At 41.2% G+C, this 144179-nt stretch overlaps 1 protein-coding gene across 11 annotated transcripts; it reads right to left on the bottom strand.

The window, feature by feature from the left end:
• Positions 1-64104: 64104 nt before the first annotated feature.
• On the bottom strand, positions 64105-134150 carry KIF14 (kinesin family member 14). Of its 11 annotated transcripts, none has more exons than XM_063613699.1 (32): positions 134031-134118; positions 133743-133879; positions 131555-131841; positions 130615-131470; positions 128369-128623; positions 127354-127441; positions 121897-121995; positions 119517-119569; positions 118634-118664; positions 118120-118227; positions 116570-116686; positions 115948-116063; positions 114614-114786; positions 112749-112896; positions 112442-112505; positions 110647-110831; positions 106093-106195; positions 104513-104673; positions 102548-102695; positions 101627-101779; positions 98663-98789; positions 93763-93856; positions 92818-92947; positions 88448-88548; positions 82674-82768; positions 78463-78687; positions 78087-78271; positions 73438-73596; positions 71730-71852; positions 67178-67252; positions 66267-66405; positions 64105-65562 (listed from the first exon to the last, which is right to left on the bottom strand). In XM_063613699.1, the coding sequence occupies exons 3-32, from the start codon at positions 131724-131726 to the stop codon at positions 65183-65185; spliced, it is 4863 nt and encodes a 1620-aa protein (XP_063469769.1). In that variant the 5' UTR covers positions 131727-131841; positions 133743-133879; positions 134031-134118; the 3' UTR covers positions 64105-65182. The 11 variants fall into 11 exon arrangements, with proteins under 11 accessions (XP_063469769.1, XP_063469770.1, XP_063469766.1 ...); XM_063613700.1 differs by having other exon boundaries at positions 130615-131182; XM_063613696.1 differs by having other exon boundaries at positions 130615-131841; positions 134031-134130.
• Between the last annotated feature and the right edge of the window lie 10029 nt (positions 134151-144179).

Below are 144179 nucleotides of genomic sequence, written 5' to 3'. Positions count from 1 at the left end.
CAGATCACACTTACCTTATGCAGCTGGGGAGGAGAACGTACTGTCTCTGCTGCCATTGCAGAGATAACAGCTTCTAACTGTACAGAGATTTGTTAAACAATAACTCAAGAAGTAACAGTGGTAATAGCCACCATTAATTGTGTACTGTGTGCCAGACACTTAAAAAAATTAGCTCACTTGACCCATATAATCACCCTGTGAAATATTATTATTACTGTTTCTATGTATAGGTGACATTTTGTAGTGTATTTTTATTTTTGTCTCAAAAATTTTTTTTCAGACAGGGTCTTGCTCTGTCGCCCAAGCTGGAATGCAGTGGCATTATTATGGCTCACTGCAGCCTCAACATCCTGGGCTCAAACAATCCTCCCAACTCAGCCTCCCAAGTAGCTGAGACTACAGGCACATGCCATCATGCCCAACTAATTTTTTGATTTTTTGTAGAAACGGGGTCTGTCTATTTTGCTCAGGCTGGTATCAAACTCCTGGCCTCAAGTGATCCTCTTGCCTCAGCCTCCCAAAGTGCTGGGATTATAGGCGTGAGCCACCTTGCCCAGCTTGTAGTGTACTTTAAAAATAAGTCCAAGTTCCTGAAATTTCTCAATTTGACTAAAGGCTTGGGCTCAAGACTGCAAATGCAACAGCCATTGGAAGAGTAGGGGCATAAATAATTTTATAATTTTATCTGAAATTTATGCATGAATCATTTCATCAGACTCTTTACCTAATAGGAAAGTAGAAAAGGGAGGTAGGGCTGACTCTTAAAAAAAAAAAAAAAAAAAGAAAAGAAAAAAAAAGCAGGAAATAAGTGGGGTCCAGAAATGGATGCAGCTTGGAAACAATGAAGCAAGAGGAAGCTCCACGCATTTCATCCCACAGCCCCCAGCCCACCCAGCACTCCCTTCAACACTCACGTTCTGCGGCAAGAATGGTGGCAGCAGCTCATGCTTCATGAACTCACCTCCTAGTGGAAAGGACACCTAAAAGTTTAGCATATCGCAAACCATTTACTATTTTAGAGGAATTTTCAGAAACCTTGGAAGATAACTTTGACTATAAAGTAATTGCCATAAATAAGTGACAACAACATTGTCTAAAGAAAACTCTTTTACATATTTTGACAATATCTGTATCTTCTTAAAGGTCATAAAGAGTGTGACTTGATTTATTTACATTTTGTATATAATGTAGCCTCTGGCAGGTAGTAGGTGAAAAATCAAGTGATCACACAGACCTGCCTTGTTTTAAGCAGTTATGGGAGGAAAGGGAAAATTCTGGAAAGGATCTTAGTCTTTGCTGTCCATCAATTATATATTGATGGACAATGAGAACCACTTTCTTTTAAAGCATGGAATCAAAAATCCCCATGATAGATTCAAAAAGCCTCTGATCTCATCTTGACCCTTGGGGTAGCTTATACTGTCATATTAATGGTCCCAAAGAGAGATTATTAGCTAGAAATTTATAATTAAAACCTTACAAATATCATATTTCAACAAATTTAAGATGCCATGGTAAGATGTCTCATAATTTTGTGTGCCACCCAGAAAGAACAAAACCTGCAAATAAACTGGGTTGTATCATCAATTGTTTGTTGCATTCTGATTCCAGATATGTTAAAACGTTGACACATGGATCTGAGAACAAAATATGGTATCTCTAAACTTATAACACAAAAAAAGATTAGTCTTCTGTCTTACTTTGGAGTTTGGAATTATTGTATGTGTATATCTTACTTGCCCAACTGTTTTTCATCAAACCCTGGCATCCTTGCCTCTTGAATATATTTGTCTTCTGCCTTTTTAGTCTCTCAGTCACAAGCCCCCATGACTTCCCAGCTGTCTATGAAAACAGATTTCTAATTGTCTCTGTGCCCTCAAATTTTAGTCCCTGTGCACATAACCCAGTCATCTGAGTACATCATACTGACCTTTCTAGAGGGTCTCCCTCCGCTAGCCCAACTCTTCCCAGAATCCTTCTTATTGCTTACAACCATCCTTCTCAAACTAAGGTAAGAGGGCTTCCAGGAGTGTGTGGTGAAGCCCTCAAAACCACTGAACGAACAGAGCAAAATTTTCCTGAAGCATTAATTGTATGCAATGGTAAGCAATTTATACATTAATTTTTTTTAATGGAGTCTCACTCTGTCACCCAGGCTGGAGTGCAATGGCGCAATCTTAGCTCACTACAGCCTCTGCCTCCTGGGTTCAAGCCATTCTCCTGCCCCAGCCTCCCAAATAGTGGGATTACAGGTGCCCGCCACCATACCCAGCTAATTTTTTTGTATTTTTAGTAAACACTTTTAGTAACATATTTTTGTACTTTTAGTAAAATTTTTTTTGTATTTTTAGATTTCACCATGTTGGCCAGGCTGATTTCCAACTTCTGACCTTAAGTGATCTGCCCGCCTTGGCCTCCCAAAGTGCTAGGATTACAGGCATGAGCCACTGTGCGAGGCTGACGTTAATTGTTTATGCTAAAACAAACATTATGGAATAAAATGATAAATTGAGTTAACTTTTATGATAAAACAGTTTATAGAAATAGCATCATTTCAAGTTATCATTCCCCTCTGCTGTTGAAGTGGAGCATTTCCAGATGCTCTGACCTACAGGATTAGCCTATTCTCCAAAATGTCCCACCATCTTTTCAGTCTTATCACTGTCTGTCTATTCCTCCATGCAAATTATTTTCCTGCCAAATTATCTTCTCACCATTTCTTCCAATTACTCAGCTTTGCTTTGTTGCTTTTGATGGTCATCTGACTTCAACACCTGCTTTTCCTCCTCTCTGCTTTCCAACCTGATCATGCCTTCAAGACCAGGACAACTCCACCTCCTACCGCAGTGCTGCCTGCCTAACCACAGGAGCCCAGATATCTTCTTGTTGTTTTTTCTATATTTTAGAGATGGGGTCTCACTATGTTGTCCAGGCTGGTCTCAAACTCCTCAGCTCAAGCAATCCTCCCACTTTGGCCTCTCAAGGTCCTGGGATTACAGACATGAGCCACTGAGCCCAACCCAATTTATTATTCTTATCCAAAGACACTTATTGAAATACCATGGACAGGGGTTGGCAAACCATAGCCTGGAGCCAAATGCTGCCCGCTGCCTGCTGGTAACTGACAGAGTTACAACAGAGACCATAGGGCCTGCAAAGTCTGACAGATTTACTATCTGGCCTTTTACAGAAAAAGTTTGCCAATACTTAGTCTAGGTCCTTATTATCTTTTCTACCACTAAAATTCCATTATCTTTTAACATATTACCTTGTTGGCCGGGCGTGGTGACTCATACCTGTAATCTCAGCACTTTGGGAGGCCAAGGCGGGTGGATCATGAGGTCAGGAGTTCGAGACCAGCCTGATCAATATGGTGAAACCTGGTCTCTACTAAAACTACAAAAATTAGCTGGGCACAGTGGTGCATGCCTATGGTCCCAGCTACTCAGGAAGCTGAGGCAGGAGAATCGCTTGAACCCAGGAGGTGGAAGTTGCAGTGAGCCAAAATTGTGCCACTGCGCTCCAGCCTGGGCGACAGAGCAAGACTCCATCTCAAAACAAACAAACAAACAAAAAACAAAACTTTCTCTCTCTCTCTCTCTCTCTATATATATATATATATGTACATATGTAAATATATATATACACATATATAAATATATATATATATGAAAAACCTTAATTCACTTTTTATAGATGGCATTTCGCAAATGAGACCACAAGATCCTTACAATCTTATTCATCTAGCTTCTATCCTAGGACCTAGGAAAGTTCTATCCTTGATGATCATGCTCTGTGGCTTCATCTGGTACATTACTAAATAACATATTATCATGGTGCAACTTTAAATATGAAATAAATCTGCTGCTTTCCTTTTTTTTTTTTGAGACGGAATCTCACTCCATTTCCCAGGCTGGAGTGCAGTGGTGCAATCTCAGCTCACTGCAACCTTTGCCTTCTGGGTTCAAGTGATTCTAGTGCCTCAGCCTCCTAAGTAGCTGGGATTACAGGCGTGTGCCACCACTCCTGGCTAATTTTGTTGTTTGTTTGTTTGTTTGTTTGTTTTTATAGATAGGGTTTAGCCATATTGGCCCAGCTGGTCTCAAACTCCTGGCCTCAAGTGATCCACCTGCCTCGGCCTCCCAAAGTGTTTGGATTACAGGCATGAGCCACTGCGCCCGGCCTAAACCTGCTTTTCTAATGATGATGTAACTGACTGGTATATAGTATGTTTGTCAATCAATCAATCTTCAAATGCTTATTTAGCATTTTTGCTGTGCTAGGTTCCAAGCAGTGAGAGATGAGTCATATAAGAAAAACGTAAGCTCTTCTTGCCCTCTCAGATTTGACCATCTCATTGAGACCAGACTAACGCCTTTGAGTCGAACCAGTTGAGGTGAACCAGTTGTATGATGCCTCACGTTCCAGAGGAAGGAGAAATTGGTGCAGGCTGAAGGCTAAGAGGGGGCACTTAACCCCTATTCAATGAACATATCTTGTGGACACTAAGCAATAAAGTTTGGTAGGTGGCATGTAAGAATTATAGGGCTAGGTGCAGTGGCTCACACCTATAATCCCAGTACTTGGGGAGTCTAAGGTATGAGGATCACTTGAGGCCAGGGGCTCAAAATCAGAGATTCCATCTCTACTAAATAATTTTAAAGTTAGCAGGGCATGGTGGGGCATGCCTGTAGTCCCAGCTACTTGGGAGGCTGAAGTGGGAGGATAGTTTGAACACAGGAGTTGGAGTCTGTAGTGAGCTATAATCACACCATTACACTCCAGCCTGGGCAACAGAAGAAGACACTGTCTCAAAAATAATTATATAAAGCAGTTTCTACATTGCCAGAGACCTCTTAATTGCAGTTCTTTGTGCAATAAGCTAAATTCTTCTATGTGTACTCTACAGGTGATAGGAGGAAAATACTCCCTAGCTCACAACTACGTTCAATATTTGTACTGATTTGAATATTTGTAACTCATAACTATGTTTGATATTTGTACTGATTTGAATATTTGTAACTTACCTTTCTTGTTGAACTAAAATAATTTGAAACAGCCTAAAACAAATTTATTCATTAACCATCCAACAAATATTTATCAAGTACCCATGGTCTCAATGTTTGTGTTTCCCCCAAATTTATATGTTGGAATCTTCAACTCCAAGGTGATGATATTAGGAGGTGGGGCCTTTGGGAGGTGATTAGGTCCTGAGGGCCAAGCTCCCATGAATGGGATTAGTACCCTTATAAAACAGGTACCCTGCGGTGGCTCATGCCTCTAATCCCAGCACTTTGGGAGGCCAAGGTGGGCAGATCACAAGGTCAGGAGTTCGAGACCAGCCTGGCCAACATGGCAAAACCCTGTCTCTACTAAAAATACAAAAATTAACCAGGTGTGGTGGCAGGTGCCTTTAATCCCAGCTACTCAGGAGGCTGAGGCAGAAGAATTGCTTGAATCCAGGAAGTGGGAGGCTGAGGCAGGAGAATCACTTGAACCTGGGAGGCGGAGGTTGCAGTGAGCCAAGATTGCGCCACTGCACTCCAGCCTGGGCAACAGAGTGAGGCTCCATCTCCAAAAAAAAAAAAAAAAAAAAACACAGGTCCCAGAGAGCTAGCTGTCTCCTTCCACCATGTGATGACACACTGAGAAGGCATCATCTATAAACCAGGAAACAGGCCCTCCCCAAACACCAAATCTGCCAGTGCTTTGATCTTGGATTTCCCAGCCTCTAGAGCTGTGAGAAATAAATGTTTGTTGTTTAAGCCAACTGATCTATGGTATTCTGTTGTAGCAGCCTGAATGGACTAAGACAGCCTACTACCTGCCTCTTCTAAGCTCTAGGAATATAGAGATGAATAAGAATGACCAGGTCCTGAACTCCTTCAATGATGAGACAATCAGTAAGTAAACATAATCAATACAGACAGCAATAAGTGCTCTGAAGGCAATGAACATGGTGACCCAGGGCAAAGTAACTGGTGCTCAGTGGGAAGAGGTCAAGGAAGGTCTCTCTAAGGTCTTCCCCTGAGACCTGGTGAGAGAGAACCAGCCAAGAAACGGGCTGAAACAGAAGTCCAGAAGCAGGCAGAATGACCACAAAAGCTGGAAGCAGTTCTAAGCTTGGTGTGTGTAGAAAGCCAGTCATGGATGGAGTGAATGACGGGACAAGAGGCTGGGAAGCTGGTCAGGAGCTAAGCCATGGAGAGCCCTGTTAGGACTTCAGCTTTGATTCTATGGGCAAAAGACATGGTAGAATAATAGAAACAAAATTAGAAAATCCAGGAAGAAAACATTCAGAGTCAAAAGATCTGCTACATCTAAGGACTCACAGCTGTCATAATTGAGCTTCAGATTTGCTCTTGGGTTTTCTACAACCAGAGCCAAAAAGGGCAATATAGATTACTGGCTCTAGTTATCTGAATGAGAAAGTGTAGCAGTTTCCTGGGTGACCAATTTTGTCCTGGCACTCGGTTCTACAAGAAATGCTTCCTTTGAATCTTTCTTAGACACAAGACTTTGAGGAATATAATGGTCAATTTCCTAGAAAACAGTTTTCCAGCAAATCAGAACTGGTTTTCTCATGGCTGTCTCCAGCTCCTGTGGCTCAGTGGCTGAAATGCAACTCAGTGAGGTTTGAACTTATTCATGGGCACCTGTCTCTGGCCTTAATGGTGTTCAAATATGATTCAAAAATTTCTAGAGCAGTATCTTAATTTTAATTGCACAAAGATTGGTCTTGGGCAAAATGCAAGAAAGGTAAAGTTTATCCCTTGCGTCTCTGCCTTCAATATTGCTCCTGCGTGACTGAGAGGGCCTTGATATGACCTCAGGTCCTTATTTCTGCCTGGTGGTCGGTGTTTTCAGGACTCTGAACTCCTCCATGGCTACTGGTCAGCAACAAGAGGGCTTGTGTTCTTTGACACCAGACAAGTCTTACAGCATGCAGTTGGTGACTTGTGGCAAGTTGCTTAACTTCTGAAAGCTTCCATTTCCCCATCTAGCAAGATGACATGAAATAACACATGTAAAGTACCTGGCATTGAGTGGATGCCTCCCACCTTCAGTTAGTTATAGTGGATAACAAATGAGTGCCAGTGAGGAATGTGGTAGCTTTTGCCCAGCTAAAATGTCTATATTTCTAAGAGACATTTTTAAAAATACGAATCTTATTAATTTTTAAAACGTACCTAAGTCGTATATGATAATTGAAAACATTTCCACTGATACCAAAATGTAGAAAATGAAAATGTGAAAATGTTTCCTCAATACCTCCTTGATCTCCCATTTCTGCAGCATATAAAGAAACTATAATTAAATACTCTTTGCTGTTGTTAACACACTGGATTTCTGTGGCCTGACTGGTAGCTTTCCAGACCTTTTTACAGCATGGTATGTCTGCATGTATTTTATGCCTTATATATTAATATTGTTCCCCATGGGCTTCTGCATTTGCTAATACAGTCATCCTCTTCTGTTTGTGCACACACATTACCTAATTTATAATTGCCTTATAATATTCCATTTATCTGGCCGGGTGTGGTGGCTCATGCCTGTAATCCCAGCACTTTGGGAGGTTGAGGCAGGTGGATCATCTGAGGTCAGGAGTTCAAGACCAGCCTGACCAACATGGTGAAACCCCATCTCCACTAAAAATACAAAAAATTAGCAAGGAGTGATGGTGGGCGCCTGTAATCCCAGCTACTCGGGAGGCTGAGGCAGGAGAATCGCTTGAACCCAGGAGGTGGAGTGAGCCAAGATTGCGCCATTGCACTCCAGCTTAGGCAACAAGAGCAAAACTCCACCTCAAAACAAAAAATCATTTATCTATGCATTCATTTATTCATTTAACAAACATTTATCAAGTGCCTGAGATACACAGATTATCTATACTTTGTTACCTTTTTTTTTTTTTGAGACAGGGTTTTACTCTGTCACCCAGACTGGAGTGCAGGCTGGAGTTCTAGCTCACTGCAGCCTTGAACTCCTGGGCTCAAGTGATCCTCCCATCTCAGACTCCCAAGTAGCTAGGACCTCAGGTGCTTGCCACCATGCCTGACTAATTTTTTGTATATTTTGTAGAGATAGGGTTTCGCCACGTTGCCTAGGCTGGTCTTGAACCCCTGGACTCAAGCGATTCACCCACCTCAGCCTGCCAAAGTGCTGGGATTATAGGCATGAGCCACCTTTTTTACTATAATAATAATAATAAATAAATATCTTTATGAACATATTCTTGTATACTTGTGTGTGTGAATATTTCTAGAAAATTAGTTCCTAAAAACGGAATTTCTGGGTCTAAATGTGCATGCACTTTAAATTTTGATAGGTACTGACAAATTGCCCTCCAAAAAGGAGGTATCAGTTCAGACTCCCATTAGCAGCTGATGCCAATGCCAGTTTCCCAATCCAATAAGTTAAAAATGTTATCTTGTTCTAATTTGCCTTTCTTTGGTCACCAGGAGAGGTGAGCTTTTCTATATGCTTTTTAGCCACTTCCATTAATCCCACCAGTTTTCATGTTCTTGACCTATTTTCTACAAGGAATTTTAAGGGGCCCCTAATATTATCAGTTACAAGTTGTTTCAGAGGCATGTCAGATAGTTTATCGTTTCTCATTAATATCATAATGATAACTCACAGTCACTGGGTCTCCTTAGTGAGTTTTCTCTGACCATACCATTTGAAAAATCACCCTCAGCACCCCGCCCCCAACACTCCTGCTTCCTCCCCTGCTTTATTTTTCTCTACAGCACTTACCACCATGGGCATCTGTTCATATTTTACCAGTTTCCTTGCTTATTTCTGTCCCTCCCACTACAGTGTAACTCCCAGGGAAAATGTATCCAATCAGTGAATAGAACTCTTAGTAATAGAACAGCTGCTTCTGCTTCCTCTTCCTCCTCTTCCTCTTCGTCTTCCTCTTCTTTTGTTTGTTTGTTTTTTTGAGACAGGGTCTCGCTCTGTTGCCCAGTCTGGAGTGCAGTGGTGCAATCTCAGCTCACTGCAACCCCTGCACGCCCTACCTCCAAGGCTCAAGCAATCCCTTCACCTCAGCCTCCCAAGTAGCTAGGACCACAGATGTGCACCACCACACCCAGCTAATTTTTGTATTTTTTGTAGAGATGAGGTTTTGCAATGCTGCCCAGGCTGCTCTTGAACTCCTGAGCTCAAGCAATACTCCCACCTCAGCCTCCCAAAGTGCTGGGATTACAGGCGTGAGCCACCATGCCTGGCCATAAAAGAGCTTCTATGGGTATTACTCCATCTAATCTTTCCAACAACCTTGTGATGTAGGTACTGTATTATAATTACCTCATTTTACAGAAGTAGAAAACGAATCTAAAAGAAATGAAGGGATATGCTCAGGGTTGGTTAGCTGGTAAGTGGGAGGGTCTAAAAGCTTTATGCTGCGATGATGCCGCTTCTAATGATAAAATTGAAGGTTCCCGCAACCCCTTTTAGCATTCATATATCTACATACCTAATTCTGCATATTTAATGAGCATCCAGAAATGATGACTTAGATAGTGGTCTAGATCGGGAAAAGGAGGCCACTCAATCCATTGCCAATGATATGCCTTGCTAAATTACTGAGAGTGAAGAGATGTTTCAGTCCTTTTTGAGAGAGAAGTTCCAGAACAATTAGCTTTTTGTGGGCATTCGGTAAATATTTGAATTTCCAATGGAATTGGCTACAGCAATTACAACATTAATTTCTAAACAGAAGGTTTTCCCTTTGTACAGCTGAACTTTCACAGTAGTCAACCTTGATTGCACATTGGAATCACCTAGGGTACTTTAAGAACTACTGATGTCGGCCGGGCACGATAGCTCACATCTGTAATCCCAGCACTTTGGAAGGCTGAGGCAGGTAGATCACCTGAGGTCAGGAGTTCGAGACCAGCCTGGCCAACAAGGCAAACCCCCATTTCTACTAAAAATACAAAAAAAAAAAAAAAAAAATAGCCAGGCATGGTGGTGTGTGCCTGTAATCCCAGCTACTCGGGAGGCTGAGGCAAGGGAATCACTTGTACTCAGGAGGCAGAGGTTTCAGTGAGCTGAACTCACACCACTGCACTCTAGCCTGGGACACAGAGGGGGACTCCGTCTCAAAAAAAAAAAAAAAAAAAAAAAAGGAAAGAAAAAGAAAAGAAAGAAATACAAATGTCTGGGCCCCACACTCAGAGATTCAAACTGCCTGGGTCTTGGGTACAACCTGCCTATTGGGATTTTTAAAAGCTCCTTTAGTGATTCTAAAGAACCACTGGGGATGAGAAACACCGATTTATAGTTTCTTCAAATAAAGAGTTGTGTCCCTATTGAAAAGTACCACTTATTACTATTGTGAAAAGTAACACTTATTACTATAGTGAAACTAACACTTACTTCCTATTGAAAAGTAACACTAGGAAATAATACTTGCCAAGCAGCATTCTTCAAGGAGGCAACCATCTACTCTGAAGAACCCCTTGGAGTAAAATTAGGTAAGACCTAGCTCAGAAGGGATCACTGTGCAATGGCACTCCCTGAAGATTAAAAGAAATTGCCTTTTGGAGCCTCACATTTTGAGAATTTATTTGCGAACAAAGAAGCATCATTTTGTTTTTCTAGAATAGCAGTCTACGGACTTTTTCTGTAAAGGGCCAGATGGTAAATATTTTAGGCTTTGCAAGCCATACGCTCTCTGTGGCAACTACTCAACTCTGCTGTGGAAGCACAGAAGTCATAGACAAGACAAAAGCAAACAACTATGCCTGTGTTCCCATCAAACTTTATTTTGGGACATTAAAATTTAAATTTCACATAATTTTCACATTAGGAAATATTATTATTTTGCTTGTTTTCAACCATTTTAAAATGTAAAAGCCATTCATAGCCTTTGGGCAATGCAAAAACAGGTAGTGGGTCAGATTTGGCTCATAGGCCATTGTTTGCTGATCCTTGCTCTAGAAGGACTTTTTAAGAAACAAATAGGTCCTGACGGGTGCCTGTAGTCCCAGCTACTCGGGAGGCTGTGATGGAAAGATCACTGGGAGGTTGTGATGGAAAGATCACTTGAGCCTGGGAGGTCAAGGCTGCAGTGAGCCATGATTGCACCACTGCATTCCAACTTAGGTGACAGAGTGAGACCTTGTAAGAGAGAAAGAAAAAAGAAAGAAAGGAAGGAAAGAAAGAAAGGAAGGAAGGAAGGAGGGAAGGAAGGAGGGAAGGAAGGAGAAAGAAAGCAAGAAGAAAAAGAAAGAAAGAAAGAGAGAAAGAAGAAAGAAAGAGAGAGAAAGAGAAAGAAAGGAAGAAAGAGAAAGAGAAAGAAGAGAGAGAAAGGAAGGGAAGTGAGGGAGGGAGGAAGGGAGGGAGGGAGGAAGGAAGGAAGGGAGGAAGGGAGGGAGGGAGGAAGGGAGGGAGGGAGGAAGGAAGGGAGGAAGGGAGGAAGGGAGGAAGGGAGGAAGGGAGGGAGGGAGGAAGGGAGGGAGGGAGGGAGGAAAAAAGGAAGGAAGGAAAGAGAGAGAAGAGAGAAAGGAAGGAAAGGAAGGGAGGGAGGGAGGGAGGAAGAAGGGAAGGAAGGAAGGAAAAAAGGAAGGAAGGAAGAGAGTGAGAAAGAAAAGAAAGAAAGAAAAAGAAAGAAAGAAAGAAAAAAGAAAGAAAGGAAAGAAAGAAAGAAGAAATTAGAACTCTTAATAAATATATTGATATAGCAAAAGACATATTAGGGTATAATTTATTTCCTTCATCTCACACTTAATACATCTCATTCTTGCCATCATAAGAAACTCAGACTGGAATTATTTCTTGAACTGCAAGTGTACTTGAGATTCCAGGGTGTTTCAGATGGAGCTTGCTTGTCTTTTAGTTCTTTTCCTACTAGAGAAATTACAGGCTACAGGAGATGTGCAGTATGTCAGGACTGGGATGGATCTAACAAGAACTTAATAACTCAATCACAAAACGTGTGGTTGCCCTATGTGGAGGCTGCTTTTACTGCCCTTTGAGTCATAAAAAATACCAGCTCCCCATTCTCAAGTGAACGGTTTATAGGCATTGATTTACACAAACACTGGTCTATTAAATATGAGCCCAGAAGATTTGGGGAATTCAGAGACATGCAAACTGGAGATAAGAGGGGAAGTGAGTCTTACACCAAGAGGCAGGCGGGCGATCTCTCTACAAGCAATGCAAGTCGAGTCTCTGGCAAGTGAAGGGCACTTTGCTAAAAATCAGGAACGTGGAAGACAGGAGAGATGCCCTTGTAAATGGAAAGGTTTCCTTGCTTCATAAGCAAATCTTTTCTAGTTATCTATCACTGCAAGCGACCATGCTTAGACATCACACACACTACTCAATCATGGAGACATTGAAATACAAAATAAATTCTCGTGGTGAATTTTCCAGAATAAATTATTGAAGATCATGGAGAAGAGAATTTCGCTTTGGTGGACAAAAGAGAGAGAGAGAGAAGACATTTGGCGATGGTTTCTTTTTGTCTTTGGTGAAAAAAAGATAAACAAGGCAAAAGGAGGTGAGGAGATGTGGAAGGAGAAAGACCTGCAGATTGGTATTTGGACACAAGGAGCTCGTTTTAGCGACACCAATACCCTTTTGGGAGCTTGCAATGGCGGCTCTCAAGCACAGCACAAAACTGCTCCTGTTGCCGGGATGCCGCCAGCCGCCACCCAGCTCCGCCACGGGAGGTGTCGTAAATGTGTTTTATGTGTTGTGTTGCTAGCTGCAGCCTCATCGTCCCCAGGCTGTTGTCATCTCCTAATTGTACAGAACAAAGACCAGTGTCCGACAAGAGCGACGAGTGAAATTACCCACCTGACCCTCACCTCTCTGATGGGCTTCACTTTCAGAAGCTTGCCCAATCCCATAGGTTGGATCCGGAGACCATTTTTGTAGCGACATTGATGCCTTTTTCCAGTCTCACAGGGGAATTTTCCAATTACACACACAAAAATAAAACCCACAAACCTGACAGCGGTAGGAGGAGGCTCCAGAACGATTGCTGAGACACCAAAAGCTGCTTCTCATTAAAGGTGAGATTTAGTGCACAAGTTTAAACTGGGAACTTGCAAGAGAAGGTAGGTGCTGCAAGCTCTGTCATACTTATTTCTACTTGAGACAAAGCAGCGGATGGGGATTGGGGCTGGAAGGAGCATGAGTGACCCAACACCCTTCTTGCTGACTTAGTAAACTGTACCCATTCTAGGCCACCCATAGCAACCTGCCCTCCTGCACCACTCTGAGGCTTTCCTTCACACACTCCCTCCTCAAAACCCACTCTCTCTCTCTTTTATTTTTTTTTAGAGACAGGGTCTTACTCTGTCAGGCTGGAGTGGAAGGAAGAAAGGAAGGAAGGAAGTCATACTGCATATCACTATGCAGTAGCATACTCATAGCTCACTGCAGTCTTGAACTCCTGGGCTCAAGTGACCCTCCCACCTGCATCTCCAGAGTAGCTGGGACTGCAAGGATGCATCACCATGCCCAAAGGTCCACTCTCGTCTCTGAACTCTTAGACTCTTAGAGCAGGTTTTTGGTTTCACCTACCAGATCCTCACTCCAGGCTGCCCTTTTTTTTTTTTTTTGAGATGGAGTTTCACTCTTGTTGGAGTGCAATGGCATAATCTCAGCTCACCACAACCTCCGCCTCCCAGGTTCAAGTGATTCTCCTGCCTCAGCCACCCGAGTAGCTGGGATTACAGGCATGCACCACCACACCTGGCTAATTTTGTATTTTTAGTAGAGACGGGGTTTCTGCATGTTGGTCAGGCTGGTCTCGAACTCCCAAACTCAGGTGATCTGCCCGCCTTGGCCTCCCAAAGTGCTGGGATTACAGGCATGAGCCACAGTGCCCGGACCAGGCTGTCCATCTTCATGCTGCTGTGTGCTGACTTCTCAGTCTACCGCAGCTCATTTGGGGCAGCAATCCTGTCTTCCCGACATTACTGATTTCAGCAATTTAAATTGTCTTGATTATGTTGATTTCTTAAGGGTTATTTTTAAATGTGATGAAATATTTTATCTTTACATGACTTTTTAATTTTATTTTATTTTATTTTCATAGAGACAGGGTCTTGCTATGTTGCCCAGGCTGGTCTCGAACTCCTGGGCTCAAGTGATCTGCCTGCCTTGGCCTCCCAAAGTGCTGGGATTACAGGCGTGAACCACCACACTCAACCTTTTACAGGACTTTATATAAGTAAATGAACGAATCAGTAAAAACCATTTTCTAGAAACACATGACTATTTTTATTCTGAAAACATGATCACTATACATTTCTTCCTTTGACAAATCATTCTTGATACCTGCTGGGTATCTGACATATCTGGAAATGGTGAACAAAATAGATACATCATCACTGCCCTGATGAAGTTCACAGTCTAGGCAGGGAGACAATCCGATAAGAAAACAAATATGACAGCCGGGCGCGGTGGCTTACGCTTGTAATCCCAGCACTTTGGGAGGCCAAGGCGGGCAGATCACAAGGTCAGGAGATCGAGACCATCTTGGCCAACACGGTGAAACCCCGTCTCTAATATAATACAAAAAATTAGCCGGGTGTGGCGGCGGGCGCCCGTAGTCACAGCTACTTGGGAGACTGAGGCAGGGGAATCACTTGAACCCAGGAGGCGGAGGTTGCAATGAGCCGATATCGCGCCACTGCACTCCAGCCTGGTAACAGAGAGAGACTCTGTTTCAAAAAAAAAAAAAAAAAAAAAAGAAAGAAAGAAAAAAGAAAACAAATATGACATATTAAAAAAACAAGGGCTTGGGTTTTAAAATTGGCTTTGGAGCCAGATAAACCTATGTTCAAATTTTGAATCTACTATTTACTAGCCCTGTGACCTTGAATACTGCTTAATCTCTCTCTCGGTTTCCTTGCTTGTAAATTCACAATAACAATAGTATTTTTCATACCTGGCTGGAGCGAGGATTAGATGAAATAACATGTAAAGCCTTTCGAACAGTGCCTGATATATAGTGATATCTCAGTAAACATTATTATTATTAATAAAGCTCTCTTTTAAGGCATCATCTCCAACCACGTATAATGAATTGCCACTCAGTATTTGGTTCTCTGAAAAAAAAAAAACACATAGATATGAATTAAAACTAAGCAACAAACAAAACATTACCTAACTTCCATTCTAGGCTGGACAGTCTTATGAGCACTTCAAGGATAAACATTGCTAGAAATTCTCCCATAAGCTTTCAGTATCTCTGGATGTCTCTGAGTGAATGTCTCATTCTTTTTGTTTTGTTTTGTTTTTTGGTTTTTGTTTTGAGACAGAGTCTCGCTCTGTCGCTCAGGCTGGAGTGCAGTGGCACGATCTCAGCTCACTGTAACCTCTGCCCTCTGGGTTCAAGCAATTCTCCTGCCTCAGGCTCCCAAGTAGCTGGGACTACAAGTGCCCGCCACGACATCCGGCTAATTTTTGCATTTTTAGTAGAGACAGGGTTTCACCATGTTGGCCTGGCTGGTCTTGATGTCCTGGCCTCAAGACATCTGCCCACTGTGGCCTCCTAAATTGCTGGGATTACAGGCGTGAGCCACCATGCCTGGCGTTTTTGTGTTTTGTTTTGTTTTGTTTTGTTTGTTTTAGACAGTCTCACACTGTTGCCCAGGCTGGTGTGGAGTGGCGCGATCTCAGCTCTTTGCAACCTCTGCCTCCCAGGTTCAAGTGATTCTCCTGCCTCAGCCTTCCAAGTAGCTAGGATTACAGGCACCTGCCAGCACGCCCAGCTAATTTTTTTTTTTTTTTTTTAGTAGAGACGGGGTTTCACTATGTTGGCCAGGCTGGTCTCAAAGTCCTGACCTCGTGAGCCGCCTGCCTCAGCCTCCCAAAGTGTTGGGATTACAGGCATGAGCCACCACGCCCAAACTTTTTTTTTTTTAACCAGGAGAAAAATGAGAATTTTATCAGTCTCAATCAAGACCAGCTCCCAAATGTGCATGGAAAACCAAGAATAGAAATCAAGCTCAAAGGGCACTCAGAAACTGACTCAGAAAACTCTAAGAGCCTCGTGCATACACAGTCAGTGTTCATAAACTATAATAACTGCATTATTTCTATTGGCCTCCAGGTATAAAAATGGATATAAAATGTCACAAGAGAACATTTTGAGAGTGTTGAGATATTTCTTTTCACAAGTTTAAAAACAAAAAATTAATATTTTTATGCTGCTTCTTTCATCTCTCTTTAGTTGAAGTTAGGACTTAAGTCCAAGAGCAAATACCCATTAGTGCCCCAGAGTGGGTCATATTCCTGTGAGACACTGCCATCTAGTGGCCAATGTGAACACAACAGTGGATGGCTAGACCTCTTTGTCCCTCAAACTCGAGGTTTTATTGTGCAAACCTATGCGATTCCTTTCGCTGGTACTCCCGCTGATTATACTGCCAATAGCTTCTAGGCTCTCAAATAAATGTTTTTCTTTTCTCAACATGAAGGGTACAAATGGGCTATAATAAAAACCATAAACTACTTGGGTTGAAGAATTAAGTATTTTTTATATTTGGAAAAATGGTATTTGGATAGAAGGAAAATCCAGCTAATTTGTAAACAGTGAAAGTGGCAGCACAAATCTACTATTTTGAGATTTGAGGGGAAAGCAAGCATTGTCTGAATTCTATGTCTTAACAGTAATAGCAAATAATATTGAAGACATATGATCAATGCAGAATAGGTCATTTACATGTATGTAAAGCATGATAGGGGCTTCATATATGTTATTTCATGCAGCCCTCACAATGGCACTGCAAGCTCCATTCATCCCTACCTAGCAACTCAAACAGATGAAACTTACACAGCTAGTAGGTGAGGATTCAAGACCAAGACTATATTTTCCTGAAGGCAGATACCCTGCAGTCCTATCTTCTTAGCTAGTATCTGGCACATAATGACTGTTCAGTAAGTATTTATGAATGAATGAGTGCATGAAGAAATGAATGAGTCCTGCCCGGGCACAGTGGCTCACTCCTGTAATCCCAGCACTTTGGGAGGCTGAGGCGGGAGAATGACTTGAGGTCAGGATTTCAAGACTAGCCTGGCCAACATGGCAAAACACTGTCTCTACTGAAAATACAAAAATTAGCCAGGTGTGGTGGCAGGTGCCTGTAATCCCAGCTACTCAGTAGGCTAAGGCAGGAGAATCGCTTGAACTTGAGAGGTAGAGGTTGCAGTGAGCCAAGACCGTGCCATTGCACTCCAGCCTGGGCGACAAGAGTGAAACTCCATCTCAAAAAAAAAAAAAAAAAAGAAAAAGAAAGAAAGAAAGAAATGAGTCCTATGGCAGAAGCCACTAGTAATCACCAATATCTGTGCTCCTCACTTCTTCCTGGGCACACTGCTAGACTGCATTTTCTAGTCTCCTTTGAGTTTAGGTGTGGACATGGGACTAAATTCTACCCATTGGAAACATTATGTTCAGACCTGGCCTATTAAAACATTCTACATGGGATGCTCCTTTTCTTTTCCCATCTGCTGGCTGGAAGGAGAAGATCTGAGAACCTAAAGGAGGGTGGAGCCACAAGGTAGAGTTGGATCCCTGCATGTCTGCATGGAGTAGAGTGCCCCATTGACCCACATTAAAATGTGACATGAGTGAGAAATAAAGTTTTATTGTGTTAAGCTGCTCAGTGTAAAGGTTGTTTGTTAGAGCAATCAGCTTGCCCAGACTATTAAAACTCCAAGATAGTCCTTTTGAAATTGTGAATATTGGCCGGGTGCAGTGGCTCACGCCTATAATCCCAGCACTTTGGGAGGCTGAGGCAGGCAGATCAAAAGATCAGGAGATCGAGACCATTCTGGCTAACACGGTGAAACCCCATCTCTACTAAAAATACAAAAAATTAGCAGGGCATGGTGGTGGGTGCCTGTAGTCCCAGCTACTCAGGAGGCTGAGGCAGAATGGCGTGAACCCAGGAGGCGGAGCTTGCAGTGAGCCGAGATCAGCCACTGCACTCCAGCCTGGGCGAGAGTGCGAGACTCCGTCTCAAAAAAAAAAAAAAATTGTGAATATTGCCTTCTCTATACCAGAAAGATATCCAACATTGTTACCACTTTAACTTAAACCCTTTAAGTTTTAACTTAAACTTTTTATTCACTAAAGTGAATAAAGATCTTTAGATTTACTTTTATAAGTAGCTCACACAATCATTGGACAAGTCTTTATAAAATCAGGGAACTTTTCTCCCTCTTTCTTTTTCTTAGATTTCTACTGAAGCTGAGTTAGACCAAAGGAGAAAGAGTTTTTGCTCAGTCGGCTTAAAATGCTAAAGTTTCCATCAGGGTTTAGTATGCAGCCTGTAAGACTCCATGTTTCATGAAATAAAGCTAAGTCTGCTCTCCAACACATCTATTTTTAAGATCCCCAGCATCTGATCCTGACTCAGCTAAGCGAATCACGCTTAACTCTGTTGGTGACACATCAACCCACAGAATGGAGGGGTGTAGGGCACAAAACACAGTGCAGCTGGGTTTATACTGACACAAGCTCTTTACTACCTGCACAGAGAGCATTCCAAATTAGGAAGGAAACACAGCTTGTGGCCATTCTCTTGAATGTGTACAATCTATTTACAATTAAAGCCACTTTGACTCTTTTTACATACATGTGCATGTAATTCTACTTCTGCAACTGCCCACTTAACTTTCTAGTAGGTTTTAAGGCATCTACTAATTTTTTTTCCTTTCTAATTGTTCTGACAAGGAAATACATAATGTTCAATACTAGTCACCCAAGAGAGCTATTATCTGCCTCTAATTTTCCTCTCTGTCATCTGCCAGGGACTTTTAAGAGGCTTTGTCCTGTTGGATTAGAATTAGCAAGACACCTGAGAAAAGAGGCAGGCACATTCATGGGAGAACGCTTTATTTCAATTGGTGCATAGGCTTATAAAATTCAAAATTTTAAAAATTTGACAAAATCATTTTAGCATATATCTGAAATAATAGACAGTTGAGAATAGTTAGAAAATTCTGACAGAGAAGAATGGTAAGGAAGGATCTGCCTTACCAGATATTAAAGCCAATTGAAAGACACGTTCACTGAAACAATGTGGTGGTGACATGAGAATAAGTCAATAGATCAATGAAGTACAAAAGATGGTTCTAAAACGGACCCTAAAATATTCAATCTACTAGGATATGGTATGGTATTTTTAAAATCACAAATCAATGAGGAAAGCATAGAGTGTGAAATAAATACGGTTTTTACAAATGGTTAACTACTTGGGGAAGAATCCTTTTTACAACTCATCACACAGCAAAACAAGCCCCAAATACATTAAAGAATTTAATGTGGGATGGGCCCGGTGGCTCATGCCTGTGATCTCAGCATTTTGGGAGGCTGAGGTGGGAGGATCACCTGAGCCCAGGAGTTCGGGACTAGCCTGGGCAACATGGTGAGACTCCATCCCTACAAAATATACAACAAATTAGCCAGGTGTAGTTGTGTGGGCCTGTAGTCCCAGCTACTGGGGAGGCTGGGGTGAGAGAATCACCTGAACCCAGGCAAGTTGAGGCTGAAGTGAGCCCTGACTGTGCCATTACACTCCAGCCTGAGGACTGGAGTGAGACCCTGTCTCAAAAAAAAAAAAAAAAAAAAATTAAAGTGAAAGCATTAAAAAGAGTAGAAAAATAAAATGATGACTATTTATACAATCCGAAGATGATGAAAGATTTTCTAAGCATAAAATTTATGGAAAGAGGCCAGGCTCAGTGGCTCACACCTCTAATCCCAGCACTTTGGGAGGCCGAGGCAGGCAAATCACGAGGTCAAGAGATAGAGACCATCCTGGCCAACATGGTGAAGCCCTGTATCTACTAAAAATACAAAAATTAGCTGGGTGTGGCAGTACGCGCCTGTAGTCCCAGCTACTCAGGAGGCTGAGGCAGGAAAATCACTTGAACCTGGGAGGTGGAGGTTGCAGTGAGCCGAGATCGCGCCACTGCACTCCAGCCTGGCAACAGAGCAAGACTCCATCTCACTAAATAAATAAATAAATAAATAAAAGAAAGAAACAATGAAACAATGGAACAAGATACCAATCAGTTTTGACCCTGTAAAATTTTAAATTACTGAATTTCAAAAATATAATAAAAGGCAAACTAAAAACTGAAAATACACTTGCAATACATATGACAAAAATGTAATATTCTTAATGTAAATAAGGCCATAAAAACAAACCAAAATAAAAGCCAAACTAAAATAACAACCAAATGAAAACCCATAAATGGCTTAATGGAAAAATGATCAAAAGGCATAAACAATTTCTTCATAAAAGAAAAAATATAAGTGATTGCTGGACGCGGTGGCTCATGCCTGTAATCCCAGCACTTTGGGAGGCTGAGGCGGGCAGATCACCTAAGGTCATGAGTTCGAGACCAGCCTGACCAACGTGAAGAAACCCCGTCTCTACCAAAAATATAAAATTAGCCAGGCATGGTTGCGCATGCCTGTAATCCCAGCTACTCGGGAGGCTGAGGCAGAAGAATTGTTTGAACCTGGGAGGCAGAGGTGGCAGTGAGCCAAGATCGCGTCATTGCACTCCATCATAGGCGACAGAGAGAGACTCCATCTCAAAAAAATTAAAAAAAAAAAAAAAGAAAGAAAAAGAAAAAATATAAGTGGTCAATTAACACATGGAAAAAATGTGTAACTTCATTGATAATTGAAGCATGAACATGAACCAAAGTCACCTATCAAACAGCTTAAAATTTTTAAAAATGATAATACTTATTGTTGATAAGGCTATGTTGAGACTGATGTTTTCATATAATGGTGATGGAAGTATCAATTTATTAATGTATATTAAACTCCTTTGCAAATTTCATATCTAGCCAGGCACAGTGGCTCACACCTGTAATCCCAGCACTTTAGGAGGCTCAAGCAGGAAGATTGCTTGAGGCCAGCAGTTCGAGACCAGCCTGGGCAACATGGCAACACCCCATCTCTACAAAAAACATTTAAAATTTAGCTGGCATAGTGGTGCTTGCCTGTAATTGGGAAAGCTACCCAAGAGGCTGAAGTGGGAGGATTGCTTGAGCCCGGGAGATTGAGGCTGCAGTGAGCCATGATCGTGCCACTGCACTCCAGCCTGAATGACATAGCAAGACCCTGTCTCAAGACAAAACAACAACAACAACAACAACAACAACAAATTCCACACCCTTGGATATTATAATTCCACTTCTATGAATATCCTCAGGAAATAATCAGAGATGTAAGTATTTATGTACCAAAATGCTTGCTGAAGCATTATCTGTAGTAGTGAGGAATTGGAAGCAACACAAATCTCCCAAGCTAGAAGAATGGTTAAATAAATCATGGTGCATTCATAGAAATGGATTTATGCCATCAGTAAAAATAATGCTTTAAAGGAATATTGAATGCTATGAGGAAATGCTGATAGTAAGTAAAGAAAAGCAGGGTACATATTACAAATATATGTACATGTATTTGCACATATATATAACATTTGAGACCTAAACAGATATAAAAAGATTCCTAAATGTTAACATAATTTCCCTGGGAAGTAAAATTGTGGATGATTATTCTGTTCTTTTTGCTTTTCTACCTTTCTAAATTTTCCTACAGCAGGACTTAATTATTTTAAAAAATTTACATTTTTATAAAACAATTGGTATAGCTATTGTTCCTTCAACATTAGTTTGAAATGATCTTTAATATATTTGGGAGGTGGAGGACACGTTTCTTGAGATTCTTTTTCAGATAATTCTCACTCAAAAAATATCCAAATGATGTTTTCAGAAAAATTATTCCCATTGTTTATGATGTGGTATCTGGAGTCCACATGGAAATTTTTTTTTTTAAGAGACAGGGTCTTGCTCTGTTGCCCGGGCACTGGAGTACAGTGGTGGGGTCACAGCTTGCTGTAACCTCAAACTCCTGAGCTCAAGTGATCCTCTTGCCTCAGCCTCTGGAGTATCTAGGACCACAGGCGTGTGCCACCTCACCTGGCTAATTTTTTTATTTTTTGTAGAGATGGGGTCTCTCTATGTTGCCCAGGCTTATCTTGAACTCCTGGCCTCAAATGTTCCTCCAGCCTTGGCCCCTCAGAGTGCTGGGATTATAAGTTTGAGTCACTGAGCACTGCCCCACATGGGAATTTTTTTTTCTTTTTTTAGACCAAGTCTCATTCCGTCGCCCAGGCTGGAATAGCAGTCAATCTACAGAGTATAGCCAGGACATCATTCCAGCTCTGACCTCTTCCCCTGCAACTGTTCACACAACCTCTGGTCGCCAGTATCTCGAAGACCTGCAATCTGACCCCAAACCACCCTTCCCAATCTTGCCTACTCCTCTCTCCAGCATTGCTGTGATGTTCTCTGTGTCTGGGGAGCACACCTCCCCCTCGCCCTCATTTGTTCTGTTCCATCCACCTGCAGGGAACAATGCCTGGGATCCCCCAACCGCAATTCTGCCCATGAGGTCTTCTCCAAGCCCACCTCCCTCCAGGAAGTGTCCTCCAAACTACACAACCATAATGGCGGCCCTCTCTTCTCAGATTAGTAGCAAGATCCTTTAGAGCAGGGATTTTGGCACAGAGCTTGCATAAGACAGGCACTCAGTAAAGGCTGGTTACTTGGTGGTATGGAAGGAAAAAAGGAAGAGAGGGAAGGAAGCAGGGAAGGGGAAAGAAGGGAGGAAGGAAAAGGGAGGGAACAGAGCTCACCAACAGTTGGAGGCTCAGGTTCCTTTTGAAGCTAAAGGCAGAGGACTAGTAGCACTCCAGTGTTTAGAGTGTTTGATACCTATTCTTGATTCTTTAAAAATACAATAAAATGGGATAGAGTAAAGAGAAAGGATAAAATAAAAAGTCTTGGAGAATGCAAGTACCTCAGACTGACTGCTTTGTACCTCTCTAAGTTGATCAGATAGCGAAGAGCTAAGCACTGAAATTGAGTAATTTCAGTATGCTATGTAATTTCACTATGCTATGCTATTTATCCTATTAGACACTCACCTGGGCAGGCTAATTTTGTTTTGTTTTGTTAGAAAAGAGCTGCCTTCCTCTTCATTACAACATGAAATGATATATGCCTCAATTCATCCCGTGCCTTTCAAACTTCCAGATCCATGTAGCGAGAGGCCAAAGCATATATTATTCCCTCATACATATAAAATAATGAATTACACTTCATTGAAGCATTGTAATGATAAAAGATTGAAAAATCTAAGTGTTAATTAATGAGGGGTGAGGCTAGGTTTGGTGGCTCATGCCTGTAATCCTAGCGCTTTGGGAGGCCAAGGCTGGAGGACCACTTGAAGCCAGGAGTTTGAGACAGGCCTGGACAACATGGCAAAACCCTGTCTCTACAAAAAATACAAAAATTAGCCAGGCATGGTGGTGTGTGCCTGTGGTCCCAGCTACTCCAGAGGTTGAGGCAGAAGGATTGCTTGAGCCCAGGAAGTCAAGGTTGCAGTGAGCTATGATCCTGCCACTGCACTCCAACCTGGGCAACAGAGTGAGAATCTGTCTCAAAATAATAATAATAATAGTAATATAATAATAATAAGGGATGGATTGACTATATTATGGCCTAGACAATTGAATACTAGGCAGCTGTAAAATAGAATGGGAAGCTCTTTATGAACTGCTTTTGAAATGATTTCTAAGATATTGCTATGGGAACCAAGCAAGGTAGAAAAGAGTATGCACAGAACACACTATTTGATTTAAAAGGTGAAAATTATATACATTTGTTATAAATGTATAAATATCTATGGAAGGACACATAAAAAACTGGTAAAACTAGATGGCTGGGGAGGGAAGAAGGCTTTTTTTGGCCACTCTTTTGTGCCTTTTGGATTTATTTTTATTTTTATTTTTTGAGATGGAGTCTTGCTTTGTCGCCCAGGCTGGGGTGCAATGGTGCAATCTCAGCTCACTGCAACCTCTGCTTCCCCAGTTCAAGCAATTCTCCTGCCTCGTCCTCCTGAGTAGCTGGGATTACAGGTGTGTGTCACCACCCCCGGCTAATTTTTGTATTTTTACTAGTGACAGGGTTTCACCATGTTGGCCAGGCTGGTCTCGAACTCCTGACCTCAGGTGATCTGCCCACCTTGGCCTCCCAAAGTGCTGGGATTACGGGCGTGAGCCACTGCACCTGGCTGCCTTTTGGATTTTTGAACTAGATGAATGCATTAACTCTTAAGGAAATGAATAAATAAAGCCTCTTATCAGGGACATTTGTGGATGGGTTTTGGCTGGGTACTGCACACAGTGGTTTACACAGATACGGCCTCTGCCTGCCAGGAGCTTGGGACAGAATCAAACCTTAGGGAGAGGAGAGGCCCAAACAAAAGCCCCACTAAGAGACGCCAGTGATGGGCAGCCAGGGGGCTGGAAGTGCCCTCCCATCCAGAACCGAGCTCTGCCCTGCAGTGCTTCCCCCTCCAGGCTCTCAGACGTTCGTGTGTCATGAATCATTTTAGGTTTGTTTTCTTTGCGTTACAACTTGACCTGTTCTGATTTGTTCTTCTAAAAGAAACGCAGTATACGGGTTTGTACTTATGGATCCGATGAGTCTCACAGGAATAAGAACAGAACTGTCAGTGGAGATGCCTCAGAGCAGACCTGTGGTCCAAGATTTCATGTCTCATGTACCTGGAGTGTAGCAGCACAAATCAGGGAACCCGAGCTGGAAGATTCTGTGAATTTATCATGGCCGCTAACAAAGCATTATCATGGTCTTTACATTATTTATTTATTTTATTTTATTTTATTTATTTTGTTTTTGAGATGAAGTCTCGCTCTGTCACCCAGGCTGGAGTGCAATGGTGCGATCTTGGCTCACTGGGACTTCCGCCTCCTGGCTTAAAGTGATTCTCCCGCCTCAGCTAGCTGAGTAGCTGGGACTACAGGTGCGCACCACCATGCCCAGCTAATTTTTTGTATTTTTGGTAGATACAGGGTTTCACCATGTTGGCCAGGCTGGTCAACTGGTCACTCCTGATCTCAGGTGATCCACCCACCTCAGCCTCCCAAAGTGCTGGGATTACAGACGTGAGCCCCTCACCTGGCCTATTTATTTATCTTAGAGAAAGAGTCTCACTCTATTGCCCAGGCTGGAATGTACTGGTGCGATCATAGCTCACTACAGCCTCCAACCCCTAGGCCCAAGCGATCCTCCTGTCTCAGCCTCCCGAGTAGCTGGGACTACAGGCATGTGCCACCACACCTGGCTGATTTTTAAATTTTTATTGAGACAAGGTCTCACTATGTTGACCAGGCCAGTCTCAAACTCCTGGGCTTAAGTGATCCTCCCACCTCAGCCTCCCGAAGTGCTAGGATTACAGGCATGAGCCACTGCACCTGGCTTATGGTGGGCTTTATTAATGTCATTGCTGGCTTCTTGCCCAGTGTGCTCTCAATTTTACTATCTTCAAGCCTCAGGAAAAATCTAAATTGACTAGGATTTTTATTGTCTTCTTGTAATGGGGAGAAACTCATTATTATGAGAAATATTTTATTAAGTGGTATATTAAAATACAATTAAGTTTTAGTGTGAGTTCTGCTGACACTTCATTTTCAGCCAGGTCACCTAGCCCTGTGACATCATCAATGGAAATTAATGTTCTGGAATAATGACAGTGCACACAGCCTAAGTTACCAAGGAAAGATCTGCTTGTGCATGTCCATATAAGGACATTTAAATCATATTCTGAGAAATATTTGATGACACAGGAAAGTATTCATGAAATATAAAATGTTAAATGAGAAAGGCAAGATGCAGCATGCCAAATATCTTTTGTGTGTGTGTGAGAAAGACTGGAAGGAAACTAAAATTTTAAAGCTGTTATTATTTCTGTGCAGTAAAAACTATTGGTGATATTTACTTTCTTCTTTTTCTTATCTACATTTTTACAAATGAGTTTTTTTTTTTTTTTTTTTTTTTTTTTTTTTTTTTTGGAGACAGTCTTGCTCTGTTGCCCAGGCTAGAGTGCAGTGTTGTAATGTTGGCTCGCTGCAACCTCCACCTCCAGGGTTCAAGCGATTCTCCTGCCTCAGCCTCCTGAGTAGCTAGGATCACAGGGGTGCACTATCACATCTGGCTAATTTTTGTATTTTTAGTAGAGATGGGATTTCACCATGTTGGCCAGGCTGGTCTCGAACTCCTGACCTCAGGTGATCTGCCTGCCTCTGCCTCCCAAAGTGCTAGGATTACAGGCATGAGCCACCATGCCCGACCTAATATTTTCATAATTAGACACAAAGTCTAATTTTTAGAAAGATTTCAGCCTTGGCAACATGACAAAACCCCATCTCAAACAAAATACAAAAATTTGCCAGGCATGGTGGCACACACCTATAGTCCCAGCTACTTGGGCAGCTGATGTGGAAGGATCACCTGAGCCCAGGAGATTGAGGCTGCAATGAGCCGTGATCATTTCACTGTACCCCAGCCTCGGTGACAGAGTGAGACCCTGCCTCAAAAAAAAAAAAAAAAAGAAAAAGAAAAGAAAAGAAAAAGAAAGATTTATCTGTATTTAGTGTGCTCTACTAGCTAGGAGCAATAAATTCGAGCAAGATATCCAGCAACTCTGAAGTGCTGAAACAAAAATACTCAATTTGCTAAACCATTGCTCTCCCCTACTCACCAATGAATTGAGGGTTCCTGTGCTTTGAACAACACTTCTGTGATGAACAGAGTTTGCTGCAGCGATCATAAGCACCTGGGGTCAGCTGCTCACCTGAACACATCCTATCCTGTGGAAATGTGTGGGTGGTGGCCAAGCCTCTCACCAACAAAGGAGGTTGTGTGGCATTTCTTGCAACCTGACGCCTCTCGATTGATTCAGACCTGTTGGGGGGGACCATTAGGAGGATAAAGTTAATGAATAATAAATAGCATATTTACACAGCCCTCACGATCCCCAAAGACCTTAAAGTGCTTTATAAAAGAATAGATAAATTATATATTGGGGACACATTCTCTGCTACTGAAACGTAGCCTCTTCTGGGGGGAAAAGTGGCAGTTGTTAAATGGTGCACAGTCCAGAAGCCCAGAGCTTCTTTTTTTTTTTTTTTTGAGAAGAGGTTTGCTCTGTAGTCCGGGCTGGAGTACAGTGGCATGATCTCGGCTCACTGCAACCTCCACCTCCAGGGTTCAAGAGATTCTCCTGCCTCAGCCTCTCAAGTACCTGGGATTACAGGCGTGTGCCACCATGCCCAACTAATTTTTTGCATTTTTAGTAGAGACAGAGTTTCACGATGTTGGTCAGGCTGGTCTCAATCTCCTGACCTCAAATGATCCACCCACCTCGGCCTCCCAAAGTGCTGGAATTACAGGCATGAGCCACCGTGCCCGGCCTCAGAGCTTCTTTTAAAGTTAATTTTACCATCAGCCGGGCGTGGTGGTGCTCACCTGTCCTCCCAGCTACTCGAGAGGCTGAGGCATGAGAATCGCTGTAACCCAGAAGGCAGAGGTTGTAGTGAGCTGATATGGGACCACTGCACTCCAGCCTGGCTGACAGAGTGAGACCCTGTTTCAAAAAAAAAAAAAAAGAGGTTAATTTTACCAGAGGAATGCAGATTTGAAAAAACAACCAGTCACTGGACAATCAAGGAAAAAGGTAGAGGCACCCAGCCCTTAGCAAATGGAAGCAGTAGAAAGAATGAACCCACATTTGTCCAGAAGGAACCAGAATCCCACCTCAGCCTGCTCTATCTTCTCTTCAGAGCCTGCGGCCAACGAATGCATCTTCCTGGTCAACTGGCAGGCATTAGCTGTTGCTGGGGAAATCACCTGAATTGCACAAGCCTTGGTTTCCTCATCTGTAAAATGAAGATGTTAATAATACAACTGAGGCTACAGCCATGCTGGAAGGATTAAATCAGATAAAACAGGAACAGTGCCTGTCTGAGAGAGGTGGTAAAGGGACAAAGTTTGTTTCCTTTTTTTCTTTTTTTTTTTTTGAGACAGAGTCTTGCTCTGTCACCAGGCTGGAGTGCAGTGGCACGATCTCAGCTCACCGCAACCTCCGACTCCCGGGTTCAAGCGATTCCCCTGCCTCAGCCTCCCGAGTAGCTGGGACCACAGGCACGTGCCACCATGCCCGGCTAATTTTTTGTATTTTAGGAGAGACAGGGTTTCACCATGTTGGCCAAGACAGTCTCGATCTCCTGACCTCGTGATCCACCCACCTCGGCCTCCCAAAGTGCTGGGATTACAGGCATAAGCCACAGCGCCCGGCCTTTTTTTTTTTTTTTTTTTTTTTTGAGACAGAGTTTCACTCTTGTTGCCCAGGCTGGAGTGCAATGGCACCATCTCGGCTCACAGCAACCTCCACCTCCTGGGTTCAAGCGATTCTCCTGCCACAGCCTCACAAGTAACTGGGATTACAAGCATGCGCCACCACGCCTGGCTAATTTTGTATTTTTTTTTTTTTTTTTTTTTTTTTTTTTGAGACGGAGTCTTGCTCTTTCGCCCAGGCTGGAGTGCAGTGGCGCAATCTCGGCTCACTGCAAGCTCCGCGTCCCGGGTTCACGCCATTCTCCTGCCTCAGCCTCTCCGAGTAGCTGGGACTACAGGCGCCCGCCACCACGCCCGGCTAATTTTTTGTATTTTTTAGTAGAGACGGGGTTTCACCGTGGTCTCGATCTCCTGACCTTGTGATCCGCCCGCCTCGGCCTCCCAAAGTGCTGGGATTACAAGCGTGAGCCACCGCGCCCGGCCTAATTTTGTATTTTTAAAAGAGATGGGGTTTCTCCAAGTTGGCCAGGCTGGTCTCAAACTCCTGACCTCAGGTGATCCACCCACCTCAGCCTCCCAAAGTGTTGGGATTACAGGCGTGAGCCACCATGTCCAGCCAACAAAGTTCCTTTCAGCTTTACCCATGACAACATTTTTGCATGCCTGTCAGGTTCAATGTAAATACGGAATTTTACTTTTAGAAATGATTATTGTGTGGGATCTGGATTTTAACTTTTAAAAAATGATTAAAGGTGAGTAAGGAATATATCTCATACCTCAGACTTTGTTGAGGCCCTTGAGGTTACTGTGTTCTGCACGTATTTATTATTCTGTGTCAGACTAGAAGAAGCCACATCTTCCCCAGCAATGTTGACTGGACTATGGAAGATTGAACACAAAATTAACACTGACTCCTGACTCAACAGATCTCAAAGTAGGTACCTGGTCTAACCTGGAAAACTCTCACATCTCCTCTGAAGGTGGCATAAGATTTATTCCAAGCTCAGGCCTCACAGAAATCTAGATTTGATACATCTTAACCCATTCAAAGACAGAGATAATGGCAAGGGATAAAGAAAAAACCCTTCCTGGCCAGGCGCGGTGGCTCACACCTGTAATCCCAGCACTTTGGGAGGCCAAGGCGGGTGGATCACAAGGTCAGGAGTTCAAGACCAGCCTGGCCGAGATGGTGAAACCCTGTCTCTACTAAAAATACAAAAAAATTAGCTGGGCGTGGTGGCGGGAGCCTGTAATCCCAGCTACTTGGAGGCTGAGGCAGAGAATTGCTTGAACCCGGGAGGCGGATGTTGCAGTGAGCTGAGATCATGCCACTGCACTCCAGCTGGGACACAGAGCAAGACTCCATCTCAAAAAAAAAAAAAAAAAAGAAAAAACCCTTCCTTCTAGAAACATAATCATGAAAGTTTTCACTCTCAAGGGGTTGTCCAAGCGGCATTCAGGAAAAAGAGCTCATGCTATAAATTTTCCTCAGGACTGCAATTTTTTTTTTTTTTTTTTTTTTTTTGAGACAGGGTCTCACTGTGTCACGCAGGCTGGAGTGCAGTGGTGCCATCAGAGCTCACTGCAGCCTCAGTCTCTCTGGGCTCAGGTGATCCTGCCACCTCAGCTTCCCAAGTCACTGGGACTATAGGCACACGCCACCACACCAGGCTAATTTTGTATTTTTTGTAGAGACAGAGTTTCACCATGTTGCCCAGGATGGTCTTGAACTCCTGGGCTGAAGCAATCCACCCGCCTGGACCTCCCAAAATGCTAGGATTACAGGCGTGAGCCACTGTGCCCAGCCAGGACTACAAAATATTCTATCACCCAGATTAGTGGTGGAGGTGGGAGGTGAATCCTAAAGCAATTCCCTAGATCAAAATAAGAGCAAAGCTATTCTGGATATTACTAGTAATGATAGCCACCACCTCTGGAACACTTACGATGTGTCTAGCCTGTGATAAACCTTTGAGATAATCCTGGCGGCTCACAGTGTGATACATAGACCAGCAGCATTGCCATCACCTGGGAGCTTGTTAGAAAGGCGGACTCAGGCCTTGCCCCAGACCCACTGAGTCAGATCTGAGTTTAACAAGACCCCCAGGTGATTCATGAGCACACTATGGAGTGAGAAGCACCAAACTGCAGATCTCATAAGCAGCCTCTCAAAACACTTTTGCAACTTCATCCCACGTGGTCCTTACAACTCTGCAATGTGGAGTTTCGAGTAACCACAAGGAAATGTTATTTGCCCAAGATGGCACAGAAAGATACAGAGCTGGGCCAGGAGCAGTGGCTCACGCCTGTAATCCCAACACTTTGGGAGACCAAGGCGGGTGGATCATCTGAGGTCAAGGGTTCGAGACCAACCTGGCCAACATGGTGAAACCCCATCTCTACTAAAAATACAAAAATTAGCCGGGCATGGTGGTGGATGCCTATAATCCCATCTACTTGGGAGGCTAAGGCAGGAGAATTGCTTGAACCTGGGAGGCGGAGGTTTCAGTGAGCTGAGATCATGCCACTGCACCCTAGCCTAGGCAACAGAACAAGACTCCATAAAAAAAAAAAAAAAAAAAAAAAAAAAAAAAAAAAAAAAAAAAAAGAGGCCCGGAGCAGTGGCTCACTCCTGTAATCCCAGCACTTTGGGAGGTCAAGGCGGGTGGATTGCCTGACGTCAGGAGTTCAAGACCAGTCTGGCCAACATGGTGAAACCCCCATCTCTACTAAAAATACAAAAAAATTAGCCAGGCGTGGTGGCATGTGCCTATAATCCCAGCTACTCAGGAGGCTGAGGCAGGGGAATTGCTTGAACTGGGGAAGTGGAGTTTGCAGTGAGTCGAAATAGTGCCACTGCACTCTAGCCTGAGTGACAGAGCAAAACTCTGTCTCAAAAAAAAAAAAAAGATACAGAGCTGGAACCTAAGCTCAGGTCACCGATTCTCTTTCTTATGCTGTTTTTAGATTAAAGTTTTCCTAACTTGGTTTTCCTTTTTTTTTTTTTTTTTCCTTTTCGAGACAGGATCTCACTCTGTCACCCAGGATAGAGTGCAGTAGCGTGATCACCACTCACTGCAGCCGCAACCTCCTGGGCCCCAGTGATCCTCCCACCTCAGCCTCCTGAGTAGCTGGGACTACAGGTGTGCACCACCATGCCTGGATGGGTTTTTTTTGTTTTGTTTTGTTTTTTGTTTTGTTTTGTTTTTTGTTTGTTTGGTTTTTTGTAGAGATGAAGGTCTTACTATGGTTGCCTAGGCTGGTCTTGGATTCCTGGGCTCAAAGGATCCTCCCACCTCAATCTCCCAAAGTGCTGGGATTACAGGCATGAGCCACCACTCCAATGGCTATAACATGGAGGGTAGAATGGGGTACGATGGAGACCCAGGTGACCCTGGCACCCAGTGTCCCCTTGCTGGGCATGTCTGAAAGGTCAAGCCACTGCTTCCCTTCCTGATGTGAGTAAGTTTAGCCAGACTTTTCTTCCCTGAAACTGCAGTTTCTACTCAGCACCAAATCACTGCCTATCCAGATTGGAGTACTGCAGCTGAGTGAGTAAACAACTGCTAATTCATAAACGCCTCCCAGTGCCTCCTCTACTCCTAACTGCTCCCTGATATTCTGTAGCAGCAGGTGGGCTCCAGGTCTCTGGAGGAAGGACAACAGGTGAAGAGCTCAGAGGAGCTTTTGAGAGCGTGCTGGCTGTGAGGGAGGCCCTATACTAGGTGCCCTGGGGTGGCTGGGAAGTGGTCACCTCTAAGAAGCAAGAATTTGAGAGAGGGAGATAAGGAAAGAATAGGAAAAAAATTGAAAACAGCTTTGACTTTTCTCCAGACTTTGACATCTACCGATTTAGCCTTTAATTTTGTACTGAGTTCCACAATTTAGAAAGATACTTGGGCCGGGCACGATCACTCATGCCTATAATTCCAGCACTTTGGGAGGCTGAGGCGGGCGGATCACTTGAGGTCAGGAGTTCAAGACCAGCCTGGCCAACATGGTAAAACCCTGTCTCTACTAAAAACACAAAAACTAGCTGGGTGTGGTGGCTCATGCCTGTAGTCCCAGCTACTTGGGAGGCTGAAGCTGGAGGATCGCTTGGACCTGGGAGGTAGAGGTTGCAATGAGCCAAGATTGCACATTGCGCCACCGCACTCCAGTCTGGGCAACAGAGTGAGATTCTGTTTCAAAAAATAAAAATTAAAAAATTAAAAAAAGATATTTGATCCTCAAAAACTAAAATAAACAAAAATAAAAATAAAACCCCATTCTGGATGTAGGAATCTTTTCACTTCCACACCCCACCTGCCGCAACCTCTACTAGGGACCTAAGTTCCGACACAAAGTCATGACTAATGGTGGAAATCCTAGCACCGGAGAAGGCCACTTAGATATTTGGGGGGGCAGAGCGAGAGATCTTTCCAATCCCCTAGCGATCACATCACATGGAAAACAGTCTCTCTTTGTAAGCCAGCATCCAGCTGCAGAAGGCTGCGTCAGCCAAGAGCCTGTCATGTTTGAACTTGGGAACCTGGAGGTGAGGATTTTTGAAGAACACCTTCAGGAGCAGTGAAGTGACTCCAGGAGAGACAAGAAGATTTGATGGAGAAGAGGCTAAGTGAGCATTCCAGGCCTCACCAAGAATAGTATTGGTTGCCTATAAATCATGCCTCATTAACTAGTGTCCTGCCTTTTGTCTTCACAAATCTATTCTGAAGTTAGCTGAATAGACAAAAAAGAAAAGAAAAACCTCTGGAGTTCTCTGGTTCCCATCGTGTGCTCTTTTAAGTAAAGGGCTTCTCTACATTGCCAAAAATCCCTGCAAAGATGACTTCCCCAGACTTCTTCCCCAAATGCCTTTTTAATACTGTGTGATTATTGCTCAAGGGACATCCAGGAGCCAAGTCTCTCTGCATAAATCACTAGGAACTTTAAAGGAGACCCATTCTTACTCTGAGGATTTAGAAAATACCTAGTGAGTAAAAAATCTATTACATCACAATGTGTGCATTTTCCAACAATGATTACCAGGGCTATATTCTGCGGCTGGTAGATTAAAACGTGTCACCGCCAATATTTCAATTTCTTCTAAAGAATAAGGCAGGGAAACCAGCCACTGAGAAGACAGCATTGTAACTGCTGAGTCAACTTCATTAATGTTGTTGTGCTTATTCTAGTTCGTAAAAAAAGAAAAAAGAAGAACTACGGAAACATGAACTGTTACTGTTCTAGAAACCATTGAACTTTCTGACAATTGCATGTCTACTTCAGAGGCAATGAGGCTAAACTGGAAAATTCTAAGCATAGATAAAACAGGGCAGGAGCCTCTGGGAGGCACTCGTGTATTTGTTACTAACCCAGTTGACTAATCCCAGGACCAACAAGGTCCAAATTGATCTAGGTCTCACCAGAAACATGGTAGCTTCACTCACAGTGTTTCCTGGAATTTTTTTTTTTTTTTTTTTTTTTGAGATGGAGTCTGTCTGTCGCCAGGCTGGAGTGCAGTGGCGCAACCTTGGCTCACTACAACCTCCACCTCCTGGGTTCAAGCAATTCTCCTGCCTCATTCTCCAGAGTAGCTGGGACTGCAGGCATGTGCCACCACGCCTGGCTAATTTTTGTAGTTTTAGTAGAGATGGTGTTTCCCCAAGTTGGCCAGGATGGTCTCGATCTCTTGACCTCGTGATCTGCCTGCCTCGGCCTCCCAAAGTGCTGGGATTACAGGCCCCTCTCTGAGCCACCATGCCCGGCCCAGTGGAAATATTGATATGCCTTTAATCAAATTTGACATTTTGCATGTATTTCCCAATAGTGTTTTCTGAGTTTTGGGCCATGGGTATCAAATATATGAAATTTCAACCATCCTTCAATGCCAAAGTAGCAATGCACTTACAAGAGTCATCTGATCCAGGTTTTAGACCTTCATGGAAGGGTTATCCTATAAATATCGGAACATCCTTACAATGACGTAAAGTGAATAAGTGAAAAAGCATTCCTTTTGACAGTAGGTTACAGAATACCCAGCCCCACTGTAGGACAATGATAAAGTGCTAAGAAGCATATTTACACCTGCAGCAGATGCCAGGGAGTAACAGTTGAAGGTGTGTTTTGCAACAGAAAGGGCAATCACTAGAAACACTCCTCAGGGCCACCCAAAGCTTGACAAATTAGGCTGTGCTTGTTCCAACAGCTGGCTCACTACCCATCTGCCGGTCCCCCGTGGGGAGCTGAGAACTGGTGCACCTGTGAATCAACCTGGGAGCCTGGGGAGGCATTGCACTCCCGCAGCTCTGACACCCACACCTCCACTCCACTCTGAAAGCCAAGCTCTGAGAAGTCAAGGCCTGTATGTCTTCCTGGGTTCCCCCAAAGGACTAGAGGTCAGAAGAAGCCTCATCTTTCCTTAGACAAGCTGCCAGTAGAGTTGTACTGCTTTCTGTCTCCATACCGGCCACCATGCTGTTTCCTGGAAAAGCTAAAGATACTTGCTTCAGCCCATAGCCCTGTCTTTCCTGGAATAAGAAAGGCTTTTCAGGCAATAGGTGACCAGGTTCAGAGAGGGGCCCACCGCCTGCCAGGCCTCCACACTGGGGGCTTTTGGGCCTGGCTGTGGGCAGAAATGGGCTGTCTGGACTCTGTCCTATCATGGAACTGCTTGCCTCTTTGCCCGGTCTGATGACCACACGTACCAGTTGAGCCCCTTCAGCAACCTTTCCCCAACCCCCAGACATTAGCACTGTTTTGGTTATTAGTCACGGAAACTTAATTGCCTTATGTAACCCAAAAGTCCAGAAGAGCAAATCCTCTCTTCAGACACAGCTGGATCCAGGAACTCAATTGACATCCTTAGGCCTCTGTTTCTTTTTCTCTCCTTGGTCAGGCCTAGGCCACATGACCATGGCCAAGGATGGAACACTGCAATTAGAATCAGATTCACATGATTTAGAATAAAGAAAAAGCAGTTCACCAAATGCATGAGGGATGCTAGACCGAAAAAAAAATCACTGTTCAATACAAGGCACTCGGGAGCTTCTCAGACTCGGGGTTCTACTCTCAGCTACCGTGGCCATCCATCCTCAATCTCTAAGGAAAAATGTGCCCCACCGTACTCCAGATGACAGAGACACTCAGGGCACCCTCATTAGGCACGCCACAGATATTTGGCTGGCTGTCAGTCATGTCTTATGAAGCCCATCCTCCTGAGGCTCAGCTGTTTTACACGGTGCCTTTCTACTGCCCCTCCTGAAGGCATTTTTGTGATTTCTTATGATACTTCTTAGAGACACAACATTTATAGCTGATCACACAAGAATTCTGCTGTGCCTGCTGGACTGCCAACTGGCTATGTGACTTTGGGTACTTTAAAATAAAGAAGTGGCCTAGTGCAGTGGCTCATGCCAGTAATCCCAGCACTTTTGGAGGCTGAGGCAGGAGGATTGCTTGAGCTCAGGAGTTTGAGACCAGCCTGGACAACACAGTGAGACCTCATCTCTACTAAAATTCAAAAAAAATTTAGCCAGGCATGGTGGTGCACACCTGTAGTCCCAGCTACTCAGTGGCAGGGGTATGTGGGTGGGGGGTTGAGGTGGGAGGATTGTTTGAGCTGGGGAGGTTGAAGCTTCAGTGAGCCCTGATTGTGCTACTGCACTCTAGCCTGAATAGCAGAGCGAGACCCTATCTCAAAAAATAATAATAAAATAAAATAGCCCAGGTGCAGTGGCTCACACCTGTAATCTCACCACTTTGGGAGGCCGAGGCAGGGGGATCACCTGAGGTCAGGAGTTCGAGACCAGTCTGGCCAACATGGTGACACCCTGTCTCTACTGAAAATACAAAAATCCCAGCTACTTGGGAGGCTGAGGCAGGAGAATTGCTTGAACCTGGGAGGCAGAGGTTGCAGTGAACCGAGATTGCGCCACTGCACTCCAGCCTGGGCGACAGAACGAAAATCCATCTCAATAAATAAATAAATACATAAATAAATAAAGATAAAATAAAATAAAGAGGTGTAGCACATGACTTTCGTGTTCTTTGTATCTCCGCTGTTCTGTGATTCATCAGTCCTAGACCTCACGTGGTCTTTGCTAAGGGATCTAGGATGATGCTGTCATTGAACTGTGTTTAGTAACTCTCTGTTCAAATTGCACTTGTGCTTTAAAGAGTTGGGAAGTTAACTCTATCATTACTTTAGTGTGGGATCAGTTACCTTATTCTGGGATTGTGTCCACAAAAGCTGGGTGGTTGCCCTCCAGGTATCCTTATCGAAGCCGGGTCTACTCAAATGAAAATTGCCGCCACTGGGCCATGCCCAGCTTGGACTGAGCACATGAATCACGTGGCTGTGAGTGATTGTCCCAGCCCAGGACAGTGCCCTGCTTTGTCCTTGCCCATGGGAACTGAAGAGCATCATTCAAAGAATAAAGACCAAGCCCAGAGCTGACAACTAGCTGCCTGGTTGTTCCATCCATGGCTCAAACTCAAAAGAAGAGAAGTGCAAAGCCACTTTAAGAAATAGTAAGTGTCAGCAGAAAATCAGGTTTCAAAAAAAAAACAAAAACAAAACGGCATAACTGAAAACACCATGAGTGACTCTGTGAAGCTCTCCATTAACATAAGGTCTCAAAGAGGCTGCAAGAGGGGAACAGGACCCCTTGGCTGTAATTACAGCCACTAACGTAAAGCAAGCCAGATTTACTGGAGTTTTTGTTTGTTCTGAAAGCTCAGAAGGGTGAGGTGGCCTGATTTCCTGGGTATCATACAGCTGGGGGGAAACCTAACAGTTATAAAACTGGTTCAAAGCTGCCTGCATGATTTCATATTTTAAAAGTGAAGTGTGAAAAATCTTTTTAAGCCGGGCGCGGTGGCTCACGCTTGTAATCCCAGCACTTTGGGAGGCCGAGGCGGGCGGATCACGAGGTCAGGAGATCGAGACCACGGTGAAACCCCGTCTCTACTAAAAATACAAAAAATTAGCCGGGCGTGGTGGCGGGCGCCTGTAGTCCCAGCTACTCGGAGAGGCTGAGGCAGGAGAATGGCGTGCACCCGGGAGGCGGAGCTTGCAGTGAGCCGAGATTGCGCCACTGCACTCCAGCCTGGGTGACAGAGTGAGACTTCGTCTCAAAAAAAAAAAAAAAAAAAAAAAAAAAAAAAAGAAAAATCTTTTTAAATTTTACCTGCATTAGATCACCTTCTAAGGTTACTAAGGCTCCTAATTAGAGAGCAGGATTCATTTAGAATGAAAAGTGGTTACCATTTTAACCAGTGATAAAAGCTGGCAGACCCTAAGAAATGACTAATAAGAATGGAAAGTAATCAGGAAGCACTTGTGTTTTCTAACCTTTTGCAAATATTGCTAAGTGGTCACCTCCAGCAGCGAGGTAGGATGTTTGAAGGTGAGACTTCTCACCAGAGTGCACTAGGTTCAAATCCCAGCCCTGGCCCTTGTTAGCTGTGTGAATTTTAACCTCTTCTCTGTGTATAAAATGGTGAGCTTAAGGGGCTCCTGTAAAGATTAATGAACAGTGTCAGGCAGTATGTGAGTGTGTGGGCATCTCTTTAAATGTGCTTATCCACCAAGTATGGTGGTTCACGCCTGTAATCCCAACACTTTGGGAGGCTGAGGCAGGCAGATCACTTGAAGTCAGGAGTTCGAGACCAGCCTGGCCAACATGGTAAAACCTCGTCTCTACTAAAAATACAAAAATTAGCCTGGCATGGTGGTGCACACCTGTAATCCCAGCTACTCAGGAGGCTGAGGCAGAAGAATCACTTGAAGCCAGGGGGCAGAGGTTGCAGTGAGCCAAGATCACGCCACTGCACCCAGCCTGGGCAACAAAGTGAGACTCTGTCTCAAAAAATGAATATATAAAATAAATGTGTTTATCGTATTTCCTGAATGGTTAAGCATATACACTCTCATTTTTGTGTATTGCATTGGTTGGCTCTGTGCTCTATGTCATTTTTCTACCTCTCCTAGAGGCTTTGGCGTTTGCAATAGGAATTTCAGGCTTCTTGACTTGATAGGGAAAAAAGATGCAGGGGCTAAAGGGCCACCCTGTAAACCCGACCCCATTAGGTGACTGCAAACCTTACAGAAATAAATGAACATGTCAGTGCTAGTTTATGTGTGAAGTGAGGTGTGTTCCCTAACCTGTCAGCAAGCCATATTTTATTTGGATAAAGACCCTGAAATCAAGCACCTTTACAGGCTGTTGCAGCCACTCCCATTCTGCTCAGCTAAGCAGCTGCACCCCCCGCGTCCCCACAGTGCAGCTGTGATCCTTCCTCGGGGCCCTGGGCTCCTGCATTCAGGCTAGTTCAAAGCATCTAGGCCACATCACCACATCCTCTGCACTCCGTAGAGGTGAAGTGGAACTGAGCCCACATTAAGCCAAAACCTTCAAAGAAGCAAAATTTTGCATTTTGTAATGGCTGGTGAGATCGGCATCCATGCTGCCTTACCACGCCCTATCCCGGGGAGATCTCAGAGAGGACACTATTAAAGTCTCCCACACCTCGCCCATGTCACTTCCCTGAGTATGATGTCAGGTGAGAGTATGGTCCTATAGCAGAAGACAGGCATTTGTAGTAGAATCTGCTTGTGCCTGCGTGTGTGTGTGTGTGTGTGTGTGTGTGTGTGTGGAGAGAGAAGAAAGCAAGCCACAGTTAACACTTATTTGGCACTAACTTTGCACCTGGGCACAGTGCTAAGTCACTTTCACACAGTCTCCCTCCTCCTGCAACAGACAAAAGGGCCTTTCCCCTTTATGCCCTCTCTTTCTGAAGACCTATCTCCTTCCGCTCTCTGCAGACTTTCTTTCCCCCAGAAGTGAACAGGTTTCATGAATATTGCATGTTTTCACAGCCTGATGAGAGGGTGGGACCCAGCCTCCCTCTCCGTTTCGCTGCTAGGTAGAGGAGATGGAGCAGCTTCTGGTCCCAAGAGGGAGGGGAAAGCGGCAGGGAAGAAATGATGTGAGATGATTCCTTTTCCCCTTGTTGCAGTTTGGTAGATTCCCTCCCCTCCATTTGTTTTTCTTTGATTATCACTTAGGAAAAGGGAAAGTCAACCCTATTAATAAGCCTCATCAAGTCTTCATTCAAGATCAACTCCTCTATTAACATGACTTTGACTTGATTATGTGAATGAAACATTTGTCCCCTATTCCACCTAGCTATCCTGACAAAGTCCTATTCCATTAACTTCACACTGGAAGGCAGGCACTATGCCCAATCTCTCTATCCTAATTCTTTTTTTTTTTTTATCTTTTTTTTTTTTTTTTTTTGAGATGGAGATTTTACTCCTGTTGCTCAGGCTGGAGTGCAGTGGCACGATCTTGGTTCACTGCAGCCTCCGCCTCCCAGGTGCAAGCAATTCTCCTGCCTCAGCCTCCCAAGTAGCTGGGATTACAGGCACCTGCCACCACACCCAGCTAATTTTTATATTTTTAATACAGACAGGGTTTCACCATGTTGGCCAGGCTAGTCTCAAACTCCTGACCTCAAGTGATCTGCCCGCCTCAGCCTCCCAAAGTGCTGGGATTACAGGCGTGAGCCACCACGCCTGGCCTCTCTATCCTAATTCTTGAATTCCCCCTCCGATGGGGGAAGAGACTGGGAAGGGCATTTCCTCCACACTCCCAATAGGACCTTGAAATTGTTTGCTTTTCTGGGTCTAAACTAAATCCTCTTCCACTTGGCTGCATGCTGGGGAGGCTGACCCATATGGCCCATTCCAGGGCGTTCCCTTGCCTTGTCTGGCTTCTTGTTGGATTTGGCCCCAGGGGGAGTCTGGAGGGAGGCAGGAGAGTGAGGGCAAGGCAGTCATTTCCCCTGCTCCCTCCCTCACTATGGGATCACATCAGGCCAGTTAGGTCCCTGACCAAAGGGACTCTCAGGTAGCACACTCCACAAAGCCCACTTGGTTTTGTTGTTGTTGTTCTCTAATTAACAACAACAACAACAGTTAATCAACTCTTCCTGTGTGGGTTTATCATATTCAAGACACTTTTTTTTTTTTTGAGGCAGAGTTTCACTCTGTCGCCCAGGCTGGAATGCAGTGGTGCAATATCAGCTCACTGCAACCTCCACCTTTCAGGTTCAAGGGATTCTCCTGCCTCAGCCTCCCAAGTAGCTGGGATTGCAGGTGCCTGCCACCACGCCCAGCTAATTTTTGTATTTTTAGTAGAGATGAGGTGTCACCATGTTGTCCAGGCAGGTCTCAAACTCCTGGTCTCAAGTGATCCACCTGCCTCGGTCTCCCACAGTGTTGGGATTACAGGCATGAGCCACCATACTCAAGACTTTTAATCCATCATCACTTTGACACCAATATGGATAACTTGTTCCTGCTTTACAAAACAGTTCCTGCCAATTGTCCCAAACTTTGTGGATCCCATGCTGCTCCCTAGTTGGATCCTGGTACTGGTTTCTAATAGTTCATGGTTGTTTAATAAGCTTAGACTTCAACAGAGCCTCAAGGGAAGATTTCCTGACCCCCAGAGATGTATGTGAACTATTTCGAGTGCTGGGATAGCATCCTTGCCGAAGGTTCATTTTTATGAACTCTGTGAGTTTCGTCCTGTGTGACTGGAGAATAGTGTATTGGAGTTTGTGGGAGGACAACACTTGATGGCCACCACTGTCACCCCTTGTGTATCTACTGACTTCTGCTCTTATCCCCAACAGTCTATTCCCCATACAGCAGAAAGAGTGAATCTTCTAAAAAAAAAAAAAAAAGGCAGATCATGTCATTCCTCTACTTACAACCCTCCAGTGGTTCTCTACTCAGAGTCAAATCCAAAGTCCTGGCCAGGCATGGTGGCTCATGCCTGTAATCCCAGCACTTTGGGAGGCTGAGGCAGGCAGTTCCCTTGAGCCCAGGAGTTCAAGACCAGCCTGGGCAAAATCAGCAAGGCCCTGTCTCTACAAAACAAACGACGACAGAAAAACCAAAGTCCTTACAAATGTCTATGAGGCCCTCTGTGCTCTGTCCTCTCCCCTTACTAATCGAACTCTCATCTGCTGCCGCTCCCGCATGCACCCAGCTTGAGCACCTAGGACCCCATGCTGTCTCAGGCCTTGGGACTTGCTGTTTCCTCTGCTTCCGATGCTCTTCCCTGGTATCCGCATGAGTGGCTTCATCATTTCTTGCAGGTCTCTGCTCTTACATCTTATCAATGAGGTCTTCCTTGATCACCCTACATAAAATAGCAACCCCTACTCATATGACCCTAGCACACTTTCTTCCTTTTTTTTTTTTTTTTGAGACAGAGTCTCACTGTGTCACCCAGGCTGGAGTACAATGGTGAGGTCTTGGCTCACTGCAACCTCCACCTCCCGTGTTCAAGCGATTCTCCTGCCTCAGCCTCCTGAGTAGCTAGGATTACAGGTGCCTGCCACCACACTCAGCTAATTTTTGTATTTTTAGTAGAGACTGGGTTTCATCATGTGAGCCAAGCTGATCTTGAACTCTTGACCTCAGGTGATCCACCAGCCTTGGCCTCCCAAAGTGCTGGGATTACAGGTGTGAGCCACTGCACCAGGCTACCCTAGCACTTTCTATCCCTTGCAGCCTTTATTTTCTCCATAGCACTTATCACTATCAGATATAGTATAACTATTATATATAATGCACATCAGAACAGTTATGAAATTAAGATTTTTGTGGGCATCTTAGATTTATTCAATTATATATGTATTTGATACAAGGTCTCATTCAGTAGCCCAGGCTACAGTGCAGTGGTGTGACCATGGCTAACTAGAGCTTCAATCTCCCATGCTCAGTTGATCCTCCCACCTCAGCCTCCCAAGTAGCTGGCACTACAGGCACATGCCACCATGCCTGGCTAATTTTTTGTATTTCTTATAGAGATGAAGTGTTGCCATGTTGTTCAGGCTGGTCTTGAACTCCTGGGCTCAAGTGATGTGCCCACCTCAGCTTCTCAAAGTGCTGGGATTACAGATGTCATCAATTATATTTTAAAAGCTTATCTGTTTCAGTTTCCAAAATTATATATGTGTATCTTATAGCCTCATTCAGCATTTAGATGTTAACAGGGTTTAAAGCTTTGGGCTAAAATCAAATGTTGCACAGAAAGATCTACACTCTGTATTAGCATTGAAAACCTTAATGGTCAGTTTCAGGTAATTTCACCTGGTTATATTGCATAAGAAACATTAATATATTGTTCAAAGAATTTGTAATATTAAGATGTTAATTTGTATCTGCATTCTGTCCTCATTACATAGAAAACCCTTGGAAGAATGACCATGTTTCCTGATTTGTGTTGCAAATGCCAAATGGATGTGTGAATGAGTTGGGTTTGTGCCATTTTCCATTTGGCCTGCAGTGTAGATTGGAGTTGTCAGGCAGCAAGAACTAGAACAAGGCAGCATTAAGATTCCCCACACAGGGGCCGGGTGCGGTGGCTCACGCCTGTAATCTCAGCACTTTGGGAGGCCGAGGCGGGCAGATCACGAGGTCAGGAGATCAAGACCATCCTGGCTAACATAGTGAAACCCTATCTCTACTAAAAATTTAAAAAATCAGCCGGGCGTGGTGGTGGGCGCCTGTAGTCCCAGCTACTCGGGAGGGCAAGACAGGAGAATCGCTTGAACCCGGGAGGCGGAGGTTGTAGTGAGCCGAGATCGCGCCACTGCACTCCAGCTTGGGCAACAGAGCGAAACTCGGTCTCAAAAAATAAAAAATAAAAAAGATTTCCCACACAGGGGCAAGTGGGCACACCCACGGGAAGGGAGCCCCTATACAAATGGCACGTGGTTCTGTCTCAGCTGCTTGAAATGACAGAACACAAGCTCTGTCACGACTGATATGAACTATGTAAGACATCTCCACAGGAACAAAATACTCATTGCCTTTGAGATAAGAAGAAATTTCTAAAATCTTTCCAAAAATTGGTGTTAAGTTTAAAAGTACTTATACTTTTAAAGTCTTTAAAGTCTTTCTACTTTTTTTTTTTTTTTTCTGAAGTAGAGTCTCACTGTGTTGCCCAGGCTGGAGTGCAGTGACGCAATCTTGGCTCACAGCAACCTCTGCCTCCTGGGTTTTTTTTCTTTTAAGCAATTCTGCTGCCTCAGCCTCCCAAGTAGCTGGGATTACAGGTGCCCGCCACCACACCTGGCTAATTTTTGTATTTTTAGTAGAGACAGGGTTTCACCATGTTGGCCAGACTGGTCTTGAACTCCTGACGTCAAATGATCCTCCTGCCTTGGTCTCTCAAGGTGCTGGAATTACAGGGCATAAGCCACCAAGTCCAGCCCACTTTCTACTTTTAAAAGGGGCCCATGACTTATGTTAGGCCCTGTGAGGCAGCTGGCATCTGATGTCTAAACTGGGCAATGCATGGTAATCTGCAGTTGTTTACTTCGCCTGTGGGTGTCGTCATTGAGCCAATGAGTGGCTCACTACCCAGGTGGCACTGCCTCTCACTTGCTGATTGGAAAGTGACTTCTGCCCTTTTCAAGTGTATTTGCATTAAAATATTATAATAAAAATAAGTACCATTTATTGACAGATATCCAATTATTTCTCATTTTGCCTGCACAATAGAAAATAAGCTGCAAAAACCTATTTATAGGCCATTCCTACCCCAGACCAATTATAAATCAAAATCTCTGAGAGTCAGGGTTGTTTTTTTTTTTTTTGAGACGGAGTCTCACTCTGTCCCCAGGCTGGAGTGCAGTGGCACGATCTCAGCTTACTGCAACCTCCATCTCCCAAATTCAAGCGATTCTCATGCCTCAGCCTCCCTAGTAGCTGGGGTTACATGCACCAGCCATCACGCCCAGCTAATTTTTTGTATTTTTAGTATAGATGGGGTTTCACCATGTTGGCCAGGCTGGTCTCGAACTCCTGACCTCAAGTGATCCTCCCACCTCAGCCTCTCAAAGTGCTGGGATTACAGACGTGAGCCACTGCACCTAGCCAGGTGTTACTATTTTTAAAAAGCTACCCAGTGCTGGAAGCAGTGGCTCATACCTGTAATCCCAGCACTTTAGGAGGCCAAAGCTGGAGGATTGCTTGAGCTGGGAAGTGGAGGTTGCAGTGAGCCAAGATCGCGACCACTGCATTCCAGCCTGGGAGACAAAGCAAGACTGTCTCAGGAAAAAAAAAAAAAAGCTACCCAGGTGATACTGATGTGCAGCTAGGTTTGGAACTCTGCTCTTGGTGGCTAAAAGCAGAATGTCTGGATCCAGATTATCTGGCTTCATCCCATCTTCATCATTTACCCATAGCAGCTGTGTGACATAGGGCAAGTCCCTGAACCCCGCTGTGCTTCACTCTTCTGAACTTTCAGAGACAGCTAATAGCTCCTAACTCATAAGGCTGTTGTGAGGATTAAGTGAATCAATGGATATTTATTTAGTAAGTGTTTGCTACCATTGTTTTTATATCTAATGAAGTTGTGGGAAACCCTTGAGAGTCTCCAGAAAATTCTTTCCACGTCTCGTCAGAAGCTGTCAGTTATGCGTATGGTACAGAACAGAGCTGCTTCTGTCCTGAGTAACAAATGTAGCTATGTCCCCCTGATGTGGGACCTAATTTATTTGAACCACCCATTGGGATCTGGTCATTGTACTTCCTGTATTCCCTTGTTCCTCTGCCTAAACGCTACAACTCTTCTGATCTCTGCAGTCTTGCAGAAACCGGTAACAATTTATGCATTGTAACTGCTGTGCTGCTTTGTTACATAAACATTAGGTCAAGAGCAAGACCCTGAGAATGCAGCTCTGACCAACTGAAACAGATGGTATCTGAGCCTTCCAAAGGCCACACTCCCCTCATATTTATTTACCTGGCAGGCAGCAGAATGAGCCTGTTTTGCTTTATGTGCAAAACCTTCCTGCCAGGCCAATTTTCTGGTGCCCCCCATGACATATCGCAAAATGAAATAAAAGTATCAAGAACAGTAATTTATTCCTGAAATACATCTTCCAAGAGTTACAGATATCTACCACGTCCACCTCTCTTAGCCCGAACCTGAGCTGTCACCCACATTAAATTACTTTCTAAATCAGAGGTAAACTTTATATCATAAAATACCATTCATAGCCACATCAATCCAACCTGAAATCTGCATTACTCTCTTGACCCAAACTCCTAGATATCCACAATTCACAGATCGACCAGCTTTGCTCTATCAATATGCCTCACCCTAGTGGTGTATTACACTAATAGATTACTGGAGCCGCAGCTCACTTTGTTGATGTATAAGAGCAATACGTTAAGAGAGCCCCAGCTCACTTGGATGATGTATAGTTGAAATGGTCACCTGGGAGAAGCATGCTGGTGATGTATGGCCCTGACAAGGGCACTAACTGGGAGAGAACAAGTTCAAAGTGGGTTCGGTTTAGCTTGTAGAGGCAAAGAGAAACACAACTTAGATCCCACCAGGCCATGTTCCCACTGGCCTCCCAAGGCCTTCTATTTGCAGGAAAGTAAGCAGCTGCACACACAGTTAAAGAGTGAGGTCTTAACCACTTTTGCCATAGAAATTATTGTTTGCAATTACTATAAGTCTCTCCAGAGGCTTAGATGAAAATAAAGACACATAGATGTTACTTTAACTTTTTGGATCTATATTTCATAATATAATTAATAAAGGAAATTGCATAAGGACATGTTATTAATTTTTATATTATTGAGCAATGGGGAAAACTGTAGATGTGTGCACCAAAAGATATGTACCAGAATGTTGATATCAACATTACTGTAATTACCAAAAACAGAGAATGACACCAAGGTCCATCAGCTGTAGAATGGAGTGTCAATTAACTATGGCCACACTAATCCCCATGGCATACAGCAATAGCATATTTTTTAGCTCATGCTTCTATGGCTGGCTCATCTAGGCTGGGTTCTGGAAGGTTCAGGGGAGGCACTGCTTTACACATCTCTCATCCCGCTCCTAGGACCAGCTTGCACCTGTTTGTCTCATGGCAACAGCAGAGAGACAAGAGCTAGCAAAACGAATCTTCAGAGCATTTTTTTCAAGATGGCATAACTTCTGCTAATATCCTTGTAACCAAAGCAAATCACATGGTCAAACCCATGCAGGGAATTGCACCCTGCCCATAGTGGGAAGGCACTGAAGAGTTACATGCCAAAGGGTATGGATACAGGAAGGATGGTCAATAATGCAGTTTATTGGCCAGGCATGGTGGCTTATGCCTGTAATTCCAGCACTTTGGGAGGCTAAGGCAGGTGGATCATCTGAGTAAAGGAGTTTGAGACCAGCCTGGCCAACATTGTGAAACCCCGTCTCTACTAAAATTACAAAAATTAGCCAGGCATGGTGGTGTGTGCCTGTAGTCCCAAATACTTGGGAGGCCAAAGAAGGAGAATTGCTTGAACCTGGGAGGCGGAGGTTGCAGTGAGCCAAGATCACGCCACTGCACTTCAGCCTGGGCAACAGAGTGAGATCTATCTCAAAAAAAAAGCAATTTTATTATTAATGCAATAATAAGTATAATTTATTATTAGATGAATAAACTGTGACAGTCATACAAGGGAATACTATGCAGCAATGAAAATGAACCACCACTATACATAACAACCTAAATCTCACAGAGATAATATTAAGCAAAAGAGGTTAAACACAGGAGTTCATAGGTATGATTCTACTTATAGAAACCTCGAAAACAGGCACGACTAATGATGGTGTTAAAAGTCAGGGTGGCGGTTACCTTTGGGATCAATGACTAGGAGCAGGCATCAGAAGGGCTTCCAGTGTTTGTGACACTCCGTTTCTTTATCTAAGTAGCAGCTACACTGATGCATTCACAGAGTGAAAATTCTTGTAGGACACATACAGTTTCTGTATTTTATATATTTGGTATGCTTCAATTAAAAAGTTTATTTGAAGAAAACTGAGCATGCAAAGTAGCATGACAAGCCTGGAGCAGATTAAAAAATGAGATATTTAAAACAGGAATGCTTTAAAGCTCTTGATAAGCACATTCATGACTTCATGATGGTATAGAGAGTGACAGCAGGACAGATAATCAGAGGGGCAAAGAAAGGAAGGGGCTTCCCTCTGGGAGTTGGTTTAGTCTTGCCCACCCACAGTTAAAAACAAACAGGCCAGGCACAGTGGCTCATGCCTGTAATCCCTGCACTTTGAGAGGCCGAGGTGGGAGGATAGCTTGAGCCCAGGAATTCAAAACCAGCCTGGCCAACACGGAGAAACCCCGTCTCTACAAAAAATACAAAAAATTAGCTGGGCGTGGTAGCAGGCACCTGTAGTCCCAGCTACCCAGGAGGCTGAGGTGGGAGGATCACCTGAATTTGGGAGGTAGAGGCTGCAGTGAGCTGTGATCAGCCACTGCACTCCAGCCTGGGTAACAGAGTGAGACCCTGTCTCAAAACAAACAAACAAACAAACAAACATAAAAAAATGCTTGCTAACTAATTACATACTCAAACGAAACCAGAGAGGATTTGAGTCTGGAAGTGGTATCTATACTTTCAGAGTACTGCATTAATTAGCAGAGAGGATCAAAATTCTCCAACAAACCTGAGTTCTAATCTGGGCCCTACCAACTTTCTCACCCTATAACCTAGAAGAATTACTGCTCCAAGTCTCAGTTTCTTTAACTAGGCTGGTAAAGATAACAATAGTACCTCCTTCATAGAGTTGTTTGATGATTATATGAGCAGTTGCACATACACTGCTTAGCTTAGTAGTAGTAAGTGTTGCCTAATAGTAAGTGTTCAAGAAATGCAAGCTCTTGTTATTATCTATCCATCCACCCATCCTCCACCCACCCATCCATCCATTCCCTCATCCACCCATCTACTCATCCATCCATCCAACCATCCATCCATCCATCCACCCATTCATCCATCCATCCATCCACCCAACCATCCACCTTTTCATCTATCCACCCACTTGTCCACCCACCCATTCCTCCATTCATCATTCAACCCTCTCTTCCTACCATCACTGCTTCATCCATGAAGATTTATAAAGAAGTGTGACATTTGGAGTTTATAAACCAGTATTTGAGACCTAATTCTAATTCTTTCCGCCTGTGCAATCTTGGACAAATAGTTAAAATTCTCTAAATTTTTTGTTTATTCTTTGGTAAAATGGGAGAGAGTGCTTATCTTTACATTATGAAACTACTATGAGAAGTAGATGATTCAGCTGGTTGGGTGTGGTGGCTCATGCCTGTAATCCCAGCACTTTGGGAGGCCAAGGCGGGCTGATCACCTGAGGCCAGGAGTCCAAGACCAGCCTGGCAAACATAGCGAAACACCACCTCTACTAAAAAAAATACAAAAATTAGCTGGGCATGGTGGCAGACACCTGTAATCCCAGCTACTTGGGAGGCTGAGGCAGGGAGAATTGCTTGAACCTGGGAAGTGGAGGTTGCAGTGAGCCGAGATCGAGCCATGGCACTCCAACCTGGGCAATAGAGCAAGACTCTGTCTCAAAAAAAAAAAAAAAAAAAGAGAGAGAGAAGTAGATGATTCATTAAACTCTCCTGAGGCAAAGAATCCACTTATCAGAGTGACAAGGTTTGTATGACAAAAGGAGAGCTATGTCACAGTACGGGAATATAAAAGACCTATAAGGCAGCCCCCTTCACACATATTCTCACCTTCCACTGCATATCACACTGTGGCCGTGCCAAGATCCCTCACATCAACAAATCTAAAACTAGGTTTATTATGTCTCCTTTTATGAGTTGAATTGTACTCTCCTCAAAATTCATACGTCGAAGTCCTAATCCCCAGTACTTCAGAATGTAATCTGATTTGAAGACAGGGTCTTTACAAAGGTAATCAAGTTAAAACGAGGTCATTAGGGTGGATGCTAATCCAATATGACTGTGTTCTTATCAAAAGGAGAAATCGGAAGACAGCCATGCAGAGAGGGATGATGACGTGAAGGGACAAGGAAAAGACAGACATTTGCAAGCCAAAAAGAGAGGCCTGGCTGGGCACGGTGGCTCTCACCTGTACTCCCAACACTTTGGGGGGCCGAGTTGGGAGGATCGCTTGAACCCAGGAGTTCAAAACCAAACTGGGCAACATAGGAAGATAATGTCTCCACACACACAGGCTGAGGCAGGAGGATTGCTTGAGCCTGGGAAGTTGAGATTGCAGTGGACCATGTTCACGCCACTGCACCCCAGCCTGGGAGACAGAGCAAGACCCTGTCTCAAAAAAAAAAAATAAATAAATAAAACATAAAAAAAGCAGGGAGAAGGAACAATTGGGAGACAGACATGCATAGAGGGATGACAATGTAATGAGACAGGGAAAAGATGGCCATCTACAAACAAAAAGAGAGACCTTGTTGGGCACGGTGGCTCATGACTGTAATTCCAGTGCTTTGAGAGGTTGAGGTAGGAAGATTGCTTGCTGGGTATAGTAGCTCACACCTGTAATCCCAGCACTTTGGGAGGCCGAGGCGGGTGGATCACCTGAGGTCAGGAGTTCGAGACCAGCCTGACCAACATGGAGAAACCCCGTCTCTACTAAAAATACAAAAAAATTAGCCAGGCATGGTGGCACATGCCTGTAATCCCAGCTACTCAGGAGGCTGAGGCAGGAGACTCGCTTGAACCCAGAAGGCAGAGGTTGTGGTGAGCCAAGATCAAGCCATTGCACTCCAGCCTGGGCAACAAAAGCGAAACTCTGTCTCAAAAAAAAAAAAAAAAAGACATTTTCACCATCATTCTTCATCCTTGCACTCCCAAAGTGCTGGGATTACAGGCGTGAGCCACCAAGCCCAGCCCATTCTTCACATTTCTTAATCACTTAGCTTCAGGATAACGTGACAACCTATTGGTTAGGGAGGATATGGAAACTTAGAGAAATGCAAAAAGAAAGAAAGATCTCTATATAAGCAAAAATTTCAGACTAGCACTAAGGCTTTTGTGTCATTCTAAGGATTTTGCAAACTGTATTCTTCCCTCTAAAAGTAATTGAAATGGGAGTTGGGGGGCAGGAGCCAGACTTGAACATAAATACAATACAGGTCGGGCGCAGTGGCTCAGTGCCAGCACTTTGGGAGGTTGAGGCTGGTGGATCACAAGGTCAGGAGTTCAAGACCAGCCTGGCCAACATGGTGAAACCCCATCTCTACTAAAAATACAAAAATTAGCTGGGCATGGTGGCACATCCCTGTAATCCCAGCTACTTGGGAGGCTGAGACAGGAGATTTGTTTGAACCCGGGAGGCAGAGGTTGCAGTGAGCTGAGATCGCACCACTACACTCCAGCCTGGGTGACAGAGCAATGTCCCATCTCAAAAATAAATACAATACAATACAATACAATACAATACTATACAAATGATGAACTGTAGCAGTGTAAGGTAGTGGCAAAAAGTACAGAATTTGGTATTCAACAAACCAAAATCTTAATCTTTATGCCTCCTCCAGCTGTGTGATCTTGCGCTAGTTATTTAACATCTCTGAGCCTTAATTTTGTTATCTGTAAAATGGTGGCAATAATGGTATATTGCGTGTTATTTTGAATTATTGTGAACATTAAATGAGATCATGTTTGTAAGACACTAGCCCATGTAAGTACTCAACAAGGTCACAGTGCAAGCTCTCAGGAAGTGTTAGCTATGACTGTATTTGTCAGGGAGGACCCATGGCCAGAAGGTAAATGCCATTAACATATGTGTGTGTCCAGTGACTCCTAAAAGGAATCAATGCCCACTGGACATTCTATGCTGATCGGGGCTGGTAAGTCACCAGGAGAAGTGGTGAAGAGGCTAGAAGTCTTTTTTTTTTTTTTTTTTTTTGAAACTGAGTCTTACTCTGTCACCCAGGCTGGAGTGCAGCGGCACCATCTTGGCTCACTGCAACCTCTACCTCCCATGTTCAAGTAATTCTCATGCCTCAGCCTTCTGAGTAGCTGGGACTACAAGCATGCACCACCACGCCCAGCTAGTTTTCATATTTTTAGTAGAGACGGGGTTTCACCATGTTGGCCAGGCTGGTCTCGAACTCCTGGCTTCAAGTGATCCACCTGCCTCAGCCTCCTAAAGTGCTAGGATTACAGGCACAAGCCACCATGCCTGGCCCTGGCAGTCTTTTTCTGGGTTAGAATGCTTAAAAAATGACTGATTCAGAACTGAGGGACTGGGACTTAGCCTGCCAGAAAAACCTGAAGAGGAAGCACAGCTGTAGGCATAAAGAGCACAAAACACAGGGAGTGAAGGGAATGAAGCCTTGCGAAGCAGGTGAAGATGGAGAGTGGGGCCTCCCCGGCACAGGTCGGGGGCTGAGGCACCCGGCTGCCAGAGCTGGACCCAGCAGGGACAGGAGACAGTCCAGGCAGGGTCTGGGGCTGGGAACTGGGTAAATAATATTAATACACTCATAATAATAAATGTAGTGAAACCTGCATGCCAGTCACTCTCTTAAGCAATTCACATGGCTTAACATTTCAGTTCTCTCACGATGACCCCATGAGGATATATGAACATCTCTGGGGACCACAAGAAAAGTGGGATACAGGGAGGCTGCAACTTATCCAGAGTCATGCAGTAAAAGGCTGGGCAGAAACTCCAACCCACGTCTGGCCGGCCCGAAATCCCACGTTCTTGCCACTCGGTGCTGCCTCCCTAAACTCTGCCCTTTCTGCTTGCGCTTTTATGTTTCTTTGTGTTTGTTTTTTTACCCTCTGCCTCTTCCTGTATTTTCTCATAAGCTGTTTTGGGCAGCAGAGGCCCTAGCACTGTGCTCTGCTCCAAACTTTCTTGTATACTTTTTCGCTTCTCCCCAAACTCATAATTTTTCTTTGTGAAAAGAGCGAAAACAAGGAAGCACTAAAAAAAAAAAAAAAAGTTAAAAGTTTAAATCTGTAAACAGTGAGTTCTGGCTGGGCGTGGTGGCTCACACCTGTAATCCCTTTGGGAGGCCAAGGTGGGCAGATCATGAGGTCAGGAGATCGAGACCATCCTGGCCAACATAGTGAAACCCCGTCTCTACTAAAAATACAAAAATTAGTTGAGTGTGGTGGCGCATGGCTGTAATCCCAGCTACTTGGGAGACTGAGGCATGAGAATCGCTTGAACCCGGAAGGCGGAGGTTGCAGTGAGCCGAGATCATGCCACTGCACTCAAGCCTGGTGACAGAGCGAGGCTCTGCCTCAAAAAAAAAAAAAAAAAAAAAGTGAGTTCTATTTTTAGCCTCCACTTTATATGAATAATCACCCAGATTCCCCTCACAATGGCCATGCAATGTCTCAAGTGATTGTGAGCCCATGTCAAAGTTTGATTTCAAAGTTGCTGCCAGGAAAAAGTTTTTGAGCAAGTCAGTTCAACGAGTCCTTTTTGGTAGAGACATTTTCTGGAAAGAGAAGAGAATGGTTAGAGAATCGTGTGTGTGTGTGTGTGTGTGTGTGTTGTCTGAGACCGAGTCTTGCTCTGTCACCTAGGCTAGAATGCAGTGATGTGATCACGGCTCATTGCAACCTCGACCTCCCATGTTCAAGTGAGCCTCCCACCTTACCCTCCCAAGTAGATGGGACCACAGGTGCACACTACCACGCCTGGCTAAGTTTTTTTGTTGTTGGGTTTTTTTCGTTTTGTTTTGTTTCGTTTTTTTGTAGAGACGAGGTCTCACTATGTTGTTTCGGCTCATCTTGAACTCCTGGGCCCAAGCAATGTTCTCACTTCAGCCTCTAGGTTGGGTTAAAAAAAAAAAAAAAAGTCTGGCCAGGTGCGGTAGTTCACACCTGTAATCCCAGTACTTTGGGAGGCCGAGGTAGGTGGATCACCTGAGGTCAGTAGTTCAAGACCAGCCTGGCCAACATGGTGAAACCCCATCTCTACTAAAAATACAAAAATTAGCGGGGCACTCGCCTGTAGCCCCAGCTACTTGGGAGACTGAGGCAGGAGAATCGCTTGAACCTGGGAGGCAGAGGTTGCAGTGAGCTAAGATCATGTTACTGCGCTCTAGCTTGGGTGACAGAGCAAGACTCCGTCTCAAAAAAAAAAAAAAAAATCTAGTGAAAGAGTGTGTAGTCAGTCAGGTGAGTGGGTAGCCCTGGCTTCCCAGAAGTTCAGAATCTCTTTTTGTTCCAGTAGAACATTCCTCAAGCATTGTATCAGGAATGCTAACTCCTTCCCAGGAGGAGGCTGTGAGTTACATCACAGCCTGGGGTTGGGGCAGTTTTCTTTTTCTTAAATTCCTTTCTTATCCACTTGAACCAACTTGTTTCTTCTAAATTATGCAGTGGCAGAGGGAGGTTTGGTTTTAGAGAGGAAGCTAGGGAAAGAATCTGAACTCCAATCAAGCTTAAAGAAGTCTTTCTCCCTTTTCTGTTCTTGAATAGTAAATAGGTGAAGTTAATCTAAAATCCCTAAGGGGTCCTGGTGTGTTGGCTCACGCCTGTAATCCCAGCACTTTGGGAGGCTAAGGTAGGTGGATCACTTGAAGTCAGGAGTTTGAGACCAGCCTGGCCAACAAGGTGAAACGCTGTCTCTACCAAAAAATACAAAACTGAGCCGGGCATGGTGGTGCGGGCCTGTATTCCCAGCTACTCGGGAGGCTGAGGCAGGAGAATCACTTGAACCAGGCAGACTTCAGTGAGCCGAGACTGCACCATTGCACTCCAGCCTGGGCAATAGAGCAAGACTCCATCTCAAAAAAAAAAAAAAAAATCCCTAAGGGGTTTCCAGTAGGGGAGATCACCTGGAGGATATAGGAGATGCTATTCTGATGCTCTCAGAAGCAGCAGGTTCTGGGCAGCAAGCAAGTGGACCAGGGAGGAAGGAGATGGGAACATTGTTGGAGCCCAACTGCCCAGAAGTGGGATGGAGGAGAGGGGATGTGAGGGAAGGGGAGAGCATTACAGGGCTCTGAGAAGCTTAGAGGGAGGTCTAAGGAGATTATTAACAGATGTGACCTTTATGATCCGGAAGAAAAAAATGCAAGAAGAACGACTTCCAAATCCTAAGAGCTGAGCTTGCACTAAGTATAATACCAAACTTAAATAACAACAACACAACTACAAAAAGACAGAGCGATCCATCTCGGAAAGTTTTCAAAAATGTAAATAACCCATGTGTTCCTCAGCAGGTGAAGGGATAAACCCGTTGCAGTATAGCAATACAATGGAATATTCCTGAACAATAAAGGGGCCTAACTACAGGTTCATTTAACAACATAGATAAATCACAAAACATTTTGTTAAGCAAAAGAAATCAGACACATACCTAAATGTATACCGTGGCCGGGAATGGTGGCTGACGCCTGTAATCCTAGCACTTTGCGAAGCCGACGCTGGCACATCTCTTGAGCCCAGGAGTTTGACACAAGCCTGGGAAACATGGTAAAGTCCCATCTCTACAAAAAATACAAAAATTAAGCCAGGCATGGTGGCGCACACCTGTGGTCCCAGCTACTTGGGAGGCTGAGGTGGGAGGATTGCTTGATCCCAGGAGGTCAAGGCTAGAGTGAGCTGAGATCATGTCACAGAACTGCAGCCTGGGTGAAAGAGCCAGACTGTCTCAAAAAAAAAAAAGCAAATATATACCGAATTATTCCATTTTTATGAAGTCCAAGAACAAGCAAAACTAATTTATTGTGATAGAAATCAGAAAGTGGTTTGGGCATTGGGAGGAGAGAAATGGCTGGAAGCGGACATAAGAGAACTTTCTAGAATGATGGAAATGTTCTATACCTTCTTTTGGGTGGTGATTATGTGGGCAAATACAATTGTCAAAATGCACTGAACTAAAGGCTTATGATATGTTCATATTTTGTATGTGAATTTTTCTTCAATTAAAAAAATAATTTAGGCTGGGCTCAGTGGCTCATGCCTGTAATCCCAGCACTTTGGGAGGCCGAGGTGGGCAGATCACAAGGTCAGGAGATTGAGACCAGCCTGGCCAACATGGTGAAACCCCATCTCTACTAAAAATACAAAAATTAGCCAGGTGTGATAGTGCATGCCTGTAATCCCAGCTATTTGGGAGGCTGAGGCAGGAGAATCACTTGAACCCGGGAGGCGGAGGTTGCAGTGAGCAGAGATCACGCCACTGCACTCCAGCCTGGACAACAGAGCAAGACTCCGTCTCAAAATAAAAATATTAATAATATTAACTTAGGCTGGGCATGGTGGCTCATGCCTGTAATCCCAGCACTTTGGGAGGCTGAGGCAGGTATGATCACCTGAGGTCTGGAGTTCAAGACCAGCCTGGCCAACATGGTGAAACCCTGTCTCTACTAAAAATACAAAAATTAGCCGGGCCGTTGTGGTGCATGCCTATAATCCCAGCTACTGGGGAGGCTGAGGCACAAGAATTGCTTGAACCCGGGAGGTGGAGGTTGCAATGAGCTGAGATCGCACCATTGCACTCCAGTCTGAGTAACAGAGTGAGGCTCTGTCTCAAAAATAATAATAGTAAATTAAAAACAACTATGGATCCAGAAAGTTCCTCTTAGATGGTAATTTTTTTTTTTTTTTTTTTTGAGCTGTAGTCTCGCTCTGTCACCCAGGCTGGAGTGCAGTGGCGCAATCTCAGCTCACTACAAGCTCTGCCTCCTGGGTTCACACCATTCTCCTGCCTCAGCCGCCTGAGTAGCTGGGACTACAGGTGCCCGCCACCACGACCAGCTAATTTTTGTATTTTTTGGTAGAGACAGAGTTTCACCATGTTAGCCAGGATGGCCTCCATCTCCTGACCTCGTGATCCACCCGTCTCGGCCTCCCAAAATGCTGGGATTACAAGCATGAGCCACTGCGCCCGGCCAGATGGTAATTTTTTAATCACACAAACAGTAACTATGGTTTTTTCTTTTCTTCACAATTTGCCTTGTTCGTTTGCTTCATTTATTTATTCAACAGGTATTTACTGGCACCTACCACGTGCTGGGTGTTGTTAGGTGCTACAGATACAACAGTGTGCACAACAAACAAAAAATTCCTGCTCCCACACAGCTTACCTTCTAGTGAAAGGAGGTAAAAGTAAATACGAAAAATAGGCCTGACGCGGTGGCTCACGCCGGTAATCCCAGCACTTTGGGAGACCGAGGCAGGCAGATCAGGAGGTCAGGAGTTCCAGACCAGCCTCACCAGCATGGTGAAACCCTGTCTCTACTAAAAATACAAAAAATTAGCTGGGCGTGGTGGTACACACCTGTAATCCCAGCTACTCCTGAGGCTGAGGCAGGAGAATCACTTGAACCCAGGAGGAAGGGTTTGTGGTGAGCAGAGATAGCACCATTGCACTCTAGTCCAGGAGACGACAAAATTCCGTCTCAAAAAAAAAGAAAAATAAAGAAAAATTATGGCATAGTGTGTCCGGAATTGGTGGGTTCTTGGTCTCAGACTTCAAGAATGAAGCCGCGGACTCTGGCCGTGAGTGTTACAGTTTTAAAGGTGGCGTGTCCGGAGTTTTTTCCTTCTGGTGGGTTCGTGGTCTCGCTGGCTCAGGAGTGAAGCTGCAGACCTTCGCAGTGAGTGTTACGGCTCTTAAGGCGGCACGTCTGGAGTTGTTCGCTCCTCCCGGTGGGCTCGTGGGCTTGCTGGCTTCAGGAGTGAAGCTGCAGACCTTCACCGTGAGTGTTACAGCTCATAAAAGCAGTATGGACCGAAAGACTGAACAATAGCAAGTTATTGTAAAGAGCAAAACAACAAACCTCCCACAGCGTGGAAGGGGACGCCAACGGGTTGCCGCAGCTGGCTCGGGCAGCCTGCTTTTATTCTCTTATCTAGCCCCACCCACGTCCTGCTGATTGGTAGAGCCGAGTGGTCTGTTTTGACAGGGCGCTGATTGGTGTGTTCACACACCTTGAGCTAGATACAGAGTTCCGATTGGCGTGTTTACAATCCGTGAGCTAGACATAAAGGTTCCCCACATCTCCACCAGACTCAGGAGTCCAGCTGGCTTCATCCAGTGGATCCTGCACCTGGGCTGCAGGTGGAGCTGCCTGCCAGTCCCGCGCCGTGCGCTCACACTCCTCAGCCCTTGGGTGGTCGATGGGACTGGGCGCCGTAGAGCAGGGGACGGCGCTCGTCGGGGAGGCTCGGGCCGCACAGGAGCCCATGGAGGGGGCGGGAGGCTCAGGCATGGCGGACTGCAGGTCCCGAGCCCTGCCCCGAGGGAAGGCAGCTAAGGTCCGGTGAGAAACCGATGGGTCGGCACTGCTGGGGGACCCAGTACACCCTCCGCAGCCGCTGGTCTGGGTGCTAAGCCCCTCATTGCCCGGGGCCGGCAGGGCCGGCCGGCTGCTCTGAGGGCAGGGCCCGCCAAGCCCACGCCCACCCGGAACTCCAGCTGGCCCGCAAGCGCTGCGCACAGCCCCGGTTCCCGCTCGCGCGTCTCCCTGCACACCTCCCTGCAAGCTGAGGGAGCCAGCTCCTGCCTTGGCCAGCCCAGAAAGGGGCTCCCACAGTGCAGTGGTGGGCTGAAGGGCTCCTCAAGTGCCACCAAAGTGGGAGCCCAGGCAGAGGAGGTGCCCAGAGCAAGTGAGGACTGCCAGCACACTGTCACCTCTCAATAGTATCTAGCTGGTAAAAAGAGCCAAGAAGACATTAAATCAGGGAAAGAGGACAGAGGGTTGTGAGGGAAGGGGAGGGAGGGAGGCCTCGTGGAAATGACACTTGAGTTAAAAGCTATAGGAAGTGAGATGGAGCCACAGGGATTCCTGGAGGAAGAGCGTTCCCTGCAGAGGCAACAGCAGGTGTGCTGCTTAATTCGCTTCCAACAGGAACTTATTTTAGAAAAAAGGGATATAGAGCATGGACTTTGGCCCAGGAATTCTGGTTCTGAGATTCTGTACTGCAAAGCCAAGAGGCCTCATTTTCCTCATCTGCGAAATGGGGATCATAATAGCACTCACCTCCTGGGGTTATTGTGAGGATCAGTTGTGGTCAAATAATAATAAGCTTAAGATTTTTGGTCTGGGTGATTTTGTGGACGGTAGCGTTTTCAACTAAAGAAATACAGGAAGAATTAGGTTTAAAAAGTATAGGGTTGGGAGGCTGAGGCAGGAGAATCGCTTGAACCCAGGAGGCAGAGGTTGCAGTGAGCTGAGATAGCACCACTGCACTCCAGACTGGGCAACAGAGTGAGACTCTGTCTCAAAAAAAGAAAGAAAAAGGAAAAGATATAGAGTATAAGTTAACTCTTTAGATACCTTAAGATTTAAGGTGCTTGTATTATGGCCAAGTAGACGATTGAATAAGAGACCTCAAAAGAAAGAAATGTACATTTGGGAGTATCAGCTTATAAACAGTGGTTACATCACTCAAGGAGGTAAAATTAATAATCATGGCCACCATTTCTTGAGTTATCATGCATCGGGTTTTCTGTGCTAAGTGCTTGTGTTTGTGAGGTGTCGTGTCACTTAGCAGCCCTCAAAGCCATGACCCTCAAGGTACCAGTTTAGAAATAAGAAAACAGAAGTTCTAAGAGTTGAGGAAGTGAGCAGAGAGGTAGGGAGTAAGAAGCAGAACCTCTAGAATCCACGCCCTCAACAGCTTCACTATGCATTCATCTCTAGGGAAAGTAAGGAGACTGCAAGGAAAAGGTCACACTGGGCACCGAATTTTTTTTTTCTTTCTTTGTTTTTTTTTGAGACGGAGTCTCCCTCTGTCACCCAGACTGGAGTGCAGTGTGCAGTGGCAGAATCTCGGCTCACTGCAACCTCTGCCTCCCAGGTTCAAGTGATTCTCCTGCCTCAGCCTCCCAAGTAGCTGGGATTACAGGTGCACACCACCACGCCCAGCTAATTTTTGTATTTTTAGTAGAGACAGGATTTCACCACATTTGCCAGGATGGTCTCGATCTCTTGACCTCAAGTGATCCACCCACCTCAGCCTCCCAAAGTGCTGGGATTACAGGTGTGAGCCACCGCTCCTGGCCTGGGCACCTAATTTTTCTGTATGAATTTATGTAGTACACATGACATTTTGTTACATGTATATAATGCGTAGTGACAAGTAACTTAGGGTACTTAGGGTGTCCATCTCTCAAGTACAATATATTTTTGTTCAACCAACACACAGAATTCTAATGTTTAAAAGACCTGGTGGAGAATAAGAAGCTCATGAAAGAGATGAGAAAAGAACAATCAGAAAACTCAGGCATATTCTACTCTGGAGACATGAGAGGATAGAATTCCCAAAGAAAGGGAGCAATTAAGTGAGATTAAGACTGAAAAATTCCTTTGGCTTTTGTAATTAGAAGTTCACTGATGACCTTGGTGAGAGCAAATTCAGCTGGGGGAGTTGAGGCAGAGGGCAGTGGGGTGACTGGGGAGAGAAGGAGGGGAGAATGGTGATCACCCATCACAGCACCCAAAACAGGAGCCTGGAGAGACAAAAAAGGAGAAGAAAATGGGCAAATATCTGGCGTCTCAATTTGTGCTCATTATCACTAATCATCAGGGAAGTGCAAACCAAAACCACGATGAGATTTCATCTCACACCAGTTAGGATGGCTGTGATCAAAAAGACAAGAGGTAAGTGTTGGCAAGGATGTAGAAAATAGGGGGCCCGGCCGGGGACTGTGGCTCAGGCCTGTAATCCCAGCACTTTGGGAGGACAAGACGAGCGGATCACGAGGTCAGGAGATCGAGACCAGCCTGGCTAACATGGTAAAACTCCGTCTCTACTAAAAATACAAAAATTAGCCAGGCGTGGTGGTACGCACCTGTAATCCCATATCTGGGGAGGGATTACTCGAGGCTGAGGCAGGAGAATCGCTTGAACTTGGGAGATAGAAGTTGCAGTGAGCTGAGATCATGCCACTGCACTCTACCCTGGGTGACAGAGTAAGACTCTGTCTCAACAAAAAAAAAAAGAAAAAAAAAATTAGGGGGCCCTTGTACACTGTTGGTGGGAATGTAAACTGGTATAGCCATTATAGAAAAAGGTATGGAGGTTCCTCAAAAACTAAAAATAGAACTACCATATGACTCAGCCATCCCTCTTCTGGGTATATACCTAGAGAAAATGAAATTAGCACCCTGTAGAGATAGCTGCATTCCCATATTCATTGCAGCAATATTCACAATAGCTAAGATCTGGAAACAACCTGTCCATTGATGGATGAATGGATAAAGAAAATGTTACATACACACACACACACACACACACACACAAACAGGAATATTCTGCCTTAAAAAAGGAAATTTTGCCATTTGTCACAACGTGGAGGAAGCTTGAGGACATTGTGCTAAGTGAAATAGCAGACACAGGAAGACAAATACTGTATGATCTTACTTGTGTGAGGATTCTTAAAAAGTCAAATTCATAGAAGCAGAGAGGAGAAGGGTGTTTGCCAGGGGTCGGGGGTGGGGTGAGGAGAATGGAGAGATATTGATCAAATGATATAAACTTTCATTTTTCAGATGAATGAATTCTGGGAGTCTAATGTATAGCAAGGTATATAATAATACTGTATATAGTAGGCCGGGCGCGCTGGCTCATGCCTGTAATCCCAGCACTTTGGGAGGCCAAGGAAGGCGGATCATGAGGTCAGGAGTTCGAGACCAGCCTGATTAACATGGTGAAACCCCGTCTCTACTAAAAAATACAAAAATTATCCGGCCATGGTGGTGGGCGCCTGTAATCTCAGCTACTCAGGAGGCTGAGGCAAGAGAATCACTTGAACCCGGCAGGGGGAGGTTGCAGTGAGCCGAGGTCCTGCCACTCCACTCCAGCCTGGGTGACAGAGTGGGGCTCTGTCTAAAAAATAAATTAAAAAAATAATAATAATACTGTATAGTATACTTGAAATTTGCTAAGAGTAAATTTTAAGTGTCCTTACCCCCTACACGCACATTCACAAATAGTAACTATGTGTGGTGATGAATGTGTTAACTTGATTGTAGAAATGATTTCACAATGTGTTTGTATATCAAACCATCACATTGTACACCTTGAATATACACAATTTATTTGTTAATTACACCTCAATAAAACTGGGGAAAAAACTATTTTTTTTTTTGAGACAGAGTTTTGCTCTTGTTGCCCAGGCTGTAGTGCAATGGCGCCATCTCGGCTCACTGCAACCTCCACCTCCCAAATTCAAGTGATTCCCCTGAATTCTGTCTTGAATAAGTCAGCGATTCTCTGGTGGTTCTCCTGTATGTTTGAGTGTAGTGTGTGTTTTTTGTTTGGTTTTTTGTTTGTTTGACAGTCTCCCTCCGTCTCCCAGGCTGGAGTGCAGTGGCGCAATCTTGGCTCACTGCGACCTCTGCCCCCCAGGTTCAAGCGACTCTCATGCCTCAGTCTCCCGAATAGCTGGATTATAGGCATGCACTGTCATGCCTGTTTATTTTTTTTTTTTTTAGACAGAGTCTCGCTCTGTCACGCAGGCGCGATCTAGGCTCACTGCAACCTCTACCTCCCGGGTTCAAGCCATTCTCCTGCCTCAACCTCCTGTGTAGCTAGGATTACAGGTGTGCGATGTGCCACCATGCCGGCTAATTTTTGTATTTTTAATAGAGATGGGGTTTCATCATGTTGGCTGGGCTGGTCTTGAATTCCTGGCCTCAAGTAATCCACCCTCCTCAGCCTCCCAAAGTGTTGGGATTACAGGCATAAGCCACTGCACCCGGCTGAGTTTAGCGTGTTTAGAGGTCTTTGGCATTGAGAAAATATAATGTGATGAACAACCGGAATCCAACAAGTTGGGCCTTTCAAAAGTCCATGAGGCAATCTAATCTTTTCAGGTTGCTATGGCTTAACACCAACAGCATACCTAGAATTAAGTAAATAATTATTGGAATGAATGAATGAACCTAGCTATCAGATATTAAAACAAACTAAATGGCCATGCTCCACATCTAAAAATCCCATAAACTAATATTGGCTAAAGGAAGAAAGATGAAAAAGCTCAGTCTTGATTATATCATGCAATGACTATGACTTGCAAAATCCAGAGCACAAACTTACCTGATGAATCATGCACAGGAAGCTGGGCACATAACCTTTTTATTAACTGAACCAAACTATTGAAACCTTTTCCCCTCACCTATGATTGTTACTTTCCATATTTAGGGAAAACCTTGAAATGCTTATTGGCACATAGGCTCTGTAAACTCAAGTATGCTAGTTAGCTAACTAGACAAAACAACCTTTTGCTAAAACTTTCAGATGGACTCCATGGAGGACACGTAGCACATTATACCTTCTTTAAGAGCAGTAAGATGTTTAGTTATCTTTATTGTCCACTTATTATCATGGAACAAAATGACGGCAGATATATTTTCAAGTATGACAAAAAGGACTGCAATACAATTTGGTACATTGGCATAATGTTATAAATGGCATATGCCTGCACCAAGTGTGATCTTATATACATAACAAGGGTTTTGTAGCTGGTAATGAAAAGGACAGAAAATAAATTCACTAACAGTCTACTACTTGCCAGGAGTTATTCCCACATTTTTCTCACTAAATGCTCATAGATAGATAGTCCATGAGGTGGGTATTACTTTTCTTTCTGCAGATGAAGGAATGGGAGTGAAGACAGTAAGTAACATGTCTAAGGTCATGTAGTTACTAAGCAGCCTAGCTGGGATTCACACTCCAAATGTGTGAAAAATATGTCAAACTCCAAAGCTCGTGCTCTTTCCACATACCACATGGTGATAAATCTATTCCAGGCATAATCAACTAAAGAGAGGCAGAACAATGTTAAAAAAAAATAGTTGTTATGACAATATTAATATTTGTTTAGTGTTTCCTAATTATTAACTTGATTTGCAACACTAGCCTAGCTATTATCAAGGCAGAGCTATTTTGAATGAAGAGTAAAGTAAACAAAGAAAATCAGTAAAATAAAAGAGCATAGCCCAAGAGGCAATTCTAATGCTGAAAAGATTTATTAAAGGCATTCTCTTTATAACATTTCTTGTCAGTGCACATGATTCCAACAGCAAATATTTTTTCACCATTCATTCAAATACAGTATCGCAATGTATTTAGTATAAATATATATACAAAATTTTATGAAGACACTAAAAAGTTTCTGACCAATTAAGTCATGAGTTTACAAAGCACAAACTGAAGATTAAATACTGAATATTAAGATGAAAACTACTATACAGATACTTTAGGAAGTTCTTCAAAGAAGTGCACCTCCCAGGAAATACTCATATGTACATCTACACTCCAGCAAACTGGACAAGCAAAGTGCTACTTGCCAGAGTATCGACTAATAAAAATACATATAGAGCTTCAGAAAGAATACAAGGTCAAATGCCAAAAATAAAAAAGAAATGAAAGCAAATGTGCTACATTGTACCATTTTAAAGAGCTTGAAAATACCACACAAGGTTCACTAATACTGTTTTGACTGCAATGACCGTATTTACTTACAATCTCTTCCTAACAAGGAAACTATTAGATTTATTAACGGTACTAATGGCCAGTTTCAACTAGTTATGCCAAATGTACAAGTAGTATCTGTAAATTTGAAAAGGGCAAATGAAAGGATCAGGTTATTTAAATGAATTATTCTTTTTTTTTTTTTTTTTTGAGACGGAGTCTCGCTCTGTTGCCCAGGCTGGAGTGCAGTGGCGTGATCTCGGCTCACTGCAAGCTCCGCCTCCCGGGTTCACGCCATTCTCCTGCCTCAGCCTCTCCGAGTAGCTGGGACTACAGGCACCCGCCACCACGCCCGGCTAATTTTTTTTGTATTTTTAGTAGAGACGGGGTTTCACCATGGTCTTGATCTCCTGACCTCGTGATCCGCCCGCCTCGGCCTCCCAAAGTGCTGGGATTACAAGCGTGAGCCACCGTGCCCGGCCTAAATGAATTATTCTTTAGGAACTGCTCAATATCACCCAAGCATAGTTACTAAGTATCTCTTCAAATTATACATACTCTTGAGATCAAAAATGTCAAACTATTTCCTTAATGTAAGATCCCACAAGTAGAATATTATCTTTATTACTTGATCATAAATAAAGGTTTTTTTTAAAGCTGTGGAATATAAAGATTTTTAATCTTCATCAAATCATATACAAATTATCTCATTATACCTTTAACAAAACAAGCATTATCAAGAGAAGGTCCAGCCTCTGATCTCCTAACCTCACCCAACAGTTTAGTATAATTCTGACAACATTTAATTAGTTTTAAATAATATTCATACAGCCCCCATTATAGAACACAGATAACAGGGTAAACTATTATGCCAGCAAGCCATATTATTAATATATAATTATACTATATTTAGGTAGCTACTTATAATTTGGAAAGAAACAGGAAGCTACACCCTTGAACATACTATTCAAACTGGCCACCAGTTAACCCTTTGAGAAAAGAGTTTTTGATTAACAATGCAAGTTAAGTTGTCTTAGTTAAACTTGTATAGGCCATTTCACCATAAACATCATCCCAGCTGTCTGAGGAGAGAGAAGGCATAGGCACAAAGGTAACTGATTGTTCAGGTTTCCACTCATGAGAAAATAACTATAAACAGACTAATGAACCAACTACAGATAGTATACCAATGTTAAACACTTTAAAGATAAAAAGATATTTTATTTATTTATTTATTTATTTTAACTGAGTCTCATTCTGTTGCTCAGACTGGAGTGAAGTGGCACGATCTCAACTCACTACAACCTCTGCCTCTCAGGTTCAAGCAATCCTCCTGCCTCAGCCCCCCTAGTAGCTGGGATTACAGGCATGCGCCACCACGCCTGGCAAATTTTTCTATTTTTAGTAGAGACGGGGTTTCGCCATGTTGGCCAGGCCAGTCTCGAACTCCTGACCTCGTGATCTGTCCACCTCACCTCCTAAAAGTACTGGGATTACAGGTGTGAGCCACTGCGTCCGGCCTTGGTAAAAAGATATTTTAAAGATAAAAAGACATGGACTTTTTTGAAATATCTGTACTGATTTCTCTTAAACTCTCCTGCATAAAGAAAATTGCCTAGCTAGTGTTCTTTTTCTTTCGTGGGTGGTCACAAAAGTGCCTACACATCAGTATTCACACCCACTGAATCCTACTGGGTGTGCATTCCTCTGAGCTCACTGCTGGGGATGAGCCATGGAGCTCATAGACACGCTTTGGTACCCCTTTATTCTTACTGCCGTCAATCCCGCTTGATTTAGATTGTTGGTGTTCTTCTTTGGTATTTTGATTATAAGTTTCCCAGGGTTTCAACAAATCAGGGCTTTCTTCAGATTCAAAACAAAAGAGGAGAGACTTAGCTAGAGATTCTAGTTCCTGGTGTACAACGTGAGTTACTTTACTCTCATAGCTGTCAACAGAAGTAGAAGGCACACTGAAGTCACTGTAAAAATCACTGGCCAAGTTGCGAATACTTTCAACACAAGTCTGGAGAAGATTTTCATCACTACTGTATCCTATATGCAAGAGAGAGAGGGAAAAGTTAATTAGCCTTTTCAGTTTTCATCAGGTATTTATGACTTTTATAGACTCTAGATATCTTTCAAGTCAAAGTGACCCTATCAAAACAATTCCAAACTACTTAAGATTAGTCAACTAAAGTGTTTATTTGCTAGATAAGCACTTGGTTTTTCAGGATCTAATTATTTCGGTAGAAGTACTGATACACATATTAAGTGAGAATTTAATTATAAATACAAGTTCCTATATGGGTAACTAATATCAGTGAAGTAGCATTGGGTAGGCTTCAGTTAATGACTAAAATAATGAAAAGGTTAGAAATAAAAGGGAAAGATGTCAGCCAGGGACTGTGGCTCATGCCTGTAATCTCAGAACTTTGGGAGGCCAAGGTGGGTGAATTGTTTGAGGTCAGGAGTTCGAGACCAGCCTGGCCAACATGGTGAAACCCCATCTCTACTAAAAATACAAAAATTATCCAGGCATGGTGGTGCACGCCTGTAATCCCAGCTACTCGGGAGGCTGAGGCAGGAGAATAGCTTGAACCTAGGAGGCAGAGGTTGCAGTGAGCTGAGACCAAGCCACTGCACTCCAGCCTGAGTGACAGAGTGAGACTCCGTTTCAAAAAAAAAAAAAAAAAAAAGATGTCTACGGTTCCTTAAAATATAAAATTCTGATTATAAACTCCATTTGGAGAATATACCTTTCAGTGCAGAAATAATAATTTCAATAGCTTTCTCTAAGCAATGTTTTAACTTTAAGAATTCTGGAGCATGATTAACCATCTTCTTGAAATCTTGGTGTTCAAAGTTTTCTTCTTGTACTTGCCTTCTGAAACTTTTCTGTATAAATAAAGTTAATATTTAAAATAATACATTAACAGGCTTAATGGCAGTAAGGTTCAGTCAATATGATTTTAATTGCCAGAATCTTCTCTTTAAGAAAGAGAGTTTAATTTCCTCACCAGTGCGTAACTCTATTTCTATAAGCAAGACCAAAACACAACAGTAATTACTGTTTTCAAAAGAAATCAGAATTTTCAATTAATTTTCAAAGTCTGTCATCCTATTACATGAGAATGGAATAAAGTAACAGTGCCATTTATTATTCAATACTTTAAAAGATACATTTATTTCATTTTTAAGAGCTCAACTTTATAATAGTTCTCATTTATTTAAATAAAAATTTTCAAGCCATAGCAATTACTCTCCTTTTTAACACATTGATCATATACTTAATTTTTCTCTTTACTTGTGACATGGGAATAATCTATCTAATTCACCTGTATTTTAAAATCTTTCAGAACAATGATTATTAAACACAATTTTTTAGCCTATAATGACCATCCAAGCAAAAGCTGACAGTTATTAAACCAGTAGCAATAAGAAACAGACATATTAATAAATTTCTATACAATCCTTTATCCATTACTAGAACTAGTAAGTTATGACACACATAAAAAAGACAAAGAGCTATCTTACATGCTACAATTAAACATACACAGAAGAGTTGTCTCTGGCTAAGGATAAACACTGAAATAAAAATATCTACATTTGAACCAAGCAAAATGATAAAAAATAAGCAAAATTAAAATCAATTTAAAGCTTCTCTTACAATTTTCGATTCAGCAAAGATGTTTTCAAGAGATCTAATCAATCCCATGGCATTAGTTTTCATTTCTTTGGTAACCTATAGAGAATGTTAAAATATTTGATTATACTTTATTATTCAGAAGTACAAAAATCATAGAATTGCACGGGACCAGACTTTTAAAAAATTCTAATCTAGAAGCCCAAAGATTGGAGTCCTATTTCTGGGATTGCAATTAAATAGCTTGAGAGTACTTAAATCATACATGTGAAATTTCCTCAAAAATAAATTGCACATTGACTTCTTTCCAAATAAGTTTATTTCACTTTTAAGAGCTCAACTTTATAATCTCTCTCATTTATTTTATTTACATAAAAAATTTCAAGCTGGCCAGGCGCGGTGGCTCACGCTTGTAATCCCAGCACTTTGGGAGGCCGAGGCGGGCGGATCACGAGGTCAGGAGATCGAGACCACGGTGAAACCCCGTCTCTACTAAAAATACAAAAAATTAGCCGGGCGTGGTGGCGGGCGCCTGTAGTCCCAGCTACTCGGAGAGGCTGAGGCAGGAGAATGGCGTGAACCTGGGAGGCGGAGCTTGCAGTGAGCCGAGATCGCGCCACCGCACTCCAGCCTGGGTGACAGAGCGAGACTCCGTCTCAAAAAAAAAAAAAATTTCAAGCTATAGCAATTACTCTCCTTTTAAACACATTGATCATGTACTTAGTCTGTATTTTCTATTTACCTGTGACATGGGAAAATAATCAGTCTAATTCACCTGTATTCACTAATAATTTCTTTCAAAATAAATTGCACATTGATTGCTATGTTAAATATGGATACCCTCTAATATCTTTTCTAATAACGGATTTTGTGTTATACTTAAATATTTATAGATACGAAATTTCTAAATTTCCCTTGGAAGGGGGTAAGTAACATATCAAGCAAATACTATACTCTAAGAACTTTGGCCGGGCGCGGTGGCTCACGCTTGTGATCCCAGCACTTTGGGAGGCCGAGGCGGGCGGATCACAAGGTCAGGAGATCGAGACCACGGTGAAACCCCGTCTCTACTAAAAAATACAGAAAATTAGCCGGGCGTGGTGGCGGGCGCCTGTAGTCCCAGCTACTCGGAGAGGCTGAGGCAGGAGAATGGCGTGAACCCGGGACGCGGAGCTTGCAGTGAGCCGAGATTGCGCCACTGCACTCCAGCCTGGGCGAAAGAGCAAGACTCCGTCTCAAAAAAAAAAAAAAAAAAAAAAAAGAACTTTACAAACGTTTTGTTATTTGATTCCCCATTATAGTCCTATGCTGTCCATGGTATACCTCATTTTATAGGCAAGAAACAGACCTTGGTTCCTAACTCCTAAGACTGAGAACTAGGGTGGGAGCCCACATCTAAATTCTAAGCCTTTGCTTTTATTCTATCCAATGCTGCCCCCTAAGGTGCTTTCCTGCTCAATTTCTGCCAGAGGATTCTTTTTCAGTGTTTAATTGGCTTTACTCACAGAGAGCTTCCCTAGCCCTAATTCAGATTTGCTCTATGTGGTTTTAAAAAAAAAAAAATCCAAAAGAATATCCGAATTATTTTTCCTTCCTGGCTCCAGCTTTAAAATTGTAGCTCCATGCCTTTTGTGTTTCAGCTTATTTTCTATTTCTTTGGATATTTTGTTATTCTTCCATAGGTTCTTAAAGGAGTTTTAACTTACAAGAATAGATAAACTAAAACCCTACCATGAATAACAAAGTACAGGTTTGTCATACTATAGAAAGAAAATGAGAGAAAGGAGGGTATGCAGATAGGGTCAATTGTATACAGGATGGGCCTGGCCCTTTTGCTGCTTATCTCCTCAAAACAATACCAAGGCTAACACCTGCACCTACTTCGACAGCTTACTAAGCACATTCTCATATATTATTTCATCTATACTTTTCATTAATTTATTCTATACCCTTCTGCACTTATTGCCAGCAGAAATTCTTTGCAATAGTGATAGACTGCAAAAGTGGTATCACTTTGCAAATATGGTGAAGTGTTTTAGTGATAAATGGTGCTGTTGCTGAGCAAAACCAAATTTGAGATGTCAGTGGTGGTCTGAATGAGCCTTTGACAGCCCAATATGTCCCTTTCTTCGAAGTTGCGCTATGGAACTGAAATCAGCCTCATGCCTATTGGAGCGCAAGCTTGATTTAGTGACAATATGAGCTCCTAAACTTAGTAACAATGTGTTTTTATTTTTATTTTTATTTATTTATTTATTTATTTATTTTTGAGACGGAGTCTTGCTCTGTTGCCAGGCTGGAGTGCAGTGGCACGATCTTGGCTCACTGCAACATCCACCTCCCAGGTTCAAGTGATTCTCCAGGCTGAGTAGCTGGGACTGCAGGTGTGCACCACCATGCCCAGCTAATTTTTGTATTTTTACTAGAGATGGGGTTTCACCAAGTTGGCCAGGATGGTCTGATCTCTTGATCTCCTGATCCGCCCACCTTGGCCTCCCAAAGTGCTGGGATGACAAGCATGAGCCACCGCGCCCTGCCGTGTTTTTATTTTTTAAAACAAAAAAACACAAGGTGAGAGAGGCAGACATACGTTGAGAAAAAAGAGAACACATGCAAATAAGATGAATGACTTAAGATTTGCCAGGCACTACATTTTTAGCATTTTCATATACGTTGTTTCTTCATCTCATATGATCCTCAGAACAATTTTATGAAATAAGTATGATCATCCTCATTTAAAAATGGAACTACTGAGGCTCAGGTAAGTTGTTCAAGGCTATATAGGAAGTAGGAGAGCAGCTTACTGTTCCATGTCTTTCCCCTATTCTGAGATGGAGTTTTTCTGGGCAGAGAGAAATCTATATAACCCTGTAGTATGAGCAAAGGGATGGAGAATCTCTGTGGCTTACACAGAGTTTCACCTCAGATTCTAAGATGAGCTAGAAGTACATTAATACCAAAGTTTTTTCTAAACAACAACAAAAAAACTAATTTACTCCATGCCTTCCCAGAAACAACCACCCAGAGGGACAGAAGCCAATAGTCCTCCACATGATCTACTTTTCTAGATCAATCAATATGTACATAAATGAGGAGACATCCTAGTAGCTAAGATCTCAGGAACCTAAATGTCCCCAGGTAGCACTGCCCCAGCCACCTGACTCCAGCAAGAGCAATGGAATGGACAGGGATGGTTTTTGTTTGTTTGTTTGTTTGTTTGTTTGAGACGAGGTCTTGCTCTGTCGCGCAGGCTGATATGCAGTGGTGCAATCACAGCTCACTGCAGTCTCAAACTCCTGGGCTCAAGTGATACTCCTGCCTCAGCCTCCGGAGTAGCTGGTACTACAGGTGCATGCCACCATGTCTGGCTAATTTCTGTATTTTTTGTAGAGACAAGGTCTCGCTATGATTCCCAGGCTGGATTCGCATTCTGGACTCAACCTATCTTCCAGCCTTGGCCTTACAAAGTGCTGGGATTAACAGGCATGGGCCACCATCCATATGGTTTTAATATGTTGTTACAAGACTCTAAAACAGACAAGTCTCTGAAATTCAGTCTCATAAGAATTTGAATTTGTATCTTCCTAATCCTCACTTCACTAATAGTAATTGTCAATAAAGAAAATTAATGCATGAACAATAGTTTTAAAAACTTATTTATGTAGCATGTTGAGTTTTGGAGTCAGGCAGAATATAAAATCCTGGCTCAGGGCTTAATAGTTGGGTAATTAGGCAAAGTACTCCAATTCAATGAAATGAAAAATATAAATTTCTACCTTGAATAGTGATATGAATATGAAACATGATATTCACAGGGCTTTTTCTTACTGACAAAGTACAAATCCATTATAGAAATGGCTAAGATTTGCCACTGTTACATGTAAAGCACCTAGTCCAGTAACTGTCAGAGGAAATTAATCAATAAATAGTTTACAGCCTGTGATGTAGGTATGCTTACATGACAGGGTCAGAGCATTAAGTGACTTGCTAAATGATAAGTGGAAAGTGATAGAACCAGGTTTCAAATACATGTCTTCTAATATTAAAACCCAGATCTTTCCTAAGGTACTAAGTAATGTTGGTTAGCTGGAGGATAGGAGGACACATATTTTAGGAAATCTCTGAAATGCTTATTGGTTCTGTATCTTGATATAAAATATCTTATGTGAATGCCCCAGAAAAATATTTAGTTCAAGATACTGAATCAATAAATGTTACTAATGGTTTCCATTCTTAGAAGAGGAGAGGACTAAACAAAGCTAAGGAAGAAAATGACAACCAGAAAGCGAACACTAGGTGTCACTACCACACTCCACTCTCTGCTTAGGAGTTTACAGACTGAATTCTTGAAAATAGCTGCAACAGGACCAAGCAAAATATTAACAATAGAGGCTGCAGTGACTCAAGAATAACTTGGGAAAATATCACCATAAAATCATTATTTCAGCCTCTTCAGTGAAAAATAACTCAAAACAAATTAAAACATATGAATTCACAGAAATCTAATTTGTTGACTGAAAAAACCAACTTTATATATTATTTAGTACTGTACAGAATATTCTTTTATTCATCTTACCTCATTTTTTGTACACTGCCTGAAGAGTTCATGCTGAAGTTCTTTTGCTTTTTCCAGTCCAGAATCTAATAAAATCTTCATTCCTAAGCCTACACCGTCACAAACAGCATCCATGAATTCCTCCTAGAAAAAGAATTTAAGCATTAACTAGAAAATTTAGGTTTTATATATTTTAATTTATTTAAATTTAGGTTTTATATATTTTAAATTATCAAGTAATTAAGTTATATTTTCTGCTTACTTTAGGACTATAATACATCCCAAGTTTATTAAGTTCAACTAAAGCTAGAATAAGAACAGTCTGTAGTCTGTAAAGAAATAAAATTAGCAAATCTGTAATTTAGTATCCCATATATAACATATTGCAAAGAATGTTTATCATCTTTTAAGCAAGGCTCTATATTGCTAGAACACAGTAACATTCTTTTTTTTTTTTCTTGAAACGGAGTTTTGCTCTTGTTGCCCAGGCTGGAGTGAAATGGCACAATCTTGGCTCACTGCAACCTCCACCTTCCAGGTTTAAGTTATTCTCCTATCTCAGCCTCCTGAGTAGCTGGGATTACAGGCACCTGCCACCACACCCAGCTAATTTTTGTATCTTTATTAGAGATGGGGTTTCGCCATGTTGGCCAAGCTGGTCTTGAACTGCTGACCTCAGGTGATCCACCAGCCTTGGCCTCCCAAAGTGTTGGGATTACAGGCGTGAGCCACCACCCCCAGCCAGAACACAGCAGCATTCTAATATAATACAATGTTTTCAATAGCATAAATAGTGAAAGCAAGCAGATACAAATTATCTGGTATTACAGGGTTTTTCATGTGTTGATTGGCTGAGAAAACCCTCCACGGTAGATAACTAGCATCAAATTAAGGATCCAAAAGGTAAAATAAGGTTTGCAAAATAATCCAATATATTTACAACAGTTTTTTTGTTTGTTTGGTTTTGTTGGGTTTTTTTTGAGATGCAGTCTTACTCTGTCACCCAAGCTGGAGTGCACTGGTGCAATCTCAGCTCACTGTAACCTCTGCCTCCTGGGTTCAAGTGATTCTCCTGCCTCAGCCTCCTGAGTAGCTGAGATTACAGGCATGGGCCACCATGACTGGCTAACTTTTGTATTTTCAGTAGAGACGGGGGTTTCGCCTATTGGCCAGGCTGATCTTGAACCCTTGACCTCAAGTGATCCACCTGCCTTGGCCTCCCAAAGTGCTGGGATTACAGGCATGAGCCACCACACCCGGCCCAAACAGTTTTGTTTTTTTTTTTTTTTTTTTTTTTTTTTGAGACGGAGTCTTGCTGTGTCACCCAGGCTGGAGTGCAGTGGCGCGATCTCGGCTCACTGCAAGCTCCGCCTCCCGGGTTCAGGCCATTCTCCTGCCTCAGCCTCCCGAGGAGCTGGGACTACAGGCGCCCGCCAACACGCCCGGCTAATTTTTTGTATTTTTAGTAGAGACAGGGTTTCACCGTGTTAGCCAGGATGGTCTCGATCTCCTGACCTCGTGATCCGCCCGCCTCGGCCTCCCAAAGTGCTGGGATTACAGGCTTGAGCCACCGCGCCCGGCAACAGTTTTAAATCTTATTGCAAAACTACTAAAAGTACAAGCTATTTTGAAAACTTAAAAAGAACTTGCCATGTTTAGTACTGTACTATTATCAAAAGTCTAATGTTCCCTCAGATGAAGTCTGTCTAAACTAACATTGCTAAATTACCTGAACACTGGCAGCTTTATTGTTACCGTTTTCTAGAAAATGTAGCTTGCTCCCTTTCAGAACTGCTAACTGCCCCACATACTTTACAGCTTGTTGTACAACTTGGATTGCATTCTTTTGAGCCTCTTTTATCATTGATGAAATATCCGAACAGCATCCCTGTAAGATAAAAATGGACAAGTGTATCAGATACTTGAGATTATAACAGGTGGTAAAGAAAAGATAAGGGCCGGGCCTGTAATTCCAGCAGTTTGGGAGGCCGAGGCGGGTGGATCGCCTGAGGTCAGGAGTTCAAGACCAGCCTGGCCAACATGGTAAAACCCTGTCTCTTAAAAATACAAAAATTAGGCATAGTGGCACACGCCTATATCCTAGCTACTCAGTAGGCTGAGGCACGAGAATTGCTTGAACCCAGGAGGCAGAGGTTGCAGTGAGCTGAGATCGTGCTACTGTACTCCAGCCAGGGTGACAGAGTAAGACTCCATCTTAAAAAAAAAAAAAAGAAAAGAAAAGAAAAGAAAAATGTCCCGGGCACGGTGGCTCACGCCTGTAATCCTAGCACTTTGGGACGCCGAGGCAGGCTGATCACAAGGTTAGGAGTTCGAGGTCAGCCTGGTCAATATGGTGAAACCCCATCTCTACTAAAAATACAAAAATTAGCCAGGTGTGGTGGCAGGCGCCTGTAGTCCCAGCTACTCAGGAAGCTGAGGCAGGAGAATCATTTGAACCTGGGAGGCAGAGATTGCAGTGAGCTGAGATCACACCACTGCACTCCAGCCTGGGTGACGGAGCAAGACTCTGTCTCACTGATTTTCAAAAGAAAAGAAAAGAAAAATCATCTGGAGAAAATAAATTCTGCATTTATTGATATAGTGATCTCACTTCATAAATGTCTCAGTCAGAACCAGAAAACATCTGTGGCTGCTAAAGGTGATAAAATGAGTAAGATATAGTCTCCACCCTCAAAGACCTTACACACTAATAGGAGACATAAGGTAAGTACAAAATTAACTACATATAAGACAGAATTAATAAGTAAAAACCAAAAGAAAGAAAAAGAAGGGTGGCTCTTTTGCATCTGAACTTTTCCTGTTCTGATAACCATCTAACAGTTAATAAAGATATGATTTTCTCGGAGGAAAAGAAATCAAGAGGGAGAGGAAGGGGAAGCAAAAGGGGTGAAAAAACACCCAAACATCTTCAAACAAAAGACTTCCCACATGCATTCAGAGTACACATATAAAAAAGGAATGAGGAAGCTTCTCTTCAGCTTTTCTTCTTTCTGTTACCTGCCCCCTGTAGTGTCTCTTCAAAATATTTCTCCTGGCCTGCCTTGGGGAATATGCTAATTGTATTGCTACAAGAAAAGGATTCTCAAACCATACTTAGTAGAAAGTGTAGTCACTAAATTCAGGTTTGCTAGCTTAACACAAGTCTCTCCGGAGCTTAATCTAACTTCCCCTCCAAGTCACCTGGTCTCTCCATCCTTGATTCCTTGTATAAGATTTCCCACAGGGCTATGAGTTGAAACCCACAAGTTCAGTTCAAAATGTTCTTCTCAGAAAATGAAAAGGAAAGAAACTACACACCAGTTACTCTAAGAGAGACATTCTTATAACATTAATTCATCTGATGGCCGGGCGCGGTGGCTCACGCTTGTAATCCCAGCACTTTGGGAGGCCGAGGCGGGCGGATCACGAGGTCAGGAGATCGAGACCACGGTGAAAACCCCGTCTCTACTAAAAATACAAAAAAATTAGCCGGGCGTAGTGGCGGGGGCCTGTAGTCCCAGCTACTCGGAGAGGCTGAGGCAGGAGAATGGCGTGAACCCGGGAGGCGGAGCTTGCAGTGAGCCGAGATTGCGCCACTGCACTCCAGCCAGGGCGACAGAGCGAGACTCCGTCTCAAAAAAAAAAAAAAAAAAAAAAAAAAAAAAAAAAAAAAAAAAAAAAAAAAAAAAAAAATTCATCTGATCCTCACAGCAATCCTGCCCGGTAGGCATTTCTAGCTTTATTTTCCTGTGAGAAACAGGAGACTCAAAAATTTAAGCAGTTTGCCCACGGATGCACAACTAATTTAGCATGGGTTCAAACATCAGTTTTTCAAGTGCCAGTAGTAAGTTTTTGTTTTGTGTGTGTTCTCCCACTATTCTAGTACTGCCTCTAAAATCTGAGAGCCAACTAAGCATCTAAGCAACTAAGCAACTGACCATCCTTCAACAAGCTTCCTTTTCTAGGCTCAAACTTACGTCAGACCCTTCGCTTCTGGCTCTCTAGCTTTGCTCTCTGGCCAATCCTACCTTTCATTTTCATGGTTCCATGCTGTCAGAAATTGTCCTTCATCTACTACTTCATCCACACCTGTTTGCAGTCCACCATCCCCCACCCCTTGTCTTAGTCATCCTATTTCCTCATTACCTATATCCAAAGTCATCCTTCATCCCATATGAATTTATAATTAATTCAATAACAAGTATCCAACCGAACATCTATCACATAATGGGGCCTTGTGAAAAAAGACACCCACTGTCCTCTACCTTCTTAGAGCTAACTCTCCATTGAGATGTACAGGCTTATAAATAGTATGTTATATTAGAAGTCATAACGGGTGAAGTTTAGGGTTATTAGAGAAGCAAATAAGACACGTGCCTAACCAAGTCTTGGGGAGACCTAGAAAATCCTCCTGAGGGAGAACAACAGACATTAAAAACAATCATCTGATTTCAAGTTTACTAGTTAGATCAGTTAAAGATTTCCAAATCCCAGCTAGTAAATAGCCCATTCAGGAAGTATTTGACACAACAAAAATTCTACTACAATAACAGAATGTGGAAAGTCTTTTGGTGGGCACTATAACATAAAATTTGTTCAAGTATTCTAGAACATTTTATTACACGGTCTAATTATCCTTTTTTAAAAGTGAAATCTAACCCTCTTAGTATTTTCTTTTATTAAATTGTTTATTTTTTGTTATTATTACTGAGACATGGTCTCACTCTGTCATCCAGGCTGGAGTGCAGTGGTGCAATCAACGGCTCACTGTAGCTTCGAACTCCCTGGCTCAAGCAATCCTCCCACCTCAGCCTCCCAAGTAGCTGGGACCACAGGTACGTGCCACCACAGCTGGCTGATTTTTTTTATTTTTTTTAGAGACAAAGTATCTAACAAGTTGGATATTTGTTATTATTTGCTATGTTGCCCAGGCTGGTCTCAAACTCCCAGGCTTAACTGATCCTCCTGCCTCAGCCTCCCAAAGTCCTAGGATTACAGGCTTGAGCCACCATACTCAGCCATTAATACTCTTATCTGCTCCTTTTGTATATCAAGGAATTTTTATGAAGGAATTTGTTAATATGGTAGATGACTAAGTATTCTCCAATATCAATTTTCCACTTCTTCCACAGATCCCTTGATTTTTGACTTGGCACATAGGTGTCCAGAATTTTTTTAAAAAATACGTTTCCTCATGATACTTGCACAGCTAGATGTAGTCAAATGATAAAATTCTAGCCAGATATATAAATAGATGTGGCATACAGTGATTTCCAGAAACCTCCCTTAAAAGAAGGCAAACTTCAGCCAGGCATGGTGGCTCACGCCTGTAATCCCAGCACTTTGGGAAGCTGGGGGGGCGGGGGGGGGGGGGTGCGGATCACCTAAGGTCAGGAGTTCGAGACTAGCCTGGCCAACATGGTGAAACCCCATCTCTACTAAAAAAACAAAAATTAGCCGAGCATGGTGATGGGTGCCTGTAATCCTAGCTACTCGAGAGGCTGCAGGAGAATCACTTGAACCCAGGAGCAGAGGTTGCAGTGAACCAAGATCACGCCACTGCACTCCAACCTGGGTGACAAGAGTGAGACTCAAAAAAAAAGGCAAACTTTGCCCTATCCTTCTCACCACTCCTTCCATCCTGCTGCACTGAGCTCAGATGGGGCTCCTCCATGGTGGGTCATGAAATCAGGGGCTACACTTGGGGCATGGTGGAGAGGACCACTAGGAGGAGCCTGGATCCTGAGGACTCTGTGGATCACAGCCACTGTGACTACATCGAGATTTTATGTGAGAGAGAATAAGCTTTCATCTTACTTCTTCTTACAGCCACACCTAATCTTATCTGATACAAGATAAGCAGGAAAACAAAATTATTTCCTTGTCTCTATGTCAGCAGGATTGTGGCCAATTCAGTCTGAGTTGAAACCCAATCCCATACCCAGAGCAAGACTCTGTCTCTCTTCCCAGTATCCCTTATTGAGGGCCAGCATGGTATAACGGCAGAGCATGAACTGGGCCTGGGTCCAAACCCAACTCAGTCATTTACTAGTTAGGTAACATTGGATGGTATATTTATTTTCCCTGTGCCTCCATTTCCTCATCTACAAGACAGTGATAACAGTGCCCACTGCTGGGGTTGTTATAAGGATTAAATGAGTTAATATTTGTAAATCACTTAGAACTACTCATACATAGAGAGCCATGTAAGTCTTTGTTCAATAAATCAATCACAGACAACCACAGTCTCAGGACTTCAAAATAGAATGTACTTTTGAAAATCATACAGAGCTAATTTTAGGGAAGATATAGACAGTAGAAAGCCAATAAATAATTATTAAATGAATCCTTCAAATGATAATAAGCAAATCAATTTACCTGCAAAAATAACTGTAAGTAGCCTCCCAGTTTTTTAACTTCTTGTCTCAATTCATCCTCAAGTCTTGCTACGTTGGTACAAGGCAGTAAATCACTCAGCCAGTGTTTCATTAGCACTACTAGCTGCTCAAAAGCACATGCAGTCTGAATAGTAAGTGACTGGATTGCTCGATTGGAAGAAAACACTTTGAAAGAAGAAGAAAAATTACTGGATGAAATAATATCCAAATAAAAGAACTCATATATGATCATCATTAAAAGATTTAACACAGTTAAAAGATGCATGCCAGATGTGCCAAATAATTATTCAAAACAAAGTGCAACGTGCAGAAAATAATCATTTATGTGAGTTAACAAAAGCAGTGAGATTGCTTACAGTTATCTTGACTTTCTTCATCTTGTTCTTCATGAGCCTTGGAAATGGCAAATAGCCCATTATAAATTTTAAGAAAACTATTAATTAGGCTGTCTGCTATAGTTCTTTCTTCATGATAACTCTGTCCAAGAAAATCTAATGAAGAACCAATCAATTCTTTGCAAATTCCAGGAAGAAATGACTCTGCTGAATTTGAGTAAATAGTGCTTGATTTGTCCATTAAACCTACATCAACAGAAAATAGCCATTTTAAGCCTTGTTTTCAGGAATAATACTTTCTTTTTTAAAAAAAGGGATCTTTACTTTATGCATTTCTGGATTATTTAAATGTATTACAACAACAAAGCATTTTTGTGTTCCTTGCGGAATTAGAAAAACAAAACTATTAGTATATATAACATCGTATGCTATGCTGTACTTGGAAGTATATCTTCCATGCTATACTTGCATATGTTGATTTCCAGGGTGCTCCATAATGTTAATTCTGCAGAAACAACCCCTCTGCTGCTTGCAAATGTTATTCGTATACTATTGCTCTTCCAAAAATGTTCAGGCATAATACTTTCAAACAAATGTTTTAATGCAAGCATATTATAGGATCACTGATCAATAAATTCAAAGTAGGCTATACTTATTTCAATTCAGCCTAATTTCTATATGCTAAAGTGAAAACACAATTTCATTCATGGATCAATTAACCTCTCAACAGCATCAATCCATAGATTTAGTAGCTCCCTGACTGTACTATGAGACAATAGAGAATCCAAATATCCCACTTAACCATTGGTTTAATCTCTTTCTTTACTTTTTGGTAGGAATTAATTTTCTTTTCTTTCTTTTTTTTTTTTTTTTTTTTTTTTTTTTTTTTTTAAGAGACAGGGTTGGGCCAGGCACGGTGGCTCATGCCTGTAATCCCAGCACCTTGGGAGGCTGAGGCAGGCAGATCACGAAGTCAGGAGATCAAGACCATCCTGGCTAACATGGTGAAACCCCATCTCTACTAAAAATACAAAAAAATTAGCCAGGCGTGGTGGCACACACCTGTAGTTCCAGCTACCCGGGAGGCTGAGGCAGGAGAATCACTTGAACCCAGGAGGCGGAGGTTACAGTGAGCCGATATGGCACCACTGCACTCCAGCCTGGGCAACAGAGCAAGACTCTGTCTCAAAAAAAAAAAAAAAAAAAGAGAGAGACAGACAGGGTCTTGCTCTGTTGCCCAGGCTGGAGTGCAGTGGTTACTCACAAGCGTGATCATAGCACAGTGAGCCTCAAAACTCCTGGGCTCAAGCAATCCCTTGGCCTCAGCCTCCACAGTAGGTAGGTCTACAAGCATGTACCACTATGTCTGGTGGGATTAATTTTCCCTAAAGAACTGTAATTGATGAAAACAATGACAGTTCCATAAAATTAGAAATATAATTGGATTCATAAACTAGAAAAGTAGGCAATGATAAACTACATTAAAAGTAGTGTCTCAGCCGGGTGCAGTGGCTCATGCCTGTAATCCCAGCACTTTGGGAGGCCGAGCTGGGCGGATCACCTGAGGCCAGGAGTTCAAGACCAGCCTGGCCAACACGGTGAAACCCCGTCTCTACTAAATATGAAAAATTAGCCAGGCATGGTGCTGGGCGCCTGTAATTCCAGCTACTTGGGAGGCTGAGGCAGGAGAATTGCTTGAACCTGGGAGAAGGAGGTTGCAGTGAGCCGAGATCATGCCATTGCACTCCAGCCTGGACTAAAAGGGCGAAACTCTGTCTCAAAAAAAAAAAAAAAAAAAGGTAATGTCTCAGTACTTCTACTTTACAATAGTTTCTCTTTGAGGTATACTACAATCAAGATAGGCTAAAACCAACTGATTATCTACAGTTAATACAGCACATCTCTGAGAGATGGATTTTCTAAGCACTGTCTAAACCAGAAATAAATGGGAAGCTTGACTCATTCAGAGCCTCTGGAAATAACTTTATCCTGGAGTCCTAATATATTGAGTATAATTATTCTTATTTAATAGACAAGATTAAGTTTTCTGGTCTACTTCATAGATGCTTAAAAGCAGCAAACTAAAAGGAGGTAGAATAAAGGCATAGGGTGGGGAATATTAGAAAACTAGAACAAAGGTAAGAGTTTGGTTTGTAAAGAGAAAAAAGAAAAGTTACAAAACCCAAAGCTACAGTAGGGTAACGATGACTCCATATGATTATGATGATAATGACTATAGTAGGGTCATCGAGAAGAGTTAACTACATATTCTCTATTTAAGAAGATAATTGGATTAATGCATTCTAAAATCCAACAAAAACATTTTAGGAAGACCTGCAAAAATACAGGAAAATATATGGCCCTGAATTTTAGAAGTTAAGATACTTGCTCAACTTCCCAAAGCTAGAAAGTGCTAGACACTGGGGTACAGCCCCTCACCCCCAGGCCTGGTCCCCCTTCCACCACTCACAGCTGCCCAGACGGGGTCCTACTAAGTTCACATGTGGGTTTCCATTTCTGTCTTTGAAAACCACAAATAAGCAAAGACCTTTTCTATCTCTGACTTCCCTTAAAATTATATCTTACTCAGATAATACTGAATAAATAAGTTGCTACCACAGATATATATCTTTTTATTTTGCTGGTAAATAAAAACCCACAGCATATTTTAATCTACCTCAGATTAAATAAGTAGTAGGATCATAATTATCTTCCTAAAAGAAACCCTAATTTCTAAAACTTAAAGATGAGATATAATACTTTTTATGGCTACTCCTTCCATTAGAACCTTCATCAAATAGATTGTTACATAATTATTTTAAAATTTTTGTTTACTAAGTATAATATGTGTACTGTAAAGTGCATATATCTTAAGTGTACAGCTGATTTATATATGCGTACGTCTGTAAACCCCACTTAGCTCAATGTATACAACATTTCCACCATCCCATCCCAACAGGTTTCAACCTCTTCCCGGTTACTAACTCCCAACAGAGGTAACCACTATTCAATTCTAACCTACTCTGGCTTTTGTCACCATAGTTTAGTTTACCTGTCCTTAAACTTCATATAAAAGGAATCATGTAGTATATACTCTTTTGGATCTGGATTCTTTCACTCAACATTATGTTTCTGGAATTCATCCAGGTTATTGTGTGAATCAGTCATTCCTTCTTTTTTATTGCTGCATAGTAGTCTATTGTTAGCAGGTAGTAATTTTTTTTTTTTTTTCTTGAGATGGAGTTTCACTCTTGTTGCCCAGGCTGGAGTGCAATGGTGCCATCTCAGCTCACCACAACCTCTGCTTCCCAGGTTCAAGCGATTCTCCTGCCTCAGCCTCTCGAGTAGCTGGGATTACAGGCATGCGCCACCACACCCGGCTAATTTTGTATTTTTAGTAGAGATAGGGTTTCTCCATGTTGTTCAGGCTGGTCTTCAACTCCTGACCTCAGGTGATTCGCCCACCCTGGCCTCCCAAAGTGCTAGGATTACAGACGTGAGCCACTGTGCCCAGCCCAGCAGGTAGTAATTTTTTTTTTTTTTTTTTTTTGTAATTTTTAAATTGTAATTATTACAGGTAGTTACACATATAAAATTTACAGTGTATCCTCTCTTCCTACATTTTAAAATAACATGATAATAAATATTGGTAAAAAATAATTATTCAGAGGAATAATACCTTAACTTTTTTAAAAAAATTGAAATAATTTTGGGATAGATGATACATAGATCATTATACAAAATTCAGAAGAAACCAAAGGGTATGCAGTGAAAAGGGTGCCTTCCTTCCTGTCCTGTCTCCATCCCCAAGCTCCCATGTACAACCAGCACTTTGGGGTTTTGGTGTAGTTCTGCAGAGAGATCTTATCATTTACAAGCATCTATGTCCACATATTCTTTTTTCTCCTCCTCACACAAATGGTAGAATAAAATACATAATCCGCTGCACTTTGCTTTTTTTCACTTGTAAGGAAGTAATATTCTCCTACATTTTGGAACATACACATCTTCCACATTTGAATTAGTTACTCTACTAAAAGGCTTTGAAATAAATCACAGAGCACAGAATTTTTGAAGTGGAAGGGGTCATTGATCCAACCTCCTCATTTTACAGAGGAATCAGAAGCTTCCAGGAAATGAAATGATTTGCACATGGATAAGAAAAAAATGTAATGGTAGAAACAGGACTCAGTGCTTTTCTTGCCATACAGAAAATGTGAAGAAAAAAATACCTGATGAATGTGAAGAATGCAAATTCTTAATTGGATGGACTTGTATGTCATGTAAACAACCAGAAATTCTTCTGTTCTTCATCAAACTCCTACTCCTGAAAAAAGACAAACCATAAGATTAGCAGTTCTATACCACATGGAATAATATTATTAAGAATATTTATAAGTTCTCTAAAGAAAATGGACATTCATGTGTGTGTTTTTCATTAAAAATTTTCATCAAAGGAAAAAGTCATTTGGTTAATTGAGCAAGAATTTTACTATTTACAGGCACTGTTCTAGGCAGATAGTTAATTAAATAGAATAAGTATTTATTGAGCACTACTATTTGCAGGCTCTGGATATTGTGGTAAAATGTGGCAAACATGGTTTCTGGGCTCACTAGGCTTAAAGTCCAGAACAAAAGAGATAAATTAGGCAAATAATTACAATAAAGTGATAAATGTGATAAAGGCATAAGAGTGTTGTGGTAGATTCTATAAAAGAACTTGACCTGGCCCAAGAAGTCGGGGGGCCTCCTTGGAGCAATAACCCTCAAGGAGAAGTAAAACTTAACCAAACAGAGGGCAGGCTTGGGAAGCAGGGAATAGTGTCTCAGACACAAACACCAGGAAGACCTGATAAATGAAAGTAGTGTACATGCGAAGAACCAAACGAGGTTCAGAAGGACTGTGGCCTATGATGTAAGAGAGAGAGCAGCAAGGGATTAAACTGGGAGGTGCACAGGGGCCAGCTTGAGGTGGTCTTTGTATGTCAATAAAGCTTGGATTTTATCCTGAGCAAATTATCCAGGGAGGGATTTTATCTTATTTTTTTCAGTGGCCGAGTTGGGATTTATTTATTTTCTTTCAACTTTGATTTTAGGTTCAAGGGGTACATGTGCAGGTTTGTTACATGGGTAAATTTCATGCTGTGGGGGTTTGGCCTACAGAGAATTTTGTCACACAGGTAACAGGGATAATACCTGATGGTATTAAAAGTTTTTCAATCCTCACCTTCCTCCACCATCCTCAAATAGGCCCTAGTGTCTATTATTCACTTCTTTGTGTCCATGTGTACTCAATGTTTCAAGGAAAGATTTTAAACAGGGAAGTGATTTAGGTAAATAAACATTTAAGTAGGTATCTGCTACACTGTGTACAAAGCATAATACCTGTGAAGTGCAGCAGTGGTACAAATGGAAGAAATGTTTCTATCTCCAGTTGCTCTTTTTGCTGACCTCTTTTTCCTCAGCCTATAAAAATGTCCCAATTTCTAGCCGGGAGTGATGGCAGGTGCCTGTAGTCCCAGCTACTCGGGAGGCTGAGGCAGAAGAATGGCGTAAACCCGGGAGGCGGAGCTTACAGTGAGCGGAGATCATGCCACTGCACTCCGGCCTGGGCGACAGAGCAAGACTCCATCTCAAAAAAAAAAAAAAAAAAAACCCAATTTCTGCTTTGAGTTTGCTTGGCTTGCCTAAGCTGTTACTTTCTTTCTTTCTGTTTGCTTCTTGAAAATGGAGGCTACACTTTCTGCTACTGGAGAAAGCAGCCTACCTCCATATTGCCATTCATCTATAAATTTTCTAAACCCAAACTCCAATTCCTATGTCAATGAAACTAACAGAGCAGTGATCTAGATCTAAATTTAGTGGATCCTTTGAAGTATTTTTCCTAACAGAACCCTCCATTACAGTTGGCCACTCAAAGAAAAATACTATTTGTTGAAAAATTAAACCAAAGCATTCTATCACTAGTAGCCTAAATGTTTCAAATATAAAATTTCCCCCATGAACTCCTACAAGAAAAACACAGAAATAGGACTGATAAAAGGGAAAGGAAATATCAATTCTCAAATATTACAGTTTTTCTACTTAGGGGTGAAAAAAAGAGTATATTATTACAGCAAGTCTAAACTAGGAAAACAGTTATTCTTGCAACAATATCATAGTTAAACAATGTTTAAACCCAAGTAAAATGCTTGTCATATTCCTTTCAAAGAGTTTTTACTTAACCTCAGAGGGAAATTTACTTTTAACTGTCAACAGTATATATCAAAATTTATAGACAGTCAAACCAGTCTATTTTATTGCAGAACAACTGTGGCATATCATTGCCTAGCAGAAGTTCTATAATTAAGAATCTGTCAGTGTTTCCATTACCTGCAGGCATTCTCAGAGTTTGGAATTCTGTCATAAACATTCTTACAAGGCTGAAACTTCATATACAAGGTCTCAGACTAAGAGCAATTCATTTTTTAAAACTATGATACTTTTAAATTATAGAAGTACCCAAAAATCTCTGTGAAATGAAAACATCCAATTTCAAAATCTTAGAAAACGTTGAGATGTTTTGAATTTTGGTAACATTTTAAATTTCTGCTGATTCCCTAATTATTAACTTAAAAGTCAACAGGGCCGGGCGCGGTGGCTCACGCTTGTAATCCCAGCACTTTGGGAGGCCGAGGCGGGCGAATCACGAGGTCAGGAGATCGAGACCACGGTGAAACCCCGTCTCTACTAAAAATACAAAAAAATTAGCCGGGCGTGGTGGCGGGCGCCTGTAGTCCCAGCTACTCGGAGAGGCTGAGGCAGGAGAATGGCGTGAACCCGGGAGGCGGAGCTTGCAGTGAGCCGAGATCGCGCCACTGCACTCCAGCCTGGGCGACAGAGCGAGACTCCGTCTCAAGAAAAAAAAAAAAAAAAAGTCAACAGAAAATAAGATGTAAATTACCAACATCCAGGAGGCATTTTTTTTTTTAGAGACGGAGGCTCGCTCTATCGCCCAGGCTGGAGTGCAGTGGCGTGATCTTGGCTCACTGCAAGCTCTGCCTCCTGGGTTCACGCCATTCTCCTGCCTCAGCCTCCCGAGTAGCTGGGACTACAGGCGCCCAACACCACGCCCAGCTAATTTTTGTATTTTTAGTAGAGATGGGGTTTCACCATGTTAGCCAGGATAGTCTCAATCTCCTGACCTCATGATCCGCCCACCTCGGCCTCCCAAAGTGCTGGGATTACAGGCATGAGCCACCGCACCCAGCCGCAGTAGGCTAGAAGTTTAATGCTCATTATTAATGGTCATATTGTGATTTACAATTCTAAATATACAAAGTTTAAATCTGTTTATAATAAAAATAATACAAAACTAGTAATCCTAAAATCCAAAGATATTCATAAATCATTCTCTGATGAATTTATTCGTCTGGTTTAAATTTTTGGGTTACTCTAGGTTGGCTTAAATATCTTAAGCTCTATCTACCCAATTTCACCTAAGGACCATATTTAGCTCACTTCAGTGCCAAAGGCCAACTCTGTCAAGTCCTCAAGACAAATCACTTGAAGATATTACCATCTGTTACTGGTACTGGACACAAATCATAGCTTCTCTGTATTCTAAGATTTAATCTTATTCAATATATATTATGCATCCAATAATAATCAGAGCTGCCATTTATTGAATGCCCACCAACCGTAATAGGAGCTTTATATGCACTATCTCTAATCCTCGTAACAACTCTGCAACATAGCCATTATCAGTCCGACGTTGTCAGTCATGGTGGTCATAGTAGAAGTAGCAGGAGCAGCAGCTGCTCTATACATAGGACCTCACTTAATCTTAATAGTAAACCCTTGTAAAGTAGGTATATATTACTGTCTTCATTTTATAGATGAGAAAATTGAAGCCTAGGGATGTAATGTCACTTGTACACGACTACATTGAGCATGGATTAGAACCCAGGACGCTGATATCAGAGCTTGTGACCTTTTTGCTATGCTATATTGTAGGGGGATACAGACATGTTCCCTACACTCAAGGAGCTCATTTCTGTGTAAAAGATATGCTTTGTATTTCATTCAGGATAATGCTTGTTATGTACTAGCAATTTCTTACCATAGCTTAGAGGTTACCATGTGACCAATAAAGCAGAAATAATGGGGGAAAGTTGCTATAAAATAGTTTCATCTCTTTGAGGAAAATCATAAATGAGTTTAAAATAAGCCAAGTCAAAAACAAGGCTATAGGCCTAAAATGATTTAGAAACCCAAATGGATTTTGATCTGCAGCTGAAGGCAATGAAGTTTAAGAAAACAAAAAGCAATTAGCTTAAACAGAAGGATGCTACTCTTTCATATACAATGGAGAGGCGATATGGCATAGCAGTTAAAAAAATCAGGAGTTTGGAGTCACCCAAACTTGGATTTGAGTAATGGCTCTTCCTCATGTCAGCTCTGTGACTTTGGACAAGTCACTTAACCTCTCTAAATTCTCAGTTTCTTCATCTGTAAAATGAGGGTAATGACAATATCTACTTCATAGGTTTGTGGTGTGTACTAGGTGAGATAAGGCTTAGTAAGCATTTAATAAATGCTCTTAATAACAATGATGCTTCTGCTGACAGATAAATACTATTGACCCTTACATCTTGAAAATCCCCAGCTCCATCCACCAAAGTTCTAAACCCAAATATACACCTGGATGTCCCCTGAGAATCTCAAATTCTTCATGTTCAAAATTAAACTCCTCTTAAACGCTCCATCTCAGGCAACACGACTTTCCTCTAGTCAGTCACCCAATTTAAAACCAGGAGTCATCCTTGCACCCTTCACACCTTCAGCCCCACAACCAGTCTCTGCATCCTATTGATTCTGCATCCTGAGTATGTATAAAACTCAACTTTCCTCTTCACTGCATTTAAAATCCTTCTGTCTAGCCTCAGTTCAGGTTTTTGTCAACTGCTCCTGCCTCTACTTTCCTCAATTCCTGGTCTTTCAGGACAGAGGGTATTTTGTATTCACCTTTGCTTCCTCAGGGCATAGCAGACAGTAGTCATCAAAGAAATACTTGCTTAAAAACCAAACTAGGAGGTTAAATTGGCTCCAAGGCCTTTCCATAATACCATTTTGCCTCTCTATAATCTAAGCATCTGAGGTCTAAGCAGAACTAGTTTTTCCTTGAAAAGCATCTATTATTCACTATGGAGGTCTTTTATGTTTTGAGTTAATAAGCAACATTTGTCATATATAGAAGTTGTCTATCACTGTGATTTATTCTTTTGTGGAGTTCATACTAGATTTACTGCATTTAAAATTCTGTAACTTACAAGAAAATATCATAGAATATGTCAAGTTCTTGAGAAAGGGTAATTTTTTTTTTTTTTTTTTTGAGAGAGAGTCTCACTGTGTCACCCAGGCTGGAGTGCAGTGGCTGGAGTGCAGTGGAGCGATCTCGGCTCACTGCAAGTTCCGCCTCCCAGGTTCATGCCATTCTCCTGCCTAAGCCTCCCGAGTAGCTGGGAGTACAGGTGCCTGCCACCACGCTGGGCTAATTTTTTGTATTTTTGGTAGAGACGGGGTTTCACTGTGTTAGCCAGGATGGTCTCAATCTCCTGACCTCGTGATCCACCCACCTTGGCCTCCCAAAGTGCTGGGATTACAGGCGTGAGCCACTATACCCGGCCAGAGAAAATAATTTAAAAGTAATAAATACTGTTCATTTTTACGGAAAATTTAATTTATGCTGCTCTAAGTTGCTCTTAAGACTTACATGATGAAACACTGAAAATCTGGTTTCTCTTCTAACTGACTAATAAACAATTTAATGCCCTAAGTGCTGTAATTTGACCAATAACATATTATTCCTCTTATAGTTCTGGGTTTCCTGTCCAGACATCTATCATGACAATGGTTCTTTTAAAATAAGGAAATAATACATATGATATACAATTTACACACACACACACACACACACGCATGCACACACAAAGAGCAAGAAAACCAGTAACAAAAATGTCTTTACCTCCTTCTAGAAAGTGAAGAAACTGGTGCATCTGTAATATCGGGTTCCCATTCATCTTCAGGATCACAAAAGACATCTTCACCCCTGTTACTACCATTACTCTAAGAAAAATATAATATATAGTTTCAGTAAATTTGGGGTGAAAAAATGTTTAGCAACTAAGAAAAAAGATTAAATCCTTGTTACATTTAAACCATAAAATTAGCAAGATCACATATTATCTGATAAGTCTAAAAAATCATTCCTGATCAAATTAAAAGTCAATCACATGATGATAGGGATGATATTAAAAGACATCTACTTTTAATAAAAACAATAGAAATCATTAAATAATTCAGGAATAATAAACGAGATTTATAAGAATTTATAAAAACATAAACAATAAAATCCGCAGGAGAGACATAAAAGAATAATCTGACAAAGTTAAGATGTAGTCACTTCCTGGTTGAATATATTGATCAGGATTATAGTCTACATTTTACATATTTAACATAATAACAATTACAGTTCTAGCAAAATGCTACATAGAACTTGATTCAGAGACAGTATAATTATACAGAAAAATAAGTTAAAAATTGCAATGAATGGTTAAAAGTAGGAGGTAAGTTAAACCTAAGGTAATTCAACCACTAGGTTTTAAAGTATATATCAAGGCAAGAATAATCAAATGACCTCCATACTACTTTTGTTGTTCTAAAAACACAAGCAATTCATATTAATTGTAGAAAATTTGGAAATTATTAATACATATAAACACAAAGAAAAAAGTTAAAACCACTCATAAACCCATCATTTTCACATAAACATTGTCAATGCTTTGGTATGATTGCTTTCAGCCTTTTTGGATTTTCTATTATGAATATACTTCACGTTTATGACATAAACCCTACTTCTTCATGGTGTAAGAATTCTCTTTCTTTTGTAGAGAGAAGGCTGGTATCGAACTCCTGGGCTCAAGTGATCCTCTCATCTCAGCCTCCCAAAGTGCTGGGATTACAGGGCAACCTTGACCTTCTGGACTCAAGTCTCACCGCAGCCTTCCAAGCAGCTGGGACTCCAGGCATGCAAAACCACATCTGTCTAATTTTCAAATTTTTGGTAAAAGAGACAGGGTTGGCTGGGTGTGGTGGCTCATGTCTGTAATCTCAGCATTTTGGGAGGCTGAGGCAGGCGGATCACCTGAGGTCAGGAGTTTGAGATCAGCGTGGCCAACATGGTAAAATCCTGACTCTACTAAAAATACAAAAAAAGAAAAAAAAAAATTAGCTGGGCATGGTGGCACGTGCCTGTAATCCCAGACACTCAGAAAGCCGAGGAACAAGAATTGCTTGAACCTGGGAGGTGGAGGTTGCAGTGAGCCGAGATTGTGCCACTGCACTCCAGCCTGGGCAACAGAGCAAGACTCTGTCTCAAAACAAACAAACAAATAAGCAAACAAACAAAAACTATGTTACCCAGGCTGTTCTTGAACTCCTGGGCTCAAGTGATCCTCCAGCCTTGGCCTCCCAAAGTGTTGAAATTAAAAGCGTGAGCCACTGTGCCCGGCCCTGCTAACATTTCCTTTAGGATTTTTTATAGCTGTGTTGATATTAAGATTGGTTGGTAGGCCAGGCACAATGGCTCACGCCTATAATCCCAGCACTTTGGGAGGCTGAGAAGAGTGGATCACAAGGTCAGGAGATTGAGACCGCTGACGCAGGAGAATCGCTTGAACCCGGGAGACAGAAGGTGCAGTGAGCCGAAATCACACCACTGCACTCCAACCTGGCGATGGAGTGAGATTCTGTCTCAAAAAAAAAGGATTGGTTGGTAATTCTCTTCTGAGTCATCTTTTCAGTTATTGTGGTTTTTGTTTGTTTGTTTTTAATCAGTTATTCTAGCATAAGATAAACTGTGACACTATTTATTGCTACGTTCTAGAATAGTTTAAACAGAATAAGATTTATCTGTTCTTTAGCAGTTTAAAAGAGCTTACCCATAAGAGTGTCTGAGATTAGCACCTTCCTTTCCTACACTTTGTTTTTTTTTGAGGCCAGTTTGTTGATGAACGTTTCAAATTATTGCATGGTTATTCACCTATGAAGTCAACTTTCTTAATTTATCTTTTTCTAAAAGGTATTTTATTTGTAGGAAATTGTCAAATTTATTAGCATAAAGTTTTATAGGTAACATTAATTTTTAAATGTTTTCTTTATGTTTACTTAAATGCCACTTCTCATTTCTAAAATCACTTTTATCTTTTCAAAGAACAAGGGCTTATATTTATTAATTTCTAATTCATTATTGCTTTTATCTCATAATGATTCCTTTCATTGCTTTCCTTTGTTTTATTTTGTTTTTATTTTCATTTTTCCATTAAACAATTCAAGTGTTAGGCTACAATTTGGCAGCATCCTCTTAAGTTTTTCCATATGATACCTTCATTACTACAATGATCTAAGTAATATATAGTTCCATATGGAGTCACATTATTTAAAGGTAGTATATCTGACAAATAGTAGCAATGCAACAATACATGTTGCAACTATTTTAGGGATAATTTATGGATTAGATAATATGAACTTTAAACTTTAAATTCATACCTCTCACAAAACACCATAATAAATTCTATGTGATTCAAAGATGTGAACTTTTTTTTTTTTTAATTAAAAGAAAATGCAGGGGTTGTACAATGTTTAAGTAAGATCTCTGGAATAATAGATGGATTCAAATTTACCAAATTAAAAATGCCTGTATAACAAAATGAAACCAACAAAAAGATGATATCAGGAAAAAAGGTGTATGATAAATATAATGGCTTATCAAAATATGTAAATAACTTTTATAGCTATATTAATTTCCTACATTTCATTTAACAAAAAATTCAGCCAGGCGCGGTGGCTCACTCCTGTAATCCCAGCACTTTGGGAGGCCAAGGCGGGTGGATCACAAGGTCTGGAGATCGAGACCATCCTGGCTAACATAGTGAAACCCCCTCTCTACTAAAAACACAAAAAATTAGCCGCGCGTGGTGGCGGGCACCTGCAGTCCCAGCTACTCAGGAGGCTGAGGCAGGAGAATGGCGTGAACTCAGGAGGTGGAGTTTGCAGTGTGCCGAGATTGTGCCACTGCACTCCAGCCTGGGCAACAGAGTGAGACTCCATCTCAAAAAAAAAAAAAAAAATTCAAAGGGAATGAACACATACTTTACCCATAAAGAAACAACAGCGAAATCCCTAGAATTACTAGTTATTACAATACAGGTTGCATACAATGGCTCACGCCTGTAATCCCAACATTTTGGGAGGCTAAGGTGAGAGGACTGCTTGAGGCCAGGAGTTCAAGACCAGCCTGGGCAACACAGCAAGACTCTGTCTCTATTAAAAAATAATAATAATAAGCCCAGGCATGGTAGCTCACGCCTGTAATCCCAGCACTTTGGGAGGCCAAGGTGGGTGGATCACCTGAGGTCAGGAGTTCGAGACCAGCCTGGCCAACATGGTGAAACCTCGTCTCTTTTAAAAAAATACAAAAGTTAGCTGGAGCTAGTGGCAGGCACCTGTAATCCCAGCTATTCAGGAGGCTGAGGCAAGAGAATCGCTTGAACCTGGGAGGCGGAGGTTGCAGTAAGCTGAGACTGCAGCACTGCACTCCAGCCTGGGCGACAAGAGCGAAACTCCATTTCAAAAAATATATATATATATGTGTGTGTAAAATGCAAACTGGTAACATTGGTAAATGGCAATATTTCTGGCAAGCAATTTGTCGGTGAGCATCAAAGTGTAATAAAAAGTTCATATTTTTAGTTTCATTTTGGAAAATAAATGATGACAAAATAAGATATTAAAAACTACTATGTACAGAGATTTTTTAGTTGTGACTATAACAGGCAGCAGGCAGTTGGAAGCACTCAAAGCACAGCAACGGAGAAATGTAAATATGCAAAAAGGTACATTAGGCATAGGAAGATCATTTCAAATGATGTAATATGATTTATGTCTATCAAATTTCTTCTTTCCTTAAGCTTAAATGTAAAAATTTTAAAAATATACAATTATGACACTAGATTCTACTCTTAAATTTCTCTATTATACCTATAACTATATTAAAACAATCCAATAAAACTCCATTTAAATGTAAAAATAAATATATATAATTGTTAATACTGGTTGGTTTAGGTAATGGATAGATTGCCTTTTATTTTCCAAATTTTCTATATGGAGAATATGTCACTTTTATATATATTATTTTTTTTCACCAAAAGCAGGTACTTGAACTTTTATACTTTTTTTTTTATTCTTTTTTTTTTTATTATTATACTTTAGGTTTTAGGGTACATGTGCACTTTTTTATTTTAAAAAATTTATAGAGATTTTAATAATATTCCAAACCTCATAAAGTTCTTTCATTGCTGCAAGTTTAGATTCAAACTTTTCCAGATTCCAGAATGTTGAGATTCCTAGTTTCAGGTTACGAACCCGAATAGAAGTGTCAGAACTACTTTTATCTGATATATCATGTCTGAAAGAAAAACAAACAAAAAAAAGCTTATCCTGAAACATACACATTCATTTATACTAAGAGTTTTCTGGGGTAGAATAATTTCCCTAAAAATTCCATCCACTGATTAAGTCTTTCCACAGTTAAGTATTTTTATTATAGTAATAATCATATAAGCATAAAACATATAAAAATAACAAAAATTTTTTAAAATCAAAAATTTCTAATAAGGTATGTTCCTTTTGAACAATGAAATACTGATACATTTTCAATTCAAAAGAAAATTAGCAAATTCCTAAAACAACTAAAATTATTTTATTTATAAATATACTAGTACGTTAATTGTTGAAATCTCTCTTAATCCAGAATGACCTCTGAAAGGGTAAAGTCTCACTGGGGATTCTGGGGATTCTGATACCAGCTCTTTCCTATAGCTGTAGAATGGACCTTAGAGAAACTAAATGATAGCCGGGCGCCGTGGCTCACGCCTGTAATCCCAGCACTTTGAGAGGCCAAAGCAGGCAGATCACCAGGTCAGGAGTTTGAGACCAGCCTGGCCAACATGGTGAAACCCCATCTCTAACTAAAAATACAAAAATTAGCTGGGTGTGGTGACACACACCTGTAATCCCAGTTACTCAGGAGGCTGAGGCAGGAGAATTGCTTGAACCTGGGAGGTGGAGGTTGCAGTGAGCCCAGATTGCGCCACTGCACTCCAGCCTGGGCAACAGAGCAAGACTCTGTCTCAGAAAAAAAAAAAAAAAAAAAAGAGAAACTAAATGATATAAAGGCCAACTTGTTTAAAACATTTCTAATCAGGATAATTAATTACTCACCTGCCAAAAACATAGTATGTTTTCAATTTGCTGCTGATAGCATTGGCTTCCTGAATCATCATTGAGAGTTTCATAGAGCTCCAAGTTGTCTGCACTAATACAAAGCACACAGAAAAGATTCAAAATACATACATGGGCACTAACATATACCATTAGGCAAAACAATTCCTAAAAAAAAATTACTGATTTTAAATGAATAGTTTCAACTCTATATTGCAGAAGGATAAGTGATATTTGAGTAATTTGGTGAAATAAAACATTTTTCATGTAAAATGAGGTTTTTGCCTGTGGGAAGATGTAAGAAAATGGAAGTTGATATAAAAACGCCAAAGACAATGCTTTACTTTCTATTATATAGAAAAAAAAATTTTTTTCTAATGTCTTTTTTCTTTCTTCCTCATTTCTAAATTCTTTCAAGTATTGGGTATTCTATAGTCTTATTTATATAGAAACATGTCCTTTTGTATTTTGCCTAAAAATTAAGAAAAAAATATATATATATATGTCAGGACATTAAAATAAAAAGGGAAAATAATTTAGTGCACAATTTCACTTTCTTTTTTTTTTTTTTTGAGTCAGGGTCTCACTAGGTCGCTCAGGCTATAGTACAGTGGCTCAAACATGGCTCACTGCAGCCTTGACCTCCCCAGGCTCAAGTGATCCTCCCATCTCAGCCTTCCAAGTAGCTGGAACTACAGGTGCATGCCACCACACCCAGCTAACTTTTTTATATTTTGTAGGGATGGGGTTTTGCCATGTTGCTCAGGCTGGTCTTGAACTCCTGGGCTTAAGCAATCTACCTGCCTCAGCCTTCCAAAGTGCTGGGATTACAGGCATGAGCCACCACACCCAGCTCCTAATTTGAATTTAAGATTATGACTAGGCACAGTAGCTCATGTCTATAATCCCCATATTTTGGGAGGCTGAGGCAGGAGGATCACTTGAAGGCCAGAATTTCAAGGCCTGCCTGAGCAATATAGTGACACCCTATCTCTAGAAAATAAAATAAATTAGCCAAGCAAGGAAGCATGCACCTGTAGTCCTAGCTACTGGGGAGCCTGAGACAAGAGGATCACTTGAGCCCAGGAGTTTGAGGTAGCAGTCAGCTATGATGGCACTCTGCACCCCAGCCTGTGTGACGGAGCAAGACTTTGTCTCAAAAAAAAAAAAAAAAAAAAGATTATATCATAAATATTTTCTACATTGTTCAGGCAAACTTATAACCAGTAATCTACTAAAAATAGCTTTTAGGAAGGATAAACTCATTATTCACATGAATTAAAAAATCAAGTAATCATTGTAAGGCACTGTCTAGGCCCTCAGAAGAATAAAAGTATTGCTTCCTGGCAACAGACACAAAGAGTATTGGCTGGGTGAAGTGGCACATACCTGTAATCCCAGCACTTTGGGAGACCAAGGCCGGCAGATCACCTGAGGCCAGAAGTTTGAAACTAGCCTGGCCATCATGGTGAAACACTGTTTCTACTAAAAATACAAAAATTAGCCAGGCGTGGTAGCGGATGCCTGTAGTCCCAGCTACTTGGGTACTTGGGAGGCTGAGGCAGGAAAATTGCTTGAACCCAGGAGACAGAGGTTGCAGTGAGCTGAGATTGCGCTACTGCACTCCAATGTACTCCAACCTGGGTGACAGAGCAAGACTCTGTCTCAGAAAAAAAAAAAAAAAAAAAGAGTATTAATATTTTAAAAGTTATTTTAAAGAAGTTATAGAAAGTACACAACATACCTACCAAGTATTCTTGCTAAACAACTGAACCTGAATTTGATAGGCCTGTAGATCTAACTACCACTTTCTAGGGAATACTGGAACAGAGGAGCCTGTTAAGCAACACCAGGGAGACACAATCAGCAAAATCCAGAATCCAAAACAACTCTACAGGACAAATCATCTGATTTCTTCAACAAATTACTAGATGAAAGAGAAGAGTAAATTTACAGATTAAAAGAGACTTAAAAGGCATATCTACCAAACGCAATGTGTAGATCATGTTGGTATCCTGATTCAAACAAATCAAGTTTTTTTTTTTTAAAAAAGGATGAAACAATCCAGGAAATATGACTATGGAGTAAATATGTGATGTGTAAGAAATTATTATTAATATAGTTATGGCAATGCTTAAAAGAGTGAAAGAGAAAGAGAGGGAGAGCAAAAAGAGAGTCCTTATCTAATTTAGAGATACACAGTGAAGTGTGTACAACTTAAATGATATGATGTCTGGGATTTGCTTCAAAATAGTCCAGGGAAGCAGTGAGTTTGAGGATAGAGGCAACAAGATTGAACATGTGTTGATAATCATTGAAGTTGGATAAATATATAAAGGCTTACTGCAGCAATCTCTACTTTTATAGTTCATTTAAAATTTTCCATAATAAAAAAGTTTATATTAAAAATATGCTGTGTTTTACAAAGAAATGTACCAAAAAAAGTGCAATCAAAAGTCTCCCAGGACTTGGCTAGGCATGGTGGCTCACAACTGTAATCCCAGCACTTTGGGAAGCCGAGGCAGGCAGATCACCTGAGGTCAGAAGTTTGATACCATCCTGGCCAACATGGTGAAACCCTGTCTCTACTAAAAACACAAAACTTAGCTGGGCATGGTGGTGCATGCCTGTAATCCCAGCTACTCAGGAAGCTGAGGCAGGAGAATCGCTTGAGCCTGGGAGGCAGAGGTTGCAGTGAGCCGAGATCACACCACTGCATTCCAGCCTGGGCAACAACAACAAAAAGACTTTAAAAAAAAAAAAAGTCGGGCCGGGCCCCAGTGGCTCACACCTGTAATCCCAGCACTTTGGGAGGCTGAGGTGGGCGGATCACGAGGTCAGGAGATAGAGACCATCCTGGCCAACATGGTGAAACCCCATCACTACTAAAAATACAAAAACTGTACTCCCAGCTACTTGGGAAGCTGAGGCAGGAGAATCGCTTGAACCCAGGAGGCAGAGGTTGTAGTGAGCTGAGATCGTGCCACTGTACTCCAGCCTGCCAACAGACAAGACTCTGTTTCAAAAAAAAAAAAAAAAGGTCTCACAGGACTTAATGGCTTCACTGGTGAAGTCTACCAAACAATTAAAGAAGAATTAATGCTAATCCTTCTCAAACTCTTCCAAAACACTGAGGAGGAGGGAACATTTCCAATTCCTTTTGCAAGGCCAGCATTACCCTGATGCTAATGCCAGACAAAGACACTACAAGAAAAGAAAACTGCAGGCCAATATCCCTGATGAACATAGATCCAAAAATCTTCAACAAAATACTAGCAAACCAAATTCAACAGCACATTAAAAGGATCATACACCATGATCAAGTGGGGTTTATCACTGGGATGCAAGGATGGTTTAACATATACAAATAAATAAATGTGATATACCACATTAACAGAATAAGGATAAAAATCATATGATCATTTCAATAGGTGCAAAAAAGCTTTGACAAACTACAACATCCTTTTATAATAAAGGCTCTCAACAAATTAGGTATAGAAGAATGTACCTCAGCATAATAAAGGCTATATATGACAAGCCCACACCTAACATCTTCAATGGCAAATAGCTGAAAGCTTTTCCTCTAAGATCAGGCACATGACAAGGATGCCTACTCTCACCACTTCTATTGAACACAGTACTGGAAGTCCTAACAAAACCAGCTGGGCAAGAAAAAGAGATAAAAGGTATCCAAACTGAGAAGGAAGAAGTAAAATTGTTTGCTTACAGATGACATGATCTTATATATAGAAAACTGTAATAACACCACCAAAAGTGAAATAAGCCAGACATAGAAAGATAAATACTACATGATCTCACTTATATGTGGAATCTAAAAATGTTGAACTCATAGGCACAAAGAGTAGAATGATGGTTACCAGGAAATACAGGATAGGAGAATGGGAAGATGTTGGTCAAAGGGTACAAAGTTTCAGTTATGCAGGACGAATACACTCTGGAGGTCTAATGTACAGAAAGTTGCCTATAATTAATAATATTGTATTGTATACTTGAAATAGGAGAGTATATCCTAAGTGTCCTCATGACATAAAAAAAAAAAAAACTAGGTGAGGTGATAAATATGTTAACTAGCTTGATTATGGTAATCATTTTGCAATATATGTAAAAACATCATGTTGTACATCTTAAATATACTTAATTTTTATTTGTTAATTACACCTCAGTAAAGCTAGAAAAAAAATCTCTTAAGAAAAAAATGTCTAAGTGAAAAAACAAAGTAATCCATGACTAAGCACAACTATTAACAGATATAAAACAAGGATTAAGAATTAGAATAAGATATATTTTTTAAAAACATGCTGCACATTGAAATTTTGCTTACTATTCGCTCAGTTGCAGTACTATTAACAAATTGCCAGACTGGGTGGCTTATAAACAACAGCAATTTATTGCTCACAGTTCAGGAGGCTGGAAGTCTGAGATCAGGGTTCCAGCATCGGTCAGATTCTGGTGAGGGCCCTGTTCTGGGTTGCAGACTACCATCTTCATGCTATGTCCTCACTTGGTGGAAGAGGTGAGGGGACTCTGCAATTTCTTTCACAGGGGCACTAATTCTATCTATGAGGACTCTACCTTCATGACTTACTCACCTGCCAAAGACCTCCACTTCCTAACACCACTGCCTTGGAGGTTATGAATTCAATATATTAATTTTGGGGGAACACAAACATTCAGTCTAAAGCATTGATATAATAAATATTCTAAAAGCTGAATATTCAAAAAGAACCATTCATACAATTTTATTTAACCCAGAAAAGTCAACAACTAGAATAAAATATTTTGAATATGTAAAGGCAACTAATGCTAATATTTTAGTAATTATATTACATATAACATGCATAATTTTAGAAAATATTTGCTAAAATCAGCATACACTCACTTGTAAAAGTTTTATCCCTATTACTCCGATTCTGCTGTAGAATTTGTACTTCTTTAGCAATTTTTTGCTTTTCAGTTTCTAAAGCTTCCAGAATTCTTGCATGACGGATGCTATGGTCTTCTAAAGCCTAATTGATATTCATTCATACAGACCCACATGTGAGAATATGCAAAGAGAGAAATTATAACACCACATTGAGATGACGGATATGTTAATTTGCTTCACTATAGTAACCATTTTACAATTTATATACCCCATAACATTGTATAACTTAAATATACACAATAAAACCTATTTAAAAAAAACAGATTGATAATGATAACACACTACGGTAAACCTCATTTTATAGTACATGTTTTATTAAACCTATGTAGTTAACATGTTTTATGTGTTTTATTAAACATGAAAAGCTTTTAAAAATGATTTATAAAATTTCCTTACAAAATAATTTTTCCCCACAACAGTATCATTAGGAATTTTTGATGACATAAGTTAATCTTTTTTCTTCCCATTGATAGAAGTTAATGGGTATATATATATACATACACCATGAAATACTACCCAGCAATAAAAAACAAAATATCTTTTGCAGCAACTTGAATGGAACTGGAGGCAATAATTCTAAGTGAAGTAACTCAGGAATTGAAAACCAAATATCAGCATGGTCTCACTTATAAGTGAGAGCTAAGCTATGGGTATGCAAAGGCATACAGAGTGGTATAATGCAGCGCTCCCCACGCTTTTTGACACCAGGGACTGGTTTTGTGGAAGACAATTTTTCCACGGACAGGGGCGCAGGGGTTGGTTTCAGGATGAAAGAGTTCCACCTCAGATCATCAGATATTAGATTCTCATAAGGAGCATGCAACCTAAATTGTGAACTGTGTGCACTCCTGGTACAATGGACATTGAAGACTCAGAAAGAGGGAGAGTGGGAGAGGGCAAGGAATGAAAAACTACCTACTGGGTACAATGTAAGCTACTCAGGTGACAGGTGCACTAAATCCTAGACTTCACCACTATATAATTCATCCATGAAACCAAAAGCAATTTGTACTTCTAAAGCTATTGAAATAAAAATAAATTAAAAATAAGAAAACCCAAAAAAAGCAGAAAAAAAAGAAGAAAAAAGGACAAACTGTTAAAAAAAAAAAAAAAAAAAAAAAGGCCATATCCAAGAACACTTGTTGACTAAACAAAGAAATTAAATTCAAAAGATACAAGAAATCTAGTTTAGTACAAATAAGCATTATAAGCCCAGTAACAATAATCGTTTTTCGGCCGGGTGCAGTGGCTCACGCCTATAATCCCAGCACTTTGGGAGGCCAAGGTGGGAGAATCATGAGGTCAGGAGTTCGAGACCAGCTTAGCCAACACGGTGAAACCCCGTCTTTACTAAAAATACAAAAAAAATTAGCCGGGCGTAGTGGCAGACACCTGTAATCCCAGCTACTCAGGGGGCTGAGGCAGCAGAATCGCCTGAAACCGGAAGGCAGAGGTTGCAGTGAGCCCAGATCACGCCACTGCACTCCAGCCTGGGCAACAAGAGCGAAACTCCATCTCAAAACAAAACAAAAAATAATAATAATAATTGTTTTTCAAGATTTAAACAGTTCTATGTTTTTCTCCTAAAACTCTCTCAGGTGGTTCACTAGCCACTTTGTGTCCGGGAGCTGACTAATAGGTGTATAATAACCGTATTATGGTATCAATACTTTGCAATTACTAGGAGTATTTTATTCCACCCCCAACTCCCTCCCTGGTTTCCCCAACCCCACAAACTTGGAAAAAAGAGAAATAAAATTGCCATTTGAGAGAGTAAAACCTTAAGATTAAGATACAAGGAATCAAAACAGTGGCTTGCAAACTTTAGTGTTCGTCAGAACATCCCACAGGGCTTCTTAAAATAGGTTCTGTGCCCCACTCTCAGTTTCTGCTTCAGTAGTTCTGGAGTGCGGCCTAAAAATTTGCTTTTTTTTTTTTTTTTTTTCTGACAGAGTCTTGCTCTGTCACCACGCTGGAGTGCAGCGGTGTAATCTCAGCTCACTGCAACCTCTGACTCCCAGGTTCAAGAGATTCTCCTACCTCAGCCTTCTGAGTAGCTGGGACTACAGGCGTGTGCCACCATGCCCAGCTAATTTTTGTATTTTTAGTAAAGACGGGCTTTCACCATGTTGGCCAGGATGGCCTCGATCTCGACGTTGTGATCCACCTGCCTCAGCCTCCCAAAGTCCTGGGATTACAGGTGTGAGCCACTATGCCCGGCCTAAATATTTGCATTTCTAACATGTTCCCATGGTGATATTGATGTTGCTGGTCTAGGGACCACCCTTCAAGAACCGCTAATAGAAAGAATGGCCCAAAATATTGACAGTAAGGTGCTTGAAGGTATTAACATTCTGGTTTTATCCCTTAGGCTTGTGAAATTGATTAGTTGAGGTGGCCCATGAAAGATGCCTCTATCCTCAATGACAAGATAAAAGCAGGCAGGTGCCTGAGCTCCTAAGAGTGAGGTAATGAATGCCCTACTGTGAGTTCTGGAAACAGGCTGCTTGCTGCTCTTTCCACAGGCAGATGTTTCATTGTGACATCAGGATGTGACCCAGTATAAGAGCTGTGCCTTTTTTCCTTCCTCATATGTGACCTACTACTATTTCACTTATTTAAATTACTTGGCATGACTGATGACCAGATAGCTGTAGATGCGTAAAAAGAGAACAGTGGAGTAGAACTAGATGGAAATAAGAACTCTGTCTCTTTCAAAATCTCTGTGTGATGTGTGAGCAGATCTGTGAGCAGTACCAGGATATAAGCTTTCAGGCAAGAAGTACTTTTCTCATCTACACATCTACAAACCTGGATTTGGCTCTCTTCTGTCAACATACCATAAGCAACTTCTTTGAAAAAGAAAAAAAATCCACCTTTTTCTCAGAATAGAGTTAACTGGTTATACAATAAGATTACCTGTTTTGTAGCCAAAGTCTCCATTTCTAATCGCTTTTTGTTGACATATATTTCCTGTTCAAGATGCTGCTTTGCCTTTTCTAATTCCTCAATTTTGTGATTAGCCTTCTGGTTATTTATTTCCTGCATTTTTTTCCTTTGAGACTCTTCTCTCTTTAAAGAACGATAATAAAAAATAACTCAGGCAAAAACCGTAGCAAAAAAGTACAAAAGTCCCTTTCTTTAACAAATGTACAAGAAATTACTCACTAATAGAAAAGTTGCCCTGTTAAAGCTTCTCCACTTCATTCAGGTTAACTAAAAATAAATATCACTAGTCAAACTTCTTAAGAGTATTCTCTAAAATGGGCTTCTGGGAACCCAAGATTTCCAATAAACCATGGAGACAGCCATGACTCAAGCAGCTAGAGGACAGAAGTTTCTCTTTATTTTTCTTCTAGTAGCCATTGTCTATTATCGCCACCAACTTGTCTCTTTTCTTTTTTTTTTTTTTTTTGAGACAGGGTCTCACTCTGTCAAGGTTCACTGCAGCCTTGACCTCCCTGGGCTAGATGATCCTCCTATCTCAGCCTTCTGAGTAGCTGGGACTACAGGTGCATGCTACCACACCGAGCTAATGTTTTAAACTTTTTGGAGAGACTGGTCTCCCTACATTGCCCCCGGTTGGTCTTGAACTCCTGGGCTCAAGTAATCTGCCCGCCTCGGCCTCCTAAAGTGCTGGGATTACGGGCATGAGCCACCATGCCCAGCCCTGACTTATTTCTTAAAGTAAAATTAAAAAGGGACAAGACTCACTGTGGCTTTGATTCACTATCTCTGATCTCTCCCAGTTCCCTTATAGGGACATAATCAACTTTATAGGCAACACATCACTTGGGGTACAAGGCGGAAAAAAAAAATAAAACTAATTCTGCCTTTTACCAGTTCTGCTTCCAGTGCTTTTATTTTGCTTTCATATGCAGCTTTTTGAGAAGAAAGCTCTTGCTGAGCCATTTCTTTTGCAATCTGGATTCCTTGCATCATTTCTTCCTTTGCCTTCAACTGAGCCTCTTTTATTTCTGCTTCAAGTCTACAATGTAGCAAGATGTTTACAGGGTACATGTTAAGAATTCTTTATACATCATAATGTTCTTAATCCTACTGAAAAGTTTTCCATTGAATGAAAGTTTAAATCTTAAAACTTGATTTCTGACATTCTATCAACAGTGTTTTTAACATTTTCACTGGCTCTACAATTGTTTACACTCAAAATTTAAACACACAGGACGAAAAATTGCTTATTTCTAACTTAGTTACTATTGCAGATGCCTGACATCTAAATAAAATCAGTGCTTTAGTAACTACATTATACAGAAATTTCCATTCCTAATTTTACTGAAAAAAAGAATAAGGGTATCAAAAAGAAGGCTAGTGGATATCACAGCTAGGGAGAGAGGAGAATGGCTATTGTTTAACAAATACAGAGTTTCAGTTTGGAATAATAAAACATTTCTGGAGATGGATGATGGTGAAGGTTGCACAACAATGTGAAGGCACTAGGGTGGGCACAGTGACTCATGCCTGTAATCCCAGCACTTTGGGAGGCCAAGGCAGGTGGACTGCTTGAGCTCAGGAGTTCGAGACCAGCCTGGGCAACATGGTGAAACCCCATCTCTACAAAAAAACACAAAAATTAGACGGGCGTGGTGGTGTGAGCCTGTAGTCTCACATGCTCAGGAGGCTAAGGTGGGAGGATGGCTTGAGGCCAGGAGATGGAGGTTGCAATGAACCGAGATCATGCCAACTGTACTCTAGCCTAGATGATAGAGCCAGACTCCATCTCAAAAAAAAAAAAAAAAAAAAAAAAAAAAAAAACACACACACACAAAACAATGTGAAGGTACTTAATGCCTTTGGACTATACAATTAAAAATGGCTAACATGGTAAATTTTGTGCTATTTATATTGTAGTCAATAAAAAAAAATTCTTTTTAAAGGGCAAAAGCAGGTTGAGGCTTCTTAAAAGGTGACAAAGCAGTTAGTCTAGCCTATAACCAGTTCTTCTTGATTCCTCCTCCTTTCATCCTCTTTAGTCATCAGGCCTTATCAATCTTATCTCCTTTATGTTTCCTTCCTACCTAATCACACTATATTTATCTTACTTCGATAGTCTCTTAGCTGCATTTGCAGGTTTTAAGCTTGCTCTATCTCTAATACATTCTCCAGATTTGAGTGCTGGTGATCTCTCTAAAAATGTGATTTTGATTATCAGTGTCTCACGTCTGCTCAAAATTCTTTAATGTTTCCCTTATCCTTTAAGATAAAGTCCAAACTCCTTAGCATTTTATTTGTATACAGTTTACCATTTAGCTTACAAGGATACTGCTTATGCCAGAAATCCTACAATACTGCATGAACTAAAACTGGGGCACAAGAAGAAAAGAAAAACAAAAGTACACTCTCCCAGTCTTCCTCTGGCTAAATTCTAATCGTCTGTTGGGATTCTCCTCTATGGGAAGTCTTCTCATCTTCTAGAAACCTTCCCTGATAACTGGTCAGGGCCAGGTGTCACCCCGTGAGCTTCCACACCACACAGTTCAGGACTCTTGTCAGAGAATTGTGTCAATAGCACTGTTATAACTGTCAGCCCCTCGAGATGATGAATTCCTTCAGCACATAAGCTAAATTTCAATCCTTATTCTTTATATCCCCAGCATTTGGTACAGTGACAGACACATAATAGATGGTCAATATATATTTGCTGAACTAATGAATGTACCAAGAGAAAAAACTGTATCACTAGAAACCAGCACCCAAAGAGTTAATTACTAGAGACTGGCACAGTGTGATTAACTGTTGTAGATCTCTCTCATACACTTACTATTTCATATCAACAGCAATACTTACTGTGATCTCTGTGCCATGAGCAACTCATTTTTTGCAAATTCAAAGTCTTTGGGACCCTCACTTATAGGAGTATCTCTTCCAGATGGTCTTTTTCCTTTCTGGACTTCTACTGGATGATTAAATCTAAAATAATGATCTCCACCAAGAATCACTCGATCACCCTAAAGCACACAAAAAAATGTACTTGAGGTGAGTCTCAACCAAAAACTTAAATGAGAAAATTTATTATGCCCAACAATTCAATATAGTCTAGTATTAACAATAAACATAAACATCATAGCAACTAATATTTATTACTTTTTTTTTCCTTTTGGCACAGAGTCTCACTATGTCACCCAGGCTAGAGTGCAGTGGCACAATCTCAGCTCACTGCAACCTCAGCCTCACGGGTTCAAGCAATTCTCCTACCTCAGCCTCCCGAGTAGCTGGGATTACAGGCATGCACCACCACGCCCAGCTAATTTTTGCATTTTTAGTAGAGATGGGGTTTCACCATGTTGGCTAGGCTGGTCTCGAACTCCTGACCTCATGATCCACCCACCTCGGCCTCCCAACGTTTATTACTTTGTATATACCAAACACTGCATTAAGCACATTACATATAGAGTCATATGTCTCTTAACAACAGGGATATGTTCTGAGAAGTACACTGTTAGGTGATTTCATAGTTGTGTGAACATCATGGAATGTACTTACACAAACCTTGATGGTATAGCCTACTACACACCTTGGCTATATGGCATAGCCTGTTGCTCCTAGGTTACACACCTGTACAGCGTGTTACTGTACTGAATACCATAGGCAACTATAACACAATGGTAAATATTTGTATATCTAAACAGAAAAATATACAGTAAAAATACAGTATTATAATCTTATGGGACCACTGTTATATATGTGGTCCCTCATTGCCCAAAATATCATTATGAAGTGCAAGACTTTATGTTATCTCATTTACGATTCACAACAACTCAGTGAGATACATATAATCATCCCAATTTTAGGAATGAGGAAACTAAAGAGCACAAAGCTTAATAATAACAACAGACATTCATTGAGAGCTTACTATTTGCAGATACTATTCTAAGAACTATATACACAAATTATTATTTCAGTTAATCCTTCACTATCTCTGAAAGGCAGGATATAGAGCCACAATAGATCTGGGTTTGCCTGTAACACACTGCTGTTTGTTCTCTTGATGTAATTATTAATAATGATTTCAAAAGTGTCCTGACTTGTGTGATATTGTTCAATCACCTAGTTAAATAACTTGCCAAACGTCACAGAGCAAATGGCAAAGCCAGGATTTCGACCCTGTCTGTCTGATTCTAAAGCCTAGCTCTTTATAGGACACATAATGATGCTGTTAGTGGTCAGCTCTTCAGGTACTGATTCATATAAATGTAACTTTTTTCTTTGCACAAGAAGGCAATTAATAGGAAAAAGAATTTTTGAAATGAAAAAGTCCTTAATCTGCTTCAACACCTTTATCTTATAGAGAAAACCAGAACTCAAAGAAATTAAATGACTTGTCCAAAGTCAAACAGTTTCTTATATTGTAGCACCCATCCACTTACATGATGTAATACTGTGATTTCCAAAATATGTTTTCCATTTACATATGTCTTTGCTTCCCCAACTGGGATAATACTCACTGTCCCACCAAAATTTTTGATGGTACTGTTAAAATAAGAAGCACATTGTTACAATTATAGAACACACTAAAAAGTAAGAAAAAGGCAATATGGTATAATTCTGTTTGGGCTATTCCTTTGGTGTTAAGGTTCATACCAATACGTAACAATAATTTAAAATTATTTTATTTCCCTCCAACTAGATTTTTTTTTTTTTTTTGAGACGGAGTCTTGCTCTGTGGCCCAGGCTGGAGTGTAGTGATACGATCTCAGCTCACTGCAAGCTCCGCCTCCTGGGTTCAAGCCATTCTCCTGCCTCAGCCGCCTGAGTAGCTAGGATTACAGGCACCCACCACCATGCCCTGCCCAGCTAATGTTTGCATTTTAGTAGAGATGGGGTTTTGCCATGTTTGCCAGGCTGGTCTCTAATTCCTGACCTCAAGTGATCCACCTGCCTCAGCCTCCCAAAATGCTGGGATTACAGGCATGAGCCACTGCATCGAGCCTCCAATTAGATTTTGAAGTTTGGTGAAAAAAGCCTGGCCTCTAGCAATCCGATCCACCTGTGGTGGGAACATTCTTCATTGGGTGTATTTTTATTATAACTTCTTTGAAAACAAAAACCTTCCCCCAAAAATAAAAAAAATAAAAAATAAAACTCTAGCAAAAAACATTAACATACTGCCAATGATTTCTTATGAATAAAACAGTTTTAAGTGTTTTTTCAATTTTCTAAGCTTCTGGTTTTACATATGAGCTTTAATAACAGAAAGAACAAATATTTTTCCACTTTTGAAAAGTAGGGTACTACAGAGGAAGGAAAAACATGGAGATCAAAGTGTACTCCTTAAGACATCTAATTAACTGGATGATAAGGTGATACTGTGGAAAATCAGCTATAAGTGCTACATATTTGAGTCTTTTTATTCAGAGAATAGGAAAGAAACTCCAAAGTCCAATTCATCTTTGGATTAACTGGACAGAAAGAAAAACTGCAACAAACGCTGAGTCCTAACCAAAGATCTTTTTAGCGGTTGATTAGGCTCCAAGATCTGTGATTAGAGAATAACAGTTTAATTAAAGCACCTAGAGAAAAGTATATGGAAAAAATAGTTCATCCTTAGGCACTACATCCCTCCCACCAGTCTAGTGTCTTATCCGGGTGAAGGTTTATACAATGTGTACTTGTTCTGATCCCTTTCCTCTCCTAATTCTATCTACTCTGCTCTCAAAATTCCATGGCCTACCATTCTGGACTCCCCACAATCTAGCTTCAACAACCAACCTCCCTCATCTGCCACTATTTTCCCATAAGAACCCCATTTCACACTCAATCAACCATATGAATACTCTGAATTTGCCTTTATGTCAGCTTTCCTCCTTTCTTTGAGTCATTCCTTCCAGATAGGACATCCTCTCCCTTCTTGCAACCATTCTTGAAGGCCCAACTTAGAGTCCTCTAAGAAGCTGTTCTTTAGGGTTTAAGTTAGAAGTCAACTCTTCCTTCTCTTCACTTTTAAGCAGTAAGTATGCAGTACTCATATAACACTTAATATGCATTAATAGATACTGAAGTTCTTTTTTTCTCTTTCACATGACCAGCCTCAGCCACGAAGTTCTTTTATTCATTAAGCCTCCAAGAGCCAGGTATGTGTCAGCAATGAAGACAGACACGAAACCAGCTTTCATAAAGTTCATGGTCTAGTGAACGAGATAAACTGAGGAAGGTAGGAAAAATGGAAGTAGAGAGTTAGAGGCAAGCAGGAGGCTTCCAAGTTCCTTACTGGACTCTTAACTCTTTGGGAGCATGTTCTGTATCTTTGCCACAGATGTTAAAAATGCTGTATTTATTTGTTAAAGAAAATACTTAATAAAAGAGCAAAAGAACCTAAAGAACAAAAGGATATGCCCTAACAGATATAAAGATTCATGGCCAGGTGCAGTGGCTCACATCTGTAATCCCAGTACTTTGGGAGGCCAAGGCAGGTGGATCACCTGAGGTCAGGAGTTCAAGACCAGCCTGGCCAACATGATGAAATCGTCTCTACTAAAAATACAAAAATTAGCTGGGCATGGTGGCTACTCAGGAGGCTGAGGCACGCGAATTGCTTGAACCCAGAAGGCGGAGGTTACAGTGAGCCAAGATCACACTACTGCACTCCAGCCTGGGTGACAGAGTGAGACTCCATCTCAAAAAAAAAAGATATAAAGATTCATTACAGGCTGGGCATGGTAGCTCACACCTGTAATCCAGCACTTTGGGAGGTCAAGGCGGGCGGATCACCTGAGGTGGGAGTTTGAGACCAACCTGGCCAACATGGTGAAACCTGATCTCTACTAAAAATACAACAATTAGCCAGGCGTGGTAGCAGACACCTGCAATCCCAGCTACTCAGGAGGCTGAGGCAGGAGAATTGCTTGAGCCCAGGAGGTTGCAGTGAGCTGAGATGGCACCACTACACTCCAGCCTGGGCGACAGAGCAAAACTCTGAATCAAAAATATAAATAAATGAAGATTCATTACAAAGCTCAAGTAATTAAGACCATGGGGTATTAGTAGGAAGAAACAGATTCTGATACTTTTAGAAATTTTTTGTAGGAGCACTACAGATTCCAAAAGAAGCAATAAACTATTTAATATATGGTACTGGGAGAAATGGCTATTCATGTGGAAAACAGATGAATTTAGATCCCTATTTCACACCAAATAAAAAATTCCAGACATTCAATAACTTAAATGTGAAAGCAAAACTTCAAAACATCTAGAAGAAAATTTAGGAGAACATCTCTATGACCTCAATGTACAACAGTCTTTTTTTTTTTTTTTTTTTTTTTTGAGATAGAGTCTCACTCTGTTGCCTAGGCTGGAGTACAACGGGGTGATCTTGGCTCACTGTAGCTTCCACCTCCCAGGTTCAAGTGATTCTCATGCCTCAGCCTCCCAAGTAGCTGAGACTATAGGTGCCCACCACCATGCCGAGCTAATTTTTGTATTTTCAGTAGAGACGAGGTTTCACCATGTTGGCCAGGCTGATCTTGAACTCCTGGTCTCAAGTGATCTGCCTGCCTCAGCCTCCCAAAGTGTTAGGATTATAGGCGTGAGCCACTGCCCCTGGCCAGAATATTCTTTCTCTCTCACTTTTTTTTTTTTTTGAGACTGAATCTCGCTCTGTCACTCAGGCCGGAGTGCAGTGGCATGATCTCGGCATACTGCAACCTCCACCTCCTAGGTTCAAGCTATTCTCGTGCCTGAGCCTCCCGAGTAGCTGGGATTACAGGCAGGCACCACCATGCCCAGAAAATTTTTTGTATTTTTAGTAGAAACGGGGTTTCACCATGTTGCCCAGGCTGGACTCAAACTCCTGAGCCAATCTGCCCACACGCCTGTGCTAGGATTACAGGCATGAGCCACCACGCCCAGCCAGAACATTCTTTCTTTAAGACATAAAAACTGACAATCATAAAGGAAAAGACTGATGCCGGGTACTACGATAAAATTAAGAACTTCAATCAATCAAAAGGCACCAGAGAGAGTAAAAAGATGTTACACATTAGAAAAAAAGATATTTATACCAAAAAGCTCACGAAGGATTGGCAACTCCTACAAAGTATTAAGAAATAAACAAACAAATCAGTTGAAAAATCAACAAAAGATATGAAGAGGTAAGTCACAATAGTAAACAAAAATGGCCAATGAACACATGAAAAGATGTTCAACCTTATTATTAATCAAAGGAATGTAAAATGAATCCATAATGATATACTATTTTATGTTCATCAGATTGGCATAAAGTCTGACAGTACTAAATATTGGCAAGGATGTGGAGTAACAGGTATTCTCAAGGCCAATGGGAGTAAAAATTCATTTTGGAAAATAATTTGAAATTACTAAAGTTGAGCATGCACATATTCTACAACCTAGTATCTCTACTCTCAGACATACAATTTAAAAGCACTTCCTAAACTTTATAAGAGATAAATTCATACAATGGAATACTTCATAGCAGTGAAAATAAAACAGGACCAATGTACATAAATCTTGGAAACACAATACGGAGTCAAAAAAGTTTACAATATATACACTCCAACAATATATACATTCCAACAATATATACAAGTATTTCATTCATATGAACAAAATTCACATAAAGTAACATTTTTAAATTGGTCAATCCAACCAAAAATTCTGTTATGTAAGATAGATAGTTTACTTTCATGTGCATCATTATAACTGCAAGAAAATAAATTATTCTTCAATCAACAGATCAAGTATGCCAAAACAAAAACAGAGAGAGCATTACACTGTACTTTATATTGAGAGTAACTGACCTATCATCCTTACAACACACTCAGAATGTATGTTTTTCCTGACTAAACAATGGGTTTGAAGAATTCTACCAAACGATCTGTATCAATGAATATGCTGTATGAAGGAAACCACATGTTATCAAGATATAGAACAAGTGCCTTTTCTTTTTTTTTAGAGGATTAACATACCAATGATCATCAGCAATCAGCACCCCAGATAACTGAATATCATGGCTTGAGTTTGGTTTATACTTTCCAACTGTAGTTGTTCCTTCTTTTATCATATATAGCAGCATCTCAGATAGTTGTGGATCTTCATTCAGATTAACAAGGTTTGGTAAATGATTGTCCATTTGAAATGTAATTCCTGCTTTCTGGTAGAAGTCAGAAAAAGAAATTCTTAATCACAGTATGAAATTGTTAAATTCACCTAAAACAAATGGTCTATATTAAACATTAGAACAATCCTATATGAAGTCTCACTAAATTAAAGGTTTTTTATTATTATTATTATTATTTTGAGACAGAGTCTCGCTCTATCACCCAGGCTGGAGTGCAGTGGCATGATCTCAGCTCACTGCAACCTCTGCCTCCTGGGTTCAAACGATTCTCCTGCTTCAGCCTCCCAAGTAGCTGAGACTACAGGCGCATGCCACCATGCCCGGCTAATTTTTGTATTTTTAGTAGAGATAGGGTTTCATCATGTTGCAGGCTGGTCTCGAACTCCTGACCTCAGGTGATCCACCCGCCTCAGCCTCCCAAAGTGCTGGGATTACAGGTGTGAGCCACCGCGCCCGGCCATAAAGGTTTTTTAGACTCTCTCCTCCTTCCTTAGAATCTCTCCTTTGTGACCTCCCTATCTTCTTTGTCCTTCACCATACTCAGTCTACTCATATATCAATCTATCATCACCAAATTGTGTCTTCTTATTGACTGACCGTCTTTAGAATAGATCAGTTTGTTTTGTTGCATCTTCATTGCCTTCACCACAGGCCCCTGTCAACTCACACCAAAACTACTGAAGCAGCCTCTTGATCACCAACAGCTTCTGTTTTCAATCCATCTTATATCCTATGCCAGGTTAATTCTCTTGAAAGGGTGCTCTCAAAATGTAAATTCCCTGGTCACTTTTCAACAGCTTCTCACTTCCTACAGGATACAACTTAATTTCCTTGGCCTGGAAATCAAGTCCTTCATAAACTAGTCATAACATATCTTTCCAATGTTATCTCCTTATGATCTCATATAAACTGCTTCCAATAAAACTAATCTACATACCCTTTCTAAAGACACCTCAAACTTTTCTACCTTTACTTTCACAGAATTTTCTCTTCCGAGAATGCGCTCTTCCTTTTCTCTTCCTATTAAAATCTTACCCAAACTTTCAAAGCCCATCTCAAATGCCACCTCTTTTATGAGATTGGATTGGCCATGCCCAAGGAATTTTCCCTCCTTCTCCTGAATTCTTATAGTACTCCCCCACTACCAATCACTTGAAATACTTTTCATTATATTAGGTTCAACCATATGAAACTGCCAGTGTTCAACCATGCTTTACCTACAAAAATGGCAATTGCTTATGGCTCAATCTAATGAAATCACATTGCATTTCAGTCTTCTATTTACGTTTTGTAAATCTCTGTGGATCACAAGCTCTCTGAGGGATGAAACTGTAATCACCTTGGCTTCCCCTGTTCCTGGCACAGCATAGACATTTAATATATATTTGTAGAACCAAAGTAAATATAACAAGATCGTTTATTCATACTTTAACTTTCCAACTAGCTTATGGGCTGGCTCTAAGCAACCAGTCTTGATCTTAACATTTCTTTATATTAATTTTCCTTACGGTATTGCTTTGTACAGAGTCAGTATACAGTAAGTATTTGAAACATTAAATTTACATGCATTGGCATATTGGCAATATTTATTTCTTGGCATATTTCTTTTATTTTCAAATCAGTTTAGAAAGTTGAAATAATACCTGTAACTCTTTTGTTTCTTGAAGTTTTCTTTTTTCAGCTTGTTCAAACTTTTCTTTCCACGCTCTTTCCAAAGACAAAGAAAATAATAGAGTTAAAAACATCCAGATGTATAAGATTGAGAGTCAAGAGACAATCAATGAAAATTAGGCAACTACCTAGTAATATTTAAAATATGATAATCTGGGAGTGGGCTGCTCTATTCATAAGGAAGGTAAGGAAAAAGACTCAGTATCCTCTTGAGGTCCCTGCCATTCCTATGATTCCAGAGCAACACACTTAACATTTAGAGTACTGACTGTACTCTACCTTTGCATTTCTGCCATGTCTCTCTCCTGTTGATGCAGTTTCATTCTTAAGGATGTTATTTCTTGCCGACAGAGCCTGTATCGTTCAGGGTCAATATTCCGATTGTTTCTCTGAGCAGCTTTTAGCTTTGCAATTTCTGCCTTCAATTCTGAAGATTTATACAAAGATGCATGAATAATAACATTTAATATATAATAATTTCCACAGTAAGCATAATCTTCCAATCTTCTATTTCATTTGAAGTTTTAAATACAGTATTACTAAATAAAATAGAATATTGGAGAAATCAGCTTTACTTTATATAACCTATAAATCTTTACTTAGTCTTAACCTGAAATATGCTCCCATATTAATGAACTTTCCCTGTTCATAAGTAAGAAAGCTGTATAATGTACTGACCAAAGTGTAACACTTTTGAGAGGCAAAAGGGGAATTGTTAAAGTGAAAGTTTATTTAAAAAGTAAAGAAATAAAAGAATGGCTATCCACTAGGCAGAACAGCCAAGATCAAAGATTTTTCAAGCTGGAATTCAGAATATTTATTTATTTATTTATTTAGACAGAGTCTCACTGTCGCCCAGGCTAGAGTGCAGTGGTATGATCTCGGCTCATTGCAACCTCCGCCTCCCAGGCTCAAGCAATTCTCCTGCCTCAGCTTCCCAAGTAGCCAGGATTACAGGCGCCCACCACTGTGTCTGGCTAATTTTTGTATTTTTAGTAGAGACAGGGTTTCTCCATGTTGGCCAGGCTGGTCTCGAACTCCTGACCTTAAGTAGTCCGCCTGTGTTAGCCTCCCTAAGTGCTGGGATTATAGGCGTGAGCCACCACACCCGGCCCAGAATACTTATTTTTAATGAAAACAGTCCCACTTGTGAAACAGAAGGGATCCAAAAGGGAAAGGATGGACCAGGATAGAGAAATCAGATTCTTCTCTGGCTCATATATCTGAAGTGTCTATCACCTTCTGCTGCTAAAAAGCGCCAGAGGACAAAGGGGCATGAAAAGATGATAGTTCGCCGGGCGCGGTGGCTCAAGCCTGTAATCCCAGCACTTTGGGAGGCCGAGGCGGGCGGATCACGAGGTCAGGAGATCGAGACCATCCTGGCTAACACAGTGAAACCCCGTCTCTACTAAAAATACAAAAAATTAGCCGGGTGTGTTGGCGGGCGCCTGTAGTCCCAGCTACTCGGGAGGCTGAGGCAGGAGAATGGCGTGAACCCGGGAGCCGGAGCTTGCAGTGAGCCGAGATCGCGCCACTGCACTCCAGCCTGGGCAACAGAGTGAGACTCCGTCTCAAAAAAAAAAAAAAAAAAAAAAAAAGAAAAGATGATAGTTCTACATCAGCAAAGATAAAACTATACAAATCAAGATTTCTTGCAGGCCTTAAAGTCTATCCTAAATTGATGATTACCTAGAGATAAATAGAAAGCAGTATTTAGCATAAATGAAGTTCAGCCTATAGTAGAAACTCAAGCTCAAATTGCCTTTGGATCAATGAACTAAGCCTGAGCAGAAGTAGTACATAAAATGTCAATGGAAGAGAGGTCATAAAAGAAAAACAGTAAATAGTTTTATTGGTATTTTGCTGCACACATCTACGACTGTGTAAATTTATTGTTTAATGCTGTTTCTCCCTTACCCACACTCTGTCTTCTATGTTCTTTCTCTAATTGTTTTTCTCCTTATTACTTGTTCTCTGTCCTTCTACCTATCATCCTCCATTACTATAGGCCGATGACTACAATCTATTAAAATAGGTATAGAAAAAAACCTTTGATGTTCATAAATTACATATTTTAAGACTGCAACTAATATCTGAGACTAAACTGTGGCAAAACAATTTTTAAATTCTGAGAAAATATTCACCTCTAATTAACTTAGCGTTCATATCTTCATTTACTTTGGCAATGTTGACTATTAAACGGGCTTGGTTAGCATATCTAAGTGTGCTTAATGTTTCTTCTATGTTGCTGGCAGCGGGACTAATCGTAGCAATCATTGCAGTTTTTGAATTTCCACCCAGACTTTCTTTTAACAGCCTGCAAGAAAAAAAAGTCATAATAAGACTTTGCTTCTACAACAACTTAATAACGGTAATTATCTAGAAAGCACAAAACAAACTAATAGGGTATATAATACAGTATTATTATACTCTACTCAAATACCATTTAAAACTTTTCTGGTATTTGTAACTATTTCTAGATCTCATAAACACTCTTTCTCTCTTATACTTTTTATATTTTTTCAGGAGGCAATAATCTGTGCAGAGATTTTAAAATGTGGTGAATCATCAAGTATTTCATGACTGTGAGCTACCATAGGGAAGGGACTATGGGTCTTGGTCATCTTTGTATTTCCAGTGCTACCACAACCTTTTGAAGCAGGTGTTCAATAAATGTTGAAAATGATGAACATTGAAACAAAAATTCTATATTGTACTAAAAGCAAAATCTTTATTTTAGAGAAAAAGAGTATGAGACTTAAAACATATATTAGTGCAGAATGAATGTCACTATTTTTAACTTTCATAAGACATGAAAAAAATCAGATTTTCCCTTATAGGTTTCAAGGTGGCAATCACATTATAATAAACCAATTATAAAGACACATTACCCTCAAGTAAAGATGCAGTCCTTATCGTAACTGTATATTAATGCCTATCAGAACTGAATATTAAATCCATACAGATGTAACCTGAATGTAACATATTGAAAATTAAATATACATTCACTAATGAAAACATTTATTGAGCACCCATGTATTAGTCATTGTGTAGCAAGCAAACAAAATTATTCAATTTCTCTTTATACAACTAGCAATATGTTTGGTAGTACCATATATGTTCAAACATCATGCACAAATAGTAGTTAAGTACAAGAATAGTTATTTACACTCATATAGTACATATTATGTATTAAGAACTGTACACTAATAATTTAATTCTCACTTACCCATAAAAGGTATTGATTTTATTCCTATTTTACAGATGAGGAAACAGGCTAGAATATTAAGTAATTTGCCCAAAGTCACAGAGCTTATAAGATGCTGAGCTGAGATTCAAATCCAGGTAGTTTGGCTCTAGAATTCATAATGCTTACCACCTTTCTCCATCCCAAAGTTAATGAAGTCAGTCTATCATTCTTTTCCCCACAGTATTCACCATATTTTATACAATTCTTTATACTTCAAAAGATACTTGCCATGTAAGAACAGATTCACGATAAGGAATAAAAACTCTCCTTTGGTTTGCTTGTTCCGAGAGTGCAGATATAACTTTTCCCAAAGTTAGCAAGGACTTATTAATACTCACACCTTCCTGCATGCAAGAAAAAAAAAAATTTTTTAACTTCAAATACTTCTCAGCAAGAAATTTATTTCACAAAATATATTTCTCCTCTCATATAATTACTGAGTAAATACTTTTTTATTTTTATTTTTTGAGACAGAGAGTCTCATTCTGTTGCCCAGGCTGGAGTGCAGTGGCACAAACATGGCTCACTGTAGCCTCGACCATCCAGACTCAAGCGATCCTCCCACCTGAGCCTCTCAAGTAGCCGGGACTACAGACACATGCCACAACACCTGTCTATAAATACTTTTTTCTATAAACTACCAACTTTCTTATGACTCAAACATATTTTCTTTAAAAATTAATCATAACCAAAAAGTACGTATCTCTTTTTCGACCACAGCAATGCAGTCTATAAACTGCAGATAAAGATATATTTGGGGGGGTTAAGTAATGTATTCAGTTTGTATTCTCCTTAAAATAATGACCTCAGGAATAAATTTCATCAAAAGGAGAAAAAGCATTCCATTTACCTTTAGTCGATCTCCACTAGTGTGAGCTGTAGAGCAGCGCTCACTGCCTGCCAGATCTATTAGGTTAATTCGACTTGTTATTCTGTGATCGTGTTCTTCCCCTTCCACAAATTCTGTCTACAGCAAAATGATATTAAATTAAATTAATTTAAGTTCTATGACTTCCAATCAATATAGGTTTTTTAAAGGGAAAGTTGTAAAAGATTACACATCACTCTTTTATTTTTTAAACAGTCCCTCCTTTTTTTTTGAGACAGGATCTCACTCTGTCGCCCAGGCTGGAGTGCAGTGGCATGATCACGGCTCACTGCAGCCTTGATCTCCTGCGTTCAAGCAATTGTCCCACCTCGGGCTCCCAAGTAGCTGGGACTACAGGCCTGTGCTGCTACACTTGCTACTTTTTTTTATTTTTTAGTACAGACAAGGTCTCACTATGTTGCTCAAGCTGGTCTCAAACTCCTGAGCTCAAGTGATCCTCCTGCCTCGGCCTCCCAAAGTGCTCGGATTACAGGCGTGTGCCACCACACCTGGCCTAAAATCATCCCTTCGTGAATCTGTGATAATTTATAACACAAAAATATTCACACGGTCTACTGAAAAGAATATATTGAGCAGCGGATCGATTATGCCAAAATAAAATAAATTAAAGAGATTAAAATCCATAACCACTCAGTTATATTAAGGAAATAACAATAAAGAAAAAGTTTAATGCACAAAGATGTTGCTTATCCCAGTATTATAATAGCAAAACATTTAAAAATAATATAAATGTCCAACAGTAGAGAACAACTTGAGGAACTGTAATAGTTAATGGAATATTATATAGCTATTAAAAATTATTTTATAAAAATTTTAATAACATAAAATTGTTACAGATTTTAACAGTGTGATTTTAAGTGACTTTAATTGTGATGGTAAAAAAATTGAAAGACTATATACCAAAATGTTTAGAGGGGTTTATCTGAATAGTGGAACCTACGGCTAAATTTTAAAAAATCTTTTACTTTCTGATGTTTTCATGTATAGTAATCTATGGCAGTATACTATTTACCAGATTTTTAAATCAATAGTAGATGCTTGTTATCATGATACCATTGATATGATCATATCAATATGTGATAGTATATTTTCATGTATAGTAATTATGCTGCATTTAATACATCTGGGATTGTATTGGGACCCGTATACACCCACATATAAATATACCTATACATATACATATGTGTTATTATATAATTACTATACATGAAAATATATAATTATATTTGCATTATTACTACACATGAAAATATACTATCACATATTGATATGATCATATCAATGGTATGATAACAAGCATCTACTATTGATTTAAAAATCTGGTAAATAGTATACTGCCATAAGTCATTTGGTCATTGACCAAAAGTCATTGAAACTAAGGCCTATTTCCTACAATCAAATTAAGTTTATATATTTATATGACTGTACTTTTACCTTTTGATTTAAAGAAGACAATAAGAAAAACATGAAACTTAAATGTATTTACTATCTTGCCTGTGGAAAAAAAATACCTTGGTCTGGGTCATCACCAGAGTGAAAACCGAATGAGATCGGGAGCTTTTATCATTCATACCAGTAGCAGCAGTAGCTCTTTGTTTATTTCCCAATTCTAGCCAACTCTTATAAGAAAAAAGGAAGGAAGATCAGATCAGCAGACTGTAACTCACTGGTATAAAAATTAAGAGAGATAACATATACATATTTGTAATTAATTTATAAAATGAAATGAGTAAATATTTATCTTTTAACAATTTGTATTCCCATTGCCTTTTTTTCTGTCATAGAAATCTGAGGCCGGAAATAATAACTTTAAAAGGCTGTTTCCATAACTCTAAGCTTACATGAAGGTCAACATTTTTAATACAGAAGAGCAATTATTTTGATTAAAACTTAACAAAATCGGTTTGTGATAAATTAAGAAACTAACCTTTTATTTGTAAAACAGCAATTAAGAAAAAATATTCTTATAAATATTTAGGATTATGCTCTTTCTATCTAGTGAAAACAAAATACAATCAATCTTACCTGGATATCAGCGTAAGAACTGACAATGTTCCTATTTTTAAGAAGTGAAAAGACAAAATCAATTTTACTGATGATTATACTCTTGTTCTCATAAAACAATAACATTTCAATTACATATTTACGCTGAAGATCACAATGGACTAATTCATGAATATTATTTTACTGATTCTCCCAGAATTTTTTATTTTCCCTATTCTTAAAGGACAGGAAATAAAATAATGCTTTAATTTTAACAAAAAGTATGATTTTTCTTAATACAAGGAAGCACCTTAGCATCTTAACATAATATTCAAGTCTAAGTCACAATACCAAAAGATATACTTTAACACATATGTATATGTATAGGTATATTTATATGTGGGTGTATATGGGTCCCAATACAATCCCAGATGTATTCAATGCAGCTGAGTTAATACTTAATAACTTTTCCTTTCCTTTAAGAAAGCATTTGCAGTGTTGGAAAAGAAAGTAAATGACTCCTAGCATGCATCAAACTCTTCTCTTCTTACTACCCTCTTCCCTGTCTATCTTTGAGTCATAGGTATAAAAAGCAGGTTGAGAGGGAAGATTTAATTAGTGATGAAAGGAAGGGGTAAAAGAAAGAAAAAGCAAATATTTACTTCATACTCAGTATAATGAATACTCCATGGCAGACACTTTACAGGTACTATGAAAGACACATGCAAGTATTAAAACAAGTAACTAACACTCTATGGAAAGAGAGGGAAAACCTAACTGGACAATATCAAGGGTAGAAGGCTAAATAGTTACCCAGGGTTTCAAAGTTAGGAAGGCCAATAAGAATACAATAAAGATTATGGGAGAGTAACATTCACTCTATTCATGTTTTATCCTCTTTGCCCTTGCTGAACTAAATACTTACATTGACAGTGCTTCAACATATGGTCCATAAACAGGATGTTCCCTCACTCTCAGCTAGAAGAAGCAAATACATGCATCATTAGGAGTATGACGAATATTTCATATAATCTTAAATGATCGTTTTTTCTATATCTTGAGTTTAAGGTAAGAGATTTGTCTTTATTTTATCCAGGAAAAAAAAAACACAAAAGCTCTCACAAAAACAAATCTGTAAGGCATTAGGAAACAGCTTCAATATAAAAAACCGTTTATAGTAGCACAATATGCAACAATATATTGTAGCATCAAGTTTTACTAGTTTTTTTATTCTTAAAAAACTGCTATTAGAATTGGCTAATAGACAATAATTAGAACAATATATTTTAGCATCAGATGTCTTACTAGTTTTTTGTTTGTTTGTCTGTTTTGAGACAGAGTCTTGTTCTGTCGCCCAGGCTGGAGCGCGGTGGTGCAATCTTGGCTCAGTGCAACCTCTGCCTCCTGAGTTCAAGCGATTCTCCTACCTCGGCCTTCTGAGTAGCTGAGATTACAAGACAGTGCCACCACACCAGCTAACTTTTGTATTTTCAGTAGAGAAGGAGTTTCACCATGTTGGCCAGGCTGGTCGGGAACTCCTGACCTCAAGTGATCTGCCCACCTCAGCCTCCCAAAGTACTGGGATTACAGGCGTGAGCCACCGCACCCAGTTTGTCTTCCTAGTTTTTCAGTAAGACATTTGAATGTTAAATTTTGCAGTAGCTATGACTTATATACTTTTAAATGCTCTCTAAAACATATTCGTTAAATTTCAGACATTAAAATTTTTCTTTATTGTTACATTATACATTTTCAACTTTGTGACCAGAAGCTTTAAACATATAGAAATCATAGAAGCAAATGTCAAGTTTTGTTTGTTTCTTGATGTTGCCAATAGTAAACTGCACAACCGTGGGCAAGTGAAGAAGACAACTGACTTCCTTTTTTTTTCTTGAGACGCAGTCTCGCTCTGTCACCAGGCTGGAGTGCGGTGGTGCAATCTCGGCTCACTGAAACCTCTGCCCCCAGGTTCAAGCGATTCTCCTGCCTCAGCCTCCTGAGTAGCTGGGACTACAGGCACGCGCCACCATGCCCAGCTAATTTTTGTATTTTTAATAGAGACGGGGTTTCACCATGTTGGCCAGGATGGTCTCCACCTCTTGACCTAGTGATCCACCCGCCTTGACCTCCCAAAGTGTTGCGATTACAGGCGTGAGCCACCATGCCCAGCCGTCGTCTTTAGATTTTTGTTTATTGTGCTCCAAGGTCCATTGCAAAATTAAAAATTTTAAATTCGAATAGCAGTTTTTAAAAAAGATGATATAATTGTGAAACTTTCTATTTCACAGATTATCTACAAGGTATGAATCTGCTAAATAATCCACTGAAATACATATCCTATAATAAAAATATAATTTTAAAAAGTTTTACTATGTTTTGGCTTATAGACTATTAGGGATCCGGTGTTCAACTTACATGGTCCAACTAAATCTTGGAACAAATATTTTATCTTTAGTTTTATACAATTCTTCATTAAAATAAAGAGGTTAAACCTAATAACTAATTTAATTTCTACTAGTGATAATGTTCTGCTTCTTTTCTTTTTTTTTTTTTTTTGGAGACAAAGTCTCACTCTGTCGCCCAGGATGGAGTATAGTGGCTCGATCTCAGCTCACTGCAACCTCCGCCTCCCAGGTTCAAGCAATTCTCCTGCCTCAGCCTCCCAAGAAGCTGGAACTACAGGCGCAAGCCACCACGCCCGGCTAATTTTTTGTATTTTAGTAAAGACAGGGTTTCACCGTGTTGTCCAGGCTGGTCTTGAACTCCTGAGCTCTGGCAATCCGCCCGCCTCAGCCTCCCAAAGTGCTGGGATTACAGGAGTGAGCCACCACGCCCGGCCAGTGCTCTGCTTATTTTCTAAATAATCTAATTGGACTGTAGATCCAAGCATTTGCCATCATATAATTCTAGTAAAATTGTAAGCTGAGGCCGGGCGCGGTGGCTCACGCTTGTAATCCCAGCACTTTGGGAGGCCGAGGCGGGCGGATCACGAGGTCAGGAGATCAAGACCACGGTGAAACCCCGTCTCTACTAAAAATACAAAAAATTAGCCGGGCGTGGTGGCGGGCGCCTGTAGTCCCAGCTACTCGGAGAGGCTGAGGCAGGAGAATGGCGTGAACCTGGGAGGCGGAGCTTGCAGTGAGCCGAGATCACGCCACTGCACTCCAGCCTGGGTGACAGAGCGAGACTCCGTCTCAAAAAAAAAAAAAAAAAACTTTAAGCTATACCATCCAGAGAACTCAAAGAATTAGATGCATTTATAAGAACAGAAATTCAAAACAAATAATAAATTGTTTTAATCTTACTGGTTGCTTTCTCTGCCCGTTTTCATCTTTACAAACCAGAAGGTCGTGAATTTTTTCATTATACACTTCAAAGAAGCTCATTTCAATGTGATAGCTGACCTAGCAGGAATAGAAACACAGCATATAATTTATTTTATTGCAAATCATATCTGTGGTTAGGATCTAGTATCCAAAATATATAAATATATAAAAAATCCTACAACTCAACAACATAAAGACAAACAGCCCAATTTTAAAATGCACAAAGGACTTGAACAGACATTTCTCCAAAGAAGAACGTGCAAATGGCAAACAAGCACATGAAAAGATGCTCAACATTATTTCTCAGTAGGGAAATGCAAATCAAAATCACAATGAAAAACCACTTCACACCCACTAGGATGGCAATAATAATAAGTGGAAACCAACCAGTGTGGGTGAGGATGTGGAGAAACTGGAACGCTCCTCCATTGCTAGTGGATGTAAAATGGTGCGGCCACTGTGGGAAATAGTTAAAATATTTTTAACCTAAAAAGGTTAAAAATAGGATTACCAGGCCGGGCACGGTGGCTCACACCTGTAATCCCAGCACTTTGGGAGGCCGAGGTGGGAGGATCATTTGAGGTCAGGAGTTCAAGAACAGCCTGGCCAACATGGTGAAACCATACCTCTACTAAAAATACAAAAATTAGCTGGGCATGGTGCCAGGCGCCTGTAATCCCAGGTACTCGGGAGGCTGAGGCAGGAGAATCACTTGAACCTCGGAGGTGGAGGTTGCAATGAGCTGAGATCACGCTACTGCACTCCAGCCTAGGCGACAGAGAGAGACTCCATCTCAAAAACGAAAAAGAATCACCATAGAAATTTGGAAATTCCACTCCTATACATCCAAAACAATTGAGAACAGGTATTCAAACAAAAACATGCACCAATGTTCACAGAAGGACTATTCACAATAGCCAAAAGGTATAAACAACCCAAATGTCCATCAACTGATGAATGGATAAACAAAACTGGCAATATCCGTACAATGAAATATTAGTCAACCATTAAAAGGAATGAAGTACTGTATGTGTTACAATGTAGATGAACCTCAACACATTATGCTAAGTGAAAGAAGCCAGACACAAAATATCACACATTGGATGATTCCATTTATATGAAATTTCCAAAACAGGTAAATTCATAGAACAAAAGCAAACTAGTAGTTGCCAGGGACTGGGAAGAAGGGGGAATGGATTGTGACTGCTTAATAGGTAGAGGGTCCCCTTTGAGGGCAATGAAAATTTTTTGGCACTAGAAGTAACAGTTGTACATTATAAATGTACTGAATGCCACTGAATTGTATAAAGTGGTTAATTTGATGTTATGTGAATTTGATCTCAATAAAAAAAATTTTGGCTGGGCACGGTGGCTCACACCTGTAATCCCAGCACTTTGGGAGGCCGAGGCAGGTGGATTACGAGGTCAAGACATCAAGACTATCCTGGCTAACACGGTGAAACCCTGTCTCCACTAAAAATACAAAAAATTAGCCGAGCGTGGTGGCAGGCGTCTGTAGTTCCAGCTACTCGGGAGGCTGAGGCAGGAGAATGGCGTGAACCTGGAAGGCAGAGCTTGCAGTGAGCCGAGATCGCACCACTGCACTCCAGCCTGGGCGACAGAGTGAAACTCCGTCTCAAAAAAAAAAAAAAAAAAAAAAAAATTTAATATGAACAACAACAAAAGTCCTTGCATTTCTTCTTAACTTCTGCATAAGGTTCGATTCAATCCAATAAGCATTCCTTAAGTACCTACCTACTGTGTGTATGGCTTTAGGTTATTGTCAGGACATAAAGAAGTGTAAGACAAGATTCTTGCCCATGAGGCTAAGATCTCAGAGACATATAACATACCTTCCAATAGATAAAAAACAGCAATAGAAAATTAATTAAGAATCAAAATGAGATGACTATAAATATGACTAATCAGAAAGGGGAAAATTTAGGATGGCCAGAGAACAGGGAAGGAGTAAATAGAATGTGAGGCATGAGAGACAGAGTAGATTGAACCAGAAAGAGGGGGTAGGGCATTCTTGGGTAAGGACAGCAGGATCTGTGCATCGCATGTGCTCAGAATAGGAAAGACACCCTGTAGGTTGACATTTGATCTGGTGAGATGGAACCTTAAATCAACAATTCTTCCTGACTGGGAAAGAAAGCAATCATTAGACTAAGTGGGCTGAGCTTCTCCTCCTTTTGACTCTGAAAGATACAGTGTAGAGGCCAAAAAGGGGAACCTTTGCTTCCAAACAGCTCTTCTGACAGTTAGGGCATGGTTTCCTTATTAGAGAAATAAATTTCATCCACTGACCCAGAAGTGAGTCAGCAAGCATCTAACAGAATTGGAAGCTTCAAGGGAGTGTCAAAGAGATTTAAGTTCAATTCACCAAATATTTATTGTGCCCTACTAGGTACAAAGCACTCTTCCAGGAGGGTGGGAAAATATGAGATGAACTGGACATAGTTTTTATCCTGAAAGAACTCAGAAGCTAATTGGAGATGCAATACAGTACATGAGTAATACAAGGCAGAATATAGCTGGTGTCATGAGAGAGAAACAAAACACTTCCAAAGAGACCAGGTATAAGGGAACACCAAGTAATTATAAGGTTATTGACAAATGCTATGAACAGGGATGGGGGCTGTCAGAATTCAATAACCATGTAATAATGCTTATTTTATTTAAAGTAGTATTTTATGTTATAGAGGCTCCAGAAGGACTTAGAAATGAAAATGTAGTGTGGGAAACAAATTGGAAAAGGTAGTTGGGGCCACATTGGAGAGGACCTACTTATTTATTCTCCTCTTAGGCTCCTGCCATCATGCTCACTATACCACCTTCTATTACCCCCATCTACATACTATTATCCTCTACCATCCTGGGTAATTCCAAAGTTGATATAACCACATTTAGCTGGGCTCACTATGTGCCAGGCACTCTTCAAAACCTTTTGTATAGATCAACTCATTTAATGCTCACAACAAACCTATGAGAAAGATATTGTCAATATCATCTCTATTTTCTGTTCTGAAACACAGAAAGACATTAAGTAAATTGTTTAAGATCACATTTCTACTCCAGTGATGAAGCTTAGATTCAAATTCAAATAATGTATCTCCAAAGTCCATGCTCTTTTTTTTTTTTTTTTTTTGAGACACAGTCTTGCTCTGTCTCCCAGGCTGGAGTACAGTGGCATGATCTCAGCTCACTGCAATCTCCGCCTCCAGGGTTCAAGCGATTCTCCTGCCTCAGCCTCCTGAATAGCTAGGATTACAGGCACCCGCCACCACACCTGGCTAATTTTTGTATTCTTAGTAGAGACAGGGTTTCACCATGTTGGCCAGGCTGGTCTCAAACTCCTGACCTCAGGTGGTCCACCTGCCTCGGCCTCCCAAAGTGCTGGGATTACAGGCGTGAGCCACCATGCCTGGCTGACCATGCTCTTAAGCATTCATTACACTGTTATTCAATGACATAGTCGTTCCACGCAAAATCTGAGCCTCCCAGTCCTTTGAAATCATTCCAAAGACCTTTACCTCAACTACACTTATCTATCTCTTCCTGGCTTTACCTTCAAATTACTATCCTTCTAAAATCTGGACAGCCAATAGAGAACTCTGCCCCACAAGCCCACAGCTTTCTCTTATGCCCACTAAACTTGGACTTGAATCATATATCATCTCATAGTCTCAAGACCACCATGTTTCTATTGATCCCCATACTCCTCCTATTTTCAATTTAGTTACTGGAAATGAGAGGTTGAGGGTAGAAGAAGACAGAGGAGAGGTAGTATATCCACAGAAGAGACAGAACTCATCAATTACTCAAATCTACTTTTCCTCTTGTGATCTCAAAAAATGACATCGATATCTAATCCAGTTGTCCAACCAGAAACATCGATTTCTCTCTCCCTCATCCTCCATTTCCAATAATCAGCAAGTCTTACCAGTTATACTTACTAAGATAGTCCTTCATGAGCCAAGTTCTGCAGGCCTTTCTAGTTTATTCTCTTTTTTTTTTTTCTGAGATGGAGTCATGCTCTGTCACCCAGGCTGGAGTGCAGTGGCGTGATCTCAGCTCACTGCAACCTCCATCTCCCTGGTTCAAGCGATTCTCCTGCCTCAGCCTCCCAAGTAGCTGGGATTACAGGCATGTGCCACCACACCCGGCTAATTTTTGTATTTTTAGTAGAGACAGGATTTCACTGTGTTGGCCAGGCTGGTCTCGAGCTCCTGACCTCAGATGATCTGCCTGCTTTGGCCTCCAAAAGTACTGGGATTAGAGGTGTGAGCCACCACACCCAGCCTCTAGTTTCTTCTCTTATCACTCTCCACCCTCAAATTCTGTGCTCAAAACACAGTGAACAATTTATAGAATCCCAAAGGCTCCCTACTTTTTTGCTTTCAAATCTTGGTCCATGCTGCTCCCTCTTCCTGGAATGTCCTTCTCCCCTTGTTCACCAAGCTAATAATGCTATGTATCCTTCAAAAATAAGCTCAGCTGCTCCTTCCTCTGAGAGAATGTCTCCCTCCAACCTTATATGTTCTCACTTACATGTTCTATTAGAGAATCTACTTTAGTTTGTTTAGCATTTAATTGATTGTACTTGGCTGTTAAATGACTTATTTCTCCCACTACACTCCTTTGAATACAGGGACTGGGTCTTTTAACTCCACACCCCTAAACTAGCACAATTTTCTCAACTTCCTTTATCATAAAAAATACTAGAGAAAATCACGAAAATTATAAAATCCCAAGCTCTACACCAGACCAACTGACTCAGAACCCCCGGAAGAGATTTTTAGCAAGCGTGTACATACATATACACATGCACATATATGTCCCTGCCAAAAATCCCTGGTGATTCTTATGACCAAGAAAATTTGAGAAAAAAAAATTTTGATCTAACAAGCTGCCTGGCAACAGCAGAATGCTCAGTAAAAGGTAGCTGAATGTGTAAATGAATAAGTGAAATAGGAAGCCAGTACAGCCTATTCAGGTGTAGTACAGTGGAAAAATCATGGCTTTTGAAGTCAACCCTGGGTTCAAATCCCAATTTCACTACTCTTTCTGATTCACATTGTCCAAAAGTTTATGCCTGCTGTCCTTAGTTAAGCTGTGCACCTCTCTGACTACAAAGACATGTATAATAGTACATAGCTACCACATTTGTGAGCCTCTGTGTATACAAAGTAAAGCAAAAGCAAGAGAGAGAAGACAGAAGAGACGACATCACTGTCACTGACCACCAGATGAAATTGATTCTGAATTTAGAATTTCCACCCTCCCTCTCCATACCACTGTTCCAAAGAAGAGTGATCTATAGATTAGAACTGATCTTCCATTAAGTATTTCCTTAGTGGCCATGACTGATTTGAACTTGATTTGACTATTTTCTACTCTGATAAGAAGCTTGCAGGTATTATAAGAACGTACCTCTTGGGTTTGTTTTCCGGCTACTTGAGAAAAAAGATCTTCACAAAATCTTGGAATTATTCCTGGTTCTTCACTAAATCCCATCATCCTGAAAAATACATTATGAATAAGGGGGAAATAAAACTAATTCTTTTTTTTAAATTATTTTTGGGGAAATAGGCTGGGAAGGGAGTAGGAAGCAAGTTCATTGAATATCATAATTAAGAATCTGGACTCTGGAGTCAAATCTGCCTGAGTCCAAATCTTGACTCCAAGATATTTAACCTCACTAAACTTCAATTTCTTCTACTGTAAAATGGGAATAATAAAACTATCTAATTCAGAGAATTGTTGTGAGAGAATATAAGCAAAGTCTTTAGCACAGTGCCTGGAATATAGTAAGAACTCATATGTTGGGCAACCCACTTGGGTCCCCTTCCACGCTGTGGAAGGTTTGTTCTTTTGCTCTTCACAACAAACCTTGCTACAAAAAAAAAAAAAAAAGAACTCAAATATTAGCTACTGTTAAAATGCTGAGTATTTCCTTCTAGAACAGGTATTATCATAGCTACCATTTACCAGATGCCCCCTCACCCTTTTTTCTTAAGAGATGAGGACTAAGTTGCCCAGGCTGGACTCGAACTCCTGCGCTTAAGCAATCCTCCTACCTCAGCTTCCCAAGTAGCTGAGACTACAGGTGTGTGCCATCACATCTAGCTTACATGCCTTACTTTTAATTCTCACCAAAATACTTATAAGATAACCTCTCTAGGCCTCAGTTTATGTAAAATATATAAAGTACAGTAAAATGGGGCCAATGATAATTACAAGATGAATTGTATCAAGGTAAATGTGTAAACTGAAGCCCAGAGGCTAAGTAAATTGCCCAAGTTTGCAAAACTGGTATATAAAATGGATGAGATTTGGGCCAAGATCTGTGTGGTTTCAAACTATATTCTTTCTATCACCCCCATGCCGCTTCTCACAAAAGTATATTTAAACACTTCTGGATAATTGCATTTCCAATACAACTTACGTATATGATTTTCCAGAGCCAGTCTGACCATAAGCAAAAAGACAGGTATTGAAGCCTTCGAAGGCTCTTTCTAGGAGTGGTGCTGCTAGCTTCTCATAGACAGTCGTCTGGCTAGCGTAGTGAGGATGACATTCATCAAAAGACCAGAATGAAATATCATAAATAAAATTATAAATTTGTTTCATGTCAGGATGTTCCACAGTTATTTCTTTCCCACTCATGAAGACCACCTGGGATGCTTTTTCACTCTTCTCTCTTGAAAGAAGCACGAAGAAAAAAATCAAGTAACTAAAATTGTCATGGGTATTATTCTCACAGAATATAATAAATACCTCAAAACTATTTAAACAATCTTCCAAGGCAAGATAATTCTTTAGTTTTATGTGGAAAATGCAGATAAGCAAACATAATTCTAGTGGGTTTCCAAAATATACTTCCTGTGGCTCCAGTGCCACCAAAGGGAAAATTCCAGATTTCCCCAGAAAACCGATCCTACTTTTACAAGATTTTTTCCTCTGTTTTTTTTCTCTTGAACTATACCTTTCCCCATCCCACCTACTATAATCTACCTATACTCTTCATTCAAATTTAGAAACATCTTTATTATACAAATTTGGGGGGTACCAATCTAAATAAAGCTGGCAGAAAATACAAATACAATTTTAAAAAACTCAGTTGACTATAAGTTTGAATCATAAATCTCTCTTGGCTACTAAAGATCTCTCCTCCTTCCTCTAGATTCTCTCCCTTAAAATCACGAATCTTCATGTATACCCTTTTTCCCTTTGAGACTTAGGTGGAAATCTTTCACGTACTTTAGATCTACAGAAAAACATCATTACTCCTTGTCTGGCTCCAGATATACACTTCCTCCCTGCTCCACCCCTGACTCTGAGACTGCTTTAAATCAGAATTTATTCTGGAAAAAACACCTGCCTCATCAATTTGACAAGTACTGTACCCTGGCCCTGCTTTCAAGGCTTGTCTGATGAGTTTGGATTCAGGCACTTGGTCCCTTACTAAGTTCAGTACAGTCATCCATCTTGCGTTTTGTCCCTACCAGCTCTTTCTATTGTTTCTCTTCCTATCATGGTTCTTGAGGCTCTATTAGGCATTCCAATTCTCTCAAACCAACTTACCCTCAGTTCTCCCTCTTAATACTAACCCATTGGCACGAAAAAGATTCTACAGTACTGTATAACTTGCCTTTAACTATTGACCCCTTAGGTTCAAAATGGAGGTTCCTGCCCTGATGCAGTGGTCACCAAATCCTCTTCTAACTTGCTTAGGTACACAGCTTCAAGTTAAACACTACTAACTCTGTGAAGTTTTTCACTGTCCCTTAAAATATTTTAAACAACTACATTAAAATATTTTAAAACAATTACATTTTGTCGCATTCGCATTTTGTCATGTCCATCTTTTCCAACCTTTAATCTGTGTCTTTCCCACCCACAACCACTTTTGCCATCAAAATCAAATCTAATGTATCACTGCATTTGTAACAACTATATAGTAATCGGAGACAATGATGATGATAATCACCACTCTGGAAAGGATTTTGAAAGGACCTCTTTAGGGAACCAGTAATTTGTTATGGCTCTTCTGTTTTTTTGAAACAGAGTCTCGTTCTGTCACCCAGGCTGGAGTGCAGTGGCCTGATCTCAGCTCAATGCAGCTCTGCCTCCCAGGTTCAAGTGATTCTCCTGCCTCAGCCTCCCGAGTAGCTGGGATTACAGGTGTGCACCACCATGCCCGGCGAATTTTTGTATTTTTAGTAGAGACAGGGTATCACCATATTGGCCAGGCTGGTCTCAAACCCCTGACCTCAAGTGATCAGCCTGCCTCGGCCTCCCAAAGCACTGGGATTACAGGCGTGACCCACCATACCTGGCCTGTTAGGGCTCTTTTTAAGGGATAGGTATAACATTACAGCATATATTGCAGATCTGCAAGCAGATTTCATTAGAGACCTAAGTGACTTATTCAGACTTTTTAAAAGCAATATATCTAGAGAAACTTCAATATACAAAATATGGTGATTCAATTTTTTAATTTTATAGTCAGCCATCAAAAATTATCAACACACTACAACTAGATCTATAAGTTCTTTCTATATAAAAGTATTGCCAACAAGTTTGAAGATGCATGAATACACTGACCTTCCAAAGGCAGAGAGGAATTAAAGGTACGTTATTACGTTACATGTAACTGCTTGGCTTTAGATTTTAAAAGGCGTCACATACCTCTTGGTGAAAGGTCTTACGCGTACTGCCACTGTCACTTGACTATTCTCTACTTTTAAGGGGTCTTTTCCTGCAGAGATGTTCTGAACTACAGTTTCTTCTTCGGGAAGGATTGTATTTTCTGCGGACCTTTCCTGTTTATTTGCAAGACAAGAACTTTTTGGTCTTTGTTTAACTTGAAGGTTAGACATTCTTTTCTTCAGTATTGATGGAGCTGGGCTCTTAACCTGAGGCAGGCCGCACTTTGGTGTCAATTTGTGTTCTATTGTACATTTTGTAGGTGTTCTTTTTTCTAAGCTCCCAAATTTATTTGAAGTTTTTGCAATTTCCTTCCCAATACTTCTATGATACAAGTCTCCTGTTCCCAACACTTTGATATCCAACTTGCTCTGAGTAGGTTTCGTTGTCAAGTGTCCTGATCTAACAACTTCAGTCTGACTCAGGGAAGCAGTGGGTGCTCTATTACTTGAGTACTTAAGTGCAACATTTTCATTTGCTCTACTGGGGGCAGAAAATGTTTCTTTGTATCTCTTATCAGCCATCATTTCAATGACTTGTGGATCTTCATCTAAAGGTACAGAAGAAGCAACAAAAGAGTTTTTAGCATTATTTACAATCCTTACATTTGTTCTACTTTCCTTAGAAACACCATTATTTTCTGTTTCACCTCCCACATTCAGTGTCATTTTGACAGAATCTGTTTCAGCTGTTTTCCACTTTTCTGCATAATCTGTTTTAGCACGACGTTGTAATGTAAGGCGTGTTTCTGCTGTTTTTTCAGCTGTGTCTTCCAACTCACTACCAAGCAAAGATGATTCTTTGTTCCTTGTAGTTCTTCTCTGAAGTGCCAATCTACCTACAGGATTAGGGGTAAGGGGCATGTCTGCTGTTTTTTTACTGACAGAAATAACATAAGTTCTATTTATGTCTCTGACTTTACCTGCAGATCTCGATAATGGATCATCATTTTCACATTCTGACATATCCGACTTCAAATGCAGCTTAAGTCGGCTACTGTGGGTGAGGGCATACAGTGATGAACTATTTTGGGAAGATGGAATATCAAGAATATCACTGCTGTTATTTCTATTATGAGTACTGTGTAATGACATTTTGGCAGACAGTTATTTCAAAAAAGAATGTTACTAAGACCCTAAGCTCTTCTTTGGACATTCATTTGATTTCCAGCCATTTCTTATGTATCCATTTCTGAAAATATCTGCTAAACTGAAAGAAAAAAAAAAGATTTAGATTACACAGACTACAAGCAAGCTTTAAAAATTATAGAGAACATCCCACTGTGTAAGTAAATTCCCAGCGGCATACATTACAATAGATCACAATCTGCAGCTCAGATACTGCTTCCAAGCAACTTCAGGCAAATCTCTCAGAGAACTTAGCATCATTATTCAACAAATATTGACTAAGTTTCCATCAGTGTCAGGCCCTCTGATAGATACTGTAGACTTCAAAGACAAGAATACAATTCCCGGCCGGGCGCGGTGGCTCACGCCTGTAATCCCAGCACTTTGGGAGGCCGAGGCGGGCGGATCACGAGGTCAGGAGATCGAGACCATCCTGGCTAACACGGTGAAACCCCGTCTCTACTAAAAATACAAAAAAAAAATTAGCCAGGCGAGGTGGCAGGCGCCTGTAGTCCCAGCTACGCGGGAGGCTGAGGCAGGAGAATGGCGTGAACCCCGGGGGGCGGAGCCTGCAGTGAGCCGAGATCGCGCCACTGCACTCCAGCCTGGGTGAAAGAGCGAGACTCCGTCTCAAAAAAAAAAAAAAAAAAGAATACAATTCCCATTTCTTTAGTCTAGAAGAAATATAATGATAAGCCATATATCAGGTCAAATGTGTCAAGTGACTTTGGAGATGTAAAAAGTGCATGTCAACAAAGATTTTCAAGTACTCCCAGCGTGGGGAGTGGGAAGAACTAAAGGAAACCCTAGCACCTAAATCAGAGTGTGGAGCAAAGTACTTTTATAAATACCTGCTACATGCATTTTTTTTTTTTTTTTTTTTTTTTTTTTGCCAATGTTCCCTAAGAAGGTTTATTTTATTTTATTTTAATAAAAATTTTTTTTCGAGACAGAGTCTTGCTGTCACCAGGCTGGAGTGCAGTGGCATGACCTTGGCTTGCTGCAACCTCCACCTCCTGTATTCAAGCGATTCTCCTCCCTCAGCCTCCCAAGTAGCTGGGACTACAGGCACCCATCACCACACCCAGCTAATTTTTGTATTTTTAGTAGAGACGGGGTTTCACCATGTTGGCCAGGATGGTCTCAATCTCTTGACCTTGTGATCCACCCGCCTCGGCCTCCCAAAGTGCTGGGATTACAGGCGTGAGCCACCGCGTCCGGCCCACGTATGTTGAATACAGGAATGCCTATAGAGAAGATTAAATTGATTGGTGTCACGAGGCAGATTATTCCCAAGTACCACAGGCAGTAAGTACAATAAGTACTGTAAATTAAAATTGTGTTGAGAAAAACCATGCAAGATTAGATAAACAGACAACCTGCCCTTTAGCAGTAAGACAACAAATTAGACAGAGGCGTATGTAAATATACAGCAACAATATCTATCAGGTATTAACGTTTTAAAGAAAGGGAACAGCAGTGACAGCTAAGAGACCTGGCTTTTAGTCAACTTTGTATCCAACTCCTTACAAAGATGTAAACAAGACTTTAAATTTGCATGCCGGGTTCTAACCTGTAAAATGACACTGGTTCAAACTATTACAAAGATTATTGCTATCGAGGAACAAATTAATGGAAGGTAATTTTTAAATTAGGCTTTTAAATTTTTACATAAATAAGTCATTACAAAAAAATTCGTCAGGTTATAAGCATCTCCCATCAACGTTTCAACTCAAAATACAGAATTTTCCTGTTATGAAATGGATTTAAAGGCAAAAAAAAAGATTCTGGAAATTCTCTTGCAACTAAAAACCATTTGCGATTTGCACAAATCAATACGGTTTCTCTTTGAGGAGTTTCGCCATCAGATTTTAAAGAGGACTGGAAGGAATACAAGGAAAATGAACACAATCCAAACCAAAACATCCGGTGATTCTGTTCTTTCACTCCTAGTCATTACTAGGTGCTATGACTAAGAATTACCTCTTAATGCCAACCGACTCGGGGAGAAGCCCGCGGGCCGAGCGGCCCTGAAGTCCAGCTTCCCGGTCCCACCAGAAACGCTGCCTTGCGCCCTTCGTTCGGGGACCCCTTCGCCGCCGACCTGGAATTCTGAGGAACTGAATGGGGGACCGGAGCTAAGACCACCCGCAAGCAAAGCAGCGGTCGCCTGTAGGGAAAGCGTCCGCAGGCCCTCCCGTGCCGAAACTTCGCCCCTCCGCAGGGTCCGGCACCTTGGGAACCCCTCGAGACAGTCCCCACGCCACTCACCACCTCCAGCGCCGGCTCCCCAGAAGGCCGCAATTTGAATGGGCGCCCCGCCTTCTGATTGGCTGCTGGGCGTCGCGACGGGTGCCGCGCCGTCGCTTACTCCCGCCCCCCGGAAGTGCCGGTGATTGGACTCCGGTAGCCGTCTCTGAATGCTAGACTTGCCCCACCCTCATCTCCCAGGCGACGCTCCCGCCCCTCCTCGGGTTCTGCTAAAGCGTGGAGTTTGGTCGCCTTTAAATCCGACTACAGGAAGGGGCGGTGGTCGCGGGCGCAGCGGGCACCTCGTTGAAGTGGGTGTTAAACGAAAAGCATGACAGTGACACTCTTGTCCATCTTTAATCTGAAAGAAGCCATTACATAGAAGACTTCACATTGTAAGTGGATATTTGCCACCAAGTTAATCATAATAATTAACTTTTCTAGTGTTTGCTACGCAAGGCGTTCAAGTAGGAAATATGCTAAATGCTTATATGAATTTTTAAACACTCAGTCCTGAAAATCTTGTGAGATAAATATTAATGTTACCCCTAGTTTACAGATGAGGAACTGAGGTTTAGAGTTAAACTTGTGAAAGATCAGACAATTAGCAGTGGCATAATTAGAACTTGAAGGTTCTTGCCGCCGTAAAATGTAACTCCGTTTCAGTAAAAGTTCCTTTTTTTTAATTTTTATTTTTTTCTCTTTTGAGACGGAGTCTCGCTCCGTCCCCCAGGCTGGAGTGCAGAGGCCCCTGCAACCTCCGCCTCCTGGGTTCAAGCGATTCTCCTGCCTCAGCCTCCCCAGTAGCTGGGATTACAGGCGCGCGCCACCACACCCAGCTAATTTTTGTATTTTTAGTAGAGATGGGGCTTCACCATGTTGGCCAGGCTGGTCTCGAATTCCTGACCTTGTAATCTGCCAGGTGTGAGCCACTGTGCTGCCCGGCCCCTAGAAGATTTTGAAATCTGAAAAAAAATTACAAATACATTCTGAAAAATAACCAGATAAATGAGAAAGACTAGATAAATAGATATTGTAAAGCAACAATGTTTTTTAAACAGGCAAAAAGTATAGAGATATTGGAGAAGTATTCACTGAGATAGAGACCATAAGTAGCTCCAATTATATAGACAAACCAAACAAATGATAAAGTAGTCATTCTAAAACTTACTCTAAAATTCAATTAAAATTAAGGTATAAGGAAACTATCAGAAAATAGAATATAATATTTATCAGGGCCAGGTGCGGTGGCTCACCCCTGTAAATCTTAGCACTTTGGGAGGCCAAGGTGGGAGGATCACTTGCAGTCAGGAGTTTAAAACCAGCCTGGCCAACATGGTGAAACCCGTCTCTCCTAAAAATACAAAAATTAGCCGGGCGTGGTGGCCGGCCCCTGTAATCCCAGTTACTCAGGAGGCTGAGGCAGGAGAATCACGTGAACCAGGGAGGCGGAGGTTGCAGTGAACCGAGATCACGCCACTGCACTCCAGCCTGGGGGACAAGAGCGAAACTCCGTCTCAAAAAAAAAAAAAAAAAAATTATCACATCTATGGGAAAATTATCATTCAATTTTGAAACAAAGCACGATATGTCAAAGAAAAGACAGACAAACTCAAATACATAAAAATTTTAAACATGTATAATTCAAAATAATAAAAATAAAATGTAAGGTAACTGGAAATATATATTAAACATGACAGATATAAAGACCTTTTCAATTTTAAAAGGAAAATAGGCTCATAAATAGAATAAAAAATTAAATGGACCATAAAAATGGGCAAATGTATTTCACACAAAAAAGAATTAATGGCCAAGTGCGGTGGCTCACGCCTGTAATCTCAGCACTTTCAGAGGCGAAGGCAGGTGGATCACCTGAGGTCAGGAGTTTGAGACCAGCCTGGCCAACATGGCGAAACCCCGTCTCTACTAAAAATACAAAAATTAGCCGGGTGTGGTGGTGCCTGCCTATAATTCAAGCTACTTGGGAGACTGAAGCAGGAGAATCACTTAAACCTGGGAGGCGGAGGTTGCAGTGAGCCAAGATCACACCATTGCACTCCAGCCTGGACGACACAGCAAGACTGTCTCAAAAAAAAAAAAAAAAAAAAATTCACATACATACAAAAATAATTTATATAAAAATAGAATGCAAACACCTGACCATTAAGTGCAACTTTAAAAAAGAATTAGGCACAAGCTTTTAAAAAATCATAATTTTGGTGCTGGTAATTTGCACCAAAATTTAAAAGTATACATTTCTTTTCTTTTTTCTTTTTCTTTTTTTTTTTTTTTTGAGATAGAATCTCACTCTGTCACTCAGGCTGGAGTGCAGTGTCTTGATCTCAGGCCACTGCAGCCTCAACAGCCTGGCCTCAAGTGATCTTCCTGCCTCGGCCTCAGCCTCAGCCTCCCAAATAGCTGGGATTGCAGGCATGCACCACCGCCCCTGGCTAATTTTTTAAAATTTTTTATAGAGAAAGGGTTTTTGCCATGTTGCTCAGGCTGGTCTAGAACTCCTGGGCTCAAAGGATCCACCCACTTCGGCCTTCCAAAGTCCTGAGATTACAGGCGTGCGCCACCATACCCAGCCTAAAGTATACATTTCTAGTGACATAAATTGGTATGCTTCTTTGAGGACAGGGACCATGTCTGTTTATAATGTATCCCTAGTGATTAGTATAAGTCCTGATATATAGTAGGCGCTGGATAAATATTTGCTGAGTAAATAACAACCCCTTTTAGGAAACAATGTGATAATATATTGGGAGAACCATAAAGATATTCATACTCTGACCTAGTAAATGTACTACAGAAATTTATTCTAAGAAAATATTTTAGGCCGGGTGTGGTGGCTCACTCCTGTAATCTCAGCACTTTGGGAGGCCAAGGCGGGCGGATCACAAGGTCAGGAGATCGAGACCATCCTGGCTAATATGGTGAAACCCCGTCTCTACTAAAAATACAAAAATTAGCCGGGCATAGTGGCGGGCGCCTATAGTCCCAGCTACTTGGGAGGCTGAGGTAGGAGAATGGCGTGAACCTGGGAGATGGAGCTTGCAGTGAGCTGAGATCGCGCCACTGCACTCCAGCCTGGGCGACAGAACAAGACTCTGTCTCAAAAAAAAAAAAAAAAAAAGAAAAGAAAAGAAAATATTTTAGTAGAAACCAAAAAGTATGTAGGAATATTGTCTATCCATATTGGCCCCAAACTGGCAAAACAAAAATTGAACTACACAACCATGAGAGAATGGTTTAAATGCATAAAAATGAGGAAAACCTAATAAATTGTTACAACTATGAAGTGTCCATTAAAATTAGAATTATGAATTAAATATAAATAGGACCAGACAATGCCTGGCCTATAGACTAAATCATAATCGGCCCCACCAGACTGTGAACCCAGGATGAAGCAGGATCTTGTCTATCTCACCCTTGCCTTCCAGTGCCTGGCATGGAGCCTTCCTAGGACCATCATCTAACACTAACCACACTTCCCTCTTCTTCCTTTTTTTTTTTTTTTTTGAGACGGAGTCTTGCTGTGTCACCCAGGCTGAAGTGCAGTGGCGCGATCTTGGCTCACTGCAACCTCTGCCTCTGGGTTCAAGCGATTCTCCTGCCTCAGCATCCCATGTAGCTGGGATTACAGGTACCTGCCACCATACCCGGCTGTAGAGACAGGGTTTCGCCATATTGGCCAGGCTGGTCTGGAACTCCTAACCTAAGGTTATCTGCCCGCCTTGGCCTCCCAAAATGCTGGGATTATAGGTGTGAGACACCATACCCGGCCACTTCCCTCTTCTTATTCTTGTTCTCTTAGATGCTCCCAATTTAATTCTAACCACAGGATTAATACTCCATAGTATGAAGGGTCACCTGTGAGCCATCTCCAGTTTACACAAGATGGATTTTTATGTGTTATTTATTACACAGAGATGGCGCTTCTCTCTGCAAATCCTGTTGGCAGCTGACTAGCAGAGAAAGTCACTTAACCTCTGGGTGACTCAAATTTCTCATCTGGAAACTGCAGATGATAATACTACCTACCCTGAAGACTTGTAATGAGGATTAAATTAGATAATATATGCAAAGTGCTTAGCATGGAACCCAGCACAGGATTAATGCTCAATAAATGTTAGCTACTAAATTTTGTATCCTAATGTAACTCTCCAAGTCACTGAAAAGCCCTATTCAAGCTAGTGCTGAGGAACTGGGATTGTGCATTTTAAGGGCTCCCTGTTATAATGATAATGACATATTTTATTTTGTGAAGGATGAGGATTATGATTTAATCCCTAGAAATAACCAACAAGATGAAATAGTGAATCCTTTTTTAATGGTCTCCCTGTACTCTATTAAAAACCAGGAGAGAACAATGAAATACTGTCTCTAAGAGAGAGCAGTCCTTATCTCCATTTTGCTCCAATTTAATTAAATTTTTTAGAAATTCAGATCTTACATGCTCTTTGAAGGAAGACAAGAAAAAGGAACCTAGAAAATGAAGATTTGTCCAGCACGAGGTTCCTAGGGCAGGCAACCTGACGCTTCTCAATTCATTTCAAGGCTTCTCAATTCATTTCAAGGTTCAGTTCAAGGCTTAGTTCCTTAGTTCCTTAGTTCATTTCAAGGCTTAGTTCTTCTAAGCCAATGGCTAGCATCCCAGCTATACAGTAGTGATTGCTAGAAAAATAAATTTTCATAATATATGTGAAACACCTTTTAAAATGTAACATATGGGGCTAGGCATGGTGGTTCATGCCTGTAATCCCAGCTCTTTGGGAAGCCAAGGCAGAAGGATGGATTGAGACCAAGATTTCAAGACCACCCTGGGCAACATAGGGAGACTCTGTCTCTACAAAAAAATCAAAAAATTAGCCGGGCGTGGTGGTGCATGCCTATAGTCCCAGCTAATTGGGATGCTGAAGTGGAAAGATCACTTGAGCCAGGGAGGTTGAGGCTGTGATGAGCCCGGTTGCACCGCTACACTCCAGCCTTGGTGACAGAGCAAGACTTTGTCTCAAAAAATAAAAATAAATAAAATGTGACATATTACTGTATATAAATCTAAGTTGATACATTTTGACTATATATAGTTATATATATTTGTGATAATTAAAATAGATAATATATATGAAAATACATAATGTGTATGATAACCTCATGTTCCATCCAAGTATATGCATGAAACATAAAGACTACATAAGTGTGAATTAAATCAGAACCAATTGAATCTTCAGTCACCTAAGATAACTCTACTGATAATATATTTTTTTCTTAGTTTCCTATCTTATTCACCTTCGCTTCAAACTTGCCTTCACTTAAGCCCTTGTTTAGTAGGGCCGGTTCTACACCTGTGTCCTGGATTCATCTTCTCTGTCTTCCAGGGACTTCCCTGCATCAAATATCCCCCACTTTCCTTCCATTTTCAGCATCTCTCTTATCTGAAAAAAATAAGAAAAGACACTCCCCACCTTCCTGCTCCCCAGCTCCTGCCCTATCTATCTTTCTTCATGTTCAGGTTCCCCTTAAAGAGGGTACACCAGGTCAAGAGGGGATGTGATGCCCTTTGGATTCATGTGAGAGAAGCTTGGTCAGAGCTGTTAGCCTGGGAAGTTGGATGTGGTAGCAGCCAGAAGGAACAACACAGTCAGACTGTGTTCTAAGGAAAGTGCTGAGAAGTAAAAATTGTCATTAAACCAAGGGGAAAGTAGAGGCCATCAACGCCCCAAATAAGCAGGATCCCTGTAACCATGGGAATGCAGCTGAAGCAGAAGGTACAGGTGGGTGTGGTGGCTCTGCCTGTAATCCCAACACTTTGGGAGGTCAAGGCGGGTGGATCACTTGAGGTCAAGAGTTCAAGACCAGCCTGGGCAACATGGCAAAACCCTGTCTACACTAAAATATAAAAATTAGCCAGATTCAGTGGCACCTGTCTGTAATCCCAGTTACGCAGGAGGCTGAAGCAGGAGAATCGCTTGAGCCCAGCAGGCAGAAGTTGCAGTGAGTCGAGATTTTTTCACTGCACTCCAGCCTGGGTGACAGAGGGATACTCTGTCTCACAACAAAACAAAACAAAAAAACAAGGTACAAATCAGTAAGAGAGTTTGCAACTTTTTCCGTGAACACAACTGAGGTGTCCACAGCTCTTTCATATTGGATGCTAATCCCAAGGAACATTGTTTGGGTCAAGGGCACATTAGGGATGAGGACAGGCCACTGCCTCTTCATTCAGATTTCTTGAAGGCTGACTCTTACTTTCTCTACCCACTTTTTTCCCCTTCCCTTCACTCCTCAGTTCACTGGCAGCTAACTTCTTCCCCAACGATTCGATTCCATCATTATCATTATTGTGAGAGGCAAGAAAGGTGTGATTCTAGTCAGTGAGCTTCAACATTAAACAGGGTTCTGCTCTACTAAAAAAGTTCAGACACACCCTCTCCAAGGTCACCAGTAACCTCACTGCTAGCTCTAATAAAAACTAAGCTTCAGACTTCATGTGACTTCTCTACATCGTTTAAAGCACTCCTCTATTGTTTTCCGAGATACTCTCCTAAGCTCCAGTTTCCCACACCTTCCTCTCACTCTCATTTCATTGTTCTTTCTTCTAGTAAAATGAGGAGCCAGAGAACAAAGGGGCAGAGCTGGTTTGGGGATAGAAATGGGTTAGTTTATTTTCTGGAAAAAAAAATGAATTTCACTTGCCAGTGTAGATGTCCAACTAGATAAATATATATGATGACAAAGGCCACACCCTAGGAAGGGAAGAATTGGAAGGAGCCTGGATCCTTGATGACAGTGAGCTTGCTTTAAAACCCTGGACTTTCTACTTCCTGACTCCTTTTCATAAGACAGAAATAAACACTTGTTTTTTATTTATGTATTTCTTATTTTTTTGAGACAGGATCTCGCTCTGTTGCCCAGGCTGGAGTGCAGTGGCATGATCTCAACTCACTGCAGCCTCTGCCACCCAGGTTCAAGTGATTCTCGTGCCTCAGCCTCCCAAGTAGCTGGGATTACAGACACGCATCACCATGCCTGGCTAATTTCGTATTTTTAGTAGAGTTTCACCATGATGGCTAGGCTGGTCTCAAACTCCTGGCCTCAAGTGATCTGCCTGCCTTGGCCTCCCAAAGCGTTGGGATTACAGGTGTGAGCCACCGCATCTGGCCAACGTCTGTTTTTTAAAAAAACCACTTATTTGAGTTTTCTCTTTTTGCAGCCTAATTCTAACTAATATAACCTTCATTACCTGTCTACAAAATAAAATTCAAATATAACTTGAAAGGCCTCATGACCTGGCCCCTGCTTGCCTTTCTGTTTGGTCTCCTGCCCTAGCCTTTCCTCCCTAATTTCTTGTACTTTCTTCTCAGTCACTTCAAGCAACTGAAGTTCTCTGAATATACCCTATGCACCTTCACATGTGCTTCCTGGTGCTCATGTGGGTTTAGAGAACAGGTATCCTGGGCTTGTTTCTACCCTCCCTGAATTGGAGCTTCTGCAAAGACTTCCATTAAGGCAAGGCCGTCTTCCAGAGGTTCTGTACCGTGAACCAGGAGACAACAGATGAACTCTTAGAGTAAAACCTATCCCAAATAACCCATACAGTACTTCTGAAAATACCAGGTTTGTGCAAAAGTAATTGCTGGTTTTGCCATTAATGGCATTTTTGCCATTCTATATCCACATAAATTAGTTATATCCACAAAAATATAGTTGTTTTTCTAATTGTTTTTAGTTTGTGTATTCACATAAATCAATTCTCTAATTTAAAAAACAGCATACAAAAGATTATGTCAAGTAATTGCTTCTCATGTTTGTGGGTATAAAAGGGCAACTGTCAAGGGCATTTTTGCCATTAGTGGCAAAACCCACATTTACTTTTGCACCAACCTAATAAAAGCAAGTATTTTTTAAATCCACCAGAGGGAGACAAACAGAAAGAAAACGTGGAAAAAGTCGAAGTAAAGCTGGCACGTTTGAAGCTTTCTAGATTACATCGCTTCTCGGCCTTTTGGCTAAGATCAAGTGTGAAGCTTTCTAGATTATGTAAGATTTAAAGAAAAATGATTAACTCATGCTAATTAATGATCTTTTAAGATTAAATATTTTTTTTTGAGATGGAGTTTCACTCTTGTTGCCCAGGCTGGAGTGCAATGGCGCGATCTTGGCTCACCGCAACCTCCGTCTCCCAGGTTCAAGCGATTCTCCTGCCTCAGCCTCCCGAGTACCTGGGATTACAGGCTTGCACCACAACCCCAGCTAATTTTGTATTTTTAGTAGAGACGGGGTTTCTCCGTGTTGGTCAGGCTGGTCTTGAACTCCCGACCTTAGGTGATCCACCTGCCTCGGCCTCCCAAAGTGCTGGGATTACAGGCGTGAGCCACTGCTTCCGGCCTAAGATTAAATCTGTTACAATTTAGCCAATTTCACAATTTTTAAATTATTAAAATGTGGTATGTATTTTCCTGGTGTTTGTATCTAGTTGCACTTGGGGTCTATAACGAAAAGGTGCAATAGGAAATTAATAATTTTAAAATGCAAAGGACAAAGCAAAAGTTGTGGAAAAGTGATAAGATCACTTTGGATTCTAGCTGAGGATCTGTCTCAACCTAATGGTGAGACCAGAGATAAGTCTCCTTACTGCAGATCCCTCGCTTGTGAAACGAAAGTGCTGGATTAAATCATCATAACCAGCAAGGATTGAGTCCTTTGTGCAAGAGAAATAACCTAATTTAACTCCATAACCTTATAAGGTAGGTAGGTATGATTATCGCTGTTTTACACATGAGGGAAAGTGGGTTACCAAGGAGTTAAATAGCTTGCCTGACATTATACAACTATTGGGTCACAGAGTTAGGTTCAGAACTCAGGAAATTAAATACCATTTCCTGTGCTCTGTACCACTACCCTGTACAACTGTTTTTACAGATTCTTTCTGGATCTCTAATGTCTATGGCTTTATAATAAGGACAAGAGTTAAACAAACTGCATGAACCTAAAGGTATTTTAAAATCTGTCATATTTTGTATTTTCCTTCTAATTTTCTTTTTTTTTATTTTTATTATTATTATTATTATTATTTTTTGAGATGGAGTCTCGCTCTGTTGCCCAGGCTAGAGTGCAGTGGCGCCATCTTGGCTCACGGCAAGCTACGCCTCCCAGGTTCATGCCATTCTCCTGCCTCAGCCTCCTGAGCAGCTGGGACTACAGGCGTGCGCCACCACGCCCGGCTAATTTTTTGTATTTTTAGTAGAGACGGGGTTTCTCCATGGTAGCCAGGATGATCTCGATCTCTTGACCTCGTGATCTGCCCGCCTTGGCCTCCCAAAATGCTGGGATTACAGACGTGAGCCACGGCGCCCGGCCCTAATTTTCTTTTTCTTTTTCTTTTCTTTTCTTTTTTTTTTTTTTTTGAGACAGGGTCTCAATCTGTTGTCCAGGCTGGAGGGCAGTGTCATGACCATGGCTCACAGCAGCCTCAACTTCCCTGGGTTCAGGTGATCCCCCCCACCTCAGCCTCCCGAGTAGCTGGGACTACAGGTGTGTGCCACCACGCCCAGTTAATTTTTGCATTTTTTTGTGGTGACGGGATTTCACCGTGTTGCACAGGCTGGTCTCTAACTCCTGGGCTCAAGCGATCCACCTACCTTGGCTTCCCAAAGCTTTGGGATTACCAGCGGGAGCCCCTGTGCCTGGCCTCCTTCTACTTTCTAATACATGTTAGACCAAGAGTCTTGGAAGTATTCACTATAATATGCTTACATTTTTTTTGTATCAGGTCTTGTTGATGAATCCTTATGAATTCAGTTGTTGTCACTTGGTGAAACAATCTAAATACATTCAGCAATACTGCCAGTAATTTAAAGAGAACAACTATGTTATGCAAGTAATCCCTATTATATTATTATTATTATTATTATTATTATTATTATTATTATTATTTTGAGACAGAGTTTCACTCTTGTTGCCCAGGCTGGAGTGCAATGGCGCGATTCGATCTCAGCTCACCGAAACCTCCGCCTCCTGGGTTCAAGCAATTCTCCTGCCTCAGCCTCCTGAGTAGCTGGGATTACAGGCATGCGCCACCACGCCCAGCTAATTTTGTATTTTTAGTAGAGACAGGGTTTCTCCATGTTGGTCAGGCTGGTCTCGAACTCAGGTGGTCCGCTCCCC

This window comes from Symphalangus syndactylus, chromosome 19 (genome assembly GCF_028878055.3).
Source record: "Symphalangus syndactylus isolate Jambi chromosome 19, NHGRI_mSymSyn1-v2.1_pri, whole genome shotgun sequence".
In the NCBI taxonomy this organism is placed as follows: Eukaryota; Metazoa; Chordata; class Mammalia; order Primates; family Hylobatidae; genus Symphalangus; species Symphalangus syndactylus.
The sequence above is the reverse complement of the archived record's forward strand: the minus strand, read 5'-3'. Positions and strand labels throughout refer to the sequence as shown.

Bases quoted from the DNA above. Each gene is read 5' to 3' on its own strand.
- KIF14 (XM_055234839.2), bottom strand. From the start codon at position 131,726: ATGTCATTACACAGTACTCATAATAGAAATAACAGCAGTGATATTCTT. The intron at 116,687-118,119 runs GTATTTTTTTTC...ATTTTGCTGTAG, and splicing joins TGGTGATGACCCAGACCAAG to ACAGAATTTGTGGAAGGGGA. The intron at 110,832-112,441 runs GTATTATTTCAA...GACTTCTACCAG, and splicing joins AAGAAACAAAAGAGTTACAG to AAAGCAGGAATTACATTTCA.